At 39.2% G+C, this 105,111-nt stretch overlaps 4 protein-coding genes and 3 long non-coding RNA genes across 22 annotated transcripts; 5 read left to right on the forward strand and 2 right to left on the reverse strand.

Annotated features, from left to right (window-relative positions):
* Positions 1-5,196: 5,196 nt before the first annotated feature.
* Positions 5,197-10,984, forward strand: LOC144205771 (uncharacterized). The gene is made up of 3 exons (XR_013328225.1): positions 5,197-5,261; positions 9,981-10,053; positions 10,447-10,984. It is a non-coding gene; the product is annotated as an uncharacterized LOC144205771 (long non-coding RNA).
* A 2,578-nt stretch (positions 10,985-13,562) lies between these two features.
* On the forward strand, positions 13,563-38,125 carry LOC144205573 (phosphofurin acidic cluster sorting protein 2-like). Of its 2 annotated transcripts, XM_077730001.1 has the most exons (25): positions 13,563-14,031; positions 21,673-21,760; positions 23,104-23,193; positions 23,923-24,048; positions 25,199-25,361; positions 26,050-26,141; positions 26,459-26,539; positions 26,875-26,934; positions 28,305-28,456; positions 28,607-28,700; positions 29,391-29,474; positions 30,423-30,550; positions 30,694-30,826; positions 30,919-31,023; positions 31,118-31,224; positions 31,381-31,535; positions 31,629-31,739; positions 32,234-32,336; positions 33,377-33,409; positions 34,282-34,324; positions 34,406-34,448; positions 34,756-34,894; positions 34,998-35,221; positions 35,359-35,472; positions 35,784-38,125. In XM_077730001.1, the coding sequence occupies exons 1-25, from the start codon at positions 13,820-13,822 to the stop codon at positions 35,897-35,899; spliced, it is 2,796 nt and encodes a 931-aa protein (XP_077586127.1). In that variant the 5' UTR covers positions 13,563-13,819; the 3' UTR covers positions 35,900-38,125. The 2 variants fall into 2 exon arrangements, with proteins under 2 accessions (XP_077586127.1, XP_077586128.1); XM_077730002.1 differs by lacking the exon at positions 33,377-33,409.
* Positions 38,126-38,549: 424 nt separating this feature from the next.
* On the reverse strand, positions 38,550-40,546 carry mrpl2 (mitochondrial ribosomal protein L2). Of its 2 annotated transcripts, none has more exons than XM_077730016.1 (8): positions 40,351-40,546; positions 39,916-39,995; positions 39,671-39,854; positions 39,430-39,577; positions 39,253-39,368; positions 39,081-39,191; positions 38,925-38,998; positions 38,550-38,849 (listed from the first exon to the last, which is right to left on the reverse strand). In XM_077730016.1, exons 2-8 carry the CDS (start codon positions 39,985-39,987, stop codon positions 38,640-38,642), a joined length of 915 nt encoding a protein of 304 aa, XP_077586142.1. In that variant the 5' UTR covers positions 39,988-39,995; positions 40,351-40,546; the 3' UTR covers positions 38,550-38,639. The 2 variants fall into 2 exon arrangements, with proteins under 2 accessions (XP_077586142.1, XP_077586141.1); XM_077730015.1 differs by having other exon boundaries at positions 39,916-40,001; positions 40,351-40,542.
* Positions 40,547-40,758: 212 nt separating this feature from the next.
* Positions 40,759-55,127, forward strand: klc1b (kinesin light chain 1b). Of its 11 annotated transcripts, none has more exons than XM_077730004.1 (17): positions 40,759-40,914; positions 44,296-44,566; positions 44,646-44,876; positions 44,967-45,048; positions 45,141-45,369; positions 45,459-45,546; positions 45,641-45,742; positions 46,122-46,295; positions 46,665-46,764; positions 47,560-47,612; positions 47,850-47,917; positions 48,207-48,315; positions 48,452-48,460; positions 48,652-48,804; positions 53,655-53,779; positions 53,842-53,899; positions 54,007-55,127. In XM_077730004.1, exons 2-17 carry the CDS (start codon positions 44,318-44,320, stop codon positions 54,085-54,087), a joined length of 1,911 nt encoding a protein of 636 aa, XP_077586130.1. In that variant the 5' UTR covers positions 40,759-40,914; positions 44,296-44,317; the 3' UTR covers positions 54,088-55,127. The 11 variants fall into 11 exon arrangements, with proteins under 11 accessions (XP_077586130.1, XP_077586135.1, XP_077586132.1 ...); XM_077730009.1 differs by having other exon boundaries at positions 48,652-48,777; XM_077730006.1 differs by having other exon boundaries at positions 44,970-45,048.
* A 648-nt stretch (positions 55,128-55,775) lies between these two features.
* On the forward strand, positions 55,776-57,462 carry LOC144205578 (uncharacterized). 2 transcript variants are annotated; one of them, XR_013328131.1, is made up of 3 exons: positions 55,776-55,893; positions 57,216-57,275; positions 57,357-57,462. It is a non-coding gene; the product is annotated as an uncharacterized LOC144205578 (long non-coding RNA). The 2 variants fall into 2 exon arrangements; XR_013328130.1 differs by lacking the exon at positions 55,776-55,893 and adding an exon at positions 55,901-56,231.
* Positions 57,463-58,461: 999 nt separating this feature from the next.
* Positions 58,462-60,961, reverse strand: LOC144205577 (uncharacterized). Of its 3 annotated transcripts, XR_013328127.1 has the most exons (6): positions 60,789-60,961; positions 60,531-60,616; positions 59,003-59,058; positions 58,856-58,940; positions 58,705-58,797; positions 58,462-58,650 (listed from the first exon to the last, which is right to left on the reverse strand). It is a non-coding gene; the product is annotated as an uncharacterized LOC144205577 (long non-coding RNA). The 3 variants fall into 3 exon arrangements; XR_013328129.1 differs by lacking the exon at positions 58,705-58,797 and having other exon boundaries at positions 58,462-58,532; positions 60,789-60,947; XR_013328128.1 differs by lacking the exon at positions 58,705-58,797 and having other exon boundaries at positions 60,789-60,947.
* Positions 60,962-61,878: 917 nt separating this feature from the next.
* Positions 61,879-104,442, forward strand: ptk7b (protein tyrosine kinase 7b). Its single transcript, XM_077730282.1, has 20 exons — positions 61,879-62,453; positions 88,565-88,858; positions 92,566-92,662; positions 92,810-92,994; positions 94,380-94,527; positions 95,506-95,636; positions 96,682-96,948; positions 97,390-97,526; positions 98,162-98,297; positions 98,850-98,969; positions 99,102-99,251; positions 99,600-99,747; positions 100,182-100,309; positions 100,859-101,059; positions 101,569-101,730; positions 101,811-102,043; positions 102,135-102,215; positions 102,474-102,625; positions 102,711-102,889; positions 103,020-104,442. The coding sequence occupies exons 1-20, from the start codon at positions 62,354-62,356 to the stop codon at positions 103,178-103,180; spliced, it is 3,210 nt and encodes a 1,069-aa protein (XP_077586408.1). The 5' UTR covers positions 61,879-62,353; the 3' UTR covers positions 103,181-104,442.
* The last annotated feature ends 669 nt before the right edge of the window (positions 104,443-105,111 follow it).

The raw sequence follows: 105,111 nt of genomic DNA on the forward strand, positions 1-105,111 counted from the left end.
TGCTGGGTATTGACTACAAGCCAATTGGATCAAGAATTCCTTGCAGTGTTTGCTTGACAAATGGATAGGATCTCTTGGTGAGGGCAGACGAGAAAAGAACAGTCTTTGGAAAAGCAAGTTTTTGCTTTATAATGGCCCAGTTTCGAACTTTAAACCATTCCGGTATGTGCAAATTTGCATGTTGCTTGAATTTTGTTCTTGTTATTCTTCTTCACAAATTCTTTTCAAAACATTGCAATGCATTGAATCCGGAAATATTGGCTCATGCTTTAATGAAAATTATATCAACATGGGTAACTGCGTTTTGTCAGTGGCGAGAAAAGGTTGGCACCTTGAAAAGTATATCTTGAGCTTAGAAAGTTTGATTAATATATTCAGTTAATTAATGGTAGGGCTTCCACTGTACATTTGTACATGTCTTTCTTTTCCTTAGTAATATATTAATTGAATGATTTGTAGCGTGTTCTGCTTTTAATTGTGTTTTTTTATTACATATAAGTCTCATTGATTGTTTTTTGACAAGCTTGTCATATTAGAGAGATATGAGAGATGGTGTAAGAATTTAGATGATGTGTAAACCCAGCCACCTTTCTTCTCTTTCTACTGACACCACAGCTGCATTGCTGCATATTTCATATGCTTTTGTCATTTTTAATAGAGCATGACTCTGATGGCCTTGTACATCAAATATATATGCAGCTACATTTTTAATAATTATTGTTTTTTGGGACATTTTAAAGAGGGAGATAAGTCTGATGGATCCATTGATCAAATTAAAATGCCAGAGTCAGATTCGCTAATGTTATAGATAAGGAAAATTAAAATGTAACTGTAAAAGAAAGATTGTTTTTCTTGGAACATCCACAGTGTTTCCACTTTTCTTTGTTTTGACTTGACTAAGGGATCAATTGAACGTCAATCAGTTTGACACTGCACACCTGCATTAAATCATATTCCAGTTTTACTTTATGCAATTAATGAAAAAGAACGATACTGTCAGAAAATATTACTTGGAATCTCTCTCAGATATTTGTGTGGGTCATTTTCTTACAAAAAGATTTGTTATCATCCAAATTGACTATCAAAGAAATATGAACAACACATCTGTATATATGCATATTTTAAACCATATTCTTTCGGTATAAACCGTCCATGTTGTAATGCAATTTCTACATTGCAGTGTGAGTATTTGCACATGGCTTTAGGAACGTCCTGGCCTTAAAACTAAGTGAAAGCCATCCCTAAGCATTGATTTTCAGCCTTACATCCATTCAAGATTGCACATATTTGTAAGTTTTATCCAGCAACCAATCTATCCTCCATCCACCTGCTTCTCTAAATCGTTCCAACAAACTGTTGTAGTGAAATTGTTATCATGATGATTACAAGACTCTAGAGAGTCACTCGAAATTTGCATTTGCTGTGCCATCAAATCAATGTTTGCAGTTATAGACAGAAATAACATTCACTGTTGCTAAGAGAAATCTTCCTGTAATTTTTGTCATGGGCTCTCAGATCTGCTTTGAGATAATAGATCAGTCATGAAGTAGGAAAAACATGTAAAATGCTTATATTTGTGAGTTTGGGGTTATTCTTCAGGGCTGAGGTGAAATGATTCATACATAAAGGGTTAATGGAACGACTGGGGTTTATAGGCTCGAAGAGAATTGAGTGGAATAAAGATGAAAGGTCATTATTGCTCACTGGAAAATATGCTTTTGGAGAAAAACCCTGACATTGCCTCTAAGAGGAAAATTACATGTCACACAAGGAGTCTGACCTGCTCCGTCAATAGTCTTTATTCAATTGTTCATGCTGGAGCACCCTGCTGCATTTCTGTAGAACTGATGATGGTCGAGCTCTTTAAAAGAGTAGCTATAATTGCACTCATTTGGTAAAGGTAAATAAGTCATTTTATAAAGTGGGTATATCTGCAACTCAAACAACCAAAGCGGATTAATGTTAATAAACTATTTCAGCTATTGACTCTGATGATATTTCACTACTGGCAAGGGGGACAGTAGACAGAGATAATTGGTTGCCACAAACAACCAATCACGCTCACATACAGAGACAATTTAGAGTGTTGAACCAGTTCTCCATGCATGTTTTTTGGGTTGTGGGCGGAAACTGGAGCACCCAGAGAAACCCCATGCAACCATGGGGAGAACATGCAAACTCCATAAAGGCAGGTCGGAAACCACCAGGGATTGATTCCTCGATCTGAGAACTCTGAGGCGCTTGTACTAGCCATGCTTACTCTGGTTAATTAGTTTGTGGAAGAGAGAAAACACATCATTATAGCTGCAATGTGTGGTAGTCATTTTGCACTTCTGTTTGCTCAAAAGTCGTTTTGGGTCAAGTGATGTGTTGGGTTTTCTCCAAAACTTGTCCCTTTATTGTTTTTACTCATTTAGTGCACATTGCTGCAATTCATTGAATGGCTTCACAAACACATTCTTTGGTTAAATGAAAGGAGCTGAGCAATAATGAGTGGTAATAATCGGAGGCTTTTAAATTCTATTGTTTAACCTAACACTGATTATTAATTCATATTAATTAACCTTCAGTGGTAAATGCTGTAACTGCCTTATCTTTACTTAAGTTTAATGATGTTATCTTAGAAAATAAATGTAGTGAGGCAAAGGATTTTATTATGAAATTATTCCTATTTATTTATCAAGAGTTATTTTTTGAAGTGCTAGAAATCTTAATTTGCTTGTCAAGATTGGACCTCTGTTAAGTGAAGACCTTAGCTGGGTATTTTTCTTAAATGCCGCCTTTAATGTACTGGGTTTCATTGTGAAGGTAGTTTTGCAAATTGTCATTAAGAAATGTGCCTTTTCGTTCAACATTACTTTGATATTTCAGTGGTTAAGGTTGGATTAAATCTTCGGAGAAGGAATGGCAGTATCTATATTGCACAGAAAGGTCAGATGACAAGCTTTGATTGTGAAGAAAATGGTTGTTTTTTATATTGAGTTGAAATTTAATGTAGAAATGTTATCCTTAAAGCAGTCTAAATAAAAGTTTGAGGTGAACCATTGCAGCGCTAATGTCACAGGCAATCAAAGCATCTGCTGTCAAGTCCTTTCCATTCCGGAACAGTACAGCCCAGATCTGTCGCTGGGTTACACAGCAGAGGTAGCAGGTGTTTTCAAATGCACACCCGGGGACCAACTAAGGTCAACAGTTTGAGCTTCTACTGCTTCATTTTGAGAAGGAATGAAAAACATTGACGTGTGACAAGAAAGAAAACAGGAGAGGCACCATATTGACATAAAGTGGGCAGTTGCACGGAAGTAAACAATAAATAAGCTACTGTAAAGTGCATCTGTACTTTGAGTTTTATTGACATCCCCTCTAGTGAACTCTGTAAAAACCTTCCGCCAGGAAAAAAAAAACAAGTGACTCTCGATTTCAACCAAGCTCAGAAAATATCACATCCAATAGTTTAACATAGTTAAAATCGAAGTACCTGCTGAAAAACCATGTAGACCAGGAGTATTTTACGTTAGATGAGATGTGTATTTTGTTTGAACAATTTTATTAGATCTTTACGACATATACTGTATGTTTCAAAAAGCCTGCTAATACTACTTTAGATGGCGGTGTCAGATTTAGTAAAAACCTCAACTCCCTACAGACTGCAGCCGCTGCACGGACGGCCAAGTTCACTGCTATCGTTTAATCTTATCGGATGTGTCCGGTCTCTGTGTGCAGCCATGTGTTTGGAGCAATGGCCAAATGAGCCTTTAACATAAAACATGTCCTCAGTGCTCTCTCCATCGTGTAAGCAAGACCTCGAAAAGAGCTGACTGCTGCAGCCATTTCCAAGACTTTATCACCGAGGTTGCGCCCTCATATCAGAACAAGGATGTCTGATGGCCAATGCGGGGGAAAAATGGATTTAGACTTAATTAAGGACAGAGTTGTAACTCCGCCGGTATATCCCAGGAGTCTACCTTGAACCTGGCAGTCTTCATTATAGTGACATGATATTACAAGGTGCATCTTTTATCGTCCTTTTGTATAGGCTCTGTAATTCTTTTTATCCATAATGTACTCTGAAAATGTTTCCTTATTCCTGATGGTAAGATAGAATATTGATGAATTGAATGTTTAATTTGAGTAAAAGTCTCTTAAGTATTTCAGAACCATTCAGTCCCATTTCGCTTAGATTGAAGGTCAATAGTATATGAGCACATTAGCTTCTCTTCTGACTGTAAGGCAACTCGGAGCGAACCAGAGCTTGCGTATTGCCTTTTGTCATCCCATTTACGCCCCGAGCAGAGCTTGGCCAGCTGCTTCTTCTTGCTAATGGTAGTGCTTGTCTAACTGGTCTTGCCATGGTGAAATGAATGGAGCCAGTTCTTTTGTAGTGAAAGAAATGAAAGTGTAAAAGAGCTCACGGATAGTACTTTTTGTGGAAATAACCAGAACAAAAGATTGACTTGGTTGTTTAATTTGACACTTAACAGATGGGCGGACACTTAAGTAGAACAACTATTTGTGAACAAGCCATTAAAATGTCACTTGACCATGTATCCTTTTTAAAATCTAATCAGTAAAATCACAGGGAAATTGGGTTTCTATTAGACTGCTAAACAAGATGACAGCACAACACTGTTTTCCAGAGGACAAAAAAACACAACAATATGACACTTTTAAAGCTACTGACAACGTGTACGCCAGAATCTACACCATCCTCCAAAATGACACTCCACGATCATTTTTCTAGTCTGCAGTCCAAAGGCACTGGCTTCTCGGTAGTGAGAAAACAAATGGAAGTGCAACAACCTGACTCGCTTAGATGAGCCCATTTTCGCAGTACAAATGTCAGATTACTTTCCAGCTAGACAGAATGATTCGTGATATATCAAATCTGTAACCAAGAGCCTCACATGTGCAGATAAGGGATTCTGCTAAAGCTGCCGAAACAAAGCAGATTTTCTTCACCACTGAGCAGGAAATGTATGTGGAGGCTGGATGAAAAGTTCCTTTGATAGAAGCATGAATGCTTTCTGCAGGGGGTGGTCACAGTCCAATGTGGTTTTATCCACTAGAATGAGGAAAAAGATGTCATATGCAGGACCTCTGCCTCCAGATGAGTTCACTTGAAAATTATACTAGTTATAATATGCCCAGAGACATTAGTGTGAGGGTGACTGTTTGTCCATCTCTTTTTGCCTCCAGATCAGGATGCCCATAATGGACTGGGATAGACTCCAGCACCCCTGAGACCCTTGTGAGGATAAACGGTATGGAAAATGAATGACTGTATTTACCTTTTGAATCCCTCCTACCCCCTACTGATCATGAATAATGGTAATTGTGAGGGGAATAGATAAATTACATTCTTATACAGAAATAACTCAAACTAATGGTAATATGCTATATAAAACATGCAGCAATTAAAAAATAATGAAAGAAATTACATTATTTTTACAATATCAACAAGAGAACAGGCTGTTAACGGATATTTTCATACAGAAAGGTGTAAAATTGTAAGTCTATATTCTCTCGTGTAGTAGTTGGAGAAGAGTCAGTGGGGGAATTTTAAGACCTGTCCACTGTCATCTTCACTAAGACATTGTCCTGGTCAAAAACAACAACTGCCCTCTGTAGACCTGAGCTGAATAATAAAAATGGCAGTCTCAAAGGATAGAGCAGGGGTAGTAAACATTGCAGGCTTTTATTTAGCCTGGCATCGGCAATCTTAAAGTCATCGCTGGTGCACAATCTGAATGCAGAGGCTGTGATGGCCTAGCACAGAGAATTCATTAGCAAACAAATTGCCATCGCTCCATCACCTGCTTCATATCTTTTGATCTCGTCTACATGCAATATAGATATATGCATCGCAGGTAATCAGCTCCACTATGTAGTTTCAGAAATGTTTAATAGTGTCTGGTCCGTGTGGCAAATTGCATTTCAGGAAAGAAGTTTTAAACATTTTTCAAACTGAGGAATGTGAAAATGCAACATATCATTACAAGTGAAAATCAATGGCTGAAAAATTGGATTCTCCCACCAGACTTGGGGTAGAATATAAATCAGACGTATCTTCTCTTGGAGTAATAATGTTCAAGCTTCCTTTCCAATAATGAATGACAGACAGCTAGCTTCTTTTGGCACTAACACTATGGGACAGTCAGTCATGTGGGCATGTGTCCTCCATAGATCTTATAAAAGGGTCTTACTGGGTCAGTACATGTGCACATAGCCGGGCTATGTGCACATGTACTGACCCAGTAAGACCCTTTTATAAGATCTATGGAGGACACATGCCCACATGACTGACTGTCCCATAGTGTTATGCAATATATTCCTATTCCAATATATTCATATTCCTTCAATCACTAACATAGGGGCTAAGCCCCTATGTTAGTGATTGAAGGAATATGAATCAAGAAATGTAAACATTTTATAGATCACTTGTTTGAATGCAAGAAAATGAAATACCTCAATTATTGGAGTATTATCTAAGATGTATTACATTGCATGTGTCACTCTCATCAAAGTTCATTTTAGTCTCATATATCAACCAGACACAATTGTATGACTACTTTTATAATATAATGATATCCAATATGAGTTGTAAAAAGTATTTAGTGTTTTCCCCAAATATAGTACAGTTCAGTGTTTGTCATTTACATGATGCTATGGCTGTGATTACACTGGAAGCTGTTCTTTTTATAGCCGGCCTTTGCAATACTATTGACCTGATTTCCTCCCTTCTATATTAGGAGTCATTCATCCATTTTTTTAGCTTTGAATGAGGGCGAATATTTGAGAGGCTGGCATTGTATGATCGCTGTGAACTCACTTCACAAGCAGTAATTTGACAGATAATCAACAATTCTTCAAAAAAAAAGAGGCTTCTTGCTGTTTATTACCACTCCCAATTGAAATGCACTAGACATAAAAGAAAGGCGATTAAATATTCTGTATTTAAAACAACCACATAAATAGCACCAGTGTCAAGGGGTTCAAGGGATCATTTAGAAACACACACACACACACACACACACACACACACACAGTGAAGAGTGAGATGATAAAGTACACACATGAAAGGCCAGCCCATGGCATAAAAAGTTTTTGTGGTTGTTTAGAGCTGTATTTCTCAACCTTTATTGAGCATAACACATATTTCATATTGAAAAGAATCAAACTACTTGTAAAAATATGTTACAATCTGAGAATATCTTGTCTAAGTGTACAGTATATTAGTGACAACTCGCTATATATTAATACTATGGTTGGGAGTAGTGCATGTGACTTGATGTGTGTGCTATAAAATCTTGTTCAGTGCGACTTAAATCTGCTCAAAGGCACATATCCTTGATCCTTAGCGAAAAAGACATTTCATTTTTATTTGACTTGACATCATAGCAGAATCTCAAAGTGCTTGCAAAACTATTAGAAACTACTTTGACAAGGTCAGCCTTGATTGTGCTGGAGAGGAAAAATCAATAACCTGCAGCGCCTTGGATGGTCTGGCACAGAACTGCACAGCTACGAGGCAGCTGCACATAATGCTCTTTTTTTTAATCTGGGGGACTATATAACATTCATTTATTTTCTGAACTGCTTATCCTCACAAGGGTTACTGGAACCTATCAAAGCCGACTACGGCCAGCCAATCGAAGGGCACAAGGAGACAGGTTGCCATTTACACATATTTACACGCATTTATAGTGCCCAACCAGCCTACCCTGCATGTTTTTGGAATGTGGGAGGAAACCGGAGTACCCGGAGAAAACTCCCTCAAGCCCCGGGAGAACAAGCCAACTTCACACACAATAAAGGCCTACTTGGGATCGAACCCTAACCCCACAACTGTGAGGCCAACGCTCTAACCACTCGCCTACGAGTCCACCGTGATATAAGATGAAAAGTTTAATTTTGCATAAACTAGAGATTTAACAAGGAAATTTGCCCTCATTCTTATCAGCAGCAGTATGAAGGTTGAAAGCCAAGCTGGCAAAGTAATTCTGGAACAAGCTACTACATGTTTATATTGATAAGAAAAAAATCAAGACTGGTATTCTAGGATACATGATGTGACAGGACCTAAGCAGCTTTGCAACAATGCATCATGCAGGCAGCTGAAAAAAGAAAAGATGTGTCATTGAGGTGTCTGTGAGGATAAGATAATCAAACCTCCAATGACCTCCCACAGAAGGCCAATAAATATGCTCCATATTCTGATAACCAGTTTCACACAGAAAGATAATGTCTGCTTTGCCTCTCATCATGAGCATGACGCCATCTCCAATCTTAGCTTGCGATGATTTTCCAAATCCTTCTAATTACTCTATGTGAAGCCAAATGCAAATATAATGCATAATCTTCTGTTACTCAAAACTTGAGTAAGGGAAAACATCTCATTTTCTTTGCATGTGCACATCTGTTTCCCACAGGCTCAGTATGACCTGAATTTACAAATGAGCCAAAAGTGTGTTCTGAATTAGCAATTAGTATTCACACTGCGCAATGCCAGTATCATATTTAATGGCCTAATGTCTTAAAAGTATATGCAACCATTTACAGCTCATCTTCAATTCAAATGAGCTTTTTACATTGTTTTGAAAGAGCCAATTCAATTTTATTGCATCTGACGCCATGAAAAAATACAATACTTGTTTAAAATATAATGTGTGGCACAAAAGTGTAAATTGAGTTTAACAAAGATGAATATATAATAAACAATAATTCCGTTGTTTTATGTTTTTGAGCCATGAATTGGAATATAATCCTTGCAGCCTGATCCAAAAATTCAGTACAAATTTATTTTGTTGTCCTTGTTTCTGAATTTTGAGGAAATTCTTCTTTAAATTATTATGCTTAATCTGAGGAATCTCCTATAATATTAATGAATTTTAGATTTATCATAACATTTTCTTCAAATTACCAAGTAAGTACCACTTTCCACTTTCACATTTCCAGCATGTAATCTAAGGTTTCTGGAGGCTGTTAAGTGTCTGTGAAAGAAAAGAAAAAAAAATGCACTTGCAGCAGTGAACTCACTGACCCAGTAACAGGCTGCCTGTGTATTATTGGCATTGAGACAATTCTCAGTCTACACGTAATTGCTGACCCAACACAAACACATATTGAAGTAAAACATTTTTCAATTTGAGCACTTTCACCGTTGCGCACAGAATGAATGGCTTTGATGACTTATAGCAGGCAGGCTTCCACTAGTAAACATCTTTGGCTTAGATAATAACCAATGGTCTGTTTACTGTATTTCTTACAAATACACATTTTCAGGAAAAAAATAAGTAGAATTTCTTGCAGTACCCTGCAATGTTTATTTGACATTATTTATTATGTTTCTCAAATCATATCATAGCTTCATTTTAGGAACAAAACAAACTAAGTAGTTATTTGCTAAAGGATCGACTTGAGCACATTTTTAGAAGATAGTTCTTGACAAACTTTATTCCAATCTGTCCACTCATAATGTAAAACTAGAAATTTTCATTAGAATCCTCAACAAAAAGGACAAGGGCGAAGTGAGTTACCTTTTGAACCCTACCCAGTAATTTAAAAAGTTCCTTATTGGCTGGATATGACATAAATGTATGTTTGGTGAAGAGCCAGAGAAAATCTGTTAGACAAGATGCACCTTCGACGGAATAAACATTTGCCAAGAAAGGTGCCCTCCTGTTATTGTCCTGGGAAATCTAAATGCAAAAGGATTCCTTTCAATAAAGGTTTCCAACCTGGCACATCTCGGGACACTGAGGAGAGATGGCAAACAGGCACTGGCACTTCTACCTTAATGGGCATTTTGATAGCAGTGGACATTTCCCCTAATGTTGGCCTGTGTCCAGAGCTGTCCTTTGTAGCTCAGCAGTCAGACCAGGTCAGCCTTTAGACAAGATGCCATGAGCCATTTTGCAATGTTTCTCTGGCTGATATTGATATAGAATGGTTTTGAAGCTCTGCCTCTCTTGTCTCTCCAGGCTCTATTGTCTAGAGTGGAAGTACAATGAATGTCCCGGGAAGAGTGTGGAAGATAGTCGGGAGGCGAATTAGGTAAGACTTCCATTAAATGGATCAAGAATTACAATGTTCAAAAGTTAAATTAAATAAAGAAAGTAAATACAAACAACAAAACAAGACATATGTAGTTTGTAGACAGGCTGCAAATTTGTGGGAGATAGGTATAACTATTGGAATGCCAAAATTCCACCTTCCAATTAAAATGGAGGGAAAAAATGCACTCCTGTACAAGTTCTTTTTTCAATCTGCTGCATAGAAATGCAGACGATAATATGTTTAAACTGTGTCTGGCTTCTCTCCAGAGATGGAGACATGTTGAGTGACAGTAGCTGGCTTATTATACATGTATAATAAGAAATAGCAGAGTCTGTGTTCACAGCTTTAGTGGTGAATGACACTTTGTTTTACACTTTGTCTGTGTTTAAGGAAGGTTTCGTTGATGCGGACAGACTTGAAGGTTCATTGGAGTTTTTCCTCCTCATCATAACAGATGTCCTAGCAACAGCATCAAAAAGGTCGGCAAAATCAGGCAATCACTTCAGTTATCGTGTGAATGATTCTTTAAGATAATAATAATGATAAATCGACATTCTGGTTCATCCGGTTCAATTTGCTTGGGTCTGGTATTAGTAAGATTTAATGGTTTAGCTCGCACATTTATTTATTTTATCACTCACTGTGAGGTATCACCTAAAGTAAACGCACTGCAACCATTGCACAACATCAATCCAAATGAATTCAAATTAATGCATAGTCCTCTACAGTAACTCTGCATAGCTTTACAGAGGTCAGTTCATTAACCTGGTGGTTTGTTTCACAAAGGATTTTGTTTCCCACACGGATTTCGAAAAAAAAGTCAATACCAGAAGACAGTAAAAAATATCGAGGCTTCCTGACAAAACGCTTGTCACATAAATTACAGGAAAACCAAATACACTTATCCACTGTCTTTTCCTTTTAGCTCGTTAAAAAGATAAGCAAAATTTTACTCATCATGAAGAATGTCTAAACCATGCACATACTAGGAAATATGGAATACAAATACAATACCACTGATAATACCAGTGAAATATTGTTTCTAAGCTATTTATACATTGAGCCATGTACCTCATACCCAGCAGTCTGGCTGAATTTAACAGGCAAAACAACCATATATTACTTTTTGGGTCTGTGTCCTCCACTTTGAACCTTGGAAAGGAGCAGACCGTTTTATTCGTCTCGTTGTGTGCTGGTTACAAGCTTCTTGGTCCAGTGACTTTGACAGCTTGGGAGTAAAGAAAAGGGACATTAAGACACTGCTGTTAAACATGAAGCTTTATTGTGTCCATGTCGTAAGTGAACGTGAAGAATGAAGTCACATTTACATTAAATAGCTGTCCCGGCCGGCTATGGTGTCATGATGAAGAAAAGATCCAATGAAAAAGATAATGTTTTAATGATGACGAGGCTGAAGTTTTTATATGATGTTGACTTTTCTGTACATTACACATGAGACAGTGTTACAGCAAGTGTAGTTGCAATTGCAACAGTTGAGGTAAGTTCCTCAGAGGCTATTGGCTCGTGTCCAAATTGTACAACCTTGAGTCCCTTTGAATGTTTACGTTATCACTTTTCATCATCTACTAACAGCACTTGACAGCTTTTACAAGTTTAGCACAGACTGAACGGCTTTGAGGTTGTCAATTAACAGTATGGCTCCAATCACTTTATCTTTTCCACAATATTTTTCAGCCTGGAAAAAACAGGATTTTTCTTCTATTTGTTCTAAGGGGCGTGGTCAGCAAACCAATGTCACAAGCCCAAGATGGATAGCATTTTAGAAAATTATTTTCCTGACTGTGCATTCCCTCTTAGCAGTCTATCACCTGCAGATGTCTGTACAAATATTATATATTATATTTGTTTATTTTCTCCCCACAACTGGACTAGTGTTAACTATTGAGCTATTTTATAATATTTAAAGTAACACAAAACAAAAGTGTAGTTTTAGCACGTTGGCCTCACTGTGTATAGGACCTGGGTTCAAATCCAGGTTGGTCCAACTGTATGGAGTTTGCATGATCTCCCCAGGCCGCTGTGGGTTTTCTCCGGGTACTCTGGTTTCCTCTCACATTCCAAAGACACACATGGTAGGCTGATTGGACAGAGTGTGACCATGAATGGTTGTTTGTCTCCTGTGCCCTGTGTTTGGCTGACCACCGATTCAGGGTATCCCTTGCCACTGGCTCGAAGTCAGCTGGGATAGGCTCCAGCACCCCTTGCGAGCATAGTAGGGATAAAGCAGTTCAGAAGATGAGATGAAATGAGTGGCACTAAGATCACACTAGCAATGCAGTCAGTGTGCCATCTATTGGTCACAAATGGAAAAAAATAACAAATGTAAAGATACAATATGCAATGTTGTTTTCAAACACTTGGTGGCAATGCCTATCACATATTTACATTTGGGTATACTACATGTCATCCATTATGATCAACGTTCACTTGTGTCATATAACAGCAGTGCGTATGGTTTTGATTATGACACATTTTTCCACATTCCTAAAACTGCCTGCAGTAAAATGTGTGGGTGGAGGTAATCATTTTAGATAATATAGCTGATGGCAAGATATGAGTTATATTCTTCTTGTTATTATGTGTCAAGACCGGAAATATGTGATTGCTCACCATACAAACATTTAAGAACATGTCTTGTCAGGTTGATTAAAGTTACACTTTTCTCAAAGTTTGACTTTCATAACACCTTTATAAGGATAATGAAAAACAAGTCTTGGCAGTTCAGTGTTTGACTACATGGAGATGAAGATACATTGCCCTTATAATGTAATGTACAGATTATCACTTATTCAGTATATTGTTTTTTTTCCTCATGATTTGAGCAGCATGATGAAGTGGACTTGTTCAATATTACTTCTAATTTAGCAAATAGAAGTGTATCTTTGTAAATGTATGCAACATTAGTTATGGATTTTGCTGTATAGTTCCTTGAAAGTTGTGCAAGACATACATAATTGAGATGTAACGTTAACATTTAGGACAGAAAGGGTCTAAGTGAGCAGACAAAAGTATGGGAAATTGGGGAATTCAAAATGATTGCCTATTTATGCTATCGGACTACAACTAGCATTACAGAGTCGTTACGACTCAATTTACCGAGGGGACACCTAATGAGAAAAGGATCTATTAGTCATACGATAGGACAGGAAAGACTAGGGCATGTCAGGGCAGTATAAATCCTATACTGGATTAATCCCACACAAACCAATGGACATTTATTTGTAAAGTACAATTTAACACAAAGCAATTCAGAGTGCTTTACATCACATAGAAATCTAGTAATCTTTCTTTGATATCAACATATAGCCACACGTTTATTAGGCACTATAGCTGTTCTCATCAGCTAGCATTTTGTAATTAAAATGTCCATCCAACATTGGAGATTATGCATTTGTTATGATGTGACTAATTTGACAAGTACCCAAGGCAAGGAGGCGCTGCCCCGCCCCTCTCCGCCCCGCCCCTCCCTTCTGTGCTGGCATGCCCCGCCCCGACGATCAGCATCTCCGCGAGGGGCTCGAGAGGACTCGGCTCGGGCGCAAACCAAACTTTTCGCGGCACAAACGCAGCACAAACGAATGAAATAGTGATTTTTATTGAAAGATCCGGGATGGGAGGGCTAAATTCACGCTAAATTAGTCATCGGGAGTCTGGGGGAGCTGGGCAGGCTGCGCGCACTTCACAGGCTCCCGCGTACGTCCGACACTCTGCTAGTGCTGCTCACTCGGCGGCAGTCGAGGTGATGATGGCGGCGGCTGTTGAGAGAGGAAGCGGTCGGGCCGCTTTCTTGAGCCCGAGCAGCGGTGGCGGTTGCATACCGGCACCATCGACGTTTACTACCGGAGCCCTTGCCGGGGCTGTCGTCCTCGGCTCGGGCTCCGGTGGCATGCCTGTCCCTATGAACCTTTTTGCAACCTGGGAGATAGACCGATCATCTCCCAACTGCGTGCCGAGGTAAGGTTATTATTATTGGCTTGGCAGATATGTTTACATGTTTTGAATTTGATGATTTTTTATTGATGCTGCTGCTAGGTAAACAACGCCCTCCGCGAAGAACGTGAAGCAATGCGATCGAGCTGCTGTGCATTTCTGGTTTACTACGGTTGACTTGGCTAAACCTGAAGCTAACAAGCGAGAATGCTAATGCTAAAGCTTCAGCCATGATATTACTGATATTTGACTTCATAATTGGCGATCGCTAATTATCATAGTTAACGATCGACGTCAGATATGTCCATACGCTTTGTGCTCTACGTGATTGTTATAATCACCATGACAGTCGAGCCTTGTTTTTGTTTTTTTCCCCCTTCAATCTGATTGATGAAGTTATAAGTAGCTAGCAAAGTTGGGTTTAACTCGTTTTCTATCTACTGATGACAAATAATCTTACATGAGTGATATAAGACTGCAAATGTGTACTGACTTCTAAACATGTTTCATAGATTTGAGTCTGTTTGGATTTATTGACAGCTAGATTCGAGATCCACGAAGACAAGGCGGGGCGCCGTTTGTCTCATTCGTAGCGCATTATTGCATTTTCTCGCTGCACTTTGTAAACAAATCGGATCCGAAATGAAGTATCCTAATTTCTTCAGGCGTCTTAGTTGAGCTCTCGGGGCTAACTTGTCAAATCCAACCATAAAAGCAATCGGTATGTTTACACCCTTTCTAGGACAAGTCATGTTCCACGCACATTTACTGACATCCGTTTTAGTGTTGATGGCAAGCCCACCATATCATTTTTTTTCAGGGAGACGTCCCTGAGTATTAGTATTCGTCGAAGGTGTGCATGCACACAGCTGCCACCTGACCAGAAGCCTCTCTCGGGAGCAGAGGGTACATTAATCAGCTTTGACCTAGATCTGTTCTACTCACTGGGGGGGAAAGTGGGTTTGCAAAGGGGGGCTTCCTCTGCTCTTCATGGGCGTGCATGCATGTGTGTTTGGTTTCTGACTGCATGGGTATGCAAGCAAGTGTGAATGGAGTCACAACATGTGAACTACATGAATTATTTACTGCCCAGCTCACTGGTTTCACATTAGCATTACTGAGCGTTTACGTCAGATCAGATGACGTGGAACAAGGTGAGATTAAAAATATATGAATGTTGCTTTCTATTCTTTTTAGGTTTTTGGGGCTGGGGTGTAATCCAGTTGATGGAAGGATTACGTTCTCTTTATTTCGACTACAAAAGACAAACGTCACAGTGGAATAATGTTTTGATCAGAATCCTTTTGGTGCTGTGACTAACATTCTTTTGGTTCACTGTTTAAAACAACACCAGATAAAGAATGCTTGATTGTGAAAGAGAACAAGAATTAAAATGTAGCCCATCTCGCAAGCTTGTCAGGTCATTTTCATGCTAGTCATTATGGTTTCAGCTACGTCATTTTCCATAAACTTGGCGCGGTGAAATTGATTTGTGTGTGTAATTGAATCAGTCTACTGAGCAGCCAGCCTGTGGATAAAAATTAGATGTAACACAGATATCACACAATGAAACCTCATCATAAAGAAACGCATACCTCCTGTCAGGGCAAGCTTGACAACTTTTCAGTGCACCTACAGTGTCTGTGGTGTGTACACACCCACACCTGCCAAAATAACTAAAATGCACGCCATAATTTAATGAAAGCACAGCCAACTGAATAATGTTTGGAATTTTAAATATTATATATAATGATTTATTTAGTGTTTTCCAATATAGGGGCCCCCTGAAAATCTGCACAATTTACATGGTTAGGGCATTATAAACCCTAATGAAAGACCAAACAATGACATTGGTTGATATGGATTTGAAAATCGAAAAAATATGACATTTTTTGGGCAGATCACTGCTTTGCTTTTTAATTCTCAGCTGTATCGATGTCCTTTTTTAATAGGAAGAACAAAGGTAGTAATCAAATGTTGTATACAGACACTGCAGTGTAATCCTCTGCTTCCTAAATCACAAACAGCCCCATTAACTATCTCGAGTGGCCTTTTAGAATTGTGATACAGATACAAATAGCAGTTGTGTAACAATACGGCGGATCACGTCATTTTATTGCTCCCACTCTATTAGGTGGTGTAGAATTAAAATGAGTATTCAATTCAAGCAGTTATTTGTTTTGGTTCTAAAACAGTTTGCAATGTTAAGAGATAAAATTAAAGCAAAGCATTTGTCGTTAATGGACTACGATGATTACATACAATTAGTTTAGCACCACATACATGTTGACGGTGGAAAGGTTTGATTAATATCATTATGACAGCCTTGGCTGTAAAGGCTGGAATTTCTCTCAACAAACCGGCTGAACTCTAAAATGTTAATGGGTAAATATTTCTATAAGACTTGTAGGCAGACAAACACGCACACATACCCATTAGAAAAGCATACGTTCTTAAAGCATCTGCCAAGGGATTTAAAATTGTCTGGAATTTACTGGATTTAAAATTGTCTTCAATTGTATTCAAAACAAGTAATTCAATACAGATGTGGGTAGTAGAAAAAATGGGAACCGTGTTTCACTAGGTGTTTGCATTGTCCTTAGGAGGGAACCAATCAGCATCCTGACTCTCCCCTTTATGATCCCTCCTGCAGCTTGAAAAGTGTCAAAATCCTCTTGGTTTCCTTCCTCTTCCTTCCCAGAGATGGAGGAATTTCCTCGGGGAGCATTTCGCATTCCTGGCAACTTGAGAATTGCTGGGACAGGTCACTGCAATGAGCCCGAATAGCTCCATTTTTGACCAATGACCTACACGTTGGGATCTGAGGCAGGATTGATGTTGTGGATAACCCACCCATTTACAAACATTGGCGATCTGTCCCAGGTCTTAAGAACAGGCCAGTTGGCTATGATGTCAGAATGCAATACAGTTTAGATCTTCTTCGCATATGAAGTTATGTCCGATTTGTATTGCAAAACTCAGCAATTGCCATTATAGTGAATATCTTTATAGTCTCTGCCTTGTTCTTGCTCTACTTATTTCCCACCTCTCCCATGCAGGCATTTCCTGAGTTGGATGTGCCAGCAACAACACTATTTTTTCAGATAACATTTTAAATTGTGTGGATGAATGAATGCACCTGACAGACTAACCGACAAGATGTGTAAGTAATTGTGGTATAAACAATATTTTGGTGTCCTGAGGAATCAGCAATTTTGTGAAGACATCAGTTATTTGAGTTTTTCAGTTATTTTCTACAAGGATTCACACATTCTAAGGTCTGAAAAAAGTTACTAAGACTGGTTAAGACAGATCTATATTTAGTGCGTCAACGCTCAAACAGCACTGATGCTCTAGCTGGCCCACTTGTCTAATCCCAGATTAAGGAGTCTGAACTGTCTGTTTCTTTTTACATTCAATTGCTCAATTAGCCCCTAACACTATTCTATGTCACTCTATTCTTTCTAAACTAAAGCTCACAATGAGGAGTCAAGGAAAACAAATCATTGGAGCAATATTTAGTTTATCGTCCTAACTCACTGGGTGCCATTGACTCAATAATACAATATTTTTACTTTATACAGCAGACCTGTTTGATTTGGGCTGTAAACATGCTTACATTGGACTGAAACATAGAGCAACTTACTTTATCAGTTGCTGCTAAGAGATGAACAAACAATGGTTTATCGCAGCTATCGCAGCAAAATGGAAATGAAGCATCTTACATTAATTAATACCACAGTTGTCAGAATTCTCAACAATTCATCGACAATTTATGTGTTATTGTTCCTGTCTGTACTCAATTTACTTTAACCTTCAAACTTCCCCACCTTTGCTCCTGCTGGCATTAAGTTTGTTGCAAAATATACAGCAACAGAACACTGCATCCGCTGTTGTGTATACACTCAACAGAGCTTATTTCCCCTGTTTCAATGTGGGCTCGAGAAGGTTTCTTTTGTGGTATTAAAGCCCAAAGAGCATATGGCCATCTGTGACACATCACGAGATATTGGGGGCTGAAATGCCTCTTGCGTGCAAGCCTAAATGCAAGTTAAGCTCTTTCTATACATACCACTCTTCTGATTAAAATTGTTGTATTGCATCTATTTTTATGGGTGTTTCTTACAATTAAACTAGTTGTTTTTAAAAATGACCTGTTTTAACATAGAATGCACACCATCTTGGCATATTAAACCCTACAACACTCAAAGTAAGGAACACATTGGCTTTATTACTGTTCTAAAGGCTTTAATGATATTTCATAGATTACATGTTTGTTTCCATCATTGTCCCTGACACATGATGATCCAATCCCAGATTAGATGTATATCACTATGACGGTAAATCTGGTAATTTGTGGTCTGAACGTAGTCCAATTTGCATTTCTGGCCTGTGTGCAACCAGTTTTGGGTGTAGCTCAGCTCCTGGCCCATGATCAATTTGGATAGATTGCAGAACCACCACGGCACCCCAATGGGTTATGGTACAGATTGATGGATGTTTAATTTTGCACGGCAAATCTCATTCTCGTACTGGATAGAATTCCTTTTGCTGCTCTTGCACAAGAGTGAACTATTCACAAGTTTCTTTCAGAGCAACTCACCCTTTTTCTGGGGCTAAATTATGGAACTCGGTGTATAAATTTGCCATGAAATAACAAAGTACTTCAGATTTCTGCCACAAAGAACTAATGCCATATGCATTTCCCATGAACACTAAGAGCAATGGTACATTAGAAGATTTTCCCCCCCTTCATCTTGCTGTAGCCTCCATTACTGAGCATATATTCAGTCTTTTTCAATCATTCCTCTTTCAAATGACACTCCATTCTGCATTCCTCCTGTTTTGTGCCTTGACAATTGCCGTGCAGTGATGCGAAGGCATGGAACTGGCATGACATCAAGCACAGTGCTGACCAAGGGAAAATAAATACAAAAGTGTGTTTGTGTTTAGGCGACTAAGTCATTTGTTCAGTTCAGAGGTTTCATTTCGGTGGTATTTTGTTGCCATCCCTCCCCTCACAGAGAGAGAGAAAGTTTTTTGCCAGGGGCAGCACAGCAGTAGTCTCTTTGTAGTCCTTTTATCTAAACAGGACTTCTATCACCATGATACTTGAGATGTTGCTATCACTTAAGAGGTCCAGAAATAGTTTTGCATTAGTAGCCATTGGGGCTCTACTGCACATCTAAGAAGGCTCTTTTTTGAGGAGCTATATGCACTAAGTGATGCTTTTAAGTACCGTTCTGTAGTTAAATATTCATCATTAATGGTGCAATTACAGTTGGCAATTAATAATTGTCAAATCATTTTACAGAAATTATCATGACTCCAGTTCCATTGTTTTCTTTCATTGTATTATTGTTCTTCTATTTAACAGTTAAATGGAGTGTGCAGCATGGTGAAATCAGTTCTTATTAAGTGGCAAAAATAATGACGTTGACATTATCTAGAGCTGGACAGTAAAAACTCCTGAAGGGATGGAGAAATTAGGCAAACCAAATTGACTGAGTTAGAGCAATGAAGCTGTTGTGGTCTATTCTTTGCTTTCAACAATGCACAGTAAAACAAAAATCTTCTAAATCTATTTATAATGTGTTAATCTTGAAGGCAACTTAGAATCGTAAACATTATGAATGGTTAATATCCATTACAAGCCTTTCTGTAATTGCTGCAGTGAAGCTAATGAATTTTGTTTTACAGCCTTTCATCACAGAGCTCTTATCAAAATCAAATATTTGACAATGGCTATTGAAATGAATTACCAGATAAGATTCACTAACTCCTAAAATTCACACTGACTGCAGTGGTTGTCTTCATTATTGTCCTCTAAATTGCAAATTGCATTCTATTACAAAATCAAATCAAATTAAACCTATATTGTTTTAAACGTAAAGCATTAGAACACTACCCTGTTCAACTTCTGAGCACCAGTGTTGGGAATATTGTGACTGTATGGAGGAAAGTAGTACTTTTGTTTTAGATTATAGTGCTCCATTCTGGAATGCGATAAGGTTAAGTGTGCTAAAGTTTGAACAAATGACACGGCCATTCTAATGGGCTTAGCTGACTCTGACCCATGTCACAGTCTGTGATGCCAACCTAAAGCTGTTAGCAAAATCTTCACTACACCTTGTGTGAGTAGGAAAAAAAATGAAAAGAGGAGTTCCCCTTGCAGACTCTTATCAACTTGTAAACAGAATGTTAAAAAAAAAAGAAAAAAAATCTTATCTTTTACTTCACACCTCCTATTCAAACTAGTATGAAACTGCAGCTCAACCCAACCATACTTTTCCAGTTCCAATTAAAACATATTCCCAATTACCATCCCTGCTTCAATGTAGTAAATAAAACCCCAAAAATAAAAATAGCATTTTGGTATTTAGTATTGTCTAAACCTCCAAATCAGGTTCTTCGGACTGCGGTGCATAAATATGCAATTTGTACATTCCTTAAACTAACCACAACAAAAACAAATGTGATTTTTGGATACCACCAAATCGTTCACTACTCTTGTTTAGGTGGCAAATTGTAACTTGCACCTAGCCCCGACCAGATGGCTTCAATTTACACCCCCAACACAATCTAGTGGCAGACAGAAGTGCAGATTAATAACACTTCTGATAAATAAGGGAAAAAATAAAACTCTTGATGTGACCCATTCAGTGCCTGCAGCCTTTTTAAATCATTCCCAGTCAGAATGAGAGCAATGACGAGAAAGACATTTGTTGTCTAGCCATCATTCCTGTTTTCTTCTTACCCTTCCCCCTCTCGAAATAGAGCTCTGCTGCCTGTGACTCATCCTTACTATACGGCAATTTGCATTCTACAAGGTTTAATTATTTGGTTCAAAAAGATTTTGCTTTCGGTATTTAAACAGATAGGCACATACATTTCAAAACAGCAATGTGTGTTTTGCCATCATTGGCAGAATTAATATAAATAATCATTCATAATAGTTATGAATTAATAGGTTTAAATGAATTTGCAGTTTTCTGTTTATTTGGTCATAAAGGCGGCTTTTAAAGTCAAAAGTGAAGTAACAGAATGGGTACTTCACACTTACACGTAGTTCCTCCATACAGCAGAAATGTCTTGTGCTATCATTTTTTTTCAGTCCCTGTCTGAATCACACTTGCCAAGCAGGAAAATTCTTGAGTGAAATCATTGAGTGTTGCGCTTAAAGGTAGTGGGTGTCTGCATAGCTGGGTTTTTGCGTTGTCTTTCTTACTCACCTTTGATCATAATTTAATGCAACAGGGCTGACAGGAAAAGTAGGTCACGAGGAAGTTCAGCAAACCTCATTTGAAAGTTCTTCACTTTATCCCAAAAAAAGATTAAGAGTCTTGTATTCATTTGGTCTCTGTACTCTGCAGAAATGTCAGATATTAAGATGAATGCTGTCTAGGTTATTTAGGAAGATTGTTATGATCCATTGACTACAATGAGTAAAGAAGTCATTAAACATTGGTGCTATGTTTGGCCATCCCTGAATATAGCTTCACTTTGTTATGACAAAATGAAAGAATTGCCTTTTGATGACACATCCTTTCCAATTTTACTTGGAAATGTGGTTCTCAGATCTTCTCCATTTTTAGTCAAACCTGCAGGCCTAAAATTGTGCAAATTTTCTTTCATTTCTATAACCCTGTTTTCTCTCTCACACAGGCTCTGCAGCCTCACTTTGAAAAAACTTGTCGTGCTTAAAGAATTGGACAAAGAACTGAATTCACTTTCCATCGCTGTCAAAATACAGGTGAGTCAGTGTGTAATCTTTTGAGTCTTGCTCTACAATTCTTCGCTTGCGCTGTACGCTGTTCAACCTAATCACCAGTCTGGTTAACAATAGGACATGCTTCTAATCCTGCCAATTGATAAAAAGCCTTCTTAGCATAGGCAGCTTTGGAATCTCACATCCACTCACATGCTTAAAATAGCAGACTAACATTACTACGGGGCAGGTGTATTAGCACCTTAGAAGGGATTTAAAATGTTAAATTCATGACTTTGGGTTGTGACCTTAACAGGCGTTGACTCATGGATATAGTGTTAAGACTTGAAGTCAAAAGAAAACTGACTGCACCACCCCATTGGCATTGTGTTTTATTGTTTGGCTAATGCCATTACTTAATGCCACTACTCAGTATCAACAAGAATAAAAAAATAACCTATCAAGGTTGGAATGAATCTTTTAAAATGTGAGAATCTCTGCTTAACCATTGAGAACCGTGTCAGAACCGTATCTAAAAAGCATGTTTCTTCAATGTCTAGTTTTAGGCCCTTTTAATCGATAATTGAAGTGCACATCTTACACAATGCTTCCTTGACGAACCTTAATTGAAACTGCATGAAGAGAGACAGACTGATAATTAAAACTGAAGTCTAAGAGATTTAAAGCCATAATACTGACTATCGAGCTGTAGTTCATAATGTAGATTCCCTGACTGTAGCCAGTTAGTGACTGCTTTTCTAGAGTCTACTGTCGCTACACTGTCTCTGTCCCTTGTTTTGGCTAATTAAATATATACATTGTAGTTATTTTAAATATAGATGTGTCATCCTATCCAAATTCAGAGTTTGAGTGAAGTTGGACTTGTTACATTCCACCATTTGGCACAGCATGCAAGGAGGCAAAAAGGCATGTTACAGATCACAAGTTCAAAGGAGAGAGTGTGATGAGGACATTGACTACAGGCATTTCTTGCCAAGACTGTGTAATGTAAATGCATGTCAGGCAGTTGGAGAGTGTCTCTGGCTTTTGTGCCCTGATTCATTGTCCTGGCTATGGAGCATGAGAAAACAGTGCAAACAAGGCTCCTTTTGTAATGAACTAGTGACAAGGTCATATACAGACTGCAATTTTTCTTTTTTCTTCCCGCTCTCTACATAATAAATCCAGTGCTGCAGCCATCGCTTAGATTGTGACAGTATGTCTTTCTCAACATTGCGGAATGCATATTCCAATGATTTACAATTGTCACAGAAGAGACCTTTTGTAAAGAGACAATTCATTATAGGAGTGTAACAACAGTCTTAATCCACATGATTGATTTTGGCTGGCGATGTAAAGTGTGACTCTATTATTCTTCTATTTTCTAGGGCTCAAAGCGTCTTCTGCGATCCAACGAGTATGTCCTCCCACCCAGTGGACTAATGGAGACTGATCTGGAACTCACATTCTCACTACAGGCAAGCACTTTGTCACTGTGCTGTGAATTCTCCCACTGACACGGCGGTTACTTGACAACTTTAAGTGAAGAGTATCTTGTTGCCATTCTGGTACTCTTTGCAAATACATTGGTAGTGTGTTTGTGTTTCAGAACTTTGTTTGTATGTCTGTTCATGCAAGCGTAAATAAGAAATGCATGACTTTATACAGAATTCATGTGTTATGTGATGATATAACATCACTGCATCAGCAGGCTGAACATTTATTATGTGTCTGTAACTTGTCTTTTTGAATCTTGATTGAAAAAGAAAGATTCCATCATTTTTCATTTAATCTACATGTTAAGATTGATATTCCATTATCTAATAATGGACATAATTAATATGTCTTCAAATGAATAGGATCTGTTCAAAATGCTAAAATACTGCTTGTCCACAAGTCTGTGGTCCAATTCAAGGCTAAATTAATTTCCTGTTTGGTGATCTGAGACTGCCCAAAAAGGTATAAAAATGTCAGACAGGTAACAAATGTAAGGAAGTACCAAGATAAATGAGCTCCAGATGATTCCATGGAGAGTTGTAAGGAAGTACTTTAAAAGTAGGGTTTGTGTCCAAATGGCTGGAAAAACTGTATACCCTCTTGAATTATTATTTTTTCTCTAGTTTTCCTCACTTTAATGACCTGATAAGGTATTTGCGGTGTGGAAATATAACATTTATGGCTATGATCTTTCTTGTTTTCATTTGTAGTACCCCCATTTTTTGAAGAGGGATGCCAACAGACTACAGATCATGCTACAAAGGAGGAAACGCTACAAGAATCGAACCATCCTGGGCTACAAGACTTTGGCCGTGGGAGTTATCAATATGGCAGAGGTATTGCATTTTGTATTTGTATGCTTAGTTTCACAAGAAAGCAAGCTCTTGTGTTTCTGAAAAATAAGGCTTGCAGCTGTCCCGTGACAGTGATTGACATGTATTCATAGCCTTGTACTTTCTGGTCTTACGCTTGATTTTTAAATAATTCACACAGCGAGCACATCTGGAACTGGCTTTGAAAGTATTTTTTCTGAAAGTGATGCTCTGAAGCATGATATGAAGAAGTAATGGCCCAGTGTCCATGTTTATACAATGGAAATGTGGTTTTGTTCTAAATCCTCAATCGATGTCATTTGGGGTTCAGAATTTGTTAGTGAGGACTATTGTTTCATTACTTATAACCAGTTAAATGCTGTGTTAATTCCCGTACGGATATTTTTACGTCAGGAAAAGCTCTTTGCTTCATATTGCTTTTTGATATTAAAAGATTCTAGTCATAGCTTGGGAACTGGAATTATTGCTCATATCTGAAAACAAGATTAATGCATTGCTGCATTTTAGAATGACATTCACTTTTTGCACTAACTTGCATAACAATAAGACTCAATAGAACATTATATATATTATTACTCACTTTTTTTGTGAGCAATTCCAGTATGTTTTTTCTCAATTTGATCTTGTGCATTCTTTTTGATTTTAAGCAAAATGTGAGGGACATGATCTTATTAAAAGGGAACTCTTTATGTAAAATATTTCAATGACTCCCAAGATATGGATTGGAAAAAAGCAATACATTTTTTACACCGCTTGTATCATACAAGCAAATTGGCTTTGGTCTGTTTCACAATTGTGATGGAAAACAGCAATTCTGTGGGTGTCTACTTTAATTTGGAGACAGCTTTGCTGCCTTTAATCATTTGCTTGGTTTAAAACAATCTATAATAGATCTTATCTATTCTGGATCAGTCTTAGCTCTGTGAAGAAAGACACAACAATCTTTCATCTTTCAGCTTCAGCGCATCTCTGCTGAGTAATTGATCCATGCAGAAATTGCTCAAAACATGATTCCATCTTTGCTTAGGAGAATTCATTATTGAGATGGATGGGTGAACCTTTCCTAGTTGTGTAAGAAAATATGTCATGTAGGTGGAAACATATGGAAATTAGCGAGTCTATTTTCATTTTATGATAATGTCTTTATGTTCAGGTGATGCAACACCCGACAGACGGGGGCCAGATTCTCGGTCTCCATAGCAACGTAAAGGAAGCTCCAGTGCGTGTGGCGGAGATCAGTGTGTACTCGCTTTCTAGCCAGCCCATTGACCATGAGGACGGCAGTGGACAGACTGGACGAAAGACTAAAATCTCAGGTGGGCACAAAACCCCCCTCCTACCCTTTTACTCGTGGCCTTACGTAATAGTGATTGACAGCTCTGCTCTTCCACCCTCATTCCATTTCACAAATGGAGACAAAGTGAAGTCAGATAATACTTTGCCAGCCTAAGTCCTTGAGTATGTTACTCCCTTTTGCTATGGTTGTAATGTTGATCTGTGAGTTGAACAGATGTCGAGCCTATTACCTTACACTGCTCTAATTCTGGACAGTGGGGAAAATATTTGGCCCAGCTTAGGCTCCACGCCTTCATCCTGCTATGCTGGTCCTCACTGTTCTGGTTGTTATTAAGGAGGTCACTCAAACATAACAGATGAGCTCATGTACTAGGTATTAAAGCCTGTGTCTCTTTGAGACAAAGTTTATATTGCTCCTCTTTGCAATGATCCTTTATGGCATCCGTCCAAATTAAGAGGATAGAGCGGACACACTGATTAAAAAGAAGAGAAAATCCTAGATAAAATTGGCTGTTTCCTCCAATAAAATTTGCTATTTAAACAGCAATATCCTCTTCAGGATGAGGAAGGTCAAAATAAATTGGTTTGGTGAACATGGTAGGAAACACAGTCAGTTAGTAGTTAAATGAGGTTGCCTTGGATTTCTGCCTGCTTGTCTTTGTAATTTCTTGTTTTTAACAAGATATTTCCACTTTTTTTTTTCTTTAGACCGCTCCCCGGATATGGACAATTATTCTGAGGAGGACGATGACAGTTATTCGTCTGAGCAAGAAGCTAGTGATGATGCAGCCCATGGCCAGGTGAGTGGGGAAAAAATAGGAATGACAAATCATTTTAAAGTATAAATTCCTTTAATAATAAATTGCACACTCAAAAGAAGTACATTAGAAATTCAACCCGCAACACATCTGCTGTTTACAGCAACTCCATTTCACTTGAATGCTTCATCACATGTTTAATGAGCTTTCAATTCCACACAATTGAAGGAATTTTAAACAATCTGTGTAGGATGTGGTAACACTTTTAGATCATTTACCAGAAAACCCTTCCATGTTGATATATTTTTTATACTGCTTATCCTCACGAGGCTTGCGGGGGGCCCTCTGGTGTATTTCAGGATATTTATGATGAAGACGATGAGCTTCGCAAGCCCAAGAAACCCCGGAGGAAAATGATTCGGACAACCTCCATGACAAGGGTTAGTTGCCTTTTCGAGTGCCACATGGATTTTCATGCTGGCTAATCACTGACCGCAGGCAAAAGCCAAGACTGTTGTTTTCTGACTTGGCAGCTTTTAGGGGAAGCACACAGTGTATTCCATTTATGCTAGCCATTAGTAGGATGTGAATGAGCATGTAAATGAGGAGTGTGGGTTCAGTGGACTAACTAAAATGATCGTTGAAGTGACTGCAGATACGTAATCAGCCAGAAGGTTCCTAGGAGAATTTAATGGGCAGAATTATTCTTTTCTTTTTTACTGGGGCATTCATTTCTGTTGGACATATTAACATTATTTCTATTTTTCTTTTACAGCAACCAAATTTCAAGCAGAAATTTGTGGCCTTGTTGAAGAGGTTCAAGGTAACCGATGAGGTGAGTCGGAATAGCCGCATTGATTATATTAAGACTCCAGAGACTGTTCCAGGTTATAGCACTAGACTTGAAAGTGAATTTTAGAGGGGAAATACCCAAATGGGATTTATGAGTCTGTTAGAAAGCCTTTAATAGGACCGCTGTTGAAAAGTTTTCATTTGCTGTTGGTTAAAAGTTGTAATCGCTATTGACTGATGAAACGGCATCAAGCTAGATTGTTGCTAATGTATTCCTGACAAGAGAAGATTTCCGTGCGTGTGCTATCAAAAGCTTCAATCGTCATTATGGTGCTCGCCTGCATTAGCCCCCACTCATAGATGTATAATTCATAGATTGCCATTAGCTACGATATGTATAATGAATCCATTGAGGGATTTATTCGCCAGGACTTAATCCAATGGTAAATGAAGCATTGTATTTAAATTTGAGTTATCCTCTCAGCAGTCCTATTGAATGAATCTACAGTACATACTTTCGCGATTCTAATGATATCTTTACATAGTGGCTTTCAACAGAAATGGCTTGTAAATGACAGCGGAAGTCTGGGCCAACCACAAGATGTCCATTAGGAAGTAAAATGTGGTAGATCTTGACCATAGACCTTTAAAATGATAATCAACTTATTGTACTGTAAAATCTTAACAAGTGATATACGTTGCTTGTTTAACATTTTTCTTTCAAAATCGGTTCACATAAATATGTATTATCTTGTTTTTAATGTTAATTAGAGATTAGACTGAACCATCAAAATTGGACTTTCAGTTGAGTGTTTTGACAAAGCATTGTCATCCAAATCAATACTTATCTATTAATATTAAGTACACTTTTTGTAGGTTTGCTGGTCTTGCAAAGCCATGCTTGCTAGCATTACATGAGTACATCATTTTCACTTACCAACATCCTGGCTTTGGTTACACTTATTGGTTTTGCGTCCCTCAGTTAGCCCGGTGATCCTATACCACATTGTTTGCCATTAATCCCTTCCCTGTGGCTGGACAGGGTGTACGCCCGCCATTCTATAAATACATGGCCTAGGAACCAGAAAAGGGACAGACTGTTTATCTGCTGCCTGACAGCTCTTGCACTTATGGAGTGGCATTAATCACCTGATTAGTCTCCAAGCCTGTCTGTGTGCACTTCCTATGAAATGCATCCCCACTGGGGAGCCTGCAGATCAAAGTTCAATGCTGCAGTGTGTGTGTGGGATCTGATTGGTTAGTTCAAAAGCATTGATGTAGTATTTATAGCCTCCTTCTTCTTTACATAGCATTCCATTTTTATTATTTTTCAACTCTAGCTTGTATTCTTGTAATCCATTGTAATGTTTAGAAGCTGATGCATGTGTTTTTGATATTTCTGTTGTGTGGCAGGTCCTAGACTCTGACCCAGTGGACCAAACTCAAGAAGTAGAGGAGGATCTGGATTTACTCTACGACAGTCTAGAAGTGTACAACCAGAGTGATAGTGGGCCGGAGATGGAGGACAATGAAAGTGTCTTGAGTACACCTAAGCCTAAACTCAAGTGAGTTTTCGTTCATTTTGTTTCTTTGCAATAAACACTTTGTGTTTGTGGGTCAAGATATTTTGGAACAAAGTCTTATCATATGTATGTACTATGTGGTTATCTTCATTCCAGTTAATACAACAGTTTTTATTTGGATTAATTTTTCAGGCCTTTTTTCGAGGGCATGTCTCATTCCAGCTCACAGACAGAGATCGGAAGCATACACAGCCAAAAAAGTCAACAAAGAGAGTTGATATATGCGGTAAGTTGATCACCAGGCCTTTAATTGTTGGCGCAATAATAACCTACTCTGGTTTCTGTCAGTCCAGCTGTGTAGCCATAAAGTTCTTCCTTCTGGTCATTCTGGATGGGATCATGTTGTTAACAGTGTTATGCAAAGTAATTGCCCCCAGGGAGTGCGTAAAATGTCTGGTGGCTCAGTTACTTTGAATGGTCCAGGGATTCCCGAGAACCATTTAAAAAATCTTGGGAATGGGAGAGACGTAAACTAAAATACCCCCTCCATGTTCTTACCTTGCGTTCACCCCTGTTTATTTATAGAGACTTGACTTCAAATGACCTATACACCACTATCAACAAACACAGACCCAAATATGCACCTATGTTTGAGGTAAAGATTGGGAAAAGAATTCCTAAACTAATTTACGACCTGTTGCAGACAAAAAGAACCGCAGCAGATAAATTCTGTCTGCCTTTGTCCGAGGGGAGGACAAGGGTGGGCCGTTTATAAATATATTGGAATCCATTTAATCCATTTTAGCTTGTACAAAGTAGCCCAGAACATTCCAAACAGTAGGTTATCCATTTTCTCAAGACAGTGTCTCCATTTAAAATTATTATTCAATCATATTTTCTCATTTAGTAACCCTAAGTGGACTTAGCTTTAGTCCTCATGAATTTATTTCATTATTTTGACTTCTTTGCCTTTCAGAGTGGAGACTTTCTAACAGTGGACAAATGTAAAGCGCAAGGGGGCCGCTATCAAGAGGAAAACGTCGCAGATACAACCATTGGGGTATGTATGTTTTTTAGTTCTACAACTTTCTTTGCCCATAGGTCCCTCGAGCATTGGGTTGTCCATTTTTCTTCTGCACTGCCCTTATCCTTGAAACTGGAGTGCTTGTTGCCTCCCATGAGTCTTGGGTTTTCCGGGAACAAATTAAAGGAGGGTGGGGGTGCACAAGGGCCAGGAAGAAGTGTAATTAACCATTGTCACAGTTATTTCTTTTCACTAGTGAAAAAAAAGATTAATCTGATTTAAATTATTTGGTTGCTTTCACATGTGTTGTTGTTTTAAGTGTGCGATTAATCTACCAGTTTTTTTTCTCTTTAGCTGCAAATACTAACACTGGCTGCCAAGGGCCACAACACAATGATTTATAATCACATATTTTTGGACCCCAGTCACCTGGCATTTTAGATTTCCCGATACTAAATCCTGTGAAACGAGTACAAATGTGAAATATTTCTTTGCTTCTAAGATTATCATTCACACACAACTATCTTGGCCTTATCTTACCGCAACAGCAAAAAGAACGTTCGTTTTCTGACGTTGTTTACTTGAACTTTCACCTTTTCCTTCTCTATTGTGATGTTTGTCGTATAAAGCAATTATTGAATTTTGTTTTCTTGCTTTCGGCAATACCCTTGCAGATCTGCAATACCTGATCTTTTCTACCCGATTTCTATACTCTGAAAATGTAGTGATCATGCCATCACACATTTTTATTTTTCCTAATTCTGAGTTTTTGACTATCATTTTTCTCCTGTTGAGTGGCCATAACTTTCATCCACACCCCCTTTCCAAAATGTTGAAATGCTGGCTCAAGACCTGGCTGGCGCTGAGCCTGGGTGGGAGACTTGACAGGTTTCAAAGAGTCACGACAGAAGCTGTTATGTTGTAAACATCAGCACTGTTCTCTGCAGTACTGTCACTTGAATGCATTTCTGCTCTTTGGTTTAGGAGCCAGAAATCGAAGACAGCGGGCCAGGGCCAGTGGAGGTGAGCAGCTGGGACGTCAACACTGAACGGATGACTAGCAGTGTTGGCAAGCTGAGCAAAACTGAGTCCCAAAACCACATGTCTCCAAGGTACGCTACTGAGCTGTGCATCTGCAAACGTCCTCAATTCACACGAGTGCTATTGTTCATGTGCATCAACAGGATTTGCTTTCTTTTATTCCCCCCCCTCATTTATTTACTGCGGAACTAATTTGTCTCCTCCACATTTTCAGTAAAATGGAGAACAGGCTTCAGAGGCGTCCCCGCAGCACCTCCATGAAAGATAGACAGAATTCCAAGGCTCAAAGTGACCGGACCAGCAGTATAGATAGCGAGTGCTCCCCAGAGTCACGACTCATAGCACAGGTAGATAACTTCCCAAGACCAAATCTTATTTTTGTTGTTGTTGTTGTTGTTGTTTGAAGTGTAACCATTGATACCATTCACATATCCAAAAGGTTCCCAGGAAGTCTGTATATGACCAGTTAAACCAGATCCTTATCTCTGATGAACGCTTGCCCGAGAGCATCATTCTCATCAACACCATGGAGTGGCAAGGACAGGTCAATTGCTTGGATTTATTTTTGTTGCCCTTTAAATACATCAACCCCACTTCTTTTAACAGTCTGTCCTTTTTGTGTTTCTGCTTCCATGCAGTATGTTGCAGAGCTACTCCATGAACAGGCTCAGCCAATTGTGTCCACTTGCTCTGCTGCAGATGTCCAGGCTGCCTTCAACACAATCGTTACTCGAATTCAGAGATTGTAAGTGGCTTCAAACTAGTCGTGAATAATAGACTACTAGTTTTTGGAATGTGATGTTGATTTGCTATCAATTGATTAAACAAACAGAATTTTCACTTAGCATCATATGTGAAGCATTAAAATCTGTCTGTTTTTGTTCTCTTTTACTTTCCTTAGTTGTAACTGTAATGCGCAAACTCCGCCAACAATGAAAGTGGCAGTTACGGGTGACCAGAGTTACCTTAGCACCATCCTGCGGTTCTTTGTGGAGCAGCTAGCTAACAAGACTCCTGACTGGCTCAGCTACATACGCTTCCTGGTCATCCCCATTGGTAATCACAACAAACCATTTGACTTGAGGCCAGGTTTAGTCAAGCACATATTTCAGAAGAATTCTGACCTTTTATCGCACAATTGCTGCACAGGCTCTCATCCCCTGGCCAAATATGTGGCCTCTTTTGACAGCAAGTTCAACAGCATCTTTATGGACACAGCCTGGAGGGAGCTGTTCTGCAGGACGGAACGGCCCGCCTCAGGTAGGACGCTATTTACGTCCAAGGCTTGTGGTTGCAGGCTACAGGCATTTTTGTGTGGCAGCAGGTCAAACATTTGGTCAACTCGTAAAAAGGAAAGAAAGAGCGTCAGAGCGTGGGTCAGGGACGGATGAATGGAAAGATGTTTTCCGTTTGCGAAAAAATAGCTGCTATGTGAAGGGAATCTTTCTGCTCCATGGCAACACTGCATCAACCGTTTCTCTCACTGTTGATGCGTAAGAAGATTAAAAGGCTCAACGTTTAACCCAAAATTTGAATTAAAAGGCATTTCAAATTGAAAGCCAATGCCTTCCTTTGTTTGTCTTATGTTTTTTTCTATTCATTAATGTTTTCAGTCTGTTTTTTTGCACTATTTGCTGCCTACTGCCAATGGTTTGAATAACAGCAAAATGAATCAGATTGTGATTACTTAGTTGTGATCATTTCATTCCTTGGAAATGTGTTTTTTAACCGCTCTATTTTTACTCCACATGCAGATAATATTGATGTAGCCGGGCGGGTGGTTCAGTACCTGGCTGGTGCCAATGTCTCCCACCAGTTTCCCATCTCGGAAGCCATGCTCACCTACAAACAGAAAAGGTAACGTTAATTTATTTCATATGAAACATCCTCAAAGTGTGCCTGTGGGCATGCATAGCGTTTGTTTCTATGCATGTCTGTCTGTATGATTTCCAAACTTAATATGATGATCCTTTTTAATCCTCTCAGCAAAATTGAGTAGACCTCCCCTGTGGAGCTGCTTTGAGGAATTAACAATCACTTAGCTTTTCTATTTACACAATCCCATGTTAGATGTACTCAACCTCCAAATTCACTTTATCTCCTTTATGTACTGCTATCTTAAAAGGTTAGCCATGTTATACATATGGCTCTGTCTATCTATTATCTATGGATATTAAATATCGCTACCCTAATGATAAATATTCAATAATTCATTTACCTCACAATGGTCAGGGTAGGTGCCGGAGCTTGTCCCAGTTGAGCTATGCTTGGATTAATTTCTTCCTTTTTCCATACTGTAAAGAATGTGAAATTATTGTTCAATAGAGAACACAGTAAGTACTTTGCAGCAAGCCCTGCAACTCCATTAATTTAGCTGCTAGTCCTTTGTATCCTCCCAGTTTTTCTCTTTTTTTCAATGCTGGAGGGTTGTCAAGTTTTTAGGGAATACCTTTGTATTTATAATTTACATAGCTGTAACTTGAAAAAAAATACCCACCGTAGAATGACACCGCATTATATTCCTTCAGCACAGGCCTGATTTTGGAACTCATCAGATTGTGCAGGTGGATTAAAATATGTAATCCACAATTTGCATGCAAACATTGAGTCATGAAAAACCATTCACCCTCAAGGTGGCTGTGTGATGTGCACTACTGACGTGTGTACAGTATATTCATTTGCAATTAATTTGTAATTAGAGCGTTAGATTTCAGATTGTGGTACACCAGGATTTTACTACTCAATTACTCTTGTCATTATCTCATTCATTTGCATGTTTTCTTTTTTGCTTTATCAGTGGCTTCCATTTTAGTCAGAAGTTATCAATTAAATCACAATTTAACACCTTTTGCATTCCTTGTCCCTCCTCCCTTTGCCCCCTTTGATTTGCTTTCAAGGAAAAGAAGTTTGTATTTTGATTTTTACATCAGGTATCTAATTTGTCTCTTGTTTGGTTTTTGCTTCCCCTCCCTTTTTTTCATTCGCATCACTGCTTTCTGCCATGTCTTAACACTCCTTTTCCCTTTTAATACTTATCATGATGTCAATCTGCACGATTTTTTTTAACTTGGCGTGCCCTGAGTGTTGTTGCCGTGATAATTTGCCTAACAATCACAAAATAATCCTGAATATCCTCAGGAATGGTTTGCTGGTTCTCATTTGAGGCGCACTAATAATGTTGTTTTTTGATGATTAGACAGCACTTTTTGGTTTTAAGTTTTGGGACACGCCCTCAAACATTGTAAAGGCATTTCCAACATGAGTGGAAGTCACTTTACTTTACTTTTCACTTTCTTGTACTTGCAATGAATGTGTCCAAAAACTTTTATCCATAAAGTCTTATTTTATTCCCAAGGTTTAGAGTCACTACTCCACAAAGCAAGAAGTTTGTGAGGTGGTAAGCTTCATGTGGGGCAAGATTTTGCACCTGCATTCACACTATATAACCCAGATGACTTGGTTTTTACGTAAAGGAATATACAATTATATATATAATATACAATGTAGTATTTGTGCTCCTTCCGAAATGATATTTTTGCATGTATGGCTTAAGATGTTTACACTTGTCGCATTTCACAAGAACGATACCTCGTTTAAACGTTGGTTGTAAGGAGCGGTTCTTTCATTCACCTCATAAAATCCCCAAGATGATCATTTCACTTCAAAGCCAATCATGTGCCATTTCTGATACAATGGGGCATGGTGGCATCTTCCCTTCCAGGACCATTGAGTGTTGCACCTTGGAGCGTTGTCGTCCTTACTCCCACCAAGCTAACTGCCTCTTTATTGTCTTTCTCTGCAGCCCGGATGAGGACTCTTGTCAGAAATTTGTGCCATTTATTGGGGTATGTCATATTTAATTATTAGTATTTTTTTAACTACAAAGCTTTATTTAATTTCTGACAGCATTTGTTTTCTGTTTGTAGGTTGTGAAAGTTGGTATTGTAGAGCAAAGCCTCTCAACATCAGGTAAGATGGAACCTATATTCCAAATGACATTACCACATATTTACAAAAAGGTCATAAATGTAGAAATTTAACAGTGTAATGTTTCGAGGGTAAGAAATGTTTTTTTTTTTAAAATCCACTGGAATAATGCATTTACTATCAGTTAGTGTTTGACTTAATCATACTCTGACTTGAATACAAATCTGTTACCCACCGTGTTGTAAAGCGATAACCCTGTTTACACCAAAAGAGATTAAAAAATGTCACTAAGCACCTGAAAGAAATTGTTTTTCGAGATGTGTTTTAAGATTGTCTATTCTGTTCACAGTGGATTCTGATGATGCCATGGGGGGAAACACAAGCATCTTGGCATCCCCGACTCCTCCGTCGGCTGGTCCATACGGGAAGGAGATTGGGGGAACGCCCCCACAGTCACCCTCTGTGTCCACTGCCCTTTCCGGAGCTGGGTACACACCTCAAAATCTCTGATAGGCTATACAAAAAGAGCTAAATCCTTTCTTCCATGTTGTGTTCACTGTTTGAGCAGCTGTGGTATGTTTACCTTTGCAGTTCTCCGTGCTCTGGCAGCGAAGTGATGGGTTTACAGGTGGACTACTGGACGTGGCAAGGCCCCGAGAAAAAGAAAGAGGGCGAGAAACGAGACGTGGGATTAAAAAACACGCTGAAGAGTAATTTTCGATCTCTCCAAGTCAGCCGGCTGCCCTGTGCTGGGGATATCACCCCTCCACCTAGTATGGCCATGACTGTTGTCACCAAGGAAAAGAACAAAAAAGGTACCGGGGGGTCACAATATTACTGACGATAGTGAAGTCAAGCAGGAGGAAATTTTACTCTTGCTTACACTAATAGAAAATGAAGCCAAGCTCTGAAATATATTCAATATTCCCTTGTTGTGTTTTTCCCCCTGCAGTTATTTTTCTCAGCAAAAAGCCAAAAGAGAAAGAGCTGGACTCAAAGAGCCAAGTGATCGATGGAATTAGCAGGTTGATTTGCACTGCCAAACACCAGCACACAATGCTGAGAGGTAATACTGCCCCCTGGTGTGGAGGCGCTTTATATTTCTACCATATATATATACACATATTTATTGTTTTTGTATTTACTTATTTTAAAATAATTAATATTGGAAAAAATCCCTAAGTACAGAATTCGCGATAAGTGAAGCCGTGATAATCAAGGGATTACTGTAATTAGTTTTGACATCTTAGTCTGAAATTTGAGTTTTATCGTCGCTATGAATAATGGAACCACAATGGGAATTTTCACCTCGTTTATATCTGCAACTTATTTTGATTCTTAAATGAATCCCTCGTTTTACTCTGTCATGGCTCCTAGTCACGATTGATGGAGTGGAGTGGAACGATGTCAAGTTTTTCCAACTTGCTGCTCAGTGGCCAACTCACGTCAAGCACTTCCCGGTGGGAATCTTTGGTTACACCAAACCTGTGTGATTTGAGCAGCCGTCCGCTCGGGACCGCCAGTCACTCCTGCGCTGCTCTCGTCTCACCAATTTGAGGGAAAGCCAATGGCAGTAATAGTTTTCCTGTGGAAATCTTACTGACTTTGCATTCATGTGTTCAATACACACATTCATGTTGTCCTCCTGGTCTTTTAAATGTTGTGGGCTCTTGTTTGTTGGTTTCCTTTCTTTCTTTCTTTCTTTCTTTTTTTTTACACAATACAAAAAGATCAAGTACTATTTTGTAAGTTGTGCTACCGCCTTGGAGGTCCTTTGACTTGTTTGACAATTTGCCACATTTTGATAATGGCAGCTATGTTTGCACTTTGTTTTTCTGTTAACATGTTATTATTTCTGTGAAATTCTACATGTATTGTTAAACCGTAGAAAATGGAGGGTGCGATAGTGATGTGCAGTGGTGTGTGTGTGTGCGTGTGTGTGTGAGATTTTGAAGTTAGTTAATGGAATATTGCTGTGAAACTTTACAGAAACGCTCTTTGCTTATGTTGCGGATTCATTTGCTTCTTTTTCCTTTCCCTAAGTCTCACAAGACAAAACTTCGGAGTGTACTTCAAAGCAAAAATTACAACTCCTTTAGGTGTTTTAAGAAATGGCTATAATTAAATGATGAACATATTTTTATTCACTTCACACATCAAGTAAATCCAGTGCTGAAGATATAGTAAGAGTCACCTAGAAAGAAACAGGGTATCATGACATAAGAAGAAGCAAATCCCCAATATAGCTGAATGCCAAATTTGCTTTTTCTAAGCCCTGATGTGTTTATTATTGTAATTTATTTGACTTTTTGGGTTGACAGAACCAGAGCTGATCACGATTATTTGGCGACTCAAAAGCCCTTAACTAATTTAGAAAAATACTGGTGAATATGAATGTGCAATTCTGTGCCAAAGTCACATTTGGTTCTCCCCCTTAAAGCTAAAAACAGTAATTAGTATCACTGGATAGTTTGGAGTCTTCAAATTGTATTTAGCACTCACTCATTTTCTTAACTGCTTTATCCTCTCTAGGGTTTTGGGGTGTGCTGGAATCTACCCCAGCTGACTTCCGGCCGGAGGCGGGGGGGACACCCTGAATCGGTGACCAGCCAATCACAGGGCACGAGGAGACAGACAGCCCTTCACTCTCACACTCATACCTAAAAGCAATTTAGTGTCCAATCAGCCTACCATCCATGTTTTAGGAATGTGGGAGGAAACCGGAGTACCCGGAGAAAACCCACACAGGCCCGGGGAGAACTTGCAAACTCCACATAGGTGAACCGACCTGGATTTGAACCCAGGACCCCCAGAGCTGTGAGTCCGACGTTGTACTTAGCAATCAAATAGGTTTGTACATCCTAACCAATTTTTATACAGCGTTCTGTGGCTGTAGATGCACATCATTTGTAATCATTCTAGTCAATTGGTCCCTCCCTCTTATTTCAAGTGTTGGTGTGATTGGAATCCTGCTTTGAGACAACTGCCAAGCTTATTGTAATTACAGTGAAAAGTCTATGGAGTCTTGCCAGATGTCCTTAACACTGCCTGTGTGTGTTTTGTGTGCGCGTGTGTGTGTGCGTGTATAGTTGTGCCCTATGTTTGATGGTACTCCCTATTATTACGTGAATTTTTTGCAATAAGAATGGACAAGCGGCATTCTGTGTTGTTGCTTTTTATAGAGTGAAAAGCTTTTTGATCTATTGTATAGAAATATATACTATATGTACTATTATGAGTTGCAAACTGCCCTCTGACTAAATTGAAAGCACAAATGGCTTCCCTTTCTTTCTTGACAAAATGCCAAATTCAGCACGTTTCCACAACTCAAGAAATTGTTTTATTGAATACAACACTAGAAGTATGTCTTTTCTCCTACATTTTCCTTTACTTTGTAATGCACTTTTTTGTGGTGTGATATACATTGACACCCAAATTGGGACAGTTTGGTTTTGAGGTTTTCTTTTTCCCAAACGTATACCACTACCTATATTGATGTGATAACTTTTTCCCCCCTGGTTGTGTCAAGTGTTTGTTTGATGGCTTCAAGCTTTGGTGTTCTGACTGCATCGTGGCCATCTGTTATAGCCTTTTGTCACTTGTTTATTTCATAGCCGCCACCACGCCGTCTGCCTGGAGACTTGCGTTTATAGAAGAGTCACCATCTTGTCTTGGTTGGCATACCAACTGGCCCTTAAATAATATATTATGGAACTTTGGCTGTGAAGCAGCGTTGAGTTTTGTGGGAAAGATTTCCAAATGATTTAAAAGACTCGGTGGGCATAAGTGTCAAGTGTTCTGATGTATTCGACAAAGTCCAGCTTTGCTCTAAATCTCGCCGTAGCATGGGGGTGTTTTTATAAGGTGCAGGACCAATGAGAGGCTGCACAATTTTGACAACCATCCTAAATTTAACATGACGCGATCCAACTGGTAAGACGGCAGCACACCATTTCCTTGGTCCCACCGCTTTAGATGCCACCCAGTGTCTTTGCACAAACCCTATTTTAACGGACGTAACAGTATTTTTAAATTTACCACTAAAAAAAAAGAATATGGGTTACTCTGCATGTTTTACTATAGTTGTAAATATGTTTTGAATTTTTATATTGTTTTATTTTCTTTCCATGCTCTCACAGGCAGTTGTGTTTAATAAAATTTTTAATCTTCTGTACAAACAAGCATTGTTTTATTACAACCATTGTTTTATTCCAAGCATATGTCTGTCATCATTTAGTTAGCCGAGATGGAAGGCAGGTTGACAAAACTCTTCATCGGCGGCAGCGGTTTAATCTTTCGTCCGGCCCAGCCTCCCTTCCTCTGCCACAAGCCGCTAGATGGGCGGATTCCGAGCCAGCGATTGCGGCCCGCCTTCCCAATGATCCTTTTGTTGTGATCCACGTTGGAAACACGGCCTACTGTTACCATGCATGTCTCCAGTACCTGTGTGGGTAAATATGAAAAACACTTATTAGCTGTTGACATTTAGAGTTATTATCATTCCACATGTTAGCTTACCTGAACCTGCCGCTTTGATGGAAGCTGAACAATGGCTGTTCCATTCACTTTACGGAGGAGAATACCACATGTGCCTGAGAACATAGTGAAGTGGTTACCTTTAGGAATCACATCCATTATGTGCTTTAAAAGTGAAAATTGTTCATAGTAATTTACCTGCAGCTCGAATGTACTCTGCTCCTTTCCCAGGTTGAACCTCCAGATTGTTTATCAGGGTGCCCACGGGAAGTGCTCCGAGGGGATAAGAGTCTCCCTCATTTGCTGACACTGTAAAACATGTCAATGTGTTGGTAGTGCTCTATTTCCACTGCTAAAATACTTCTCATACCTGCCATGCGTCCAATGATGGGTGATGTTTTAATGATGTCACCCTCCTGCATGTTTTCTGTCGCAATGATCCATCTTTTTCGATTGCCGCCAGCCACCAGGGCAATGTCAGCTGATCTGGAAAGAAAATGGAGATGGAGACATTCTACTTAAACCAAACAGCAGGTATAGAACTCACCTGCATGGATCATATCGCACTAGAACAATCTTCTCGTCAAAGGGCTGCCCTTTCGTTTCGCTATCTTCTTCATAGCGCAGACGTTGGAAGTCAACCCAGCGGTATTTTTGTTTGTGGCCGCCACCGATGCCATGTACTCGAATTCTACCTGTAGAGTGACAACACAGGTGTAAATTGCTACCATCTAGCCCACCATTTGAAAATAATCATTCTAAATACAGGCCCACCGACGCTTTCTTACCCGTGTGATCTCTTCCGCCAGTCTTTTTCATTCCCATTGGTCTAATTGAGTACTTTTCTCTGTATTTCCAAAAGGTTCTGTTCTGCTCCAGAGAAGCTGTGGTAAGGAATCCCCGGAAAGGAGCTGCACCAGATGCACAAAATGGTAATAACACTGGCATACACGACACCACACCCAATTTGACCTGTCAAAACAAAATGCAAGTTAGCTGCTTGCACTAGTGAAATGTGAATAAAATATAGTACCTGAGAGGAAAGCAAGGGTGACTGGGAGAGGGAAAGGGACCGCAGGGCTCGAGTCAAACAAGACACCGCCATCACTCCTCCTAAAGCTGCACAGGATAAAAATAAAGTGCAATTAGATACTGGATTGATTTGATCCTCTGCAATCATTTGACTAATTCAGTTCAATCAGATCTCTTTTAGGTACACATCGCACTTGTGGTAACATATGATCTCTATAGTATCACCTTCATTTAGGAAATATATATTGCCATCTTTAGTCAATCTTAACTTTAGAGGTCTTATCACTTTAGTCGTGGCTGCAAAGAAATTGCAATTGGCAAGCTGATATGCAGTCTAAAAAGCACGAGATCGCATTGATCCAGCAGAATAAAAAAATCTACACGTTCAAAAATCAAGATCAAATACATAGGAGGTGATAATAAATGCAAAACAAACCTTGATCCCGAGGTTAATGACAATTTCTTTCCTTGCGTCCTTCGTGAGTGAGTGCGAACACTTCCCGTCGCATGCTGATGGCGTCAAGGTGGCAAACCCATCAACGTTTCTTCAACATTTTTTTTTGTATTGTAATGGGTTAGCCATTCATACACAATTTCACATCCATCGCCAAATAATGAATGAATGTAAAGAAAATGACCTGTTTCATTTTAGCACAAATGTGGCATTAGAGTCACGTGATACTAACGACCATCTCTACCACTAGGTGACACTACCCGCTCATGTTGTCACAAAATTATGTATTTGTTAAATGGTTTTGTTTTAATTTCACTTCAAATCACCAGACACGTGTTCCAGCCTGAAAATTCTCAATGTTTTATTCATGATGCTCTATCTTAATCAACATTTACATATGAAAAATATTTGGCAATGACAAGAAACAAAAACAAAACATTACGTCACTGAGATTTGCTTTGCCGCACGGGCTGATGGGTGAATTTTGCGCTATTGGAGACATTTTGGATTTAAAGGGGCTGGGCTGGGCGAAGGTGCTGGCTGTCGGTAAGAACCTTCCATTTCTATCTATTATATCACAAAGGGTTTCATAATCAGTTTGACATTGAGTCAATATACTTATAATTTTCACGATCGCATGCTTTGCCACCACCGATGAGGTTTAAACGCAGCGGATCTGCTGCAAACAGGGAGTGGTGATGCTAACGAAGCTAAACAGTCGCTGACGACAACGCGGAACCGACCTTAAAGGCTCTACTTTTAACATTGGTCAAAACATCTCCGTTGATCTTTACAGCTACGTAAGGAAGAACGATATCCTTAATAAAGTATTCATTACGTCATGGATCTGGACAACGTGGCATGTCGATAATGCATGGAATTGTAATTTTATGCCTACTGTCATATCGCGTTCACTGGAATGCAGAAGGTCCACCAGAAGCAGTATCTAATATTCAGGTAATGATGGTCATTTAAATTGACCATTATATGTTTGATGTCAGTTCTATGAGAAATCAAATGCATCCAAATGATACAATTACATTTTTTCTTACATTTGAGCTGATGACATGTAGGCTATGAATCAGCTGTTATTGGCTTTCGCGGTACATATCAGTTTGTGTAGATGTTCATTTTTCGTTCACGAACCCGATGAAAACAGAGTCTGCATAAGGGAAAGCTCATAGTAGCAAGATGGCATCTGCTGCATTCACTGTTTACAATGAAGACGCAGTTGGAATCAGTGACCTATGTCTCATTCCCTTTGTGGTCATCCTGCCACGCCCTCCTGGGTGAGCACTTCAGTCATCTGACTGCTTTTTATGTACATTGCTTACTGGAAATTCGTGAATGATGATGTAAATAATCGCAATCGTGATCTAGAAATGTGTTAGCATCACATCGTTATACCGAAGCACCTGTTCCATTTTGATTCATTTTCCATTACAAGCCTTAGTCATCCCATCTACTGTCAATGGAACAAATGGTCACAATTAAAAATACACCAGACTTCACAGGCTTTGTCCACTGTTTTCACTAAAACAAAGAATTGTCAATACAACGACTGCTTGCGTCGCTTTAGGATTTCTCATTATGAAAACTGTTTTGCTTATTTTTGTAAAAGATACATTAGATTATACTCACAGGTGTTATCATTCCATAATATGCTGTGCTCTTTGGTAAACCCAAGTCACCATGTCTGTAAAACAATAACAAAACAGAAAAAAAAACACATGACATGCTTGCCTTGTCAGCAACTTTGTATTGCTTTCTTGTAATGATTTACCTTACAAAGGCTCACTTCTGCAGACATTTGAGCAATATTTCAGCAGCCGTTTGTTGTGGCAAAGCTTATCTCACTATTCTGTGTGGTGCGGTAACGAGTGAAATACCATTCCAGAAGGAGAAAGTACATATTTATGGTATAGGATTTGCATAGGTTTCAATATTGAAACTGGAAGGAATATTAAACTCCTTTTGTTGCTATTCAGTTGTTGTCTCATCGCTTCCATCATTTTTCCCTTGTTTCTGAGTGTGCAGAGGAGCTTGTCTCCATGGCTGCTCCCCCCATCCGACCTGCTCCTCTGCACTCTGCGACTCTTCCTCCATTGGGCGGGGCTATCTTTGGATGTGCGCCCTTAGCTGAATCTGTTTGTTGCGATGAAGGAAGGTCACTGTCATCCTACAGCCAGCGCCATTCCCCTTTTTTCCTACCCCAGCTCACTCTCTCGTCTCTCCCTCACTCTCACCCTCAATGTCCTTCATTTGCATTAAAGTGTTTCGCAGGCAGTCCTTTCTCGTTTCCAGAAGAATCTCTGCGGATGAGCATAGTTCATTTTGTGTGTGGTTGTCTGTTGCTGGAAGATGGCATTATTGAATCAGCTATTCTCCATCACTGACTCATAAAGCTCAGATTTACCATTTACCAGATAAATCATTGTAGTATTCACCTTTTTGTTACTGGACATAAGTTAAGTATTTATTTAACTACACAATTCGCACTGTTCCGGCCTTCTGGAGCAAAGAACACAAACACCTCTTAGTGTGTGTCATGTTGACGTGTTGCATATTATTATGTTATATGAAATGCTGAGGCCGGCTTATTTCTAACTGTATTGAGTTGCGGGAAGAACATCTAATAGCTCTTGAGAGGACACTCATAAAAGCAACATCAAATGTTGCACTCTCAAGGAGAAGTGACTTCATAGGTAGTTTGATCAAACTTGAGGATTTCGATTTTTGTGATTTGAAAACACAGTGGATATTAAAGGTTAAATTGGGTCTGATCGATTGTCGGTTCACTTGAAAGACTTGAACAAGAAAAACTTTTGCTTTCTGAGGAAAACGCGTCCCAAAGGAGAGCTGCTATTTCTACTGCTTTGAACGTCTTTGTTTCCCTGTCTGTCCTTAGAACAGTAGCTAGAATCACATGACTTATCACACGTTATCCACTCATGCAGAGAGTAAATATTGTAGGCCTGTTTTTCCCCAAAATCAATTGTTGCCCTATAACTGCATAACTGCATTTGTGTATCACTTCACACAACTCATTTAACCAACTATAATCTACCTAGAGTAAGAGATTAAGGTAAGAGATATTTCCAGTCACACAAAAAGCATAATACATTCTTTAGGAGATTAGAATAAGCAGGTTCATGAACCCGAAGTGAAAAATCTTAAATTTGGTGCCATTTTGTAATAGCATAATAATAAAAACTGTTGGCCGACCTCAGCTGAGATTATGTGACGTGCTATCCCTAACATTAAGGTAAAGCCATAATTATTACAAAGTAGTGACACACCCAGTTTAAGGGCTTTCACTGGGTTTGCTAGGTTAGTATTTTATTTCAAGGCCCTGCGGTCTGTGGTTTAAAAAAAAGGGCAGCCGTTTCAGATTTTAGGATATTAACTTTAGTTTTGTGGATGGCGACGCTCTCAATGAAATTGATAAAGTGGAAAGGTATCAGAGCCTGGAGTACCCTGCTAATATATAATAGGGTATAATTATTCCAGCATTCAGTTGCTTTTTATCTTTCCTATTGATGCTCACAGCTGCTTGAATCCCAGATGGAAGTGCAATCAGCTCCTTTCTGCATGTGATGTTACTAAATGAGTCATGCGACTGAGAAAATTACTTGTTCCATTGGCTCACTAAAGGACTGTTAACGCCCTCATCGCAGCAATGCCAAGATTTGGCTTGGCACTTACATACACAGTAAATGCTGTTATAACAATTAATCAACTTTTGCACTCATTCCAATAAGCAATAAAGAGATCAGTTATTAAATGTTGTCTGTGGACAATGTTGTATTTCTTAACATGCACTCATTGTTTGGACTGTAGGATCACTAGTCGGTCAAATGAGCAAAATGTCTCATTTTACATCAGTTCTGTAATACCATGTTCCACTTTTTTTTGTAATGTGCACAGGTTTCCCTGAGCACTCAAAGAGATGTCCACCATGGTGTATGCCCGTGAAGAAAAGCTTGAAAAGCTCTCTCAAGAGGAAATTATCTCCAACACCAAACTGGTAATCCAGGGTCTGGAAGCGCTCAAAAATGAGCACAACTCAATACTCCATAGTCTCTTGGAGACAATCAAGTGCCTGAAAAAGGATGAGGAGGCCAATCTTGTTCATGAGAAATCCAACCTGCTCCGCAAGTCAGTAGAGATGATTGAGCTTGGACTTGGTGAAGCACAGGTAAGACATTTTTTAACACCCTTGTCTTAATCCTAATTTAGTTTGATGCCAATTTCGAATGTTTTTTTATCATCCTTAGGTCATGATGGCCCTTTCCAACCACCTAAATGCGGTGGAGTCCGAGAAGCAGAAACTTCGTGCGCAGGTGAGGAGGCTTTGCCAGGAGAACCAGTGGTTGCGGGATGAGCTGGCCAACACACAACAAAAACTGCAAAAGAGCGAGCAGAGTGTTGCTCAACTTGAGGAAGAAAAGAAACATCTAGAGTTCATGAACCAGCTCAAGAAATACGACGAGGACGTTTCCCCTACTGTAAGTAGTTGCCAAGTCTCACTGGGCGTCAAATATCCTCAAAGGCACCAAGTCTTCTCATTGATGAGGAAAATGTATTTTAAATCTCAGCAGGAGGAAAAGGACAGAGAAACACCAAAAGACTCTCTGGATGATCTTTTCCCTAATGACGAAGAGGAGCACGGGCAAGGAAGTAAGACCAATGACAATACTTTTCCATTGCTAATGGACATTACCCTCCAGAATTAGGCCTTAATTCATATTTTGCCTTTTTTCTTCCCATAGTGCAACATCAACACAACAGTGCAGCCGTGGCTGCAGCCCAACAGGGAGGCTATGAGATCCCAGCTCGCTTGAGAACACTGCACAACCTGGTCATCCAGTATGCTTCTCAAGGGAGGTATGAGGTTGCTGTGCCACTCTGTAAGCAAGCTTTGGAAGATCTGGAAAAAACCTCTGGGCATGATCACCCTGATGTGGCTACTATGCTCAATATCCTGGCTTTGGTTTATAGGTCAGCAATGACTCCACACGACAGTTCTATCGTTTTTTTGTCAGTTGTGTCACTTGTCATTATGAACTATCTCCGTCTTCACCTTTCAGGGATCAGAATAAATACAAAGAAGCGGCACATCTTCTCAATGATGCCCTGTCCATCCGGGAGAAAACTTTGGGAAAAGATCATCCCGCGGTAAGAATTGGCATGGCAGCTATACCTTCATAAGTATGTGGAAATGTTATTTTAGTGTACAGAATTGCTCATTTCTGCTGAATATGTTGGGCAGGTTGCTGCAACATTGAACAACTTGGCCGTGCTGTACGGAAAGAGGGGGAAGTACAAGGAGGCTGAACCTCTATGCAAGAGGGCTCTAGAGATTAGAGAGAAGGTAGAGTTACAGCCCTTGCACTACATCACCGCTTTAACACGAAAGCAGGGGCCCTAACAAAAAAAGGAATCTTTTTTTTAATATATATTGACTGTTGTCTCTGTGGGAAAGAAGTTACAGTGTTTAATTCGAGAACACAGCTTGAATCTAATGGCATACAATTACAAAATAAAAACACAATTGGACATTTCTCAGCAGGCTCCATAGCGTCTGCCTTTGCCCGGAAGCATTCTTCATCTATCTTTATTGATCGCAAAGCTATAAAATCCACCCACCGGATCCTGATCAAAGCATCTCAGGGTTGTAGGAGTCAATTGCAAAGAAAAGTAATGAGGTAGATGAATCATCATGTGACCGAAATGTATGTATCAATCACCAGGTACTTGGGAAAGACCATCCAGATGTGGCCAAACAGCTCAACAACTTGGCTCTGCTGTGTCAGAATCAAGGCAAATACGAGGAAGTTGAATACTACTACTGCCGTGCCCTGGAGATTTACGAATGTAGGCTGGGCCCGGATGATCCCAATGTGGCCAAAACCAAGAATAACCTGGTGAGACATACACCATTAATTGCCTGAGATTTATTGAATGTGTGTTCTAAACAAATAGCCTTGGTATGTATGTCACATAATCCTTTCTCAAGTAGTCCTTTATGGAAGTTAAAATAATAAGATTGCCATGTGACCTGTCAAGAAAAGGTTTTGTGGGTTCATACTAATGTCCTTGTGCGATAGTCATGTGGCTCCTCAATGCGGTGATTGCAAGACAGAAATAAAAGCCATGTGTTAGTTACTATGACGTTTTACATGAGTAACGGTGCCTGGTGGAAGTGGTTTATGCTGTCTTGCTAATTGCTGGTTATCAGCCCCATTTTTCTGTTTTTTTCTTCCCTAAACTGCATTTATGTCTCTGTTTACTAGGCGTCCTGCTTTCTCAAACAAGGAAAATACAAGCAGGCGGAGATTCTGTACAAAGAAATTCTGACTCGTGCCCATGAGAAAGAGTTTGGATCGGTGGATGGTAAGGATTACGTGATGCCGTGAATGTTGACTTACTAAAAAGATTTAATAAGAGAAAAAAAAGCAGCAAAAATCATGCAGTAGTTTACTTTTAATTGCCCATCAGAGCTGTTTCTGTTTCTTGTTCATCTCTAGTAATGTGTCATCGTTCACCTGTAATTTATCTCACACCAGTGAAGAGTGATGGACAGGTGATTAAAAAGTGGACGATGTTCTAAGCAGGTGCATGCCTTCAACATTCAAAAGGACTCAAAGACTCTTAACAAACAGCTTTTGGAGAAATAAAAAGTTTGTTTGTCTGAACTATGACAATTGCATTCTCCTTTTACTGCAGTTAAAAACAAGCAACATTGCAATCCTCTTTCAGTAACAAATGAGAGTGATTTTTTTCTGACAAGCTTGTCATTTTGAGGGTAACCTTCAAGAATTTGCTCAGTTTTTGATCAAAGGAAAGGTTAAACGCAACTCTTAATAGTCCTTAAATAAACACACGTATTTGCATTTAACCACAATTGGTTGCAAAATGTGTATGTTATCTGCATCCTCATGATTTTTTCATCTCTTAGTTCTTTAAAATTTCACTCCTGTGTGAACATTACAATCGTCGAAAAGCAGACTGAGATAACGTAAAACAGATTCATCCCTGCTTGAAGGACAATATTCCGTGCTCAGGTAGTTTAGTGAATCATCATTTGTTCATCATCGACTCAGAGAAGCCTCAAGGGATCTTGTGTGTGGTGTATTCTAGTCGTATTGCGCACTTTGTCGAACATATTCCGTGTGTGTGTGTCTACAGCTGAAAACAAGCCTATCTGGATGCATGCTGAAGAAAGAGAGGAGATGAGCAAGGTCAGGATACCCTTGTCCTCTGTGTGACATTTAGAAGTAGTCCATAAATGAACAATGCCATGTAAAATGATCCGGTCTTTTTCATGGGTTAAAAAAAACAAACAAAAAAACACTAACTCAGCCAAAACAGCTTTAGGCCAAATCTTTGTTATATGTAAACATAAAACATAAAAATGCTGTTGGTCTGGTTTGCAATGCTCCTCCCTTTCACATTGACCTGTTTTCTTTTACTTCCAGGGCAAACATAGGGATAACACGCCTTATGGAGAATATGGAGGCTGGTATAAAGCGTGCAAAGTAAACAGGTGTGGCCCTTATGTTTTTCATGCAGCATTAAGCTGTTATCCGCAGGGTTATTTTTTTTTTCTCAAGTGGGAGCGGTGTTATAAAATATTAGTGTGTCGTCCAATTCTTTTCCAAGTCATTTCACCAATTGCATGCAATTTTAATGTACAAATGACTTTTAGTATTGTAGCACCTTTAAATTCAAGCATCTAATAACACATTTTTAACCGCATTGTTTATGTTTCACTGGCAAAACGTTAAAAAAATTGCAAATACATTTCAGTCATGGTCTGCTTTTTCTGTTTTCAGTCCCACCGTGAACACCACATTGAGGAACCTTGGGGCTCTCTACCGCCGTCAGGGCAAGCTGGAAGCTGCCGAAACCCTGGAGGAGTGCGCTGTGAGATCTCGCAAGCAGGTCAGCCTCTTTGGGGGGGAATATGGGATGTGCTTACCTGTGAAACAGCTTATCGCTCCCTGTTCTTGTCTAAATGGGATGGATAGTCAATCTCACTATATTTCTTCCCTTTCTTTCAACATTGCTTTGGATCCAGAGTAACACAGTAAGTGATAGCCGCCTCCTTTCTCCTTGAATATCACTCTTATACCTATCCAATTTTTTTATTAATTCATTACTGTCTCTGCTGAATAGTCGCTAGCTTCACACCTTCAACCATCATTGTGACCAGGCTAATGTTTACTTATTCTTAATGTGATTATGGAATTGTTTTTGTCTTTTTGTCCTTCCCATCAGGGCTTTGACCCCGCCCATCAGACACGTATGGTGGAGATCTTGAAGGATGCTGATGGCGATAGGCGGAGGAGCAGAGAGAGCCTGAGCAGTGTCAAGTATGAAAGCGGCTCAGAAACTGGCGAGGAAGTGAGTATGGGCGTGGAATGGAATGGGGTGAGTACACATCCACTTGAATTGAGTTACATACATTCTAGTTGACCTTAAGGGAAGAACAAGGTGGTCTTATGGGAGTATTGACTGGTGCAGAGTTAACACACCAATTGCCTCATTGGGATATTTGTTAAACATAATCAGAAACTGTCACCAATTGGTGACGATAATGTTCATAAGCTCCCTGGTGCCTTGTTTTTTCCTATGAGGGTTTATTACCAAAACAAAGATAAAGCTGATTGAGTGTCTTGGCATGGCGACATATTGTATATCTGACAGCGTCTCCATATGCTTTGGAATACCATTTTGTGTTATGTTGCTTGCCGTTGTCTCATTTTAATACGTTGTCGTGGTTCTGTTGGCATTGCTTCTGCAAGGGAAGAAAACACTTGGGGGGAAAAAAAAGATGGCACAGGCTCATGCTTAGGCACAATAGTTAATTTACTAAGGCATTCGCCGACAGATTTAATTTCCTCCCCAGTTATCTTTTTTAATATCAACCATGAAATATGAAGTGTATAATAAATAGACATAGCAGATTAGTCAACTTGCAGTTTTAATGCTGTAGAAATCGGTTAATGTTTGCCTCTTTTTTAACTGTCAATTCTCATTTCAGACAATTTGTACAGTTAAGAGTAACTGTAAATGTTTGTCCTAGTTAAAAGAAAACCCCATGGTGAATTTTACATGAGTGCCAGTAAATGTGCCTTTGCCGAGCCTGCGCCACTTACAAACTATGCAGCTTCACCCTTCACCGCTCCAGCCAATTTAAACATGCATGCCGCCATGCTCGTCAAAGGACTAAACCAAGCACACTAATGGACCGTGTGCTCTCACATGGGTGCCATATTAACCTGGTGTTTGTTTCTCTGAGTGAGTTATTTTGACATGAAGGGAAGGCATCACTTTTGCTACACATGTTTTAATACAAATACTACTCAACCGTGCCTAAAAATACAAGGGATTGATATGCACACAATAAATTCATATTGCTTTTCAGAGGTTTTTTGACACAAATTTGACAACAATATAACATTAATGCCATCATTTTTAATACAATGCTGCAGGCATGCGTACAATATGCAACTCATATCTAGGAAAGCATATTTCTTGCCTAAGGGCTTGCCTAGCAACCATTCTCGATAGAGACTTTGGGAAAAAAAACAAGTGATGCAATTGAATTTGTCATCGATGAAAGGTCTTTGGCCAAATGTTTTAGTAATTGTTTGAATGTTTTTTTCATAAAATGCATGTTCTGGCTTCTCTTATCTCGCCATCACTTCTGTTTGCATGACATCGTCCTCAACCTTGGCTTTTTGTTCTTTTCTTACTAACCTTGTCGTCACTGTTGTCATGACAACCAATCAGCCTGTCAATCAAAATTCCTTTCCTCATTCAGTGGATTGTACTCTCCCTTAAAATCTCTATTCAATAAGCTCAGATGGGTTGGAATTTAGTCAAATGTTTTGGTTTATTAGTGTCCAGGGAAAGTGAAGGATTAGAGTAGACAATTTGATCCTGTTTAGGCTTTACTGCAAGATGTCTCATAATCCTATCTGGTCAATGGACACTCAATTTTAAGTGTCCTTTTCAGTGCTGACGCTCGCTAATGGTCTATCTCTGCAACGTGCACATTTACTTGGAGGCTAAACTGTGCCAAATTCTTTCTTTGACCCGGAGAGGAATAAAAAACTGCGGAGTCACAGTGACTGCAAACACCCACATGCCGCAACCAAAAACTGAGGCATGCAAGGTCGTGTTTCTTAGGTTGCATGTTTAAAATATGCAAATTATAGTAACAATATGGCAAGTGTAATATGTTAGTATCACTATTGTCTCATCTCACTTTCTGAACCACTTTATCCTCATTAGGGTCGTGGGGGGTGCTGGAGCCTATCCCAGCTGACTTCGGGCCAGAGGTGGGGGACAACCTGAATCGGTGGACAGTTGGAGACGGACAACCATGCACACTTACACCCATACCAAAATAGTTCTATTTAGAATTGACCTTAACTATACGGGCATCCACTATGCACGTTTTAATACTATGTCAATTTTCAAAATGGGTAATCAAAGGACTTTACAAATCATCTGCAGCAAGATATTTCATAATTATAATTAACTTTGACACAGACAAACGTGCATGAAATGGCAATGTCTTCCCAAATTCTAGTTCAGAACAAGCACTGCGCAGGCCGAGTTTTTAGAGAGAAGTAGGAGTAATGTGAGGAAGAAAGGCCAACCCTGAGCTGGTCATTTTTACAACCTGTTCCCTTTTTTTTGTCTCTCTTTTTCTCTTTCTCTCTTATCAGGCCTAAGCCATCAAGATTATTCCTCCACCCCTCTCTCCCTCCTCCAACCAATAGCTAAAGGATATATGTTGTCCCCCCTCCCCAGCAGAGAAAGCCCCTCTTCCCTTCCCTCAGCTGTCGCATCAGTCCGCTGTCCGACCGAGAGCTGCCGGGACGTTTGGTCTTCTCGTCTTCGCCCCTACTGGTTTTCCGTCTCCTCTCTCTGCCACTTTCCTTCCTATCCTTCCACTAACCCTATGTTGGAAACTTTCACTCATTGAGCAGAACAGTGCAGGTGCGCACTTGTAACCAACCTCTGCCTCCCTTTCTTCATTTTCTTACCCTCCACTTGCTTTAGCTATATGTATGTTACGCATACAAAGTGTATAGGCAGCTGTATTCACACTGCAGGTCTAAGTACTCAAACTATTTTAAGTCACACTTTTCTCATTTGCCCATTTTTCTACTTAGGGGGAACTTAAAACTAGCCGCATGCACTGGTAACGACCGGAATTGCATGTAGAATATGCCACAAATACGAGAAGATGCAATTAAACAGTAATGAAAATGAATGTTCAAAGTTCAGATAGTCCGCAATGACTTTTTCACTTATGGTTAAACACATTTAATTTCACAGCAAGGTATAGTGACTTTAAGCTTGTATTGACAAGGCTTCAATTATTATTTTTTTTAATAAAGTTCCTTTATTTATGCCGCAAACAAACATTTATGACACGAGTACATTAAATCCACATTTCCTGCAGTGTGAATCCAGCCTTATTTCCGCTCATTTATTCTTAAATCATTAACTTTATATCACATATCTCCCACTTTTATTTCAACTTTTCAAGTTCTCTAGTTACCCACATTTTTTTTTATATGCAGACATATATTTTTATGTTCATTGTTATGAACTACAGTAAATGTCCAGATCAAATGCCTAAACCAGTATGGTACTACAACATTTCACGTATGTATCAAAAATATTTGAGTCAACCAGAAGTACGGAGCCTTTTTTTTAGTTCTGTCGTGTAGGTTCAGAAGAAAAAAAAAAACGCTTATGTCATTTTGTATGATTTTGTTTACATTTTTATGCACATTTTTTTGGCTGAATATTCCGAAAGCAGTATAGAAACGGATAAAGAATGATCAGATTCAAATGGCTATTACGGTCTTTTGACTTTTTGACTGCTACGTCGAATTTGTAAATTGCAAAAGGTGATGTGAAGCTGCATCCTTTGAAAGCAGACCAATTTCAGATGAAAATCAGACGTCACGGTCTCAAACACGCACTATTGCCTTTTCTTATTGTTGTCATTTAAAAGCCGCGGCGCAATTGACGTTGCCGTACACAGCGATCAAACTAAAACATGGTCACTTCAGTGAAATATTCTCTTTTCAACACCTCGGCATTAAGAAGACTTGGTTCAGAAAGTTCACATTTTGCTAAGTGAATGTATAATGATTTTAAAACCGAGCGTGTCGTCGTTGGCTGTCCTTGTGGTGCATTCACATTCTGGCTTCATTCTTCTACTTGCCTTCATTCCTTTCAATGAGAGCATCTGTACCTCTGCTTCTATTCTATTCTCAGCTATAGAATTGACCATGCGCGTGCGTCACTTAATTAAAATATCAATAATGTTGTGTTAGTGGAATGCTTATTTATTGAACTGTCTACTCTTGACATATATCTATCGTGTGACCTTATTTCCCCTCAAAGTGAAAGAACATCATCGCATTTAGGTCTTGTAGCAGTAGTGGTAGTTCTGCGTCATATTTACCAATTTGCATTGTGAAGATGATTGCATCAACTCTTGTTGGTATCCCGAATAAAGTTCTGTTTCATTTGTGAACTTGCTCCTCTGCGTTGGCATTTTTGCATGTTGACAAATGGTGCTCAAAAAAACTTTTCAGAATGCATGAAATGTTTGTCCACAACTAGTAAAATATTAGTATTAACAATTATCTTCATGTCAAATTTGCATTCTAAATAGAATCAATTCTTAAACCAACTTTTCTGCAACCAATTTGATAGCCTTTTAAAATTATTGCTCGGATTAAAAATATCTCTGCAACTGATTCATACTATTACTATATGATATAATATTTTTGAGTAATGGTAAACCAACTAAAGTGTCTACTACATATTTGTATCACCTTATATTCATAAAATAATAATGTATGTACTAAATTATATTTGGTGCAAACTGAATATAAAGACTTCTGTTAATTCTACTGATGGGACATTCATTGCTGTCATTGGCAGTGAAACAATATCACTCAATGTTATTGTTAGTGTTGAAACGGATCTGAACTGTTTAGTTGTACTTTTAATGTTTTAAAGTACATACAGCACCTCCTGTCGGTGATGGAGCTTATTTAAATGATGTCAATGACTTACACAGAGACAATGACAGTATATTTAGTCTGCAAATGGCATGTTTTATGTTACTTTTATGTCTTGACTCATACTCTTAATCCTCTATTTTTTATTTGTAAATTTAGTGTGATTTTAGGTTGTCTCCAATGGGTTAGTTGGATTGCCTATGTGTGTGTCTGCAGGACGGTAGCGGAAGTCTCCAACGCAGTGGCTCTCTGGGGAAACTGCGAGATGTCCTACGCCGCAGCAGCGAACTGCTGGTCAAGAAGCTGCAAGGCAACGGACCACCTGAACCTCGTAGTACCAAGTAAGAATGAGGGGACAGAAAAAAAATCAAGACAGGTCATGACTTTTTGCTCTTTTTTCCAGCATGAAGCGAGCAGCTTCATTGAACTACTTGAATAAGACGGGAGATGAGCCATTCCAGGTTAGCCTTTAATTTTAATTTGTGAGGTGGTACTTGCTGTAAAATATTGGAGAAATTATATGTTGAAGGATGTCTCTTTATATGGTATTAACAGTCTTTTTATGTAGTCACAGATTCGAGGAAGCAGTAATTTGAGGGTGAGCCGAGGCCTGAGCTCCAGCACCACCAATCTCTACTCGGGAAACTGAGCTTGAAATCCAATTGGACCCAAAGATTTTTTTTCTTTCTTCCTGACACACTCATCCAAAGAGCCTTTCATTTGTAGGAATGCACATGGAGTTTTTTGTCAATCTGCCTGTTTAGATTTGTCATCATTTTGATTCCTCATCATCACTGTGCACTTTGAGCGGTTTTAAAAAAGAAGTATAAATGACTATTTGCAGATTTTTTTTCTTGGAAGTATCCAAAATGCAAATTTCTTTGATTTGTGATAAGAGGGGCAAATCATGGTTAAGCCAAAAATAATAATAATAATGATAATAATATTAAATAAAATGACAACACAAGAGATTTTGTGACATCAGTTATACAGTGTTACATTTCCCTACTCGGGTATTTAAAAAATGTCACGGGTAAGAGGGAGAATTGGGGATACCTATGTTTGATTGGCTAAAATAGAACTGCCATTTGAATTGAAAATGTCTGCCCTTACTTTTGGTGGTCATTTCTGTTTGTTTTCTTCAGAGTGAGGCATCAGTAAAATTAATGTTTTGGGGAGGAAACCTTTTTGTCATCATGTGACATTTGTAAGTCAAATAGGTTGCTACTTTTGTCTTTTAGGTTGGAGGTATATATATGGATTCTGCTACATATCTGTGTTCACAACAGTAACAAAAGTTTTGAGGCGCAACCCTGACATCTACTTTTTTTAAAGGTATATATGCAAGAAAAGATTTAGAAATGTGGCAAACGTTGTGCCTCTCCTTGAATGAACTCTAGTGCCATGTAGTCTAAAGTTATCTACTTGTCAATTGTTTACACTGATCAGGATGTGATGCATGTTTAGATCTCAACAATGTGATTTGTGATAGATTTGCACATTACTCATAGTATATATCATAATTTTAAATGAAGATACTAAAGAAAATAGAATGTTGGGGAATTGTTTTATGATTTTTTTTTCAAAACCGGATACTGGATTAGGGCTTTGTTTTGATTGCTTTAAATAGTGAAAACATTCACTGTAAATGTTGATTCAGAAATTAAATTGTCACTGCCAAAGTCATAATTTGCCATATATTCCAATATATATTTGTTTAAAATGTGCTATATCCAAAACACTTATTGTAATGACAGACGTGACTCCCATTTAGACGAAGGAATATTTTTGATGGAGAAAAAAATATGTACATACGTACCATATTGATAGTTTTTGGAAAATATAATCCACCTGTTTTGATTTGGAGTATCTGAAAGGTTTGACAGCAAATGATTGCGCAATAAGCGGTGGTAGACGCCCACCCAGTCTAACTGGGAACAGAAGCGTCTGCCTTTGATTTACCAGCAGAGGGCGACGTTGTGTTCTTTGTTTATGGGACCTTTCCCGGAAGATGCTAGTGTTTGTATCGTATGATGTAGTAATCGTGTTTTTGGAAATAATAGCGTCATTAACGGCAGGAAGTGAAGTCAGATGAGGACACATTAAATACAATATGATGGCTATTCAAACATATTGAGAAAAAAATATTAAAAAATCATACCTGTCAACCTCTGCCGTTAACTGCCCTTATAAATGATTATGATTCCCCGTACAAACCCCCCAAAAACCGTACCGTAGGAGGACAAACCACCTCTTAGGAGCGCGGTAAGCAACTCCCCATCTTTTCCTCTTTCAATGTGACGGGGTAATATGGGCGTGGTTACGCCTCAATGTGACGGGACAATATCGGCGTGGTTACGCCTATTGTTGACGTAGAGGAGATAATTGAGGACATGCGCAGTGACTCTTTCTTTTGGAACGCTTTTTCCCCACGCGGATGTTGAACGCCAACGAGGTATGGAGTCAAGCAATTCACTGGCCTAAATGCGTTTTTAATCACGCGATCGGGAGATTTTTCAGCAATTAATAGAGCCCAAAACGCCAACAAATCTCTTGGTTTAATGCCAGGTTTAACACACCGTCGACAATTTAAGTATGGGCTTCTTTTCTCGACTGGCTTTGTGCCACATCATGTTACTAGTCAGCATTAGTGTTAACGTCACGATTTGACAAAAAAAGCATGATCTCTGTTTTCTCCCCATTATTGAGTCCGTTTTCTCTCCATTATTGAGTCGTGTAGCAAGACTTTAAATTTAATCAAACAATGCAAGCCATCAACCGACAGTTTCCTGGGTAAGTGTTCACACCAGAATGACATCCAGGGGCACGACGTGGTTCTTTTTGTTTTGTATGTAATCGTTTTCATTCTGATTGCTAAACACCCGTTCCCGATTTGTAATTGTTCTGTTTTTACAAAAAATATCATGTATACAACATTTAAGCCAACTTTCTCCTAGCTCAATGGTGTCAAAGTTGTGGTCCGCGGGCCAAATCTGGCCCACTGTTATTTTGTGCGGTCCGAGAAAGTAAATCATGAGTGCTGACTTTTTGTTAGGATCAAATTTAAATGAAGTTTATACATGTATATTATATTACCTCATTCCCCTATTTTAAATCAATAATTATTTTTTTAATTAATTTTTTACTTTTTAAATTTAAAAAAGCATATTGTAAAATCTAAAAATACATTTATTTTAAAAATTGTTTAGCACGCTAATATTGAACATTTTCCCCCAAATATTTTGTTTCCTTTTGAAATGAAAAACAAATTATTACAAGATATTTTCCCTCATGAAGAAAAAAAAAGCTCAAACATTTGTTTGAGTTCTATTAAAAAAACTGAATATTTAGGGATTTTGATGCAGTTATTTTAAATCCAATTTATATAGAAAAAAATATCTAACTTTCAAAAATAGTACAGCTCACGTGAAATCAAGTTGACCTTATTGCGCCCCGCGAACCAACCCGAGTTTGTCTTAGCTGTTAACCTAAGTCTGTATATTTAATCGCCTTGTCTGGAAAAGGGGAAATAGCACTCGCTAACTTATTTTCATTCTTTATCTTGATGGTTTATTAAAATTCTTGTCAGATTTCTCTATGCTGTAATTGGTTGGCAACCCCCAAATGCCTTGGTTAAATCAAGTTTTCACTGTTTAGCAGCAAGATAAAAACTACTTCCCATTAAAAAAAAAAAAAAACTAAGCCTACATGTTGATTCTCCAGGCTGTATATATGCTAACTTGTGCTTTTTTGTGTGTACAATTTTTCTCTGTTTAGCACCAAGATGCAGCTTTCTGTGTGCCGAGATCACTGAAGGGGAGACTGGGACTGGTCAAGGTAAAACTTACCCTCACAAAAAGAAAGTTGAATCTCCAGTCTATATATTCTAACTTTTGCTATTTTTCTTGCACGCAACAGGCCTGAGGTATCTTGGTTGCCCACTTGAAGATGTCTCTCTTGCATCATTTGGTGTCTCTGTATTTCTGAAAATCCAAATTAAATAAAAGCCTAAATCATGATGACATTTCACTGGTCATTCATTTCCACAGCTTTTTGACTAGATCTTTAAGGTAAGAGGGTTGCCATTTAATATTGGAGCAAGAAAAGTTTTTTTTTTCCTTCTAATTTTATAAGTGTTTACCCTCCCCGCAATTTTTTCAAAGATTTATCATCCAAGTGTCGATCCCCCCTGCTTTTTTCAAATTTAATTTTATCAGTATTTATCCACCCTTTTTTAAAGATTTATCCACCTTTTAAATATTCATTTTGAGTATTTATCCCCCCTTTTTTCAAATTTTATTTTTTAAGTGTTCATCTCCCCTGTTTTTTCATCATTTTTTTCCTGTTTATCCCCCCGTTTTTTGTCTTTTTTTTTTCCTAAGTGTTTATCCCCCCTGCTTTTTTTGTCATTTTTTTTCCTAAGTGTTTATCCCCCCTGCTTTTTTTTATAGATTTTTTTTCTAAGTGTTTATCACCCATTTTTTTCCTGTTTATCCCCCCTTTTTTTCGTCATTTTTCTCTCAAGTGTTTATCCCCCCCCCATTTTTTTCGTCATTTTTTTCCTAAGTGTTTATCCCCCCATTTTTTTCTAAGTGTTTATCCCCCCATTTTTTGTCATTTTTTTTTCCTAAGTGTTTGTCCCCCCTGCTTTTTTTTTAAAGATTTTTTTTCTAAGTGTTTATCCCCCCTGTTTTGTCATTTTTTTCCTAAGTGTTTATCCCCCCCCATTTTTTTCGTCATTTTTTTCCTAAGTGTTTATCCCCCCATTTTTTTGTCATTTTTTTTCTAAGTGTTCATCTCCCCCGTTTTTTGTCATTTTTTTTCCTAAGTGTTTATCCCCCCTGCTTTTTTTTTAAAGATTTTTTTTCTAAGTGTTTATCACCCCTGCTTTTTTCTACATTTATTTTCTAAGTGTTTTGCTGTTTTTTGTTAATCTACAAATGTTTTCATATGTTTACTTGTAAATAAAATTTTCAACTCTGATTGTGACTTGCATTTTTTGTTAGATAAAGACCAACACGTATACATTTCAAAGCTTTTATTTTGAAAAACTTGAATAAAATGAAGTAATTCCTCTAGTCACCAGCAGAAAATCTGGAAAAACAGGAAATCAGCTTTTATTTTGAAAAAGTTTGTAGATAGGTTCCCGCTGGTGTTACAGCATCGTAAAAAATCGAATCTTCTCCACCCCCTGGTGGAGAAGATTCGAAAACTGAAAAAAGGGGGGTTAGTACAGTTAGTTAAAAAAGCAATGAGAAGGGCTCACCTTTTATTTTGAAAAACTTCATAGATTGGTTCCCGTTGGTGCTCCAGCATCATTAGAAAAATGCATTCTGCCCCCTGGTGGATTTCTGGAAAACTGAAAAAAAGGGGGGTTTAGTACAGAGTTAAATAAAAAAGAAATGAGAAGGGCTCACCTTTTATTTTGAAAAACTTCATAGACTGGTTCCCGTTGGTGCTCCAGCATCATTAGAAAAATGCATTCTGCCCCCTGGTGGAATTCTGGAAAAGAAATGAGAAGGGCTCACCTTTTATTTTGAAAAACTTCATAGATTGGTTCTTACCTAACCTCCTGAGGCTATCTGTTCATAGGCAGAAACCAGGTCCCCTCTGGTGGATTCTGAAAAACAAAAAAAAGGGGTCAGTACAGAGTGAAATAAAAACATTGAGAAGGGCTCACCTTTTATTTTGAAACCTTGTCCCCCTTGGGTGGAATTCTGAAAAATAAAACACTCACAAGATCCTACCTTTTATTTTGAAAAAAACTCAGATATGCTCAGGCAGAACAAATCTACAAGTTTCCAAAATAAAAGGCAAGACCTTGGAAATGGTTTTATTTTTCAGGTTTCCTGCCTATGTGGAGATAGGCTCAGACATGAAACCTGGTCCCCCTTGGGTGGAATTCTGAAAAATAAAAACATTCACAAGGTCTTACCTTTTATTTTGAAAAAACTCAGATATGCTCAGGCAGAACAAATCTACAAGTTTCCAAAATAAAAGGCAAGACCTTGGAAATGGTTTTATTTTTCAGGTTTCCTGCCTAGGTGGAGATAGGCTCAGACATGAAACCTAGTCCCCCTTGGGTGGAATTCTGAAAAATAAAAACATTCACAAGGTCTTACCTTTTATTTTGAAAAAAACTCAGATATGCTCAGGCAGAACAAACCTATGAGTTTTTTTCAATTTAAAAGGCAGGACGTTGGAAATGTTTTTTGTTTTTGTTTTTCAGAATTCCAGCCAAGGGGAGCAGGTTTCCTGCCTATGTCGAGATAGGCTCTGGCAGAACCAATCTCAACATAGGCAGGAAACCAAAAAAAGGAGTGAAGGCACAATAGATTAAAGTACAGACTAGCGCCGAACATCAAAATTTGACAAAACTACCTCCTACATTTAGCTTTTTTTCTATAAAATATCAAAAGGCAATATTAGACAGTCTGCTGTAGAGATTGAAAATATATCAGGATCTTGATCATGTGGTGGGAAATTTGAAAACACTGGACCGGGCCCTACAAGGTTAAAACGAATCCTACTTCTGCTTCAAGTTTTAAGTGAATTATTTCAAATCCATTCATTCTTAAAAAAAATAAATATACAAAGAGCTTCTGTTTTTCGCATATTTAAATGAGTCAAAAATGACACCTGCACTATTGATTGTTAAATAAATCTGTTTTGTCAAAACCACATTTAAAACTAATATGAAAAAGGTTAAGGGGCTGAAAGTTTATAATTTATTTATGGTGAGTTCCACTACAAGGCAGATTTTTTTTTTTTTTTTGGAAGTTCAGAAAGATGTGAAAAGCCACGCGGAAGCTACTTCACTTACCACTACGTTTTTTTTTTTTTTATTTACTTCAATAGGGATGAGCCTACTTTACAGTTTATCATTTATCGCAGCCATGTCTGGTCTACATTAACCGCGATAATCGAGGGATTACTGTTTATTGCTTGTGTGGGTGACTTATCCAGTTTTTGGTTTTTAAAAAAAAATGAATGTATCATGATGGAAATCGAGCCAATTGCGCAAAGCCCTGAACCCTGGCGTTTAAATATTACACGGATAAAGAAAATCGCAACTATTTAAAAAAGACTCACTTTGTTATGGCGTCGACAAGCTGCTTCTTTCTGGTCGTTTTGGCCACATTCTTGTTGTTTCCCAGCAGTCGGTGCTCGTTGAGGGACTGAAACACACAAAGGAATGATTTCGTTTTAAACAGTGAGCGATCGGTAAAGCAATGTAGCCCATTTGTTTGCAAACATTTTGCCGTCTGCACGCACATGGGGCTACATCACGTCAAGGAATCACTCTTAAGACGAGAACAGGGGCTTCGAAATCCCCAAACGACAAGGTACCAAATGCGCAGCATCGTTCTGTGAGAAGTTTGGCAGGATTTCGTCGGCAAATCGTCACTTTTGAGCTGCTCTGCAGTGCAGCGCACGCACGCACACCCGTCTTCCTTCCGGGATCATCACCGGTCTGGCGTTTGAAGTCGGCTATTTGAACTCTGGCCTCGGCCACGCCTATTAAAAAAAAGACACAAAAAAATATATATGTTTTTCATAATAACGTGCATTAGTCAGTATATATTGGTGTGGAGGGTCTGTCAATGATTTTTGGTTGGACTTTAATACTTAAAAAAAGAAAAATACATTGTTTTCATAATAACATGCATTAGTCAGTGGGTGGGGCGAGGGCGGGGCTGTAAATACGCGTTGATTGGGCTTTCATACTTTAAAAATACATTGTATTCATCATAACGTCTGTTGGGGAAGCTGTAAATACTTTTTGGTTGGCCTTTAATCCTTTAAAATACAGTAGTATTGCACATTGTGAACATTGTGATGACATGCACTTTGGTGTTTGTTTTTTACTTCTAGACATTTATACTTCATACCTGTCAACCTCTGCCGATAACTGCCCTTATAAATGATTATGATTCCCCGCACAATCCCTCAAAAAACCGCACAAACACCGTACGACGCATGTTTACTCGCCGTAGCTCTTTTCTTACTATGTGGCTCCTCCATGCTTGCTTCCACGATATTTACTCTATGTATATCTACGCATGTGCATGTCATCCTTTAGTTGAGATCGGTTTTCATAAATATTGGCGATTTAAAAAAAAAAATCCCCGTACAAAAGTCGTTGTACGGCGTACATGATTTGAAATGGTAAAAAAACGTATAAAATACGTGTAAAACGTACAAGTTGACAGGTATGAAAAATGTATTCATTTTTAAGCACGTTTTCAATTCATATTGATCAGGGAGACAAAAGAAAAGTACACAAATGTAATGGATTTATTTTGGTTTATTTGGGAAATATAAGTACAATCAGCAAACCATGCATTAAGTTGAAAAAAACCGAGTTTAAAATCGCAGTTTATTTTGAAACACACACCAGGAAACATTTGTTTCACTAGCGCAAAATTGACTGGGTTGTACAAACACATTGATTGAGGGGAGTGGGAGGACGCCAACTTGGAAACACGGCGGACGGAATGAAACAAACTCCCCCACAGTAAAAACGAGCGCCTCGATGGTCTGTGCTTATGCGATCTGGCCAGGAGCGACCCACAAACGCCGGTTTGAAATGAAACATCGCACCCTGAGTTTATCGCCAATCTCCGTCGCTAGAAGTTCCTAAGTTCCCTGGGTGAACTTTCTGCGCGTCTTCTGTCGAGTTCCGTCGGTCCGAGTGTGCTCCGTTCAAACGGCCGGCCTCCGGAAGCTAACGAACCGTCCCCACATGTCCCGTTCTCGCTAATCAACCTTCGCGACCAGGTGAGCTCCAAAGCCGGATCACGCGGGGACCACCGCAGGTACCGGCGGTCATTTGAACCGCCCGGATCCCTTTAACGCCTCCCGGTCACGCTTCACGGCTCTGGAGAGGAGCATCCGAGCTCCAGGAGCAGGACATGGATCTAACAACAGAAGCCGGGAATCGACGCGCAAAGGACGGGAGAAGATTCCGGATCGACCCGCTGTACGCCATCGCGGTACTCATTTGCTTACAAGGTTGGTACTGCATTTCTACAGTACAATTCATTGCACAAAATAATATGCATTTATCACGCACAATAGGAAAACTCATGTGTACTTTAAAACTGTTTCTTAATCATTATTCAGGTAATTTGATTCGCACGATTACACTGTTTTGTTGTTGTTTTGTGAAAAGATGGATGGAAAACTTCATTCATTCACTGCCCGACCAGGTAGAATATTTTCAATATTCAATTTTCAAACAGTATATATGATGATGTGTTGGTGAAATATGCGATAGATGTCCAATGCATTTTTTCCCATTCGAAATGGATTGGACGTCTATTGGCGTCAATGGCAGCCAATAAAAATATGTGCCTATGTTTAATTGAGAAAGTCTAATTCTACCTGTATATCTGGCAAAGGTGTAAATGCTTTTTTACTATTATTCAACCAAATAAGTGATTCACTATTCTGAGATTTAGCTATTTATATGCACATTGTTTTGGGGAACAATCCTACTCCTATGCTTATAAACTTGCCTTTTTTGCTTTTTCTGTGATCAAACTAGATATCAATGCTTAGCAGGCATTTTTCTATCCAGGAACTATGAAGATGAGCTTCATATAATGCATTGTTTAAAATACCTAAATATGCAAGATGCTCTATATATAATTGCAGAGTGGGTGTCGTGACTATTTTTGTTCTCTATTAATCTGAGAAGACAGTATACTGTGATTATTAAAATTCCACCCACAAGATAGCAACCATGCAAAACCAATAGGCATCTAAACAAAATGGCCCATCCACATTTTAAGTTCATTTTACAGAAATGTATTTTTCCCCTATAGAGTTTAAATCAACCTTTTAAAATGGCATATTATCTCTCGAGCATTCCCGATGCTCTTTGCATTTTGGATGTTATCTTAAGTGGCGCAGACTTGTCACTCAATCGTACTTGACGGATTTACAATGATGATAAGCAAGGAAATGCAGGATGATGGCAGGCATTCACGCATCACTGAATACATCCTCACGTTGACTTAAATGTATTCTCGGTGCTTCTCGGTCTGTGCCCTCACAGCACACTCGAGAAGCCATTTCATACTATACAAAATATTCATGTCGGGTGTGTATCTTTATGGGCGCAATTCATAATGCATGTCTGGCCTTAATATGTTGCTACCTTGCTAGTGATTTTTATGTTTTTGTTTTTGAAAAGTGACTTTTTTTGTTATCTTTGTTTGTTTTATCTAAATGGTGACCATAATCTGAGCACCAGACGACAATTTGGAACATGGCGCATCACGTGTATTTGCATTAGGCGTCGCAAAATGGCCGGGTGTCCTCTTAAGTTGAAGTATGCCTGTCGCCCCCACCCGTCTAACCTACTAAGGGTGCCCACTTTGAGATGAATGTGAGCTCTGTGTGCGGGGCAGCAGGAGAGCCGGCGGCTGTTTACAAGATGCGTGAATAGAATCAAGCCAGGTACGATTGGGACAGCCAACTTTCGGAGTTTTGGGACTGCCTACTTTCGGAATGTCCTATTTTATTCTATTTTCTTTTTAAAAGAAGCTTATTGGCACAAATTGTCTTTTCCAATTGCTACTTTTACAAATATGGTAAACCGCAGCTGTATTATTAATATTTTTCAGAGTATTTCAAAGCTTTAAGGCAAGTTTCAAGCAAGAGTTGTGTTCCTTTAATGTAGTGTTATGTTGCCAGGCAGCAGAGATAGGCTAGAACACAACATAGTATTAGAAGATCAAAAAAAGCTGTCGAAAAGGTCTTCAGAATTTCAATTGTAGTCATTAGCAAAGAGCAAAAACGATGTAATGATATGCTGTGTATTGTCATGTGCAATTTTGGAGATGCGATGAAGTGTGCTTAAAAGGTGTGTTGAATGCATTTAAGAAAAAAAGTCTTGAGATTGTGACGTTAACGTGCCGCTGATCTGACTGGAAAAATGCTGTACTATTGTTTTATTGTTTTTAACATTTTTGTGTCTGGTCTGGTATATGTTGCTTATAAGGCAGCTTTCTCTACATTGCGTTTTTAATGCCGGATCAGCTTCAGCAGAAGCAAATACATGCATGAAATATTTTATGACACAGTGGAGGAGAAAGGTGAGTGGGGTGTTTCAGAGTTCAAAATGTTATCACAAAAATACAGACCCCAAAAAAGGTAGTGTTTGATATTGCCCTGTCACTATCACTCAAATAAATTACTTGAATCTTCATGCAAAAAATGACAAATGTATGTATGCATATGAATAGTATCTCGTAAAATCATCGCCCTTTTGTTCATCACTAAATGTTACATTTTTCCAAAGATAATGCATTATCAACAATATAGTTCACTTTAGGAGTTTCATTTGAGATTATTATTTTTACATATTAGATTTAAATTCCATATAAAAACAAGTTGGGCTTTGATTGATGGTGTAATTCAGATATAAAGAAGACACACATACACACAAAAAAAAAAAAACGCTGTCCAGCTTGTCTTGAGGCTTAACCTGCACTCAGTAATGGAACTCTGATTAAATCGTAGTTCTTTAGCCAAGCCAGGGTGTTCCACTCGAGGACTTGAGCGTGACAACAAAACAAAAGCGCCAAACCACAAGAAAGAAAGAAAGAGAACCGCCTGAAAAGGCTCTGATGATAATAAGATCTCGTTGTGCACATCATAACGTTTTCCCGTTTGCGGGGGAATGTGAGGCTGGGGGAGGAATCCTGAAGGTCTTCTGCAGCTCATATTACTGGTCATTTATCAACAGTGTTTATTCAGTTTTAAACGAAGGCTTTTTGAACTTGAGAGTCCACTTTTTTTATTGTTGTTCCAAACGGTTGATATATGCGGCGTAGACTCACCCCATTATGACGTATTTTCTCCCTGAGGGGGATCTTTTTGCCCCTAGTCCAATCATGATGCCCTACTTGCTTAGATTTAGGTTTCTTGTCAATTTGGAACTGATGCGTGTCTGTCTTCTCTCTATTCGCCGTTCTCGTGACCTTGAAATATAATCCAGGTCTTCCGTCTTTAAGGATGTTGAGCTTGGTTAAGTGAGTTTCCTTTAAAGGAGTAATGGAGGCTGAAAAGCACAGTGTGTGTCCGTGACTTTTAATCAAACGCCTCAATTTACCCACAAGATGAATGAGCGGATATGTTACGCATCTTGCCTTAATTTTATACTCTCAAAGTTTTTTTTTTTTTTTAGACCACATAAGTCTTTCTCACAAGGCTGCAATCCGTTAGTTTCAAAGAAGCTAGTTTCCCTTTTTTGGCTTATCTCCCCATCTAAAATAAAAAAGTTGATGCTTTTGTGAGCAATTTTCCTCCATTTTCTTAGTTGATGGACAAATAATAAAAGGAATGGATGTGTTTATGTGCGGCGGTTAAACTCTTCGGCGATACGCTTTTTTGGCAGAGTTTTGGAGTAAGATCAAATATCTGTGGCAAAGAAAGCCTCAGTTCCCCCATGGCTTTTGCGCTCTGCGGGCAACAAAAGCCAACAAAATGACTGCAACGGCCTAGCGGCTCACTTTAAATGATGATTACTGCACCTAATGACCCGTGTTGGTGTGTGAGAAAGTGTGCGTGCTGGCTTTGGATTTTGTGCTGGCTCTGGATCCTGTGGTTGTGATTAGAGTCAGGCCTTGTAGAGCTCTCTCCTTCCTATGTGGTTACGGGTCTCTTTGGCTCTGGTGTTGCCTGTCTTGTCTGGAAGAATCTCTGATGTTTATTCACTCGATGCCTGCAGCTCTATCTCCTGTCTGACTCACCACCTAAAACTCTGCCAAATTTGTAGTGTTCTTTAATGTTGCCTACCCATTTATTTTGTTCAAGCAGTTTGACCATTTCCACTTCTTTTCTGACATGATTCATCTCTATTATACTCCAGGGAAGCGTCATCTTCTTACGGGCAACAAATAGTTTTATTTATTTGATAACTCCAGGCTTTTATAGGGCAAGTTCTTATTTTTATGTCTTGCCTTCAAAATTGTTCCCTTTATTTTTTTAAGTGAATGTTTTTGCAGGTGCCCTCTCATACAAGGTTCTTGTGTGTTACGTTACTAAAGTAGTTCAATTTACTTATTCAATGGGGATGTTTTGTTCTTGAAGTTGGTAATCTCTAATCACATGCTTTTTGCACTCTTGATAATGGAATAGGTGAGGGAAGTGCAGCAACTGAGTGGAAATTGTTCACCATAAATCTGTGAATGGGGAAATAGTCTGGCTTAGTATAAATGGATTTTGTGTAAGCTATAAGAATCCAGTTGCTGCTTATTCTTTATCCACATGCTTTTTTCCATAATTTGGGAGTACAAGCTATATAAAGATAATGTAAATCATTTTACCTTCATTTTCATTTGTCATGCTTTATAAACCTTAATTGGAATTGCTTTAGACTTTAGAGGTTTGGATATAAAGTCTACATTTAAAGTGAATGAATTATGTTTGAGGAATTTCCTCAACAATACAAGCAGAGGGTTATGTATAGTATAAATAGATCACTTAATCAAGTACACACAATATGGTTTATGTTAGGTTGATGAAAATAACTTTTGCGTTCATAATGTCATTGGCGACCTAAGCTACGAGTCGTAAACCACACTCCGAGCTCCAATTGGCACGTGGCCTACAACTTTTGACCACAACTTCTAGACTATGACTGCTCCTCTGTTGTTGTGTGGCTTTTTCATCTCTTCTTTATGAATTCGGTGGTTGCAAGTGAAGTCAACATTCCTCATCGTCGGTACTTGAGGCTGTAGTTTGACTTTGATAAGCATAAAATAAAATCCTGTAAAATAGAACTTAACAAAAAGGAGAACCTAAGATCTCAAACACAAACTAAGCCCTATATTTTCTCTCATAATGTTATCAGAAGCAGTCTCGAACCATTCTGTGGTTTCTGGACAATCTCAGAGATTATAGATAACACATCCATTTCTTTTTAAGGACGCGATTAATCCTTACACTTTCCTGATAGTAGTTTGTCCCCCTCAGGATATCACACATTGCTGTAAACCTTTTCAACAACACCTCCCCTCAGGGCAGGTGTGAGTCTCCTCACAGTGCAACACAATTGTTTTTGGGTTCCCCACCGATGCCAAGGATGTGGGGCACCGCCGTCACATTTGGATGCCCCCAGATTGAAACGTGCAGGAATGCCAAATTTGGGCGCCTTCCCATCAGAACAGGGAAAGGGTATAAAGGACAGCGGGAGAGGAGAAAGCCGTCTGGCATGTCATTGCATAATCCCGGCAGCCATTAACTCTTTGTGTGCCGAGGCTGAATGAACTCATCATAGCAACGGGCCACAGGCAGAGTGACACCAGAGACCTCTCAATCGGCCCAGCGCACTAGCAGATTTAAACCGAGTGAAAGGGACATTGGTGTTAAATAGGATGGGCCTTTAACTCCGCCTGATCTTAAAGTTCACGGGGATAACCGGCTAGCCCCTGACCTTGGAGTATTTGTGTTTGGTGATGTGTCTGCTGCATGTGCCACATTCACATAGCGCCAAATGTCATTTCAGGACTACCCCTGTGAGCAAAAATACAGGGAAGTTGCTCTTGGCACGTATTTCTATTCACAATTGGCCAGGCTTGAAGACAAGTGGTCACCCGTAGCGTGGTCCGTAGTCGTCGTGGTAACACAAACTCTGTTTGGCGCACTGCACAGCGGGGTGGGAGTTGGACAGGATTTCATTTGCCAGAAACAAGGAAACCACCCCCGAATCACACCGATATTAAAACAAATGTGAAAAGGAGAGGAAAAATGAGGAAAAATGTGCCGCAGTTTTGAGGCTTGGCAGATTTCCACTCGCGCTTGACACAGTGATAACATAAAATTTTAGTGAAATATCATGGAAATGTTTCTTTTATTATCGTGTTGGCATACTATAATTAATACCCTTTTACAGTCACCATTTTTAAAGACAAGGCATCTACGGGCATCTATTTTTTTTTTAATACTTCACTATGTGAATACATGATTTCATGCTCACTTATTTAAAATGTCAAGCAAGTTTTAGAGTGCCCCTGTTTTTTTTAAAGCTCTTCTGTCGTTTTTTAGGTCACTTGTCTTTGTTCCACTGCCCCGAAAAGCGACGCTTGTCTCATTCCGTTGCTCTGCTAACTTAAGACACGGAACAGCCGTCACACACATACGCTTCTTTTACTAGAAATCAACCGGCTCATATTTCTACTTTGCCTTTATGAGATTTTATGTTACACGTCCACTCTTAAATTGCTAAGAAAAACAATGGGCAGCTTTGGTTTTGGACTTCAGCTTTTGGCGGCTGGACCGTTTAAGTCTTTGAACAAAACACTGCAGTTGGTCTCAATTATTGTTTGTGTAGGGGACCTTGTGGCAAACCTTGCTTTTATACTATTTGCCGCTTAAGAGTCCAAAAATTCTGTTAAACTAATTAAATTCTTGTGGTTTAATGGAACCCCACCAGCACCACCCTTTTATCTGGACAAAATCTTAATCGTGATTCTACCTTTTCATTTTCATGTGCACTATAATGATTAATATGACATTGCTACTGTAAATTCAATATAAGGGATCTATCTGTATATAGTCAGTTTTACTTAACTGGTGAATTACATCTTAATAGACAGTGAAGAAACATTGATGAAGGTTGTTTTTTTTGTTTTTGTGCTACCAAATGCTCTATTTGTCAATTATAATTAATATTCCAGAGAAAGAAAGTCTTTTTTTATAGTTTGAATTATGTAAAGCAACCTCCTTGGCTTCATACTCTGCTCTCACAAAGGGCCGACTTGCACTCTACTTCACCTTCCATAGCTTCCATTCAATTTGTTCGCTCTAGCTTCACAACCGTGCCACATAGTAGATCCCTTTAAACATTGCCCTGCTTTCGGCTTCGCCGAATTCTCGTCTCCCTTGGAGTATGTATCAAGTTCTGGCACATCAAAAGCAGAAGGGCACAGCAGTTTTTCAATCCAAATGTTTAGTCTATCATTTCCAAATACGTTCTCAGTTCTTCCAAGTGAAAGTTCTTTCCAACCAGGAAATTGAATTCCTGTTGTGGGTTTTTATCTTAAATGGTCAATGAATGATTCTCCATCCCACATACAAAGGTGCTTCCTGTTTGTCCTGCATTCTTTTCTTCATCCTTCCTCACTTCTGTACCCCAAAAGTTATGGAATTTCTCTGCTATGATTTTTGTTTCTTGTTTATCATGTAAATTTGAAACCGTTATTTTTTTTGTTGCTACCAACAACCTAAAACGTCTGCTTTTTGAGGCATAAAATGGAGAAAGAAAAAAGCTTGAACCTTTTGTTCGCCCCATCCATCAGACCCGTGCACGGTCTTAGTCCATAGATTTTATTCATGATTATCAGCACTTGCGTTGTGCATTGCATTCATCATTGTTCCAAAGTAGCAACAGGTTAAATTCCTACAGTGGACAAACGTTAACAGATCCCGTAACAATGGAGTTCTCTGTGCAGGTGCGGGAGCTCAGGAGAACATTTCCTGTTGTTATCAGTATAAGTGATGAGGGATACTAAAGTGTTGTGTCTAACCCGAATGGTCCCTGGGTGCACCTCTTGGTCCAGCTAACGCAGGACCTTTCGGTTTTGCTCTAGTTGCTTCCTCCCAGCCTGACATCATAGCGGATGGGGACCTCCGTGTGGTCCTCTTTGTTCCACACGCGTCGTTTTTCACTCTAGATCCAGATCTATGTTTAGTCCAAAGGGCATAGCCTGGCCTTCCTCATTCAGAACCATGTGGGCTGAGGTCTCTGTGTGCATGTGTGTGTGTGTGGTCAGAATGAAAGGCACAATCTGCGGTCTTCCCGGTCGGCCTGGTTAACAGCAGGCGCAGGAGATGACGGCTGTGTGTTTGGCTGTTGGCTTCCTGTTGTGCAGATGGAAGCTGAAAAAACTGGAGGAGGCGCAGAGCCCTCCATAAATTTTGTTGCACACTGTCACTATGCGAAGAAGAAAATAGCGTGTATGGATTTGATGAATTTCTTTTGTTTGATTCTGGTGTATGGTCATTGTATAGTTTAGTCTTTGGCAGTAAGGTGCGAACTCTAGTTTTGCAAGATCACTGTGTTTATATGCAGCATGTTTAGCGTTGCACTTTTGACAATTTAAATGCCTGAGGAGCTTTGGATGCACTGTAATTAAGAAGAATGACTCCAACTAATAACACAGGTTCCTTTTATCTTTTTTTGCATATTACAAGAGATGTCAAAACTTGGTTGTATTTTATACGTGCCAGGCTTTTATCAGCTGGTGTATAACATAAATCTAGGAAGTATTCATTTTGAAATGACAGATTTAGCGGCTTATTGTTAGCGAGGCTCTATAGTGTGGAATTTACGGTATTTGCTATTTGCCCTTGAGTCATTATGGATGGATCCTAGGCAGATGACTGACTCTGCTTTTGTGCATGTTCCTCCTCCTAGCTTGTCATTTCTCTTGAAGCAAATAAAAGATTGGCTTGAAAGGTACACCGCTGGCTTCCCGACAACCGCAGGGGCGCCAAATTAAATCGAGGTCAGGTGACATACAAGCCCTGGGTGTAGATGAAACTCGCACACAACCCCCCTTCCCCTTTTTTTCCTTTCATACCTTTTTATTTTCAGAAGTTAGACATCTTATTTGCCAGGCTAGGAATGAAAATATGATTACTGTACTTTCAAATGGCAAATCTGTCACACGCACTGAGTTTTTTTTTCTTTTTTGAAGGCGAGCAGAAAATAGTTTACTTGCCAATATTTTTTGGGCTGGGCTGTCAGTTTATTTTTGTGACACTTTAATATGAAAGTAATGATATATATATAGATTGCAAATCAGTATTCATTAGTTTCTACAAGATATGCATGGTTATAAAGTCTATTGAGAATAAATAGTCTGTTTTGTTCTTAAAATGATTTAATTTAATTTCCTTAAATCATCACCACATTTTTGTAAAGTCAATCACTGGCGTCTCTTACTGACCCGACATTGACTCAAGTCTTTAGTCATTATTTCCTCATCTTGAATCAAAATTTTTCAACCCATATTCACCTTCGAGCAAAGTTATACTTTTATGTGATTCCTTGAAACGCCCGCCTGGACACGACTTGACAAGGCAACTGTATTTTACGAGGCTATTAACGATTTAGGCCAGCAGTACTATTCGTAGCCCTAAATCAATGTTTCTCATCTCTTCCAAGTAAAAGAGTGGATGTCCTGCAGCTTTTCCGTCTTTTGTTTGATCTTTTTTTCTGGCGATGTTACTCTTTCCATAACGCCGAACATGTTCAAAAGGCATTAAACATGAGTGGGTTCCCTTGTGCTGGGAAATGGAGAGAGACATTTACAGAATATGCTGCCAGACACCAGACCTGAGCCTCCCACAGCTTCTTTGGCCCTCACACACCCTGGCAGTAAACACTTTTTTTTCCCCTTTCACAGATGTATTCATTTGATTCCATTGGGACCATCTAATGTGCGTAGATTTATGTATGGTATTACTCTGTACCTTATTTTTTGAGCTACTTTAAAATGAAATGGAAAATCGAATAACTCCTGCTTCAGTTACTACATTTTGGGCATTGCGTACTGGATTTCCGCCCTCGGAAAATTGTCGGGATGCTAGGAATTTATCGCCGTCCATCTGTCTGCCGTTGCAATTTTAGTTTTGTGTGTGGGGGATTGTTTTTTTTTTGGTTTTTTTTTTGGTTCATGTTCAAATTTTGTTTAGAAAAAGTACTGTTAATCTCAGTGTGAGCCAGAAAGATTTCTAAAATTGTATTATCATAGACTCAATGTGTTTCAAGACAGAGACCAAGCTTAAAGGTAGTAGTCAACAAACAATGCAATGACCTAAAATGTAATGAAAACAGATTAAAACTCTCAATATTTCTAAAAGAAAAAAGACACTGAGGTTATTTATTGTCCCTAAACAGTACCTAAAAGACTGGTCTTATCCAGTGAGGAACAATTCTTAAGAGCCATCACAAGTAAAAAATGTGGTTTGGCCGCACTCAGTTTTTAAAGTGTTAGGATAAAGTAAACAAGGTTCCATTGCGCCTCGGTAAAAACTTTAAGTTTCAGGCGTGAATGAAGGTGGTTTGGGCAGCTGCAGGACATCAAGATGACGAAGGAGCAAGCCGAGGTTAGAAGGTCGGAGACAAGTTGAGGTCACCAGCTCATGTTTCAGTACAGATGGACTCAGAGTGACTTGAAACCAGTCTACGGCAGGAAGTATAGACTTCGAAGGAGCTTTATGCCAGCATGAAAAATCGTCCCATGCGTGCAAAATTAGAAGCCAACAAAGAGATAGACATATAGTACCATCAAAAACCTTTTTTTTCTCTTCCTTCCCCCTCTTAGGAGACAGCTTGACACTATTTACGGAAGTTTTTTAACTGCAGAATCATTTGTGTCAGCAAAGAAATAACTTGATGCTAAATTATTTACAACACGACTTTGCGGGAATTCATCTTTTTATCTCCGTTTGGACACTACGGTTTCCAGAAACATAGCCAGAGAACTTTTTGTCCTCTTTTTGCCCTACTCTTCAGTGCTGCCTCTCATTAACTTGAGTCTGGGTTACGTAATTCATCATAGTGATGTGCCTTCTCTTTGAAAATCACTTTTTTGATGTGGGATCGGATCCCGTTTACTGACTTATGGCCTACTTTTGAAATGAATGCAGTTAAGAAAATAAGTTGAAAAATGAAAAGCAGCAGTATATCTGGATTTTTCCAATTTCCCATGTAATTACTCATTTACAGAATATATGGGCACTTGGTGATGAACTTGATTTTGGCCAGCACCATACTGGTATTCATTTGGCATTCTAATCATATCTTTATATTAAAAGCCTCAAAGGTTCACTCAAACATTCACCCTAGTAAATTAACTTTTTTTTAAATGTTGTTTTGTTTTTAGAGTTTTTCTTAACTCACTTTGGTTGAATGAGAGGGGCTATGTGAAACACTGACTCATGGCATTACGATGAGTAAGTGTTTCTCGTTTTTTTTTCTGGTTGTATGCCTGCAAAGCCAATTTTATGTGATCCTGCTCTAGCATAGTTTCTAATGTCCATTCAAGGTCTGTTTATAAACTCTGGCTGCTTTTAGGTGTCTATCTTATGGGGGTCAACCCAAGCTGTGTAGCCAGATGATTCTCCAACAAGCATAGAAGCAGAGAGAACAAGTGGTTCTTGTTAGGAGTAAGCCAGAGAGAAAATAGGTGTAATTGAACGTCGAGCCATATGCTTCTTATTTCGTGAAAATGTGCCTTTGCTTTAGATCAGGTTAAATAGCTGTGCCTGACTGCGTGATACATTCCACATACAAAGGGCCGTTTTCAGTATTTTATGATGGCGTTTTAAAAAGGCCATTTAGAGCTATTTATGATCGACTTTCAATGATTTCAGGCTTACCTTAAGGGTTGGGTTTTTCACATGTCATATTTTGCTCAAGAAGGCATTGAGTGGTAAAGCATTATAAGAAAAATCAATTCAGGTTTATGTGTCTTCCACTATATTCTCTGAAACACAAAACATTAGCACCGTAATACATTTTGCTCCTTGATAAATTTGCTCATTTCAAATTAAGATTATTCATCCTACAGTGGCTAAAATGTCTCTAAACACATGGAACAAAATGGGAATCGTGTTTTCCGATCAATGGCTCTTTGTTAGTATATACTCTGACACGAGTACCCTGACCCACAGCTGTAAGTGTCAGTCTTGTTTCTTGGCTACGTGTCAAACATATTGGGTAGAGTTAAAACTTTAGGATCAAAGGCCACGACTTGTGTTTCAACCCGAGGTCCTGAAACACTGGGGCCTCTCTCTGACATGACCTCTCACCCTTAAACCAAGCAAATCTACTTCTTAAAGGGTCATTATCTGATTATATCCATCGTGTAATTTCACACAGGAAACTCCATCTTAAGCAGCCACAAGGTTTTAAATCGGACAAATTGTCACTTTTCACTAACAGACTGTTCTCATTCACCATCTGTCTCTGACAGAAAAGATGGCTTCCTCTATTTTTGGGGGGATTATCAAGATAGTATCAAACAGAAGAAGAGACTATCATTTTATATGTATTTGCACATGAATTTATTTACATTTAGTCATTGAAATTGATGTATCAATTTGTTTTGAAGTTTTTATTGACAGCGGTGAGGCTAGCCATGTTCGGATGTGGTTAATGTGCAATTCTCTTTTTACTACTTATTTGCCAAAATGTAGCAGTACTGATACGTCCAGCTGTGTTACTTTGTGACTCACGCATTATGTGCCAACAATGGATATTCATAAAACTGTTTTAAGTCACACACTGGAGGGCAATCAGATGATGGACATAATGTTCTATTCGAATATCCAAACAGTACCCCTCTTATTTTCTCAAAACCACTTGAAGCAAGAAGTTTTCAAAGCTTGCAAAATTCAATCTTTTTTTTATGAGTAGGCTGTTACAAATGAACGTTATACTCAAAATCACAGCATTTTTCACTGAGGTAGATTTGTAAGGCAGGGGTGTGAAATAAGGCAGAAAAACTGGTTTAGGTGATAAATAGCGGTTCAGAGAGTGTCTCCTTTCTGAAAGAGGATTGTGCTTTGTCTTGAAATGTGAGCAGACTCCATACTGCATTCACTGCCAGCTTCTCAGGGTGTCTGACTTTCAACTGCCCAGGCAGCCAGAGGAAGAAAGAGAGGGGTGGAGAGAGGAGGGACAGATTTATGTTACATCAGCATGCCTTGGGCTAGTGTGCCTGTTGATGGGATAGGAATTGTCATCATATTAATACTAGTAAAACAAACAAAGATGTGCAGTTGTCACAATTTGGCATTGTGGCAAATGTGATCGCTGAAACGTAAAATTAAAGTGGTCGTGTATTTGCTATACTTGTGTTCATTAGTTTTTTTCTTTAAAGCAGAAGGCATTTTAATAGAAATAATTACTCTAAAGGAGCCAAAGTATCATGCTTCACTTTTCCAGGGTCGTAGAGCTCATGTTATTGCACCCTACTAGCCCACTGGTACAGTTCCGGCTGTGGCGACAGCTGCTCTCTGTACTGAAACACCCCCTTAATAAAATAAAATACTCCCTTACGCACAGAGGGGAGTGAAACTCAGCACTGGTAATTTCTGTGAAGGAAAGCCTGCAGGATTTTCCATGCACATACTAGGTATATCAAGTCATGGATGAACATGTTGGTCACTAATAGATTGAAATAGCTAGTCTCTAGATGGTTTTTGGATTAATATGTGCGGTTGTACCCTTACATAATACATATTTTTGTCCAGAATTCATATTGGTAATTCAGTTGACTTCTTAAAAATGCCAATTAAATAGAATACAACAAAATTAGAACTTCTTCAGGTATTCAGATTAGCTCCATGTTTTGGAAAAATGTGGCATATCAAGAAAAGAACATTGTGCAAAGTGCTATGAAAAATGTCTCAAGAGAATGCTCCGTTATGTTTTGCTTCACTTGACACTATTAAGGGACCCTGGAACAAAATACCCTTTTTATTGCAAATAATAAAAATAAAAATGAAAAATAAAACAGCATTTTTTTTCCATCCCTGAAGATACTTTCACGAGCTCTCATGGCAATTGTAAATTTTACAGCATCAATCTAAATCTACGGAGGGTTTTAAAACACAGGTTTATGAAAGACTCCCTTTAAACATGAGACGTGGAGTAGTCTGCTCATGGAGTTGGTCAAAATACCAGTCAGGTGTGAATGGCTCAATTAGAGCAGTAAACTAGTTTCACCTCTTCATTCAACTAGATTGTTGGTACTAACCTGACATAGCTATAAACTGTTTCTGGCTCAGCCCTCCTAATACTTTGCAATTATTATTTAATATTATCATTTAATAACTCCAAACCCATTAGACAAAGAAATGGTCACAATAGAAAATGTCTTTTGCATTATCCAACTGTTGTAATCCTAAATATTTAAGATGGCAATATTTCAGTAGCATTTTTAGATCATCCCAATAATAGTTAGAGGTATGTTGGGTATGCAATCTTTGCTGCTCAATCCACCCTGAGTGAGTTGTTAACCATATTCATTCAGACAAGGATCTGTGTAGAACAACTGAAAAACAGCTCATTCTTGAGGTTTCAAAAGGGTTGCAGGGTTGGTAGTTTTGCAGGCCGCCCATTGGGGAAAAGGGCAGCACCCCTCAGCAAATCCCAGTCCAATATAAAGAAGGCTGTGGGGTACATATAAATGAACCCATGACAGTGGGTTTCGTTACTCAGAGTCTCGAACCAGACAGAAAGCCTGACTTCTTTATCACCCCAACTTCCTTCATTACCCCCTTCAGCTTAAATCATGGGAAAAGCAAAACATTGTTCTGTGTGCACAACTCACATGAGACCGGGGTGTAAAGCAGGAAGTAGATGCTTTGAACGATTGTGCTGTAATCATAAAAACTAGGACTGCTCACTAGAGTGGATGGTTTAACCGGGCTTCCCAGCGTGTAATTATTGTTTATAGTGTTTTGTTGTTCGCGGTGAGATAGAGAAGGAAAAAGACCAGTTTACAACCGAACCGAGAGATATAAATGTTTTCATGTGACATTGACTGGTTTCATTACCTGGTACAAAATATCATTATGTTCCATTCTTAATGGGTTAGCCGTTGATGCCATATAAGTGCGACCCCACAACTTGTACCTGGAGGGAAGTAGCACTAATTGCCGGGGGGAAATGGGAGGTCCTCACAGGGTGGTTTCTATTGTAGATAAGGCAATTAACTCGACTCCTTTCATCCGGGAGGCTCCTTTTGTAAAGAGAATTTGTGGAAAGTGTGGGGATAGGACCAAGCGACATTCCACTTGTAGTGCCAAAATGCTCGTGCACGACGAGTACTGCGATTTGTTATTGGGACGCTACGGATTGCTCGATCGTGACGCCTTTGCATTGTTAGCACACTGAAGGAGGCTTCCAATTCTTCAACGCTGTCAAGGCCAATAAGATTTGTCATTATCGTTCTTTTGTCAAGCAGGTTAATACATTTCAGGTTTCTTTTTTTTCTGTGTGTGCAGTATCCTGTGTTTTGATTGCAGACAGTTTCTTAGGAATTTGGAAATTATTTTTGTTGTCATAGAATACAAGTAACAACCAATTACTCCATCATTGAAAATTGTTTATGATTGATGAAATAACTCCCACATACATATCACCAAACAGCCTGGTAATATGCCGACAAATTCCAGAGATATTATCCCAACACCAAAATGGCAATAGGAATCTGCATCATTTCATCTTCATCTATAATAATTCACTAAATGGACTTTCTCAGGTTATGCTACGGTTTCCCAATACAGGCTTTAATGTTACAAACACTAGACAACAATCTGTGAGGGTTTTGTTACTTTGAAAAGGGTAGATTGTGTGTGTCCATTTCACTGGCAAAGGGTCGTGCCAGACACTGAACTTGGACTACACAACAAGGACAGGACACCTGAGGAGGAGTTGAGATTCTGCCCTGTGAAGTTTGGCAGCCAAGCGTTTACGATCGCCTCCCAGGGTTAGTCTTTTCCGGTGAAGTGGAAAGGAGGTTTTCTCTCACCCCTGCAGAAATATAAAAGAACTTAAATAGTGTCAGCATTTAAAAAAAAACATTTTTAATCATCTCTTCATTTAGTTGGACTAAGCCATTATGCCCCTCTTAATCTTGATCAGTAAGCATCACAAGTTAATTAGCGTAGTTGCTTATCTTTTCTTTTCCCTGCACTTCTACTTCTATTTAATTAAGGCATTACACTTATGAAGAGTTGGGCGGGTATCGCAATGTTCATATTTAGGGAATACATTGTAGTTGTACTACATTTCTGTGACCTACTTTTTCCATTAACTAGTGTACCCTGCAGACATTTTGCATTAATTTTGCAGCAACAATGTTTGCTCATTGTTGAATAACCTATTACTGTGTTTAAAATGTGTTATGGAAGATTTTTCTGTCAGAAGCAGTTTTATGCTGAATCTCTTTTCCCCTGTCTATTTAAACATTTAAGCAAATTTTGCTGAAAAACTCATGATGTAGAAAAATGTAAAATTTGTAGGAACTAACATAATATCAAGCAACTTTTACTAAATTAGGTATTAATATAGTTTTAACACAAGTTAGTCGTTGAGCTTCATTTTTTTTTTGAGATTTGGCCTGCCCCATACAAACATGTAATGATTCCTTAAGTAGAGAGGCTGGTCCCTTCTGTGGCTCTCGCCGTGAATACCTATCATTGTCCCCCTACTTTGAACAAACTCTTTAAGACTTGAAAAAAAACAGACTGGCCAAGTTTTGGGAGCTCTGCCGAGCCAGAGATTAGCAAGGCATGGCAGGATCCCTGATAACTGACACCCTCCACACACATCAGAACTTCACTAGCATCTCGCTAAAGATTGAAGGCACAAAGGCGCCTTTCAACACTGGGCACACTAGTGCTAATCCCCTTAACACAAAGACATGGGCCGCCGATAGCATCTAAATAACTCTTCAGTAAATGTCATTTGCTGGTATTACTTTTACAGTATCTCTGGAGTTTGATGGATTCCATTGTGAATTGTACAGGAGTGTTTATGCTGATTCTGATTTTGTTTTGACAATCACTTGAGTGCCGCTGGTCTAACAAGATGTGAAGACTTGGTTGTTCCCTCTGTTGAAGCCTTGGCTTGGGGGCTTAAGTCAATTTAGTCCTGCAGCTTTGTCAAACGTATCCCGAACATTCCCATGGCATCAAAACATCTCACTGTTGGCCCTCACTGACACCATAGCCTTCAACCCTTGAGGCCAAGCTTTTGGGCCGCTCCATTCTTTTTTGTTGCGCACTTAATAGAAATTCAAGAGGTTATTCCCATCTTTTGCCTTGGGGAATTGGTTTGGATGTGTTTATATTCAGGTCACTATAGGTTGTATAGAGGTTGACTTGACCAAACAGGGCAACTGTACAGGAAGAAGAAAAGGAGAATCGATGCCTTTTGAGGGGATGGAGGCCAAACAGAATTCCACACAAATATCTTTTGAATAATGTATTTTTCCCCAAATTGTGTCCTACCAAATTATTACTTCACAACCGAAGCAGTTTAAAATCTTGAAAATACAGCAGCTTGAAAAATGTTCATGGATAATGGGTTGCGGAAACTATGGGAGTGGACACTTAAAGATAAGAAGCTCATCACTTCCCGCAGAAAAATAAATGACTTTTAATTGACCTTTGCCATCATCTCTCAGGGTGTGACTGTTGGCATGGAAATGCCTGGAACACCAAGACCACTCTTTTGGATAACCAAAATGCAGAACAGTTGGCTAGGGATTTTGTGTTTGTGTGCGATCAAGACATATTCTGAACCAAAATAGTAAATGCAGCTAAGTGTATTTTCTCATTTCTTTACTTTACATAATCCAATATGTGACCTGTAGGCGTTCCTCTATACATACTAGAGCATAGTACAGTTCTCTTTAAGATGCAGCTCACATCCCTTCCCGATTGTAATCCCATTGACCATTAGGGGGGCACGTCTCGGTCTGGACCTCATGGTGTAAAGCGCCTCAGATCAATATTTCTTTATGAAATGCTTGATGAAAATAAAAAGGTATCTTGTATGTCAGTTTTATTGCAGGGTTTTAACTCACTTATTTTTCTCTTGTCCTGGGTTATATACTATATATGGGGTGGATGCTATACACCATGATGTCCCACTCACTATCCCACATTTTATTTAATAGGGTTGACACATGAGAGGTATAACATGGTAGTATGGCATAAATGTGAAAAGTAAATGTGAAATTTCTAAAAGAAGACAACTATTTTTCTTCACCTGTATTTTAAAATAACTTGGATCGTGTAGCCCCACCCACTTTGCACTTCACTGAATCATCTCAGTGTCCCAATGATGTCACAGTGCCCAGAAGCCACTTTTGGGATTATGCTACTTTGATCATTTTCTTATAGCCACTGTCTTATAATACGATCACCTCACAAAATAGTTCTTGAGCTCAGAATGCTGTGTTGAACTACTGATCACATCAGGCTATGTATATGTGCTGTTTTGTGTTAGTAATGGACTCTCTCCCTTGGGCTGGGAGTGTTGGCACCAATATAAGGCCCTCCTGCGGACTCCTTTTCTATACTTAATCCTCCTTTATAAATAGGCCACTGTGTCTATTTTACAGGCAATGAAGCAGTGTGTTCTGAGCATGTCCGTGAGGTTCACAGGGTGGGCAGAAACACTGTGGTTAAGATATCCTAACGAGTTAAATTGGCTGATGGTTGGCATTGTGCTTGACCAATATTGCGATCAGATTGTTACACACCGTGTGTACAGGTTTAGATTATACTGTAGTTTGTCATTACCAGATATTAATGTCCAATTCATTTTGTAATATATGGGCACCCTTAAATTGGCCCTTTAATCACAGAATAAAGAGATCTATGATCTCAATATTAAATTCGCCCAACACTTGAGGATCTAGGGGAATTAGAAGGTGGGCTCCAGCTTCATATCCAAGTAATTAGTTGTAGGCATGGTGTTTGTTCATTGTGATACTCCTCCCTTTTATTCCACCCAGGCAGACATGTATATGGGTATAGTCACTTTTCTCTTTTGTGGCTTTTCACATTTGAAGGAACTGCCTATAACAACAGCTGCTACCCTCTCGTCCAGTTAGTATTCACACACCGTTGTTGGCAAGCCAATTAGTGGCCTCCGGGGGTGCGAGCTTGTAAAGGTGTCATTCCATGAAGTCTCAGGGGGGTTGCGCCGTCTCCTGCAGTGTGAGGTCTCTTCCTAGAATCTGAGTGACAGCATACTTGGAGGGAGGTCATTGTGCCAGTCAGGCTTCAATGCTCTCCAGTGCTTGCTACGTTTACAAAGACAGGAAGCATGCTTGTGTTTGCTGATGTGTAAATGCAGTTACAATACAGGTCTAATTTTATATCAATTCATAGAATATAAGTCCGTTGGTTTAGCATGGATGTTAATTGCTTTACAATACCAGTTGGTAGAAATATGAGGAACAGCGCTTGTTGCCAAGAAACATACTTTGTAAGTTATTAGTTATACAGTTAATCATACATGATACTAATTAATAGATTTTTAAATTCATCCGTTATCCATAATGCTCAACCTCACTCTCCCCGGGGTGCCGGAGTCCTTGAATGTATCTTGGCACAGGAAAGACATGCCAATTCTAAATTGGAAGTCATCCACAGTGCTACAACACTAGCAGCCATTCATTTAAACAAATACTTACATGCATTTTGTTTTCACATTTTAGTTACAAATAGTGGGAAAATTGGTATTTTATTTAACTTCTAATCTTCTTCCAACCCAACGATGTTTGGAGTGCATATACCTCGCTCTATGCTAATACAAACGTTGCCTTCAAAGGTAATTGCTCTGGCATGTAGGAGGTCTGCAGCACCCTGGCCCTTCCACTGTTATTCAAATCATCAGAGGTGTTGAAAATGTTGCAAGTCGCACATTGCAAAACCCACTGAATCTACAAAATGTAAAAGTACTCAAGTGGTATTTGATATGTAAAATTATCCCTCATGGTTCCTTCACACATTTTACTTTACACTTATGTGTAATCTCTGTAGTGTGGTGGTAAAGACACTAAAATGACTGAGAACGAAACCAAATACTGTCTTTCAGGAATGTTTCTTGCTAAAGATGCTCACAATGGCCTATTTAGGCTTATTATATTTCACAGGGCAGCTCTTTTAATACTTTGTCTTATTTTGTCCCAACATAGAGTAAATCTAAAAGGTCTGTTTTAAAATAATACTAAACTTTTTCCAGTACTTCTTTTCTCTGCTGAATTTGTGTTAGACGTGTAAAGACTGAGTTCAAAACCCGGGGAAAAAGATTTGAACTCGAAGCCACTTTTGTTTCTTAAAAGACCCACTTAAAAATTGGACTCTCTGGCCCGTAACATCTATCAGGCTTGTGTGTTTAGCCTGGGTGCAAATGGCATAACGTCTCTGCTCCACTTCAGGTTAATCTTCCATTGCTCGGGTGCTGATTTGGGGAAAAATTGCAGGGCATAACCTCAGATGTTCAACTCTACTGCGCTTTTTGTATTTAATAATAGACCCTTTAAGTTTAACCCAGACCATTTCCAGGATAGTCTAAACACTTTCTTCTGTAAATACCGCACATTAGGCTTTCTTGATTATATGGAAACTTTGTTTAGAAAAAAAATCTCAACAAGTAGGAATAGTAGCCTTTCTTTTCAGGGTTCCCACTGAGAAGTCTCATTATCAGATTAGTGCCGCGTTTTTGAGAGCCTAGACGGACGGTGCAGCCCAGTCTCCACCAAAGCAAAGCCTAATCCAACCTAATCTAATAATTGCCTTCAAATTCACTGTCTCATAAAAGCAGTCCTACAGGATGGCGGCTGCTTCAGAAGGTTTGTCTAGCATGGGTAATAATACCCACAGTTCCTTTGAGGAACACATCTCTACATGCCACAAAGGTTATCTTTCCACTACTGATATTTAGTTGTTCTCTGTAATTTACTGTCAAACTTCCTTGCTGTACTTTCCCATCTCAATTTGCCTACCCTTCCTTTGTCCTCGAGCGTTCAACATTTACACGTGGGGAAAAATTAGGTAACTTATTTTTCAACATTAGACATCTGATGAGTGGGTGTTGAAATCTGGTCAGCCCAGCCGCCTCATTCAGGTGTAGTTCTGACATACACCTTGACGGTTATTAAGGCAGGTGTGGAGGGACACATTTGGGCAATATTTCTTCATGAACAGAACCTGCCACTTAGGCACACACTATACCATAGTAAGAAATAGCATAACAATGATTGGCTGTCGCAGTGTTCTCAACTCTTACGCATTGAAATGGAGGCTCATGGATTTCAGGCAATTGTCTCACCCTATTCCCCACACCAAAAATAATAACTCATTTATAATATTTATGTATTCTAATTTGTCACATAAATAATTGAAGCTACACATTTCTAACGTAAACCTTTCCTTTTGCTTTCCTGCACACTTAATAGACATCAGAGTAGTGTTTGCTAAAGGTCAAATTATTGTCCTCAATTTTACCTACTTAACATAAATCAAGGAATAATAGCCTATAGCGGGGGGCCTATTAAAACACAGTGTTAGATCTTTATAGGTGAAGCTTGACAAACACTTTGAAGCCTTTGGCGCCCACCTAGTGTGCTTCTTATAATGATGGCTGTTCAACCTCTTTCGCACATCGTTGTGTCAGTATTTTTGTATTCATATTTCTGCCATGGAGACCATATGGGAACACTTCCTCCTTTCTGAAGTACAGAGTGAAGGCATGCTCAGACTTGTTAGGGTGGATGGGATCTCTTGATGGAGTGGTGACGTGTCAAAATATACTTTAGGAGCATTAACAAGAAAGTCACTCGCTGGCAAAACTTGTAAACAAGACATTTAAACACCTATCATCTGCAGTACATCTGTCAAAATGTAGATCAGGTAGATTATGTTTGCTGAGCTGTAGGAAAGACAAATCAGATGGGATCTGGTCTATCAGGAGTTCTTGCATATTGGTTGCCGGGCCAATGTTGCCTAGTAATAAGCAGGGAATTAGGAGTTACCTTTTATCTGGTTCGGTGCAGGGGCTGGCGCCTATTATAATTGTTAAAAAGGGAACACCATGCAGGAAATAAAGGACATCTCATTTACTTTTGTCATAATAGCCTGGCCTTTTTCCCTAGCAAAAGCATATCACTTACCCATTCCAATTACCGAGTACAATGCAAGCAGGGATTGCAATATCGTAGCAGGTTATACATACCCATGGCATAAGTAAGAAATGATCCTCTTTCAATTGAATTTCCCTTCAGGAGTAGTGGAATGAACACAGCGATCCAGTCTGCAGATATAAAATAGTACCAGCAGGCATCATTTTAAGGGCGCTCTAGAATAAGGCAGCAGGGAATTGTTCTGTTGTATGTTCGCTTTTAATATTTTCATTATTCAAGGTTAAGCTAGATCCATCTGTTCTAAGGTCCTAGTACCATAGTGTGTATAGTGTCCTGATGTATGAAACATTTGAGTTCTTTCACCAACAGTATGGAGATCTTCAGGTCCCAGTTTAGGCTCAGATTTGTTTTTTTTTACCTTGTAGTAAAACCTTCAGGTCAAAAAAGCTCAAGTCAATAATGAGACCAGTCCATTGTGAGCATAACTGTCACTGTGGTTACAATGGCTTGATGGAGACACTGTACCTAGTCTGATTTTGTCCTGTTAAACGTCCCTGCTCTCATGATAAAGAAAGACGCCTGACCTCTTTGTTTAGGCTACATTTCAGCTTCATGCTCTGGTGATTTCTTTGTGAAGTTAATGCTGGAGATACCAGCCCAATGTTGACACACTGCTTTGTGAGGTACCATACTATTGGCTGGGGATCAGTGGTTACAAACAGAACCCTAAAGACCCTGTAAGATATTTGTCTTCATTTATTTTCATATACTGCATTTTTTTATTATGAGGCGTAACATTTTTATTATTCATTTTGTGCATAAAAAAAGTTGAAGGCCAGAAATGTATACTATCATGGCCAGAATTATTTCCAGAATGTTTGTTTCCATGATATCCAATTTTATTTCCCTTAGTTTGGACTTAATTCGTCATAATGCAACATCACTCACATACATAGGAGTAGCCATTCCTATTTATTTTGGTTCAGGGTGGTCCTTCTAGCATAGAATATATGAACATAAATCTGTTGGGTGTGTTACACATGCAAATGCCACACGCTGATGCAGTATTGCTTTTTTAAGGCAAGGAAAGATCTGCCAATACGATCCAGTTCCCCCATGATGTTACCCTTCATTCTCATTCCAATTTATCTTGCAGGCATCTGGGTTTGAAAACCCATCTGAGGATGAAGCTATCCGTGATTTTCATCTTAGGTTTTCCTTTCAGCTTTTGAGAACTCTCGAGCTCTTGCTTTTGCTTGCAGAGTGATGGATGGGCTGTGTTTTCTTTCTAAAAATTCTTTACGGGCTGTCATCCAAGGTAGAGTTCTAAGATTTGATCATGGAATTATTATCATTCCATGCCTATCAGTTCTCCATTAAAAAAATGATTGCTTCTTTTATGTTTTGTGCTATACTGTGCTATTTTGCATTTCTGACTTTGCATTCCAATGCAGAGGTAAAAAAAACTTTTGTTTATAGGCATCCAAATACTGTGCTCCAATGTTGCCCTTCCAATTAATTGGCCACAGGACAGCCATTCCTCCTTTCCTGTACCATGTTGTTTACTCTTCTTACTACTCCTGACACCCCATCGGCCCGATTAGATGCTTTTAAAGAGTAAAGTGCTCCTAGAGCTATGTGCATTAGTGTCATGGTGCATTTTGGAAAAGTCGGATAGAATCTGTGCTGTTCAGTGCACTTAAATAGAAGCCCCTCCTCAGCCTCCTTATCAGCAATAATAAAAAAAAATGCCACTTTGAGTCCAGATCTTACAGTGATTGCATTTTGTTATGATATGCAATTTTTTTGAGGTATAGTATGAACTTTGTAAGTTCTATTGAAGTCAGTAAGGGCTAATATTGTGCATTTCGCAGTGTATTCATGCATCAAGCCGACTTAAGTGCGACCTTAACCTGATTTTCAGATAGGCAAGGCACTGTTAATAGGGTTTCCAGTGCAGTGAATCGAAGAGAATCTCTGTGCACAAACATTGTATGCTCTCAGCAGATTTTGACATCAGTGTTGCTAACCTACTTTTTCATTTCCAACTTGCTTCAGTTACCTTCATCAGAATGGATGTTAATATTGCATAGGACCTGCAGCTCTCACCGGTGCATTACTGTAATATTGTAAGCAATTCCCTGAGAGTGTGTATTGATCCCTATAATAGCCAGGAGTACGCACTCAGCTTTGTAGTTGCAAAGCCAATTTTCCCATCCATTAATTTTCAGGGCTTTGGCTCGCCATAGCAGCAGATTAAGAAAACAACGGGAAGGGAACTTGCATGGGTGGCCATTGAGGGGCTTCTGGAAGACATTCTTAGGTTGTTACTCAACCACCTGTTGGTTGACTCATTTTGATTTCATGAAAATGCGACTCTCCAGTGATTTTACCATTAGTGATTGGATTTGTTTTTAAATTAACTTAAATTCATCTCCTGTCTGTGATTTAGATTTCACTTTCAAATGTTCTACTTCTATTTGCTTTTTCTGAACATTAGTATGATAGGATTTGGTCATCCTAGTTGTTCAGGCGTTATCACTCAAAATTTCCCTTTCAACTTCTCTCTCTTTGAAGCTCCTTCAGAAGTTAAGATAGTGTTTGTCCTGCTTATCTTTTTATATGTCCTTCTGTGCACTCACACCAAGCAAGCATTCAGTCGTCAATATGTACTCAATGAGGCAGCTTGAATCAGATTACAGGTTTTGATTCCTTTACACAGGCAAAGAGAGAATCATTTTACTCAGTGAAAGTTGTAATTTGTATATATTCATTTATACGTATAGAATTCCCATCTTTGAAGCCTTTCCATGGCCGTTGCTTTGAGACAGGCAGGACTATAGTGTGTTTGAAAGATGTAGGTCGTGGCGCCTGCCTGTTATGATTAGAGCTACAACTCAGTAACTTCGGCAGACATCCTCAGATGTGAAAGACGGTCCCTCCCACCGTCTCATCACTCTCCTCATCTCGTCAGCCTTTCTGTGGTAAACACCTCATCTGTCTGCTGGCTGTCGTTACAGGGACTTTTCCCGGAAGTTATTGTCTTTGTGCACTCAGGCATGCCCGCTCACATACACTGAAACTTTACATCAACATGTATGGAGTAAACCATCAACTAAATTCCAATGCTCCTTTTCTACATTCCAAAAGAGTAGAATATATACTATGTACAAGCACTGTGGTGGAGGGGCTTCACCTGCGGAACTTAGCGTTTTCTCATCCTGGTAGTCTAATTGGATAGAGGCGCACCAGACTGTGACCACCATGTAGATTGACCCACATCTTTTCATTGTCACATTGTCAAAAAAATTAAAAGAAGTTTCACTATTTAATGCCACTCGACTTATATCACTTTGGTGAGAAGCAAAGATAATAAAGCTGTGTCTGCATGTTATTTTGCCAGCTGTCTCACTGATTTTGGTTTGATCAAGTGGGTTCCTTCAGATGATGGCGAAGACACTGTGGTCTCAAGGGTGGTGAGGGTCAACATTGAACTATTGGCTTGGCTTCAATTATCTTTTTGATTTAACATTATTGAAAGATTTCTCCTGTGGCTCGGCTCCAGGTTGTACTTTTTCATATGTGGTGACACGTCCCTCCCCCATAACACACAACACCCACACACTGCTGGTTGTACGCTTCATCAACTCTTAGCAGTGGACCATTCCTTATGATAACATAGTTGACATCAGGTATGCTAACTCACTGATGAAGACTGCTTTGACAGATTATAAGGGTCCGTTGTGGTAGTTTTTGGAGCATGAAGAGAGATTAGTGCTTCTGTTCAAACATGAAGAAAACAAACAAAATAGATCATGGGGGATGTTTCTAATATGAAGCTCAATTAAATGAAAGAGTATCTCAGTATGGTTCAGCGCATTTTGAAATCACTACTATCTACAACTGAAATAATAAACAGAACACGTTTCTAAACCCAGTTGGATGCTTTTCATTTATTGTTGAGAAATTATATCAGTAGACTGAAATGCGAGACCCATTTAATTCACATTATCTTCAGTCAAGAAATGCTAATTTCACATCTAACAAGTTAAAAACATTGCACGGCTGTAATGTGTTCTTGGAGATTCGGTTCAGGGTTCAGTCTTTAAATTCCCTCTAGTGTGATTTGGTTAAATAGAGCAGAAAAAATGCATGTCACAGTCCTGGTAGATGTGCCATGAAAGATTCAAGTGTGCAGGAGTATGTGTGTACACCACTTAGTGCCGCATTTGAGAGCCGTCTTTGCAAACTGATGGCCCTTGACTGGTATGTTCTGTACGTGCGTGGGTATGTGTTAATGGATCCGAGTGGCTGTGCCTTCAATTTGACACCTCATGAACTATTTTTCCTCCTCGCATTCAGATCATGTTAAGACAATCTCCCACAAGGCCAATTGTTCCTGTCATTAATTCCCCCTCTTTTTCTCAGTTTTGTCCATCCAGGCTGCTATCCAGTTCACCAGGGAGCCCAAGTCACAGGATGCCCTGCACGGTCGAAGCGCCATGCTCCGTTGCGAGGTCAGCGATCCGACTGACGTGACCTACCGTTGGCTGCATAATGGGCAGCCGTTGGAAAACAGCGAAAGGCGCTACCAGGAGGGGAGCAATCTCAAGTTTAACGCAGTGGACCGACTACTGGACGCAGAAAACTTTGAGTGTGTGGCGGAAAACGCAGCCACAGGGGAGGTCCTCCATTCAACCAATGCCTCTTTCAACATTAAATGTAAGTGTTCAATTTCAAAACATGTCTTAACCATTATCTATGAAAGCACCTGGATTTCCTGTGGGACATTTCCTAATGGCTATGGCAGGGGTGTCCAAAACTATTCTACAAAGGGCTGCAATGGGTTCAGGTTTTTAGTTTCAACTGATCCAGCATAAACAGTTTAACAGATGAGCTTTCTCCTCAAAGAAGTGACACCTGACTGCTCTTAACTTATCATACTTTTTAAAGACACCAGATTCATGAAAATTGTCTTTTTTTTGTCAGTTGGAATAAAAACATACGAACACTGCCGTCCCTGAGGACTGGTTTGAACACCCCTGAGCTATGGTTTCATCATGGGATGTACATCCAGGTTATGGATTTGAAAAACAAAACAAATGGCATCAAGAGAAGTGATGGAATGGTTCTACTTTCTCACCCTTTTCTTGCTCTCTGTTACTTTATGGAAAATGGATAGGATTGCCAATGAGCCAGCATGTGTTTCTTGTTGGCAGGCATAGAAGATAAGGGCTAAACTTGATTTCATGCATCACTACTAGCTGTTGTTTGTGGCCTGTGATGTTAACCGCATTGTGTCATTGCCAAGAATGAACTTCTTAGTTTTCTAAAGCTTTTCTAACGATAAAGAAAACTCCTTTTATGTGTTGTAACTGAAGATGATTCAGTCTGTTAATAAAGCCTAGCAAACAAGTCAAACATGAAACACCAGTTCTCGTGGCACAAAATCATCTATATCTTGTGGCATTAACACATTTTCCCCATTTTATTTATAGCTCAGTGTCTAATCCCCTTAGAACAGTGACTTGCATTACTTGCATAGTTTACTGTTTACTGATGACCTTGCACCATGAATAAAACATGAGCAAGCATATGGAAAAAATATACAGATACTACTGTAATGCCTTATGAAAAAGCTGGTCAATTTTCACCAATACGCAACAGAAAACTGTTACCAGCATGTCTTCATTTGTGCTAAATTGCAATTCCTACGATTATTTTTTTAAAGCATTAAATTATTTTACCAAATTACCAATCAACTCTCATCGCACTTAAAAATCGTGTAGATTAAGATTATAATTTTTTTCTATTGATCATATAGCAAATGCGCATTAAAGACTGACTGTTCAAAGCATGTTGCCGTGAAACGTTACCGTGACATTGTGTTTGTCTTCTAGGCATTCCTTCTGTGACATTTACACATGACCGCTTAGCCTTCTGTTCAAAGGGATTGCGTGTGGTATTAGATTAATTTTCCTTCCTCTATTTTAAATCTTGGAAGGTTTTTATCATAGGATTTGTTCATCGCAGTGCAAAGTGGCATATAAAGATCAAAAGTATTGTTACAGTAAATTATGGTCAAACATAACTGCTACCTAATAGATGGCCAAACTCCACTTGACTCTAAGACCCTAATGTCTTTTCATGAATGAATCGTCCATGATTATTTTGTATTGTGAAGGCCGTACTTGTTTTTGCATAGCAACTCATTTGTCTCTGTCAAAATCCCCAGGTTGGCTTTTCTCTGTGGATCGCTTTACATAAAGCAGACCATGTTATGACAAATGTTCTCATATTTCCCCAACAGACATTTAACGGGTGATAAAGATACACAGAACTCTTAAAGACCCCCTCTGGTGCTAATTCTGCCTATGCGTTCACTCATCTGTATGCTATATTGCGTGCATAGTTGTAAATATGAACCATGGGGGCGGGGCCAGGTTGATCTACATGTACAGTACCACTGGAGATTTTTATCTCCCCATCTCCATTTAGCCCCATCTCCCCCACTCAAGTCTTTCCCCGAGAGGGAGAGAGTTAATTTATCTTACTCTCAATGGCGGGTAAGCAAATCCTGTCAGTTGAGAGTTATTCAGAGTAATTATCCCCCTCTGTGTTCACTAATAGAGGTTCAGCCCCCCTTCGTCCCTTTGTCCTGTCTGGTCATTGGGTCTCCATGGCGAGACCGCGTCCATCAGAGGCGTCGGGGCCATGCCTCGCCTTTGTCAGCATATTTGTCGGTCCTTCTGGCGACGCTTTGCCTGACTCTGCGGAATGTGGCGATAGAATAGTTGGGCGATATGTAAAGTGCTGAAAAAAACGGCATTTAAAAAAAAAGATAATTGTCTACCCCCTATTCAATTTAAAAAGATGCACTCAGCCTCACAAACAAAAGCAAACACGAACACCATCTTAAGGTCACTGTGAGTGCCCCCAACCTACATTCTATTCAGTTCTGCCATTAGGGCATCCTTACCAATCACTAACATAAATCAGCTAGCTCTCGAATATTCTGTCATGTATTCACGTCTCGGTTTTAATATTTTATGTGAACTGACACAATGCAGCTGCTCACCCCTGCGTGCCACCATGTGACAGCAAGATCATCTCTCTGTGTTGATTGAATTTGAAGTAGTGGCTTGTTGGCCTTTTGTCGAGCACAGCTGATCAAATCTGACACCCTGCTTTTCCCTGCCCTTCTTAATTTTGTATTTATGAATTCATTTCACTGCATGTGTCCAGCCTGCATTTACATACACATATGGTACTGCCACTCAAATTAAAAACCCAGAATATTTGGCCTGGTCAAAGCAATCAGGATGTGGCAACAAACAAGCTGACTTTACCATGTTGTTTCAACCCTTCCTCGTGTTGTTCTGGCTTCCTGTTTCTCCTCCAGCATTATAATAATTACCCGTGTGTATACCCCCTTCATTATGATGTTAAGGCCAGGCGAGTGCATAGTCATTTAGACACATAGTCAGCCATTCTGAGCAAGTTCTATGTGCGCTTCTTAATAGGTTGTGAAAGAGTGCCTTCTGTTTGTCAAGTGGATAGCCGGAGAAATCTGAGCTCGGGACTCAATTGTTGAATGTGCAAGTGTCAAGAAATCTAGTTTTGGCAAGAACCAAAGTAATCGAGTAACTTAACCAATAAGGTTTATTGTGTCAATGGTTTATTGTGAATATGAATGGGTTTTTGTACAAGGAGGTCAGTGGTGGGCCAAGGTTCCTCTCCATGCATACCTTTGTTGCACATTCATTGTAATGTGATGATGACAGTCTTGGCTCATACTACCTATGAGTCAAATAATTAATCACTCCGAGGTGGACTGAAGGTCACTAGACTTAGCAAGGCATTTTGGGTCGTTCTATACAATTCTATTAGAAAGAGATTATGTCTGAATGGCTCCTGGTTGAAACATGCTTTTGATTGTTCTGGATAAACAAACACTCTTTTCATAATTGCTAAATGCCAGCCCATATATTGTTGTTCTGAACAGGTTTGAACAAATTCCTTTTTTCATCCTAGAAAGTTTTGACTCAGTCTGACATACTCAGAATGATTGTCATTGAATTGAAGTCTCTGACACCCGGTGTTTAGCCCATCTGGTTTTATTAGAATTCTTGAGCTTCTCCGGCACCAATTAAATGTTGAGTCTCGTGGGCTGTGTAGCTATCTCCCCACACCTACACACAAAGTTATCACCACCATTGTTAGAAGTGACCTTGAGTGAGAGACACAACCTGAGCAATACCAAAACTAACCATCATTAGCGTACAATGTCATTGCAACACCTCGTCCCGCATGGTGAGCTGTCTATCTTAAAGGATAACAAAATAAGCATTTAATACTGGGCAATCTCTTTCACACATTCTGTTTGTCAATCCGGCTACTTAAGAGGCTCTTTCTTTGTGCTCTTGCAGGGTTAGAAAGTGGAGGTGTGACTTTAAAGGAGCCCAAAGGGGAAATTGAGAGCTCAGCCCCGGTCACGCTTCGCTGTCATATAGATGGACACCCACGGTGAGTCTCCCATGTCACATAAAGAGCATGGATTTATTATGAGGGTGTTACAAGAAAAAATAGGTTCATCATTTTTTTTTTCTTGTCAATGTTCAACACTTCTTCCTTAAACTTTCTCCTCAATCTCATTTCACATCTGTCTGATAGTCCCACCTGCCAATGGTTCAAAGATGGTGTGAAGCTAACTGAGAAGAGCCATCAGATCAACAACAAGGAGCGGACCCTCACAATCAAGAACGCCACTCCAGATGATAATGGTCTGTTCTTTTGCTGTGCCAAAAACGCAGCGGGCCATGTTTGCAGCAACAGTAACTTCACTCTCAACATAATAGGTAAATTTGAAATTCAATTCTGCATCAAGTATTTGATTTTGCATAGTTTGCAGGCAGGGAAATTGTTGTGTTGCGGTAATAATACACAGCTAAGAAGTACACTATTAATACTGGGAAAACAGATTAGTTGTACTAGCCATATACAATGTTATGAATCATGAATTTATTTGTAATTGTAATTTTCCTTGTTATGATTTATCCTCAATTTATGTGCTTATGTGGCACTTTTTTTTGCATATACCAAAGAGAGAATTAGAGTATTGTTCATTCAGCATCTGTCTGAGAAACCTGATGCAGCATCACACTAATTAGCCACCTGCAGCACACACACACACACACACACACACACACACACACACACTGTAATGCAGAGTGGAGGCAAGATAGATAATTGTTTAGTTTCTGGTTACCCACTAACCACCCTCAGTACTGCCATTGGGTTTCACCTTGAGGCACCGGTCAACTGTTTTAAATAGGTTTTCAATGCAGTTACAGCCTTGCCACAAAGTTCTTGGGTGACCAAATGTATACATACCATGGGTATTCTGTAGACTCATTTGGCCTTTAATCTTGAAGAGTGCTTCTCATGTGGCAAAGAATAAATGAAAGCCAATCTCTTGCATGCTGCATAGACATCCAAATGTATTAAAGTTAGTGTTCTAAAAGAGACATCTCCCAGATATATTTTTTTTAAACATGTCAAATAAGGCCACATCGAAATAAAGAAAAAGTTTCAATTATTCATGAGCTGTCATTAGTGCTACTCATCTCTTCCGCTTGTTCTGTAGGCTTTCTCTGCAATATTCACATTTTCTTCTCCAGTCTGGCATCGGAGCACATAGCCAAGATACTTAATACTGAGTTTCAAAATATTTTCAGTTTAGCATGGATATTTATCAGATAATTTAGTGTTTGAAAAAAACTACTTTATGGCAATTAAACAGTGCTGTGCTTGTTTGTTTTTATATAAATTTGAACCCATAAATTGTCCCTTTTTAAAACAAACAAAGTTTACGGTAATGGAATTCCTTTGGATTCAGTTCAATATTTACCCAATCTTGCTAGTTGACATAATAAAAGAAGAGGAAAGAAAATATACTATGACAAATTGTGAATTTCAGTGTAGAATTTATCCTCATGTCCAAAAAAAAAACATTATGTTCCACCTGCCATAGAAATGATGGTTCTGATAAGCAATGGGTCAATGAAAAACTCAGTGACCTAATTAAATCTGCCTGGGGGCCCCTTAGGTGTTGACACATAGCAGCACCTGAAGTCCTGCACTGCTGTTGGCAGCTTTTCATAAGTGCACAGATGCGATAGAACTTGATGGTCTAATGCCTGCAGATCTAATCGTGGCGATGTCTGTCTCCCTTTTTCAAAAGATAAGAGCTTTCCTCGACTGGTGGTTACTCCTGAGGACCAGGTGGTTCTGAGGAATGAAGAAGCTGTGTTCCACTGCCAGTTCACGGCCGTGCCGCCGCCCGCTCTAGAATGGTACCATGAAAGTGAGCTGCTGGTGAACAAAACGCGGTAAATCCTCATTTTAGTGTCCTTGCCGTGTTTCCCTTTCAGTATTCATCCCTAGCCTAACGTCACTATTGTATATCTGCTATACATCACCTCGATTTGATAAACTATATTGCTGAGGGGCATTCCCTTGTGCCCTATAAGACTAGAATTTTACTTCCAGCTTCTCAGCCGTAAGATGAATCACACATTAAGGAATGCATTTTGCTTCTATGCGACCCAAGATGGGACATGCTGTATTGTTGCCGTGGCTGCCTGACTTGAAGCTTGCAAATTACACCGAACGCAATTTTTTAAAATTAAATTTACAGGCCTACATGGCCATTTGATGTAGCTTCCAGTAATTAAATGGGGACTAATGCGGCTTCATTTAGACAGCTTATTGCTAATTAGTCATTTCAGATCAAGACCCTAACCCCTCTCCACACACACACAAAATACAGGTGTACTGTCAAAAATAAGCATCAGTATTAGAGCATTAACATATACTCACGTTAGAGCATTAATACATAATGACAAAGCACCGTACACTGGAAAAACTCATTCCAAACTCATTCAAATTTCACATTGTTTTAATTAATTATGGCTTTGGCTTCAACTAATCTCCCTTAATTTCCTCATCATACATTATTGACATGTTGCTGAAGCTATGTTTTGTTTTAATTGCTACTACTGAATATCTGTTTATTCTGCCAGAGGTCAAATTGGGCCACGAAGACGGGCTTCCCTACATCAAAGATATTTTAAAATAGATTGCTTGGTGGGATTTAACGGTTGTTTTTAGAGGATTTTTTCTTGGCCTTAATTAGAACTAACTTGATTCACCAGATGTTTCCTTGGATCAGCGGGGTTGGGAATTATGCCAAATCCCACTGTGCTGTTGGGCTTCTTGTGCTGATCAAACATAAACAAATAGTGAGAAGAATGAGGAAGAATGGGAAGACGTGGATTGTTAAATGTTTTGGGTTTTTTTTTCTCCAGCATATTCCTGCTGTCCAATGGATCACTACTCATCACCCAGGTCAAACCCAGGAACACAGGCTTGTACAAGTGTGTTGGACGTGGCGTCAGCGGCTCCCAAGTCGCACACGAGGCATCCCTGCTCATTGCAGGTAAATGCAAACAAACAAATTTGTAGCTGTAGAACAATATCAAGATAAACACCAAAGCAAATTGGGTTATCTGACTGTGAAAAAAAGCATTTCAATTATGTAAAGTCATCTGAAAGCTCCCTCAATGCAAACCATATCTCACTATATCATCTCATTTACTTTGATATCTGGAAATATTTTACTTCTTCCTGTTTAGCCTACCATGTCAAAATAAAACTATCATACGCTGTATCGCATATAGCTTTGTGTGGCCAGGCTAATGTCATCATTTGACTAATCAGACTCCCTTTTCAGATATGTAAGTGCATACAAGTCAAATATTTTGAACCTGCTTAAGGATGGAATTTCTTTGCTTGACCATCCCGAGAACTTTTCCCTCTCTCAAACCACTATTTTCTAGTGAAATGAAATATGACTGCATCTGCAGTTTTAACCCAGTGAACTGCAGCCCCATTTAAATACCTTAAATCAGCTAATCGGGTGGTAATCCCTCCAGGCATTAAAGGGGATTGTGTCACAATAGAAGTCATTATTTGGTGACAAGTTTAAATAGTTTCTCTATCACGGTTCCACCTCATTCATTTCCCAGGCCATGTTAGCCCACCTCCAATTTTCCCAGCTCAAGCACTCTTTCATCTGTTGAAATATGTGCATTTCCCCTCTGTTCTTATTAACTGATTCCGATCACTGCCTGTAAAAGTTTAAGACAGCTGACCAACTTTTAAGTCTCATTGTACAATAAAGTATTACAGATCCTTAAAAACACTCCATCCTATGGCCTACAAAACCATGTGGTTTTGGGTGTCTTTGTAGCAAAGATCACACACTCAATCGCGTTTATATGGCTCACTTGACAAAACCCTTTACTACTTTAATTCCCTTACTTAAAACAACTTATTCGCTCTTTTCTACTGTTGCCTTTGTTTCCCAGAGGAATTGTATTGAAATGACTGGAAATTAGATACATTGGATTATTGTTTGGAGAATTCCAAATGACTCTGATTCCACAATTTTCTTCTGTTTGTCGCTCTTCTCTACACGACAGAGATCGATGACATGGTGTCCAAAATGTCAAGGGTCTTCACTGCAGACACCTTACAGCGAGTGCCCTGTAACGCCCCACGAGGAAGACCCCAGCCTGAAGTCTGGTGGGAGAGGGAAGGTCAACGAGTGCCATTGGAAGGGCGAGTGCACCAGGATGGCTCTGATCTGGTCTTCAGTCCGACGGAGGCAGGCGATTCTGGAGTCTATACCTGTGTGGCTCAGAATAAGGCTGGTCGGAGGACACAGGAAGTTACCTTCACTGTTGCAAGTGAGTACAAAACAATCAATTCTTTATAGATTGTGTTTCTTCTGTAAATAAAATGTGAATACATTGTATGTAGACCACAATGAAACAACCAAGACTACAACAAATCTGAATATTTTTCTAATGTACAATAGTATTAATGCAGTTTCTTTTTACTGTTTGCATTTTAGATGTTTGATAAAATAATGTAAATTAATTGAAATAATATTAAAGCAATTAACTGCCAATGATCAGTCCATAACGGCACACCCTGTTGTAATGGGCCTCAGAAGTAACCAAAACTACAATGTAGCCCGTGTCACAAAGTTTGCCACCTCTGCCCTTTGTGGCCCATGTTAACTGTCATCCAATCAAATACAGAGCTGTTAAAATTACACTGTCCATGTGAGAGGGAGTGTGAAATGTCTGACTGAGCCTACGTAATACACATTGGTTCTCCTGCAGCCTCCCCAGTGTGGGTAACAAGGCCCCAAGACAGCCGTTTGGAAGAAGGTAAACCGGGTTATCTGCACTGTCACGCCAGGGCCACTCCCGAACCCGAGGTCACATGGCTTCGCAACAACATCATGATCACACCAGAGGTCAGTTGTCACGCTCACAGGCCACACTCACCTGTGTGATGCTTTTTTTTTCCCTCCCCCTTGCACATATTGACAGTGTGATTGACTTGTCTATGATCTTCTTCAACACAGTGTACTGCAAAATGTAGGCTGGTGAACATGCCTTTAACACTTTATAGACAAGTGTCTAGTACTTAGTAACTTTTTGAGGATAATGTACTTCAACTGCTACTTTAGACTACACTAATGTCAATACATTTTTCCTTGTCGTTAAAACACCATAAAAAAATACATTAATGAAGTAAGCATTACTCCATAGTGCAGATTTCGCCTTTCTTACTTATATATATGTTTAACAAATGTTAATATTGTCATTATGGGGTTTTTTTTTTATTTCCAAAAAATAGTCACTTGCCTTGTTTGGGGATAAACTGAACAGAATCTTTATTGTTTTGAAAAATGCAAGAATTTTCCACACTGTCTTTCATATGGATACAATAATAATAATGTACCTATTTCTAATATGATAATAATAATAATAAATAAAGTCAATGTGGAAAAAATATTGTATTTTTGCCCCCCACAATGTTTGACACATTTTCCTCCAATTTAGGTGGATTTGTCTTCTATTTATTTACTTTTAATTTTCTTGTCAGGATTCCCGTTTTAAACTGTTCCCCAATGGTACTCTGAGAATCAACAGCGTGGAGGTGTATGACGGACAGATGTACGGCTGCGAGACCAAAACCGTGGGTGGTCGACTGTCTGGCCAAGCCCGAGTCACTGTGCTGGGTAAGACAGAGAGATTTACCTTACCTACCGTGTTTGGAATCATTCCAAGAAAAAAGGAGGAAAAAAAGTGCCCTGAGAAAATCTAAAACAAATGTGGTAATGCCTGTGGGCCTGTGTGTTTGTTTCTTTAAATAGGAAAAAATTGGAGGACACCCACTGACGTGTTTAACATGACTCATGCAAAGCAGCTTTAGTCTGAGCTCCATTGTATCACTTTATCTCTAAGATGTTTTTTTTTATAGATGATTTGACATATAATTATGTTTGGCTGCTTTTCCTATTTAGAACAGTGGTTTCAAACGTGCAGCCCGCGGGCTCTACTTACTATTCTACTACACGTTTTAAAGGGTTCTCTCAGTTGTATATAAATAATCTTTGAAGTTGCAAACGTTGTTCAGATTGTGGATCAAAGTGCTACAAATGTTTACAATGACTGTCAAACAGCAAACTGACTGAAACAAACACACTGAATGAGCCAGACATATTTCATTCACCCATTTCCCTTTTGTGTTTTGCACATGTGTAATATATGTGTTCTTTGACTTGTTTCAGAGAAGCTCAAGTTCACCCCGACACCCCAGCCCTCCCAGTGCCTGGAGCTAGATAATGACATCACCATCCAGTGCTCGGCTAAAGGCAGAGAAATTCCCACTATCCGCTGGTCGAAAGCAGGTGAGCTTTAAAATCACAATATACAACAAATGCGGGCGTAATAGAAATCTTTGTATCAGTATAGTTTCACTTTGTTAACAATGCACACAATGTAATATACTCATAGCTCTGTTCTTTATTGCATCTTTGTAGATGGGGGAGAGCTGCCACCCCACGTGGAGCAAAAAAACGGCCAGCTTCACTTCACCAAAGTGACCCGCAGTGACGCTGGCAATTATACCTGTATCGCCTCCAACAACCTTCAGGGGGAGATCAGAGCTTTCGTGTCCCTCACAGTGGCAGGTAAAGGTCTAATTCGTTGATGTTTAAGCAGGAATCTTCAAGAGAAAACTGCACTACCACATTAGCCGCCACTCCCACCTCGCAAGTGGTTGTGGTTTCAGTATGTTTGAGGAGACTTTCACAAGGAAACAATCATTGATCTCTCCCTCAGTCAGCAGTAACATTTACTGGTGCTTGGTGGCCTTTTTACAGTCTAGTAATGAATTACATTTGGCCAGTAGAGTGTGACTTTGAGGAACCACAGTCACCACAGCCTTTTAGTACTTGCCCGTCTGGGGAAACAAAGAGTAACTAAGAAATATTGTTTGTGCGTATCTATGTAGTAATTCTTTTTGTGTACGCTTTTAGTGTACATCCGATTTAAAGTGGAGCCTGAGAATACCACAGTGTATCAAGGGCACACGGCTATACTGCACTGCCAGGCGACTGGAAATCCGGAACCTCACATCCACTGGATGGTCAAAGATAAGACCTTGGACATCAGTAAGAACAGACGGTGAGAAAGATTTGCCACCATCAACTTGCTTTGTTTTGGACTCATTGTAGTTTCTCCAACAACTATTTAGTATTCAAATGTGGAATACTGTATATTTGTGACCTCTGAGAGGAAAAAAAAAAAGGCTGTTTCATTTGTTATTCTTAATGTCGGAAATTAAGTCAGTATTTTCCAAATGTCTGACTTCAGTAAATTTTGGAGTGTTGTCAGAGATCTTTCTTGAATTAATCTAGCCTTAATGGAATAAAATGTATCCCTTATTTGCCAGGAAAAGTGTATGAACACTTATATAAAGCGAATCATTATCATTCAAGTTTTCCTTTTCGATACACCCGTAAATGTAAACAAACAGTTGAATTGTATTTTAGTGACTTCATTTTTAATATTTTTTTACATCAAGATACTTGACTCAAAATTTTCATTCCTCATTCCAGGATCCAAAAGATGCCCAATGGCTCCCTTGTTATTTCTGACGTCACAACTGACGACACAGGCCGATATACTTGTGTGGCCGGAAACAGCTGCAGCATCAAAGACCGTGTGGCTCAGCTTTATGTTGTTGGTGAGTTCTAAACACACCTACACACACACAAACACACACACACACGCGCCTAATGAGAGCACACTGTGGACAGAGGGCACAAATCCACATGCTGGATGAAAGCATTCATTAAATCTCCCCACTTCTCCTGTCATCCACCTTGACAGGTTAATAACCATGGCTACTTTTGACTGTCAGTGAGGTTCATGGAACTGGGCAGGCGATAAATCTAATAACACTTTGTCTCCTGTGTGTTGTCCAAAGCTTAGATAGACTTAAATGTTGTCACGCTTTCCATTTCCAATTTATAGCAGGTAAACCCATGGCGCCCGCTACAGTGGAAGACCGGTTATTTTATTGTGTATAAAACGCTGAGCCATTAGTTTACAGCTGTTAAGTTCAGCGTGTTCAAATGATGATTGAATAAACACATAGCTGTTGTAAGAGAGAAACAAATGAGTGTAAACATTTTGCTTAGTCATATAGTAAGTAATTGCAAGAGATTAGCTGTTCTTTAAGCCTACTTTAGTCATTATTAATATATATTGCTTGGATGTCTGCACCCGACAGATAAACCAGCACATACGCACGATGAGGAAGAGGACAGAGCGCCCTACAAGATGATTCAAACCATTGGCCTGTCTGTGGGGGCGGCCGTGGCGTACATCATCGTAGTTCTCGGCCTCATGTTCTACTGCAAAAAAAGACGCAATGCCAAAAGATTGCACAAACGTCCAGATGGAGAGGAACCAGAGATGGAGTGTCTCAATGGTATGCTTTTTTTTTAATATGCACACGGATTTGCACACGTTTCATTCAATCAAAGCTTCTTAATTAGGAGATAAGACATTGCTGGGGGGAATGAAAAGTTGGGTTTGGAATAACTTGAATTTCCTCTGTTGTTGTTTTTTAAAAATGTTTTTGCTGCTATCTAGTGTCGGATTTTTGAACTACTGGGCATAATATTTCAACTGATGCTATACGTACAGTAGAGTAGACAATTGGAGGTGATGTGAATGTCCAAAAAAAATAATATTTCACATTAATGCATACATTAATGGAAATTGGTTAAAAATATTTTGTATTTATCTTAATCAGCTCTTAGAATAAGGTTATATTGGGATTTTGGGACAATTGTTTGTGGTACACCATGCTTTCATTCCTTTTATTTACATTTTATAGAATGCATGCATCCTCGTTTTGTCGGATTCCGATCATGATGACATCTGCACTCTCTAAATTCATTCAATTGACGTGATCAAGTGCTTTGTGTTTGTCAGGAGGCGCTGTGCAACAAAATGGCCACACAACCACAGAGATCCAAGAGGCGGTGGCACTCACCAACATGGGTACCATGGCAACAACTGACAAGCGCCACAGCCACGTTAACAGCGACAAGTTATACTTCCCTCGCGCCAACCTGCAAACCATCACTACTTTAGGTGAGGCAAAATGCCGGATGCAAACATTTAGCAGGAAATCAGTTTATCGACAGGTGAGCTAAATGTGACCTGTGACGCAGGCAAAGGAGAGTTTGGCGAAGTTCTGCTGTCCAAAGCCAAGGGCGTCGAGGAGAGGGAGGAGGAAACGGTGGTCCTGGTCAAAAGCCTCCAGACTAGAGATGAGCAGCTCCAACTCGACTTCCGCAGAGAAGCGGAGATGTTTGGCAAGCTTAGCCATCCCAACGTGGTCCGCCTGCTGGGTCTGTGCAGGGAGGCCGAGCCCCACTATATGGTTCTGGAATATTACGACCTAGTAGGTTCACTCGACAATAGATGCCAATGTTTTTCTAAAAAAAATGATCTACTTCATTTCAAGTGTCTTCTTCTCGTTTTTGTCAAACCAGGGAGACTTAAAGCAGTACCTGAGGATTTCCAAAAACAAAGATGACAAGGTTAAATCTCAGCCTATCAGCACTAAAACCAAAGTAAGTAGTGTGGATTAGCACCCTTGTTATCGAGTCTTTGCCTATTTTTAAGAGAAAGGTGCAGTTAAAATACCCCCGTTTTTATCATTGTCATGAGATTCCTTCTAAATTTACACGAAATAATTACAGTCTAAATATCAGAATAAGCTACAATGAAACGCGAATCCGGCTATTATTTCAGAAACAGATTTTTATTTTATTTTTTTGAAAGCTATTTTTGCGTCCTACATCAAATGTAACATGGACTTTCCTCCATAGGTTTCCATTTGTGCCCAAGTAGCTCACGGGATGGAGCATCTATCCAATCACCGCTTCGTTCACAAAGACCTGGCGGCCCGAAACTGCCTCGTCAGCAGTCAAAGACGCGTCAAAGTATCGGCGCTCAGCCTCAGCAAAGACGTTTATAAGTGGTCAGACAAGTCGTCGGGAGTCGAGTATTCATTCCCCTGATGTAGATATCATTACTAAGAGTGCTTGTTCTTCGTGTTTACACAGCGAGTACTATCACTACAGACAAGCTTGGATCCCTTTACGCTGGCTTCCATCCGAGTCTGTATTTGAGGATGACTTCTCCACCAAGTCTGACGTTTGGGCCTTCGGAGTGCTCATGTGGGAGGTTTTCAGTCTCGGGGAAATGCCGTACACCAAACTTGGAGACAATGAAGTGCTAGAGGGTTAGTCTCGAAATATTTTCTCATGTCATACCACATATTGCTTGCTATTCTTTGAATTTCATTCCATCTGTTTAAAAAAGAGTGACTGTCCTTAAAATATAAAACTTGAGTATTTCCTTCCCTCTGCTAGGCCTGCAGAACGGCAAACTGAAGCTCCCACCCCCTGAAGGATGCCCCTCCAAAATGTACAAGCTAATGGTCAGCTGCTGGGCCCCCAGCCTTAAGGAACGCCCCTCTTTTAGTGACATCGTCCACAGTCTGGGCGAGCTGCCCTCTGACAGCAAAGTCTGAGAACATCAAGAAGGGGGGGTGTGGGACTCCCTTTCCCCCCTTCAAATAAAGACAGCAAGGTCACACATTTCAGGGAAGAAGAGTTTCAAATATGCATTTCTGACATTTTATGAAAGGAGGATGTGAAGGAGTTTGCCACATCAGTGGCATACGCTCACATTGTTTTGATTATTATTATTGTTATTATTTTCTTCCCGGAATGGCTGTTTATTTCAGAGCAGCGCCGCGCCAGTTTACATTTGCCTTAAAAACACTACATGGAGGACCACTTTTTTGTCCAACTTCCTGCATGTATCAAATCTGAGACTCTTTATGAACTCAAACTCCAATCAGTAACACAAGCACAAGCTGTTTTTGAATACGGTCCAAAAGAAACAAAAAAAAACATCAAATGCACCCTCTAACTAGCCCACGTCATCCCCTTCTAAACAGTTACGTGGATGTGTTTGGACCATATAAACTCCATTCTGCACATGAAGACAATTACACTTCAGATCTGCAACATGAGCAGACTTGTTGGAGGAAAAACAAGCAAAAAAAATGGATCTTTTAGTTGGTATACACCCAAGAATGATGAGACTGATTCCATGGACATTTTGTATATTTTATTTGTTTTTTTTCCTCTTTGTATTAACCTTGAGGTGCTTCAAATGCACCGTAGTAACGTGTATATTTGTCGTGATGGTGTTTGAATGGCAGGAATCCATCCAGAGTGTGTTTAAACTTGCTTTTTGTGCAGAGGTCCACTTATTTTTGTGTGCAATGCTACAATAGGGGACCAGTGTACATAATGGTATAGGCCTTGCACTAACTTTATCTAAACATCCTTCTTTGTTGCAGGTGCTTGTTTATTCATATTGAAGCCCCCGGTTGTTGTTTTTTTGTTCTTTTATACACTTTTATTTTGATTTTTATCTATATCCAGCTCAATGTGTGCATATTCTGGCCAAGCAGCTAAAATCCTAACACAAATTACAAAATATAAGGTCAAAAAAGTGACTGTCAGTCACCACAACTAATTAAGTGCCTGGTAAATGAAGGATTCTTTTTTAAATTTTTACATTTTTTTGGGGAACATCAAGAAATGCCTTTGTTTATGAAATTGATTTTATACGTTGTTTTAGTGTGATGATTTTATGAATGATAGGCACTCACTTGTAGACTTTTTTTACCTGCTTCAGCAAAATTCCACTGTTCTGTATGGATATATACACAAGTATGCATACTGCTGTCAAATAAAGGTTCACAATGTTTTTACTTAATTAGTTGTTTTAATGGGTTGTGAGGTGCAATTTTGTTGTTTTTGTTTAACTGGTTTTCCAATGACATTTCTATTTTTTTTTTTTACTGTCTTGGCTTTGTAGATAGCGGCAACCTTAGGAAAGTTAAGAATGCAAAATTATCACGGAAACGACGTCTTCATATTCTGACAAGCCTCTGCATGCTGACGACTCCTAAAACTTTTGTAAACAAGTGACAGTGGTAAGAAAATGATCACACATTCTTCAACTTTAAAGCACATATTAGTGACCATTTTTCAAACCAATGAATACTAAACAATCAATTCATGTTATGTAAATACTAATGGTCTGCAAGTCTTCTAGTTTACAAGTTTGGCATGCAATTTGGCATGCAATTTTTAGTGCAATTACAATTTCCTGCCGCTAGAGAGGGGTATATGTTTTGGCTCCCTCAATGAAAAGATCTCTAAACAGATGACATTTCCTAATTTTGAGCAACGTGGACTTGTTGATAATATCAAAAGTGGGGAGGTCCTTTAAAAAAAAATCAAATTAACCTTTGCCTGATTGGCGTTAAGTGATTTCTGACCTATTATTCTGGTCTCCATGTTTTATGACATGTATTAAGTGTACATCAACTTAAAGATTATTAAATCCTGCTATTATTATTGCACTTTTTAAATTAATACA

Source organism: Stigmatopora nigra, chromosome 12, assembly GCF_051989575.1.
Source record: "Stigmatopora nigra isolate UIUO_SnigA chromosome 12, RoL_Snig_1.1, whole genome shotgun sequence".
Classification (NCBI taxonomy): Eukaryota; Metazoa; Chordata; class Actinopteri; order Syngnathiformes; family Syngnathidae; genus Stigmatopora; species Stigmatopora nigra.

Bases quoted from the DNA above. Each gene is read 5' to 3' on its own strand.
- mrpl2 (XM_077730016.1), bottom strand. From the start codon at position 39,987: ATGGCGGTGTCTTGTTTGACTCGAGCCCTGCGGTCCCTTTCCCTCTCC. The intron at 39,578-39,670 runs GTAAGAAAGCGT...GTCACTCTACAG, and splicing joins TGGCGGAAGAGATCACACGG to GTAGAATTCGAGTACATGGC. The intron at 38,999-39,080 runs GTAAATTACTAT...CTATGTTCTCAG, and splicing joins AGAGTACATTCGAGCTGCAG to GCACATGTGGTATTCTCCTC.
- ptk7b (XM_077730282.1), top strand. From the start codon at position 62,354: ATGGATCTAACAACAGAAGCCGGGAATCGACGCGCAAAGGACGGGAGA. The intron at 95,637-96,681 runs GTAAATGCAAAC...TCTACACGACAG, and splicing joins GGCATCCCTGCTCATTGCAG to AGATCGATGACATGGTGTCC. The intron at 102,216-102,473 runs GTAAGTAGTGTG...TTTCCTCCATAG, and splicing joins CTATCAGCACTAAAACCAAA to GTTTCCATTTGTGCCCAAGT.
- LOC144205573 (XM_077730001.1), top strand. From the start codon at position 13,820: ATGATGGCGGCGGCTGTTGAGAGAGGAAGCGGTCGGGCCGCTTTCTTG. The intron at 25,362-26,049 runs GTGGGCACAAAA...TTTTTTCTTTAG, and splicing joins ACGAAAGACTAAAATCTCAG to ACCGCTCCCCGGATATGGAC. The intron at 35,222-35,358 runs GTACCGGGGGGT...TTCCCCCTGCAG, and splicing joins CAAGGAAAAGAACAAAAAAG to TTATTTTTCTCAGCAAAAAG.
- klc1b (XM_077730004.1), top strand. From the start codon at position 44,318: ATGTCCACCATGGTGTATGCCCGTGAAGAAAAGCTTGAAAAGCTCTCT. The intron at 47,918-48,206 runs GTGTGGCCCTTA...TTCTGTTTTCAG, and splicing joins AAAGCGTGCAAAGTAAACAG to TCCCACCGTGAACACCACAT. The intron at 53,780-53,841 runs GTAAGAATGAGG...TCTTTTTTCCAG, and splicing joins CCTGAACCTCGTAGTACCAA to CATGAAGCGAGCAGCTTCAT.